Source organism: Peromyscus eremicus, chromosome 19, assembly GCF_949786415.1.
Source record: "Peromyscus eremicus chromosome 19, PerEre_H2_v1, whole genome shotgun sequence".
NCBI classification, from domain to species: domain Eukaryota; kingdom Metazoa; phylum Chordata; class Mammalia; order Rodentia; family Cricetidae; genus Peromyscus; species Peromyscus eremicus.
In genome coordinates, this window is record NC_081435.1 from 50,123,524 (window position 1) to 50,262,297 (window position 138,774).

Sequence of the window (138,774 nt, forward strand, 5' to 3'; positions counted from 1 at the left end):
GAGCCTTCTTACATCGATCATCAGTCAAGACAATCTTGCATAGACATGGCTATGGGACAAATGAAGTTCCCTCTTTCCAGGTTTCTCCAGCTGGGTAGTACCAAGTTGACAACACAAAAGAACCAGAACCAGGATAACCCATCCTCACTCATAGCTCAGACTCCTGAAGCCAAAGTGAGTTGCTGTGAGTGGAAGACTTCAAAATTGTCTACCTAGATTTTCTGTTCCCGGAAGTTCATGCTTAATTTCCTAGCCATTTAGTCAAACACTGATCTGGGTACTTTGGTGAAAGAATTTTTTAAATATATAATTAAGGTCCCAAATCAGTTTTTTTTATGTATAGCAGGATAATCCATCCATGCCCATTTTAATCACACATGCATTTTTAGTCTGGGTCTACAGGAAAGACAGGGTAAATCAGACATTTGGAGCACAGGTTTTAAGATAGAATGTGCCACACGACAGGGTTTGTGGACAGACTCAAGGGGATGGGCAGTCCAGATGACAGCAGCCAGAGGCTTCAGATCATACCAATGGACATGCTAACATGGGGAGGGGAAAGCTCATGAGGCCACAACCCCAAACAAAGAACTATGGCAACTGGGGAATGATGAGAACAGGGTAACGGTCTCCCCCAGAGAAGAGCCCCCCTTTTGGTTAACCAATACCAGGTAGTCAGTCCTCAGATCTTATACATGCATCATATACATACATATATGCAGATGAAGAAGGTTGTATTTGTGTATTTAGGAATATGTATTATATATAATATAATATATTGTATTATATATAATATTATATATTTATATATATGAAAAATTTACACACCCACACACACACACACATATGAAAAAGAGGCCCCAAATTTGAGAGAGAGCAGGGTCAGGGACATGGGAGAAGCAGGTGGGAGGAAAAAAAGAGGGGAAATGATCTAACTATGTCATAATTTCAATAATAAAGGAGTTTTATAAAAGGTAAGAAAGAGAGACTTCATGTCACAGCTGCAGGAAACTGGCCAGTGATGCTATGAACTAGACAAGAACTGAAGCCCCCCATGCAGTCAGCAATGAGCTTTGCCTGGAATCTGGCTTCATTCCTGAGCAGAGAACTCACTGAAGCACACAACTGGAACAAGCAGGTGTTATCTTAGGCCACCATATTTCTGAAATGTATTATGTAAATAGAAGAAATGAATGTACTTACCTTGGGTGTGTAGTTAGCTTGTAGTCTGAACTCAGTTCTGGGCAACTCTAAAGTTTATTAAAAAAAAAAAAACCAAAACAAACAAAAAAAAAAAACCAAAAAAAAAACCAAAAAAAACCCTCTCATACTGAAGAATTAAGCAAACACCAAATTTTATATTATGCAAAAATAAATTAAAAACTTTTTAATTAATCTTAAGAATACGCAATATTGGGTGCCATTATGGCATTTTCACATGCATTCATCATTATGGTTTATTCTTTTTCACAACCCTTATTACCTCTCATTTCCAGTTCTGCTTTACCCCTTTCTCCTTCAAAATAATAACCCTTCTGTTTCCAGGTCTTAGATTAGATGATAGGTAGATAGATAGATAGATAGATAGATAGATAGATAGATAGATACACAGATAGATAGATGATAGATCGATAGATGATGAATAGATAGATATAGATGATAGATTGATAAATGATAATAGATATAGATGATAGATGATAGATATAGATGAAATGATAGAGATGATAGATAGATAGAGATGATAGACAGATAGATAGATGATAGATAGATGATAGATAGACAGATAGATGATAAGTGATAGATATTTCAAGTTACTAGGTACAATTAAAACAAGGTCACCATTTAGATATGAATTTAGAATTAGTCCTGAAAACTCTTTAAGGAAAAGAAATTTCCTGCAAGTTATATATTCTATGTAAAATCCAACACAAAATATCATGAGAATGAAGTGGAGAGCTAGTAAGGGCAGAAGGCTGGCTCTGTCCCCCAGGTTTAATTTAAAGAAAGAATGAGGATATATGAATACTTAATGCATTTTTCTAGTTGTCAGATTAACTTGGCAGCAACTGATAGCTGTGGATGATTTAAAAAAATCTTCTTTTAGGTAGGAAAGAGCACATCAAATGTCTATCCAATATCAAGTGGTCATGCCTGAGAACATATACACAGGTAATACTATCCAGACTGAGCAGGTTGTATTTAGGAACAAATATGTATATACAAAAACGTATATGTATGTATATATGTAACCACAATTAATGAAAAAAAAGAAGCCATGGATATGAAAGAGAGCAACGAAGAATATATAGGGGGATTTAGAGACCAGCAAGAAAAGGGGAAATGATGTAATTGTATTTTAATTTAGCATATCAGGCATGAATTCCCTCCTACTGAGCAGGCCTTATTAGACACCTGTTGGTTACTCTCAGGATATAAGTGCCACCTAGTGCGCCTTTCAAAATATCTCATCATTTGGGTCATTGTGGTTCATATGCTTTACACCAGGTAGGATTATTGATTACTTTTTCTCTCTTGACAGTTTGCATAGCTCCTTCTGGTACTGTGAGATGTAGTACTCAGGGAAGAGCCTTCCAGATTGGTTCCAGCTCAATTTATCCAAATACTCTTTTCAAAAAGTGTGTTGTCTTCAGCCATAGGGCCTTATCTTCAATTTCTAGTCGGCATCCAAGGGCCATGTCAACAGCCTATATTGGGGGTGGGTCTCTTGAACTCCCCTGATCAACAGCTTGAAAGGGTGTTTCCCATGACTGGCGCCTGTTTATATATTACTACACACACACACACACACACACACACACACACATACACACACACACACACACACACACACACACGTAAGTGAACATAAAATAATATGATCGCCTATGACCGTTTAAAACACCTTCAGGGTTATTTATACATCTTTACTTGCTGTGTATTGTTCTCTCTCCCCCTCCCAAAGTAGCCAAGTAAAGTCTCCCTCTCCCTTCTCTATTTCCCATTTCCCCATTCATATCAGCTGTGTTCTACTATCCCCCTCTCTGGAGCACCCCTGTCCCCACCATGGTCACTTTTTACTTTCCTGGAATCTACTGTTACACCAGGCTACACACTTGCATCTAACAGTTCAGAGCTAGGATTCACAACTAAGAGAAAACATGTATTGTTTGTCTTCTGGGTCTGGATTATATCATTCAGTATAATAGTTTCTAGTTCCATCCATTAACTGTAAATTTCTTTTTTCTTTACAGCTGAATAGTATTATATATATATATATATATATTGTATATTGTATTATATATATATATATATATATATATATATATTGTATTTTCATCATCCATTTGTCAGTTGAATGACATATGACATTTAGGCTGTTTCCATTTCCTAACTACTATGAATGGAGCAGGAAAGGACATGGTGTAGGCACCTGTGGAGTAGGATGTCAAGTCCTTCGAGCACTGGGCCATGGGGTAGCTGGGCCATGGGGTGTTTGTTTTTGCAGTCCTACCAGCTGTGAATGAGGGTTCTCCTTTCCCACCTCCTTGTCAGCACTGGTTATCAACTCCTGGCTTGTTCTTAGCCATTTTGATTGGGGTTAAGGTGAGATCTCAAAGTGGTTTTGATGTACATTTCCCCAACTGCTAATGGTTTTGTTGCAAACACACTTTGAAAAATGTGTTAGCCATTTTTATTTATTCGTTTGAGAACTTTCCTTATAGCCTATTTTTTAAATTGGATCACTTTTTTCTTGACTCTGTTTTTTGTGTTCTTCTTATATTCTTAATATATTTTGTATATTCTTTTTGTATTTAATATGTTGATATTAATCCTCTATCAGATGCATAGTAGACAAAGATTCTCTCTCACTCTGGGCTTCCTCTTCATTTTGTGAGGTCCCGTCTATCAGTTGCTGACCTTCACTCCTGACAAACGAAATCTTATTCAGGAAGTCCTTTCCTGAGTCTAGCTCTTGTACAGGACTGCACTTGTTTTCTGCTATTAGTCTCAGTGTTTCTGGTTTCTCATCGAGGTCTTTGATTCATTTGGAGTTGATTTTTGTACAGAGTGCTAGTTATGAGTCTAACGTTATTGCCTCATATGGAAATCCAGTTTCTCGAGAACCATTTGTTGAAGATGTGGGCTTTTAACATCTTTGTCAAATATGAGATGGCTGTAGTTACATGCCCTTGAGTCTGTGTCTTTCATTTTGTTCTATTAATCTACATGACCATTCTTTTTGAATGTGTGTATGTGCCAGTACTAGTCTGTTTTTATTACTATAGCTCTGTAACATAGTTTGAAATCTGCCTGGAACTATTCTTTTTGCTAAGGATTGCTTTAGCTATCCTGAGTCTTTTGTGAGTCCATATAAAATTTAGGACTTTCCTCCCTGTTTCTGTGAGGAATGTCATGGGTATTTTTATTGAGATTACATTGAATCTGTACATTGGTTTAGGCAGAATGCTTGTTCTCATAGTATTGATTCTATCAGTCCATGAGCATGGGAAATCTTTCCATACTCTTGTGTTTTTGTGGATGGTGAAGCCAAAGACTCTTGAGAAGAATTTACTACTAATTACCACTCTTGAGGCAATGGAACCTGGGAGAATGGAGTCAGTGAACCAAGTGAACTAAAAACTCATGCAATAGCCGACTTTCTTCAGAGCATCAGACAATTTATACTCTGAGGGTTAAGGGGTGTCATATGAGTAAAGTGTACAATCACAAGGGCAAGCCACACGTGGTGAGCAATCCACATGCTGCAAAAACATGTTTTTCCATAGATGCACGTAAATAAATAATAGCCAGTTGTCATGAATAATCCGAAGTAAACTCACTCCTCTCTACTATACCTAGGAAAGGCATGAAATCACAATCCAAGAACAATTCCATGCTTTTGAAGAAACTGACTCTTCAAGTTATAGGACTCTTGTCTTGGTTTCTTGGCATTTTCTCTCAAGCACTCAGAAATCTCTTCAACATGATTCCATTCTTGGGCCATGTTCCAACATACTACTACCACTTTCCTAAGCCAGTACAATTCCCATTACATTCTAAATACCCATTCTTATATCCACAGGTAAGTATAGCCATCAATGAAGCTTCTTTTTGCGGCAGAAAGTGACCATCAAAGAAAACCACAACTGGTCACTATGTAGAGAACAACTGGCCACAGGGTGCCCATCCCCAGTGGGTACATCTCCAACACTTCTACAAACTTCAAGAAGGTGCACCGTGACACCGGAGAGGATTTTGTTACCATTAAATAAAGTAAAGTTAAATACAAAAAGAAAATAGGCTAGGCACAGAAACACAAGGAAATTCACACATGGATCCAATGTGATACGATCATGGAGATGTTTCTGTAATTGCAAAACACTAGAAAATATCTGTATGTTCATTAACAGGAGAATAAAAAAACATTGTCATCGAGTAAACTCTCACAAGTAAGTGAGAAACATATCAATATTGATATGTTATACATATATACTACCAAAGTTAAAAATGAACATATTTTGAATATTGTTCCAACGTAGCATTTTGCTTACATAAAATTAAAAACATTAAAAATATTTAATATCATTCTGGAATAATGCCTAATGTACTCAAAAGAATTAAAAATGCATAGGAATAAGATAGCTTCCATATGTGGGATGCATTTACCTCTATTGAGAAAATGGGTAGATGTAAATAGAAAGAAGAAAACTTATTTTCCAAACCGGATGATGTGACCTACTTTAGATGTGACTTTAAATAATCTATGAAAATCATGTAAGCATTTCAAAGAAACCTGTACTTCATCTTGACCACCATCCAACACCTGATTCCAGGCTTGACATTTATTGTTGTTGGTCAATAGATGCACACACACACACACATACACACACACACACACACACACACACACACACAGAAGTATTCAAGCACATGTGTCTTATGTGATAATACACATGCTTTCACTTAATATGACAGATTTTTTCCTATATAAATCTTTCTCTTTTAACTAGTAGTGAATATTGTGTTAGGATATCATAGAAGTAAAGAGCTCAGATGCTTGAGTTAGGAGATCCTGTGTTCATGTCCTGAATTTCCCTTTTCTGTTCTGTGGCTTTGGCATGGTAGTTCAACTCTCTGATCCTGATTTTTCTCCTGTGAATCAGATGTAGTAATAGTGCCTGTCTCTACAGGCTTGTTGTGACAATACAAATAGTGAATGTATTAACAGCATTATTCCTGGCACACAGCAGCTTTCAATAATGAGAATAACTTTTCCTTATTTCATCAGCACTAAAGCATGGAGGCCAATGAAGGATTCAAAAGAACCCACGGAACCCCAATGGGATGCTCTGACTAAATGCTGTAACAGCATGTATTGCAGCTGAGTATTTATTGTCAAACTATCACACAATATTACTATCTCAGCTATAACTTATACATGGGAGAGTTTCTATCCCATGGTTATTCTAAGAAAGGACAACAATAACACATGCAAACATTTGAGGATTCCACAAAACAGTTTGCAAATACCAAACTGATGATAATGAAATACAGCCTTTTATGGAAGATGTTTATCACAGCTGTCAAAATTCTTGAAGACTGAGAAAATCTTGAAACTCGAACAGATCGTTCTAATTTTGTTGGTAGTGAATCAGTGAGCAGTCTTTGCCTCTGTTTCCAGTCTTTCCAGCACTTCATATTCACTGGGCTGCATTTGCAGTGTACAACCAAGGCTGTAGAACAATACACCTGATGTTCAAGAAATAAAACTTACCAGGATTTTGAAATTCATTCTTTTTTATCTCAGTACTTCTCCTCATTTCAGATCAACTACAAACCTACTCTTTTATAAGACAATATTTTAAATCTCTTTATGGTACTGAAGTGAAATAAGTCTTTCAGTGAGTTAATTTATTTGTGCACAAATAAAAAAAATTTCAACGTAGTGCACTAACTAGAATATTTTAGAATTTTAAGTAATTTATAGTAAAATTACACACGGAATATAAATGCCCAAGTTTATCTAAAGTAGAAACAATAAAAGGCCCTGACATATATGTATGTAAGCATTAAGTGCCCATGGATGTGACAACTTCCCAGAGCCTAAAGCGTGTGTGCCGGACTAACAGCACCAATACTGTGATTGGCTACAGGTGACACATAACAAATCCTTGCTTAAATAGAATGAAAACATGGTCGTCCTTCCATCTAGTTACTATAAATAAAACAAGTAACCATGTAAAAATCTTCACATTTACATGTAGAAGAAGTTGAATTCTCAATTAATTATTCTATTTACATAAATGCTTGGGAATACATGTTAGTCTCATGAGAATGTAGGACGTACTTTCTGCGTGAGTGATTCTCTGTCATATTGCAGTCTGTCACCTGCCCTCTCCATAAAGGCCTTCTGTGTTCTCTAGTCATGACCATGACCAAATGTTCCCATTAGTCATCACAAACAGCCCCTGGAGATTATACTACATCCACTAAAAACCATGACTTAGATGGGTATACGCTTAAGGGAAATCTTTTAACTTAACCGAGGTCGGACCTCGAAACCCAACTCACTGACTCATGTACTCACTGTACTGTTGTCTACCCTGATACTCCAGATGGGGACGTATGACCATCTCATCCCCAATGCCAATATTCCTAAGGCAGTCTGTGGCTCCTCACTGAATTGATAGGACAGTTGATAAGGCACAGCTCCTACACCCCTCAGATCTGCCTTTTGTACCTCCTTCCAGCATGGTACCCCTCTCCACTCCCTGCACCCCAGCGTGGTCTTCTCTCCTGCTGCACCAAGCCATGTGGTTGTCACTACTGCACGAGCAGCCTTGTTCCTGCTTCCTGCTTGCCTTTCAGTCACTCCCGTTCTCCTTCCGATCTCACCTCAAGGGTCACTTCTTGGAAAAATGTTTTCTAATCTCTCTCGGGACAGCTCCCCCTAGGGTCAATGCTTCTCTCACACCATCCACTTGTACACATAGGCAGTTGAAGGTTTTCATCTGCCTTCCCCAGCGGCTTCTGAGTTCTCTGAGTAACGAAGTATCTGCTTTTTTCCCTTCTTAGTGCCCGAGAGTCTATATTTTCAAATATTTTGTTGGCTGCATGCCCAAATGACTGAGTGGGCACGAAATGATGGAATGAACAAGTGGACAAACATGCCTGTGACTAACCTGGCATTCCGTGGCCAAACCTCTTTTTGAATCAGTGAGTTTGTTTGTTTTCTGTTTGGAGTAGAGCTTACACTCAAGCTACCCGGAGAAATTAATGATTTAATGTATGACCTATTTGGCAAGAACAATATGTTAACTGTCTAGTTTGATGGATTAAAAAAAAAAGGCAACAACCCTTGAGTGTGCCAAAACTGTAAGAGTGGATGGGTTTCACAGGAGAAAAAGTCTTTCCTTTATCTCCACTTGAACAAGCAGTGTATAAACATACACATTCTTAAAACTACAAATATCTTAAGCTACAACAGTTCCTTAAATTAAAACCTTTCCTGTTGGGCCTGGAGACAGGGCTCAGTGGTTAAGACACTGGCTGCTCTTCCAGAGCACCTAGGTTTGATGGCAGTTCACAATGGTCTGTAACTCCAATCCCAGGTGATCTGATGCCTTCTTGCCTTCTTGGCTCAAGGCACCCAAATAGTATATAGACATACATGCAAGCAGAGCACCCATATTCATAAAAACAAAACAACAAACAACAACAACAACAAAAAACTTCTGTCATCTCTGAGTTTGAAGCTAGCCTCGTCTACAGTGAGTTCCAAGCCAGCTAGGGTTACACAATGAGATGATATCTCCAAAAAAAGGAAGGAAGAAAGGAAGAAAAAAACTCTTGTCACTAATTTTTCCTGCCTCAGACACTTTTTTAAAATGTCTTGAACACATTCAGTAAAGGACAATAGAACAAAGGAAACAGATGTGCTAAAGTGTAGATCACCTTCGTAATCCTTCAAAATCACTTTTGAAAATTTTATATATGATGCGCGATATTTACCTGTGGCCCTCCGTCCCTTTTAATTCATACCTTCTTTATTATTGTTAATTAAACACACATATGTACATATACATACTATAAATACTTGCTTGTATGTGTATGTCCCTAGGGCTGGCCACTTAGCATTGGATAACCTATCAGGAAGTATACTCCCAGAGAAAACTTCCCTCTCTTAGCACCCATTAATTGCGTGCGGTTATTCCTAGCGGTGAAGCCCTGTTCTATTTTTCCCATTCACACTGGCATTTTGACTACTTTTGTCATTATGCTATCTTCTTTAGACAGCTATATTGTCACATATTTGTGAGTATAGCTCCACATAGTATGTAGAAGACAGTCTTGCTGCAGACTTCCTTGTGGTGATATTGTGTTCCCCAATATATTGTGCACCCTAATAAATTTATCTGGGTCAGAGAACAGAACAGCCACTAGATAGACACAGAGGCCAGAAAATGGTGGCACTTACATCTTTAATCCTAGCGTTCTGGAGGCAGAGATCCATCCGGATCTCTGTGAGTTCAAAGCCACACTGGAAACAGCCAGGCATGGTGACTCATGCCTTTAACCCCAGGAAGTAACGGCAGAAAGTGGAAAGGTATATAAGGCATGAAAACCAGGAACTAGAGTCTGGTTAAGCTTTTAGGCTTTTGAGCAGTAGTTCAGCTGAGATTCATTCTGAATGAGGACTCAGAGGCTTCTAGTCTGAGGAAACAGGATCAGCTGAGGAATTGGCAAGGTGAGGTGACTGTGGCTTGTTCTGCTTCTCTGATCTTCCAGCATTCACCCCAACACCTTGCTCCAGGTTTATTTTCATTAATAAGACCTTTCAAGATTTGTGCTACACTTCCTGGTCTGCTTGCTCTTACAAACTTTCCACCCTTTTTCCTGTGATATTCTTTGAGTGATTGTGTTATATACATATCATTTGGGGATGGATATCCTGTGGTCATTTATTCTGCATATTTCCATCAATCCTGGACTTCAGTGATGGTCTGTCTGCTGCAAAAAGGAAATGTCTTTAATGAGGCGTAATAGTTACACTTATGAGTGGGTGTAAGGATAGATATTTAGAATGCATTGGGGATTATACTGGTTTAGGGAAGTGGTAGGATCTCTTCTATGGTCCATGTTTTTACCAGCATGGGTAGTATTTACATGGCTAGTTTTACGGTACTAGTCATGATTTCCCTCCTAGAGTGGGCCTTAAGTCCTTTCAGATCACCACTAACCTCCTCTTTCATAAGACGATTATTTTAAACATTTCTTTACCAGACTTAAGTGAAATAAGCCCATGATTAAGTTAACTTATCCTTGCACAACTGAAAATAGACAGCTGTTGGTTACTTCCAAGAGATAAATGCCATTATCACCATTGGGAATATCTCACATCGCTGATTATTATTGAGCTCCCTAGGCTTTACAACTGGGTAGACTGCTGATTGCTTTTCTCCCTTGGCAGCTTGCACAGAAACTTTAAATACTAGGAAAGCTAGTCCTCTGAGAAGAGGCTTGTGGGTTGATTCCAACTTGATTCCTTTAAGACCTATGTTTGAAGTCAAATATGGGATGGGTGTAATCATGTACATTTACATTTGGACCTTCTACTTTGTTCCATTGGTCTGAATGACTATTTTTGTGCCCATGTCATGATGTTTTTATTACTATAGATTTGTAATATAGCTTGTAACCCATCATGGTAATCCTTCCAGTGTTACTCTTTTTGCTCAGAATTGTTCGACTGTCTAGGGTGTTTTGTAGTTCATATAAAATTTAGGATTTTTTCCTATTTCTTTGAAGAAATATCACATAAATTTCTCTGAATCTATAAATTGTTTTTAGTGGAATGGTCATTTTGAAAATACCATTAATGTTAATATGCATTCTACTCAGCAGCACATGGAAGCTTCTCTAGAATAGATTATATATTGAAACTCAAAATTAATCTTAACAAATTCAGAAAAACTGGAGTAACTCTGTGTAGCCTATCTGACCACAGATAATAAAACTTAAAATCAATAGCAAACAAATCCGTAGTAAGTACACAAACTCATGGAGATTAAACAACAATTACTGAATGATCAGTGTGTCAAAAAATAAATCAAGAAAGAAAAATTGTAAGCCGGGCGGTGGTGGTGCACGCCTTTAATCCCAGCACTTGGGAGGCAGAGCCAGGCGGATCTCTGTGAGTTCGAGGCCGGCCTGGGCTACCAAGTGAGTTCCAGGAAAGGCGCAAAGCTACACAGAGAAACCCTATCTCGAAAAACCAAAAAAAAAAAAAAAAAAAAAAAAAATTGTTAATCCTGGAATGAAATATAAATGAGAACACAACACAAAAACACCTCTGGGGCACATTAGAAAAAAAACAGCCCCCAAAGGGAAAGTTATAGCTCCAAGTGTCTTAAGTAAAAGAAAGGTCAGAAACCACAAATACATAACAGTACAACTCAAGAATTTGGAGAAACAAGAACAAATCAAACACAAATCAAGTAGATGGTAATAAATAACAAAAATCAGAGCAGAAAGAAGGAGGTAGCCCAAATCAACAGCATCAAACAAGAACAGGCAAACTTTACAAGAAATAGGAAAGAAAATCAGAATATCACAAAGAAGTTCTTTATAAACTTGCACTTCATTAATTTCTAAAATCTAAAAGAAATGGGCAATTTTCTAAGTTCATCCAAACCACCAAAATTAAACCAAGAGGAGAGCAACAACTTGGACCCAAAATAAGTCAGGAAATTTAAACAATAATAAAAGCCTACCGACTTAAAAACACCATGGGAATAGGAAGAATCAGAGTGCTAGAGAGGTCCCCAGGAATCCACAAAGATGACTCCACTATAGACTACTGGTAATGGTCAAGAGAGTGCCTGAGCTGACCTACTCTGGTGATCGGATGGCTGAACACCCTAATTGTCATGATAGAACCCTCATCCAGTGACTGACGGAAGCAGATGCGGAGATCCATGGCCAAGCCCCAGGCGGAGCTGCAGGAGCCCAAACGATGAGAGAGAGAGAGGAGGGATTCTATGAGCAAGAGACATCGAGACCATGATAGGAAAAAGCACAGCGACAAATAGCCAAACTAGTGGAAACACATGAACTGTGAACCAATAGCTGAGGAGCCCCCATGGAATTGGACCAGGCCCTCTGGATAAGTGAGATAGTTGTTTAGCTTGAACTGTTTGGGAGGCCCCAGGCAGTGGGACCGGGACCTGTCCTTAGTGCATGAGCCGGCTTTTTGGAACCTAGTGCCTATGCTGAGACACTTTGCTCAGCCTTGGTGTAGGGAGGAGGGGACTGGACCTGCCTCAACTGAATGTAGCAGGTTCTGCTGACTCCCCAGGGGAGACCTTGCCTTGGAGGAGGTGGGAATGGGGGGTGGGTTGGGGGGAAAGGCTGGGGGGTGGGAGGAGGGAGGATAGGAGAATCCGTGATTGATATGTAAAATGAATAGAAAATCTCTTAATAAAACAAAACAAAACAGCAACAACAAATTTAAAAAAAAAACATAGCCAAGTACCTGGGGCTAGAGAATTCATGTATATTGTAGGAAAACCTGCACCTGCCACTTTACTAAATCAGCATAATCCCTAATTACATTCTAGTATTTATCCTTATGCACCCAGAAGAGTGTAGTTCTCAGCCCTCATCAGAGAAACTTCTCTTTCGACAGACAGAGTCCATTACAGAAAACCACAATCAAACTGTATTATTTGTGGTGTCCAGTCACAATTGACACACCTACAATACAACTCCAGAATCCAAGGCCCAGGGATTGAGGAAGAAGAGGCAGAAGGAGTATAAGATCCAAAGGAGTAGGAAATTTGTCGCGAGACTGTATCTCCTAGAGATGTCAGAGAAGCCACACCCATGAAGTCTCATCACCATGGTTACCCAAACAGGACATGAACAATGATAACACCAATAGACATGCCAACATGGAAGGAGGAAAGCTTAGCTTGTGAGGCCTCAGTCCTAGATGGTCGGCAACTAAGCAATGCTGAGGGGGGAGATGTAGACTTCCCTAGGGTAGAACCTCAATTGGTTGTTCAATACAAAGTGGTCAGCCGTGAAATCATGAACATACATGTAACATTCTATGGGCTGAACAGACTGTAGTTATATAGTTATGCATATAAACATTTACCAAAATTAAAGAAAAGGTGGCCATAAATTTGAGAGAGAGCAAGAAGGGAACATGGGAAGGAGTTAGAGAGAGGAAAGGGGAGAAAATTATATAATTATATTATAATTTTAAAACATTAAAATTATTCTAGTTCTGTCTCATAAGGAAGGAGAGGAGGGTCTGATTCTAGGGGAGATCTATACCTGGATGGATCTGTTTGTGCTTAGGTGAACTACCGTTATTTTCTCCTTATCTTCCTCTGCCCTGTTTCCTTCTCCGCCTTCTGTTATGGCTATATGTGTGGTGGTGGTGATATGTAGATGTAAGGAAGTACACACAGGTAGATACTGAACTGATGTTTTGTGACTCTCTTTACATCTTTACACCACAAGATATTGACTACTTCCTGTTTCTATGTCACACACTTTCTTATTGCATGCTAGTCTTTCCAGCTCTATTTTCCCTCTTATGAAATTTCAAGCAAGTTGTTTTTTATCTACTCTATCACATTATTTTTATACAAGTTATGTCTGGAAAATCTCCAATATATTATTGCCAGCTCTTTGTGCAAATGCTATTTATATTTGTCCTTTTAACAATCCTTACTCAAATCGAAACATTCTGCCTTAATGATCAATCATTGCCTAAGCAGTTTTTCTAGCAATACTGTGAGCTAAACAACCAGGACAAATGTCAATTCCATCGTATCTAAAATTAACAAAAAGTGTGAAGGATAGTAGTTAGCATTTATAGATTACATACTTTTTACCAAGCTATATTCTAAGTATTTTTCTATGCATTTCCTTAAACTCATAATAATTTTAATGTCCAGGATGTGATCAGGAATGACTTCAAAGTATTCCTGGTTTTCAGAGTATAACACAAGAACGACTTTGTCTATTATGGAGAATCTGGTTATTTCCCCAGAGTGTATGATGTCAATAACCAAAAGTTATACCTCAAAGAGATAATTGGTGGCCATAATGCATCTAACTCAGGAATAGTTAACCCAACTGTCCTGTAAAAATAGGTCATCCAAACTACAAATCAACCAATTAACTTCAGAGTTAAACTAAACCACAGATCAATTGGATTAAATATATATCCACAGAATACTTTATCTAATACAGTTGGAGTACACATTCCTTTTTCCAACCCATGAAACATTTCATAAAATCTATCATATTACAGGCCATAAATCAAGCCTTAACCTGCACAACAAAATCAAAACACTTCTTTGTATTAGTCCCTTGTGTAGGAAAACTAGAAACCAACAGTAAGAGAAAACACAGAGACCCCACAAACACTTGGAGATGTTACAACACACTTTTAAATGAATAGGAAGTCATTAAAAAAGCAAGGGAGAGATTTAAAATTTCTTAGACTCAAAAGAAGATGACAATACAACTTATCAACGTTCTTGGATCCAAGAAGTTCTAATAGGAAAGTATATAGTTATTAATACTTAGAGTAAAAAAATCAGATATATCTAAAATAAATAATGATGCATCTCAGGGTCTTAGAAAAGAAGAACAAGCCAGCAAAACCTAAACAGCAGAGAGTAAACACAATAAAGATCAGGGTAGAGATTAATGAAATAGAAACTAAAATAATAATATAAACAATCAATCATGCAAATGCTTATTCATTAGAAAAACAAACAAGATGGTCAATCACCTATATAAACTAAGGGAAAAAAGAAATAGAGGACTCAAAATTAATAAAATTATTGATGAAAATAGGGATTGTCACAACAAATTTCAGTGAAATTCAGAGATTCATTAGGAATTCTTTGAAAACTTACATTCAAAAAATTAAAAGAAGGAAAAATTTCTAAACATGTATTACCTACCAAAATTAAATCACAATATAATAGCAAGCAATAAGATTGAAGAAGCAGTAATAAACATCTCTCCACAAGGAAAAGCCCAGGACTAGCAGGATTGATTGCTGAATTCTATCAAATCTTCAGATAAGCATTCACACTAGTATTTCATAAACTATTCTAAAAAGTAGAAATGGAAAAAACACTACCAAACCTTGATACTCAAAACAAATAAAAACGCAGTTAAAACCCAAAACTATGGACTTGTTTGCCTGGTAAACACAGTTGTAAAACTTTGCAATAAAATATTTGTAAGCCAAATTCAAGAACATGTGAAAAAAATCATATAAACCCACCAAGTTGATGCCATTGGTACAAGGCTAGTTGAACATATGCAAATGAATAGACCTATTACAATATATATATAATACATGTAAAGACAGAAATTGCATGATCATCTGAATTGATACAGAAAGGCATTTGAAAAGGCTCAGCATACCTTCATCATAAAAGTCCTGAAGAAGCTAGGTGTAGAAGGAACATAGCTTAACATAATAAAAGTTGTACATGATAAGCCTATAGCCAATATTAAACTAACTGGAGAAAATCTCAAAACATTTTCTCTATAATCTACAGTAAAGTAAGGGTCTCCACTTTCTCTACTCTTCTATTCATTCCCTTCCTTCCTTCTTTCCTTCCTTCCCTCCTTCCTTCCTTTCTTTTGTTCTTTGAGACAGGGTTTCTCTGTGTAGCTTTGGAGCCTATCCTGGAACTTTCTCTGTAGTTTAGGATGGCCTCAAACTCATAGAGCTCTACCTGTCTCTGCATCCTAAGTGCTGGGATTAGAGGTGTGTGCCACTACTGCCCCAATTTTCTCTACTATTATGCAATATAGTGCTCAAAGTTTCAGCTAGAAAGAAAGAAAGAAAGAAAGAAAGAAAGAAAGAAAGAAAGAAAGAAAGAAAGAAAGAAAAGAGATAAAAATAGAAAAGAAATAAAATTGTCATTATTTGCAAATTATGTGAACCTATACTTAAACAATTCAAAAAACTCCACCTAAAAAATGACCCAATGATACCACTCTTGAACGTATACCCAAGAGATGCTCAATCATACTTCAAGGACACTTGCTCAACTATGTTCATAGCAGATTTACTTGTAATTGCCAGAACCTGGAAACAACCTAGAAGCCCCTCCACCAAAGAATGGATAAAGAAAATGTGGTACATATATACAATGGAGTATTACTCAGCTGTAAAAAACAATGACATCATGAAATTTGCAGGCAAATGGATAGAACTAGAAAGTATCATCCTGAGTGAGGTAACCCAGACTCAGAAAGACAAACATGGTATGTACTCACTCATAAGTGGATACTAGATATCGAGTAATAGATAATCAGACTACAATCCAAAGCTCCAGAGAAGCTAAGAAACAAGGAAGACCCAAAGAAGGATGCATGGATTGCCCTGGGGAGGGGAAATAGATGAGATATCCATGAACAAACTGGGGATGAGGGGTGGACAATAGAGGGGAGGGGATGGGGGGTGAGAACATGAGGGAATGGAATGGTTAAGCTGGGGGAGGGAAGGAGTGGGAAAACAATGAAAGAGATACCTTGATAGAGGGGGTCATTAGGGGGCAAGAGGTGCTAGGGAAATTGCCAGAATCCACAGATTAGACTGCTAGCAATAGTGGAGAGGATGCCTAAACTGACCTACCCCGATAATCAGATTGTTGAATACCCTGTCATCATAGAGCTTTCATCCAGTAACTATTGGAAGCAGATGCAGAGATCCACAACCAAGCACCAGGCCAAGCTCCGGGAGTCCAGTCAAAGAGAGGAAAGAGGGATGGATTCTATGAGCAAGGAGGGTCAAGATCATGATGGGGAAATCCACAGAGACAATTGAACCAAGCTCATAGGAACTCATGAACTTTAGACTGACAGCTGTGGAACCTGCATGAGACTGGACTAGACCCTCTGCATACGGGAGACAGTTGTATAGCTTGGTCAGTTTGTGGGGCCACTGGCAGTGGGACCAGGATCTATCCCTGGTGCATGAGGTGGCTGTTTTGAACCCATTACCTGTGCCGGGATGCCTTGCTCAGCTTTGATGCAGTGGGGAGGGGCTTCCTCAACTGAATGTACTATGCTTTAGGAGAACATAACATGAGAGGCCTTACCCTTTAGGAGAAGGGGATGGGGGTAGGCTATGGGGGGGAAGCTGGGGGGGAAGAGGGAGGAGAGATGAGAAAGGGATCTGTGATTGGCATGTAAAATGAATAAAAAAATTTAAAAAAAAATAAATAAAACCTCATAGTTTTGATAAACACTTTCAGCACAGTATCATACAAAAATCAGTAGTTTTTCTATATACTAATAACGGATGTATTGAGAAACAAAGTAGGAAAAATATTCCATTCACAACAAACAACACTAATAAAGAAGTCTAAGGGCATAGAAGACTTCCACTGTGAAATTGAACAAGAGTCTAGAAGATGAAACAATATCTCATGGTCATGAGTTGGCAAAATTAATGTGAAAATGTCAACATTACAAAAAAGAGTCTATAGATGCAATATCATTCCCATAAGATTGCAATAACATTCTTCAAAGAACTAGAAAAAGCAATCCCCATACCCCAAATAGACATAGCAGCCTAGACAGGCAGAAAGACCCAACAATAATTCATCTCAAACTGTAAGTCCGTAGTAACAAAAATAGCATTTTATCTAAACAGAAACAGATATGTAGGTCCAACAGAATAGAATAGAGGATCCATAAATAAACCCACACTGCTTTTGTCACATAATTTTGACAAAGGTGTTATGGTGACTAATCTTCACCATCAACTTGACCGGATTTAGAATCACCATGGAAACACAACTCTGGATGTGTCTATAGGGATGCTTCCAGAAAGGTTAAACTGAGGTGGGAAAACCCACCCTGAGAGTGGGTGGCACCATCCCCTGGGCTGAGGTTCTGAACAGAAAGGAGGAACTGCATGAAGTACCAGTATCCCTTTCTTTCTGATGCCTGACTGTGGGATACAGTGGGACCAGCTCCCTCACTTCTGTTGTCATGACAACCCTTATCATAATGGACTGCAACCTCAAACCATAATCCAAAATGAGCTCTTAAGTTGTCTTTGTCAAATATTTTGTCACAGCAGTAAGAGAAGTTTGTCAAGGACACATTGGAGAAAACCCTTTTTAACAAAAGGTGCTGGGAAACTTGGATCTTTGCATGTAGAAGAATAAAAGTAGATCTACATCTCTCATTCTATACTAAGCTAATCCAAAATGAATTAAAGACCTTAATATAAGATGTGAAACCTTGCCGGGTGGTGGTGGCGCACACCTTTAATCCCAGCACTTGGGAGGCAGAGGCAGGCGGATCTCTGAGTTCGAGGCCAGCCTGGTCTCCAAAGCGAGTTCCAGGAAAGGCGCAAAGCTACACAGAGAAACCCTGTCTTGAAAAAAACAAAAACAAAAAAAAAAAAACCAAAACAAACAAAAAAAAAGATGTGAAACCTTGAAGGAGCCAAAGGAAAACACTTTACAGTCTGGGCAGAGGCAAGGACTTTGTGCAAAAGACACAGTATCACAGGAAATAATCTAAAGAATTGACAAAATTACAAGCAATTAAAAAGCTTCTGCAAAGCATAGAAAACTAACAGCAGCATAAAGAGACAGCCTATGAGAAATCTTATTTTTTTAATTTTATAATTAACTTAATTTCACATATGAGCCATGCATTCCCCTGTCCTCCCTCCTCCCTCCTCCCTCCTCCCACTCCCAGCCTTCCCCCCCCCCAACCCACCCCCTATCCCCACCTCCTTCAAGGCAAGGTCTCCCCTAGGGAGTCAGTCCAGCCTGGTAGACTCAGCCTAGGCAGGTCCAGTCCCCTCCTCCCTACACCAAGGCTGAGCAAAGTGTCCCAGCATAGGCCCCAGGTTCCAAAAAGCCAGTTCATGCACCAAGGACAGGTCCAGGTCGCACTGCCTGGGGGCCTCCCAAACAGTTCAAGCTAATCGACTATCTCACTTATCCAGAGGGCCTGGTCCAGTTCCATGGGGGCTCCTCAGCTATTGGTTCACAGTTCATGTGTTTCCACTAGTTTGGCTATTTGTCCCTGTGCTTTTTCCAATTATGGTCTCAATATCTCTCACTCATACAAACCCTCCTCTTTCTTGCCAATTGGACTCCTGGAGCTCCACCTGGGGCTCGGCTGTGGATCTTTATCAGCTATACATCAGAGGATCTGCATCTACAACATGTAAGGAACTGCAAAAATATTCACATAACTTCAGGAACATGATTTACTCAAGTTTGCAAAAGAATATCACAGAGGAATACATAAACGTTCGTCTTCTTTTTACTTACTCTAATGAAAGATAGGTTGGTGTTTCTTCAAAAAGCATATATTATCAGTAGCTGAAACCCAGGCAGTTTATTGTTGGATGAACTAACCCTGCTGTAGCCACTCTTCCCCAAGGACATATTTCCTTCTGCTTCAGGAAATTTCTTATTGTAAAATAATGCACGACCCTCATGCTATGGCTGTCAATCTGAAATTCAGCACTCTATGCAGTAATCTTCGTAAATATGCCTAATTTGAATGAAAAATTACAAAAATTAAACATCAAAATAGCTTCCAATCACCAAATGCGCTGGTGAACTGAATAGCTAATCTTAAAAGGAGAATATAAATGGCAGACAAATATTTTTACAAGTGCTCAACCTTGTTAGCCATCAGGGAAATGTGAATCACACCAGTCAGGATGGCAGTCATGGAGAAAACAGAAGCAACAAATACCGATGATGAAGTGGAAACGGGGAGCTATTACGTACCGCTGGTGAGCATACACACTTGTATAGTGTAAGTGGAAATCGGGATGTAGATTTCTCAAACAACTGAAGGTGGAACCCATATTACCCAACTCTACATAGTCGTAGGTATATCTAAAGAACTTCCAGTGCCACCACAGGGACGCTCACATGGCTATTCATTGCTGTATTATTCACAAGAGCTAAGAAATGGAGCCCACTTTGGTGTCCATCAACAGAAGAATAAAGAAAATGTGGTACTATACACAATGGACTTTTACTGAGCTGTAAAGGAAAAATGACATCATGACACTTGTTGGAAAATTCAAGAATTAGGAGTCATTATGTTAAGCAGAAGAATAAGCTAGACTTACAAAGACAAATATATCATGCTTTTCCTAATGTGTGGGACTTAGGTTTAAGTTTGTGTGTGTGTGTGTGTGTGTGTGTGTGTGTGTGTGTGTGCGCGCGCGCGCGCGCGCACGGGGGAATCATGAAACTAGAAAGGGCACCGTGATAGGAGAAGTAAAGATATTCAGAGAAAGACAGAGAGAGAGGCGGAGAGGGCACTGGAATATCTATAGATCATCAAAGCAGAAGGGGCCTGTTGATGGGGAAGAAGTGAACAAGCAGGAGAAGGGCCACTCTATGGGAGAAGTAGGGGTTAGGGATGGATAAGAAGAAAATATGCATGGAAGTACCCTTTACTTTGTATGCTAGCTTTTTTTTTTTTTTTTTTTTTTTTTTTTTTGGTTTTTCGAGACAGGGTTTCTCCGTGTAGGTTTCGCACCTTTCCTGGAACTCACTTGGTAGCCCAGGCTGACCTCGAACTCACAGAGATCCGTCTGCCTCTGCCTCCTGAGTGCTGGGATTAAAGGCGTGCGCCACCACCGCCCGGCTATGCTAGCTTTTAAAATGAATTAAAAATATAGCTAGTTATGATACACAATTATAGGGCACTCCTGAAGCACAGAGGAAGGGAGCAATACTGGAGTCATGGATGAATTCCCAGTCAATAAGATGTTTGAACCTGTACTGAAGGACATGTGACAGGTCACCAGGTAAAGGTAAAGAGTAAGAGTGGTTAAAAGCGCGTGATGCCTTCCTTGATGGAGGTTATGTGTTTTCTCTGGTGGAGTGGGTTATGCTGCAGTGTCCAAAATAAAACTAGAGAGTTATCCAGGTCAAACTTGGGTAGTTTTCCAAAATAATAATGGAAAGATGTTATAGAATTTTTAGCAAAAGGGGAATTAGTATTTTTTTTTCTGTGAAAATTCCCCAAATTTTGACTTCAGTACTCTTTTACTTGTAAAAGAACAAGAAGATGGAAAACAAATTAAGAGCTAGCTCGTTCATTCACTTATTCCCTCATTCATTCCACAAGTTGTTTTATCACAGATATGACATGGTCAGGTCGGTGTTGTGGGTACAAGAAATACATCAACATAAAAAACCAGTTTCTGCTTTTGTTAACTTTATACTGAAATTCTAACCTCTGTCTGTCTGTCTGTCTATCTCTTCTCTGGTGGTGGTGGGGAGGCATATCAGCTACCTGCTACAAAAACCCCCTATAATACAGACAAGAGCATTGAGAGTGAGGAGGTCTATTTTAAATGTGGGTGGTCGGAAACATTCTCTCTGCAGAGGTAAATCTGAGTGGAGGCCAGAATGAAGGGAGAAGGGAGCTGATCAGATCCTAGATGGAGAGATCCAGGTGGATAGAAGTTGCAGGGGGTGGGCAGCATCTGAAGAGAAAGCTGGAGGTGAGAGTGTGCTGGGCTCATTCTGGGAACTCTAAGGAAGCCTGGGAGCCCCTGTATCTGGAGCAGTGGAGGAAAGGGAGTAGTGAGTTGAGATCACAGAAGCAAATAGGAGCTAGCTTTCTAAGATCACCATTTAGGCCGTGGCTAGGGCTTTGGGTGTTTCTATCCAGGGAGTGACGAGGCATGTCAAGGGTGGTAAGAACAGAAGTGATAGGCCACAGGCAAAATGTCTTGCAAAGCTTATCCAGCCCTATGGATAACTGCAATGTGTGTGGAAAGCAGTGGAAGTGGGGTCACCAGTTTGGGAGGAGGAGAGGCCATGGAATCATGAGGCTGGATGCCACTGAACCAAGATCAGAACAGGAGCTGATAAAGGGCCAGGCATAAGGTGACATCCAGAAGACAGTTTGCTGACATATGTGAGCAGCAGAGAAGGAGCCCTATAAAGAACGGTTCTAGATTGTCGCCTGATCACCTGGAAAGGTAGATTTGTCACGTAGTAGGGTGGAAAGCAACCGTTAAATTGAGGCCATATCAGATTTAAGCTGTCTGACGAGCTGTAGACCGGATGGGTAGGAGGATGGGTGCTTAGGGCTGTTTAGACAGAGACAAAAGCAAAATCCCTTTTGGGGATTGGCCGAAAATCAGGGAGAAGTGAGAGACTGAGGAGATACTCAGTAAAGAATAAAGGAGGGAGACAGAGGTGCGGTGCTTTGTCACTGGCTCGGCCAATGGGAAGACATCACTTTCACTTATGGAGGGAGCCCAGCTGAATGAACACCCCAAATTAAACAAGATCTCTTCAGTGGCTCCACTAATCTTACTGTTTCTACACCATGTTCTTTGAAATTTTTACTTATATTTTACTATTTTGAGTTGCGATCTTTCTTATGTATTCCGGGCTAGCCTAAAACTCACTCTGTAGCCTAGGCTGGCCTCACAGCTAGCCTTCAGCTGGCTTTCCTGTTTCAGCCTCCCATAATTCTGAGATTATACTCATGTGCCACCACACTGGCATCTGTACACTTCTTTAGATCAAATTTATCTCTGGTTACTAAAGATCAAGGGGCATCAAACTTCTTCTCATAAAAGGCCATAGAGCATGCAGTTGCATTCTAGGTGGCCTTACAGCTCCTACCATAATCGCTGGGCTCTGTCTATGTAATATGGAAGTCACCATAAAAATGCATAAAGCCGTGAAGAATGATGTTTGTGTTCCAGCGAAAACTATATTTGCAAAAATGCAGTGGGCTGACCTTGGCCACCAACTGTTATTTGGCTATCCCTGCAGCAGAGTAACATTAAACAGGGGTTTGTTTTGTTTTGTTTTTCCTTCATTTAAATGGACTGGGAGCAGGTCCTTAGCAGACTATGGGAAAATCTGCTCTCACTTGAATGCTTCCTGAAGTAAATGATTGACCACAATAGAGAGGCTACATACAGTTCCCACAAAGGAAGATATTTCTGTATTGAGTAGGCATTTTCCCAAACAGTTGTGGGTAAAGAAATATTGGCAAAATAAGTCAGACCTCCTGTATGGAACCCACAATAAATATGAGTGCATCTCTAACTGCTCCCTTTCTATTTTGTTAGAATGAAATTTCTTAAAGCAATGGAGCCTTTTTTATGGTCTAATTTATAGACACTATCGTTAATCATTTCATTCCCCCAAAAGAATGGAGCCACAATAACTAACACACTGCAGTGGAGAAGCTCTTCCATCGTGTAGTTGGTACTTCATCAAATCTGGTCTGGCTTTGGTTTACAACACTCATGCATGGCTCAGGCAGCAGTGCCTTTGATCTTGATATCCTTTGTATTTTCTTCTTTTGTGACTTTTAACTCTGTAATGCTCTGTATAGACAAAACCCCTTTGAACTTGGAAGCTTTGCTCATGCCTCATGTGTATGATCTTTGGTTTCAAATGCTCTATTAGGAGCTTCCAGGAGAATGTCAGTCTGTGCAGTTCCAGTTCTCAATTACCTGTCGCCACACGTGTACCAACTACCTACTTCTCTTTAAAATCAGTGTGAGTTATTTTAATACTATAAAGATTTTCCATTATATATAATTTCTATCACATAGGACTTAATTTTTTTCCTACCATTTTTACATAGCCTGAATTTTTTTTCCTGGCTATTAAGTATATTAAGCTGTCACCATCAGCCTATTTTTCTTAAGCTCTTTAGACAAAAAGATAAACTTCAGCATGTCTTTTCTTTAAAGGAAATTTACTCAGTTCCAAATTAGCATGCTTCAAAGTTAGCGGAACAGCATTGAACCTGCAATCAGGAGACAGGGGCTTAAATCCCAGCTCCACCGTTTGACAGATGTAGAATATTGCCTCTGGACCATGTGGCAGTATAGTGATGCCAGACAGCATAACTATGAAGATGAAGTAAGCCAGCGTAACACATAAACCTTCTCTTCATGCATCGTTCTCTATATGGAATATATGCAGTCAACCATTGTAATGGTCTACCCATTTCCAAGCAACAGTCTTATCTGAGGAGCAAATCACTTGGGAAGATGGGAGAATGCAGGTTCAGACTAATGGCATCCCTTCCCAGCACTCAAGTCATGGTCCTCAGGGTTCATTCCACAAGCCAGGGGCATTAGCATCACCTGAGAACTGATTAGAGCTATCCTCTAGCCCTAATGTATTGAACTGGAAACCAGGAGTGGTTCTAGCAATTTGAATTTTAAGCAAGACCTCTGGGTAATTGCTGCTGAGTCAGAAGCAGAACTGCCATGATGCCTCCCATTGTGAAATGGTTCTACACACACGATTTTATTCATTCCTTCATTTAAAAAAAGCACTTGGGGAAAAATCAGTCTGTTGGAAAATCAACTAAGATACCTCAACCTTTACTGAAATAATACAAAGTAACAAAAGGCATAATAAATAATCTTACTCCAGAAAAATAATACTAATTTGAAAATTTAGAATTCTAAGCAACTATAACATTATCTAGAATTTGAAAAATAAACCAAGAGTTTACAAATGAGAACACACAGACACTATTTGTTCTGAGAGTACTCTAGCAAGAGGGCTAGCCCCGGTTCCTTTCATTTAGTAAAGACTCAAAGATAAGCCTAGGAGCAGAAAAGTCATGAAGTGAGCAAAGCCTTCAGAAGTGCCCTGAGTGGGGACTGCTGGTGATGGGAAACAGGAGATGCATTTACAGAAATCAGAGCACCTTTGGTAATTGGCTTGGGGAACCTCATTGTCAATCTGTGGTTGATCTTGAACTGTTAGTAAGTAGAAGAGAAATAGGGAAATAGTCCTATGCATTCAGATGTGAAATCTGCAGATTTTCAGGCAGAATTTTATTGCTATATGTAGTCTGATTATTGTAGGTTCAATATCGCAAGAAGATGCAGGAAAAAGGTGTGTTTGTGTAAAGATACAGCTACATTATTGCTTATGTTATTAGTAAAACAATTACCATCTTCATAGGATCTACTTATTACCACTTTAAAAAATGGTATTCTTAAAACTAATTTACATAAGAAATATTTCCAATGCAAACACGAATATCTCTCTTTTCTGTGTATATGCCAACAGTGATAGATTTTATTGGTGGGAAATGATAAAGAATACACATTGCACAATTGTAAAAACAATATATACTTTCAAAGCAAAGGTGCAGAGGACATCAAATGAAACAGGTATGGATTATGTTTCCAAAGTTATTGAAATATGTACAGACAGGATTTTTCATTGAGCCCAGTCAACTCCATAGAAACCCAGGGCAGGAGGAGAATTTTTTTAAATGAAGTCTATTCCAGAGGGTCTGCACCTATCTGAGAAGCTATTGGTGATTAATAGCTGCACTGGGAGAGTAGATTGTTTTTCTCCAGTGGTGAAGCTACTGAGCTACTGTCAGCCTTGGTCAGAGTAGCTGTTTGTTTGTTTGTTTGTTTGTTTGTTTTTTCAGTGAGCAATAAATGACCATTGTGTGCTTCAACAAAAGTGAGATGTTTATACTATTCCCCACCACTCAAGGCCAGGGAAAGCATAGAAGGGAAAGAAAGTATGTGAAAGCCAGAGGATGGGAAGGAGTGCTGCAAAATGGTGTCTTCTGAGCATGACATGACCCTCAAATTCATAAACTCACAGAAGCCATGGTTACCTGCCCAAGATCTGCACAAGACTGAGCATCAGTATTTCAGTGTGGATGAGAAGGGGCTCATGAGGCCCCACCCCTCCCTGAGGAACTCTTGGCAGGTAATGGCTGCTGGCAGAGGGCAGTCAGTTTTCCATAGTGGTATAACCATTGGAAAGTTGCCTGTAAATGTAACCATTGGTAAACTGTTCCAGTAAACCACCCTAATAAAGCTCAGTGGGTCATAAAATAATAAAGACATGGAAGTATAAGGGGGACTTCCTAGGAAGACAAAGGACTCCAGAAGAAGTTAGAGGGGCTGAGGCAAGGTAGTCAGAGAAGAGGTGAATTTGATTGAAATATGTTATATACATGTATGTTATTATTGTAAAGTGACATATTTAAAATATTAAAGAAAAACAAGAACAACAGCAGCAACAAAAAACAAAATAAGAAGACATTTAAAAATATAGTATTTGGTATCTTAAAACAAAGAAAAAGACAAATGGAATGATGTGTGATGGGGTGAAGAGACAGCAGATCTTAGGCTATCTGAGCCTGCTGACTGACTTCAGTCAAAGGAAAAGTAAGCTTTCTAGTGTTTTCTTGAGAGAAGGTTGAGGTGTTTGTATGACCTGAGTTCCTGCCCTCCCACAGGGTCAGGGTCAGCAGCTCTACCTTCCAAAGTGTCAGGCCTTGGGTTCAATCCCCAGTTAACAAAAAATTTACATCTCAAAAAGGGTCAGTGAAAGAATTTCTAGTAACAAGTTTTTTTGCAGTAACCTAATAATAGAGAGCCCAGAGGTCAGAAAAAGCCTGTCTAAGTGTTATTAAAGGTAGGATGAAGATAAAGCCTACATCTATATTAGATTAAGCAGACTGGTTTAAGTCAAAATGTTTTTTGCAATCTTAACAGATTCATTTAAAAAATGCATTAAATGTATTCATTGTATTTAGGGCTGCCTACTTGGGGCTGGATAACCTACCAGGAGCCTTCTGGGGGGAGAGTGAGTCTCTCTCTCTCTCAGCAGCCATCAATGGACGGTAGGGAGGGATCTTGTGAGATTTCCCCATCACGCCTGTTGTCGTAGTCAGATTTTGCTTAGGTGACCATGTGTTGAGATTTGTTAAAGGCAGCCTCCTTGCAATATCTAGGAGACACAATCTTACAGCAGATATGGTGGTCCTCTGTCTCTTACAATCTCTCAGCCCCCTTTTCACAATAGTCTCTGAGCTGTAGGTGTATGGGTTTCATTGTTGAAGCTAAAAGCTCCACAGTCAACTGTTCTGTGTATTTTGATGAGTTGTGACTTTCTGCAATGCTCTGCTTCTGTTGCAAAAACAGGCACGTTGGTGAGGGTAGGAGCTACATTTGCCTGTGGACATAAGGATAAATATTAAGAATGCAGCTGGGAATTTTTCTGATTTAGGAAAGTAGCAGTAAATCTCTTCTAGAATCCATGACCTCACCAACCATAGATAATTGGCTAGGTTTACAATACTAGGCATGATTTTCTTCTTATTAAGGGGGCCTTTGGGTCTAATTAGACAGCTATTGGTGACCTCCAAAGTATGTGCCAGTATTGCAACTTTGGTGATATCTTTTCCCCATTCTGTAGGGTGTGCAAAAGTTTTCTAATTTCATGAGGTGCCATTTGTCAATAGGTATTTTCTCTTTTTTCTTTTTCTTTTTCTTTTTTTTTTTTTTGGTTTTTTCGAGACAGGGTTTCTCTGTGTAGCTTTGCGCCTTTTCCTGGAACTCACTTGGTAGCCCAGGCTGGCCTCAAACTCACAGAGATCCGCCTGGCTCTGCCTCCCGAGTGCTGGGATTAAAGGCGTGCGCCACCACCGCCCGGCGTCAATGGGTATTATTTCATTCAGAGCTGGAGTCTTATTCAGAATGTCTGCCTACATCTTGAACTTCCTTCCCTAACTTTTCCTCCCACAACTTCAGTGTTTCGGGTTGTGCATTAAGGTCTTTGAAACATTTGGCAGTGATATTTGTAGAGAGTGAAGATAAGGATCGAGTTTCACTCTTCTAGGTATACACATCCAGTCTTCCCAGTACTATTTGTTGAGTTGGCTGTCTTTTTCCATGTACATTTTGACATCTTTGCCAGAAATCAGTGGGCACAGCTGCTTGGGTTCATATCTGGATCCTTTATTCTCTCTTACTGATCCACATGTCTGTTTTTGTTCCACTCCCAGGCTGTTTTTATTGCTGTGAGTCTGTTTTATAACTTAAAATATTCTATGGTGATACCTCCAGTATTTTTTTTTATATAAGACTATTTTGGCAATTTCAGATATGTTTTGCTTCCATATAAATTGAAAAGAAAATTTAAAGCAAAGTATGTTCATTCAGCAACAATGGTGCATTTTATAACTTTAACACGCACTGAAGGGAAAAAAAAAAAACAGTTTCTCAGGACTTTTAAACTCCTGGAATGTTACTCTTTGAGATTTCAGGGTAATAAACCAGTATTCACAGGAATTCTCAAAAACTTCAGAATTATCTTAAACATACATTCTTCACACTATATTATTATTTAGTTAGCTAAAATTCTTGTTTAAAGGACAAAATACCCCAAGTTTAATATTCAAAAAATGAAAAACTAACTTAAAACTCAGGTCTATTAGTAAGATAACATCCCTCAAGGAATCACATCATATGAATTTCAAGAAAATTTTCTAATTCTGTAAAGCATGACACTGGAATCTTTGATGGGGATTGCAGTGAATGTTTTGATTGTCTTTGGTAGACTGGCCATTTTTATAGTATTCTTCTAAACCATGAGTATGGGTGCTTTGCACATTTTCTGGTATCTTCTTAAATTCCGTCAGTGTTTCAAAGTTTTCAATGTAGACATCTTTTATCTTCTTACCTTTGTTTATTCCATGATTCTTTTGAAGAAAATTTGAATGGGATTATTTACCTGATTTCTTCTTATAAAAATTTGAATGAGTTCTTTGAGAATTTCATACAATGTGTTTTTGGATTATATTTTCTCCCCTCCACAAACTTGTCTCAGACACAGTCTTTCCCTAACCGCTTAACTTTGTGTCAAAAATAAAATGAAGCATCAAGACCAATTTGTGCTTCCCAAATATTCTTGACTGTGTGGTCTTCCACCAGACTGTGGTCAACTTACTTGAGACTATACTCTTAGAGAGAACAGACTCCACCTCTCCTGAAAGTTAGCAGTTGTCAATGGCTCCATGGGTAGGGGTGAGTCTCCATGTCTATCTCCAATTTCCAAAGTAAGATTTGTTCTGACTTGGGCTTTCACAGGTCTTGTGCATACTGTCACAACCGCTGTGAGTTTATACATTCAGCTGCCCTGCTTTGTCCAAAAGACACTGTTTGCTTGTAGTCATCCATGATCTCTGGCTCTTAAAATCTTCCTGCCCTGTTACCTTGGTTTGGTTACTATTGCTGTGGTAAAACACCATTACCAAAAGCAAGTTGTAGAGGAGAGAATTTTTTGGCTTTTGTTTCCACTGGAGAAAGTCAGGACAGGAACTCAAAGCAGAGGAACCTGGAGGCAGGAGCTGATGTAGAAGTCATGAAGGAGTGCTGATTATTTGCTTGCTCATCATGGTTTGCACAACCTACTTTCTTATAGAACCCAGGACCACCAGCCTGGAGATGGCACCATTCACAATAGGTTTGGCCCTCCCACACAAATCTCTATTTAAGAAAATGCCCTACAGGTTTGCCTGCAGCCTGATATTATGGAGGCATTTTCTTAAGTGATGTTATTTTCTCTCAGATGACTACAGCTTGGGTCAGGTTGACATTAAACTATCCAGAACACCTATCTTCCACAATTATTGCTAAGCCTTGGAAGAAGGGTGTATGATTCATATGTTTCATCTAGGGCTGGACATTCTTCCGTCTTTTATTGTCTTCATTCTGGCCAGTCATGGGTCTGTGTGCACCATCTACTGCAAATAGAAGCTTCTCTGACAGTGGTTAAGAAATGAATTAATCCATGGGTATAATGATAAGGCATTGGGGTTGGTTTAATACTATAGCAGAATACTAGTAATAAGTTATCCTCTAACACCTATGACCTGTTTATCTACAGGTTCTTGGCTAGATAATGGTGCTAGGTATTTTTTTTTTTCATTTTGGGGAGTAGGACTCAAATCCAATAAGAAAGTCATGGGTTACTACCATGATGTTCATGCTGCTATTGCACTGATGAGCATGTCTTGCTGGACCAGTCATTATTGTAGCTTATATTTCACAGCTGGTAGTGGTTATTACTTTTCTCTTTCAGTGGCACATGTATTATCTTGCAGCTCCAGCAAAGATAGCTAGTAGGAATGTAAGTCCAGGTCAATACCAGCTTGATTTCTCCATGATCTATGATTCAAGTATATAGTATCTTCATCAGTAGGGTCTTCCCATCACATTCTGGGTGGGAGGTAACTATGAGAGTTCGAATGAAAATGGCCCCATAGCTTCACAAGGACTGCCACCATTGATATATGTGTGACCTCGTTGGAGGTGGTTTGATGTTGTTGGAAGAAATGTCTCACTGGAGGTGGGCTTTGAGATTTCAGCAGCTCAAGCCAGACTTAATTGCTCATTATCTCTTCCTGCTGTCTGTGGAACCAGATGTAGAACTCTCAGCTACTTCTCTCGTACCATGTCTATCTGCATGCTGTCATGCTTCCTGCCATGATGATCATGGACTAAACCCCTGGATTGTAAGCCAGCCCCAATTGAATGTTTTCCTTTTTAAGAGTTGCCGTGTCCAGGCAGGTCCAGTCCCCTCCTCGCAGGCCGAGCCAAGCGACCCTGTATAAGCCCCAGGTTTCAAACATCCAACTCATGCAATGAGCACAGGACCTACCAGGTTCATCTCAGTCCTCGGGGGGGGGGGGGGAGGCTTTGCCCTGGAGGAGCTGGGAATAGGGGGTAGGCTGCGGGGAAGGGGAGGAGGCGGGAGGGGGGGAGAACAAAGGAATCCGTGGCTGATATGTAGAACTAAATTGTATTGTAAAATAAAATAAAATTAAATTTAAAAAAAAAAGAGTTGCCATGTCATGTTGTCTCTTTACAGCAATAGAAGCCCTAACTAAGACAGTAACCAGGAATATTAGCATTACCCTATACTGACTGAGGGTCTTTGGGAACTTGTTGACTACCAACTCCAAAATAAGTACCCCATTTCTGACACTGAGCTTTTTTATTTGTTAGCCTCTGATGTCTAGAAGGGGCATTGTTGCCCTGTTATAGAGTAACTCCATTCTCTCTCTCTCTCTCTCTCTCTCTCTCTCTCTCTCTCTCTCTCTCTCTCTCTCGGTGTGTGTGTGTGTGTGTGTGTGTGTGTGTGTGTGTGTGTGTGTGTGTGTTTATGGAAGCTCTACAGTTGTGGGTTTCCATTTGCCATTTTTGAAATGTCTTGCATTATTTATTCCTCCCTGTACTCCCACCTCTATCATGCCCTTCCCTCATCAACACCAACTTAATACTTCCTGTTTCATTATTCCCATTTAACTCATCATTAGCCCTTTATTCCATTGGGTTCTATCTCCTCTGCCTACAAAGCCCCTCCTCTGTGGCTCCTTAATAATTTCCTAGCCTCTATGTGCATTCTAAATGAAATCCAAGTCTGAAGATTCAAAGCTAACCATCACAAATGAGAGAAAATATGCAACATTTGTCTTTCTGGTTCTCATTCAGAATGATTGTTTCCAGGCCTGCCCATTTACTTACAAATTTTATTTTCCTTAGTACCTGAATAATATTCTATTGTGTAAATATGCCATATTTCTATTACACATTCCATTAGTTGATTGACATTAAGGCTGTTTTCATTTCCTAGCTATTATGAACAGAGTGGCAATGAACATGGATGAGCAGGTTTCTCCATAATAAGATATAAAACCCTTTGGGTATATACTCAAGAGTGGTATAGCTGGGTCATATGGTAAATCTGTTTTTAGATCTTTGAGGAATCTCCATACTGATTTCCGTAGTGGAAGTACCAGTTTGCGGTCCCACCATGAGGGAAAACGTGTTCCCTTCTCCCTCCATGTCCATGCAAGTATTTATTGTCAAGTTTGTTTTGGTTTTCTGGATTTTTTATTTTTAATTTTAGCCATTCTGGCTGGGATAAGACAAAGTTTCAAAGTAGTTTTGATTTGCATTTCTCTGGTGGGTAATTATGTTGAATATTTAAAAATTGTTTCTTAGCTGTTTGGATTTGATCTTCTGAGAATTCTGTTTAGGTCTATACCCCATTTAAAATTTTTATTTGTTTTGTTTTTGGGCACTATATTTTTTGAATTATTTATATATTCTAAGTACAAACCTTCTGTCTGTGAGATGCATATCTAGTAAAGACTTTTCCCATTATATGGGTTGGTCCTTCACTCAAGTGAAGGTGCCTTTCTGTACAGAAACATTTTAGTTTCCTAAGGTCTCATTTATTAATTGTTGGTTTTAATGTCTGTAACTTCAAGGTCCTACTCAGAAAGTCCTTTCTTTTGCCAGCGAGTTCAGATGGGTTTCCTACTCTAATTCTCTGTCAGAGTCAGGAAATCAGGTCTTATGTCCCTTGATCCATTTGGAGTTGAGTTTTATACAGGATTTGAGATAAGAATTGTGTTTCATTCTTCCACATGTAGTTATCTAGTCTTCCCAGCACCATTTTCTGTCTTTCCCCAACATATATTCTTGCCCTCTTTGTCAAAAGTAGGTGCCAGTATTCTATTGATCAATGTCTGTGTGTATTAATCCAAATACCATGTAGTGTAACTTGAAATCTGAAATAGTGATAACTGCCCACAGGTTTTTTTGTTGTTGTTGTTCAGGATTGGTTTGAGCTATTTTAGGTCTTAGGTGTTTCTATATGAAATTTAAGATTTTTTTTTTCATTCAAGAATTTCAATCTTTTATTCAAAACTATAAGTTGATTAATTAATTAACAATCATTAATTCAGAAACAACCCAGAACAGATGAGTGAAAGGTAACAAAAAGACTCAGAGAACACTTCTCTAAGTGTTCCAATATACTTCCAATATAACACCTCCAATATACTTCAAAACTTCAAAAAACAGATCAAAGACATATCCTATTAAAAAATTTCCATGAAGAATTGTGTTGGGATTTTGGTAAAGATTGCACTGAATCTGTAGATTGCTTTGAATAAGATGGATATTTCCCCAATATTAATCATAACATTCCATAAGCATGTGAGGTCTTTCCAAATCTTCTGACAGGTCATATACATCTAGAAATTCATACATTTCTTTTAGATTTTCCAATTTAGTAGACTATAAGTCTTTAAAATATATCTTAATGATCTTATGATGTCATTAATATGATTCAATGCCTCTTCATCTATAATTTATTAATTTGGGTCTTCTCTTTCTTATTGATGATTGGTATTTATTGATTCCTGCTATTTTGTTGTATTGGTGTGGGTATTTCTCCCTTTTGATATGTTGTTCTGGGATTATTTATTCCTGTGTCTTCTTGGGTGTACTTAGCTTCTTTGTACTGAAGTTTTTCTTCTAGTGCCTTTTATAGAGCTGGATTTGTAGATAGAAATTGCTTAAATTTGATTTTATTATAGAATGTTTTTCTTTTTCTATCAATTGTGAGAGATAGTTTTGCTGGGTATAGTGAGGTAGGCTGACATCTGTGGTCCCTTAACAAACTCTTAGAATTTGTAGAACATCCATATAAAAACCCTTCATGTTTTTAGAGTCTCCATTGAGAAGTCAGGTATTATTCTAATGGGTGTGACTTTATATGTTACTTAGTCATTTTCCTTTGCAGCTTTTAATATCCTTTCTTCCATACATTTAGTTTTTTTATTATTATGTGTCATGGGAAATTTATTTTCTAGTCCTATCTATTTGGTGTTTGGTATGCTTCTTATGACTTGAGAGGCATCTCTTTCTTTAGATTGGGGAGATTTTCTTCTATGATTTTTAAAATATATTTTCTGTACTTTTGACATGGTTTTTTTTCTCCTTCCTTCAGACCTATGATTCACAAATTTGGCCTTTTCATAGCATCCTAGATTTCATGGATGTTTTGTGCCTAGATTTTTTTATATTATATTTAACATTTTTCCTAAGATATCCATTTCTTCTACTTTGTCTTCAAGACCTCTCTTGCATGGCTTAGAATCTGTTGGTGAGGCTTAACTTTGAGGTTTCTGTTTGGCATCCTCTATTTTTAATTCCCAGTTTGAGTCTTCTTTAGTAATTCTATTTCTTTGTTAAATTCTACTTTCACGTCTTGAAAGGTTTTCATGATTCCATTCAACTGTTTTTTTTTTTTTTTTTTTTTTTTTACCTTCCATTCAATTGCTTGTTTGTTTGTGCCTTCACAGTCTTCATTTGGGCATTTATTCATATCCTCTTTAAGTGCCTTGAACATATTCATAACTACCACTTTTAAGTCTTTGTCTTGTGTTTTAGTTACAGGGCCTATTGCAATAGGGTTTCTGGATTGCAGAGAAGGCATATTGTCTTGGCTGATCATGTTTGTGTTTTTATGCTGGGATCTTGGTGTCTGGAGTTAGAGTGTCTGAAGTGTTTCTTGGTGCATGTATCTGGTCTTGTCTTTGTTGTGTGGGTATCCCATTCTTTGTTTGCTATTGCTCACATTAGACTCTAGGCAACTGTGGTGGCTGTGTGGTCCATGTTAATGGGTGTTTCTATTGGTGATACAAAGGAATGGATATGAGCTAGGAGGAAAGACTGCATGGGCAATGAGAAAGAGCTAGGAAGACCTTAGGACTGCACCAAGAGGCAGACTCCGCAGCTGGAGATTGGATTGGAAGGAGAAACTCTTGAAGAACTAAGAATAAGTCGGGAGAGACTGGAATAAAGGAGGTAAGGGACAGTGACTCTGTACCAAGAGTGATCTCATATTTGTTTGGCTAGATTTGTTTTTCTTGTTTATCTTTTTAAAGAACTGACTCTTAGTTTCTCTATGTTGCTTTATGTTTTCATTTCAGTAAGCCCTGCCCACCCATTAAGTATTTCCTTCTATGCACTAGTTGAAGAGTTGGCTTGTTCTATTTTTGTTGTTTTGTTTTTCAAGGCCCTAAGGCACATCATTAAATTATTTATTTGAGATTAAGCAAATGAGAAATTGGAAAACATCAAAGACCACAAAATGACAGGAATTAATACACACCTTTCAATACTAATTCCAAATGTCAATGGTCTTAGTTTCCCAGTCATAAAACACAGACTAGCAGTTTTGATTTAAAAACAGGTTCTTGATATTTATTGCCTCCAAGAAATGTATGTCACCATCAAAGACAGACTCTTTGTGTGGTTTATTTGTACCAGTAGCCTCGTGCATCTATTTAATCTTTCTTTTTTGTCTGCAAGAGTCCTTTTCTGTAAAATTGATTTAGTTAGTTCCTTTAGCCTGTTCTTATCATGAGAAATGGTGACAATTTTGTTGAATATATTACTCTTCGTTGACAGTTCTTATCTCAAAACTTGAAATGTAGTATGCCAAACCTGTCTCACTTCTAAAGTTTGAAAATTCAGCTGTTGTTCTGATGGGTCTGCCTTTATATGTGATTTATTTCTCACTTACAAATTTCCGTATACTATCTTTGCTCTGTATATCTAGTGTTTTGATTATAAACTGACGCAATGTTTTGTACATTTGGTGTTCTAAATATCTTATCCTTGTATTGGCAAATCTTTCCCTAGATTTGAATTTTTTCACTGCTGTGATTTTGTTGAAAATATTTTATGACTTTAGAATTAAATTCCCCTTTTCTACGCTCAATATCCATAGACTGAGTCTCTTTTTATTGCCACATAGATCTTGAATGTTCTATTTATACCTTATTAATTTGTCTTTTTCATTCTTTGAGTGATCCAGTCTTATTACCTTTCCTATAAACTCTGATATTTCCTCCATTCTATTAGTGAAACTTTCCATGAAGCTCTGGTTTGTTGAAATTTTTATTTCTAGTATTTTAGATTTTGTCCCCAGTATTTCTATGTTTTTATCTAAGTCTGTACTGACTTTCTTATTTGGCTCAGTTTTTATTTTCTGAGAATATATTCAGGAGTATATTTCCTTTGTTATTTCTTTAAATACACTTATAATCATTCTTTTGAATTCTTTTTGTAAGGTTTCATCTAATTCATTCTCACTGGAGGACACTACTGTGTGATTAATAATTTTGGGAGGACTCATGCTGCCTAAGTTTTTCATGTTTCTTAACTTTTTACATTGAGACTTGGACATCTAGTGTTAAATTGCTGATTGTGTTTTTAAAAAATCGTTCTTGATCTTTCTTTTTTATTTAGAAATATTGTATTTATTTATTTTATGTATTGAGTGGGGTGCATGTACTTGCCATGGTACACATATGGAAGTCAGTCTCTCCCATAAGGGTCCTGAGGATCTGAGATAGAACTCAGGTTGTCAGACTTGGCAGGAAGTGCTTACCCATGGAGCCACTTTGCCAACCCACCATTATTCTTTTAGTTTTCAATGTTAAAGAGAGACTAAGTTTTAGTGGGTTGAGCTGTCTATTTTTTTTCCCTCTGCTATAATGGTCTTGGGGCATCAGGTTCAGTCCTCAGAAGTCTCCTGAAAACAGAATACTCTCTGAAAAAGCAATCACTATCAAAGCATAGTCCCACTGTGAGAATACAATAATGGTCAGATAACACACAGTCAAAGGAATGCTGACAGTATGGTATGCACTTACATATTTGTTACTCTGGGTACGGGTGGAAAGGGAAACAGTGGGATAAGATGTGACTGTTATTGGGTTGATAGAGGGAAAAGTAAATAGAAAGGTGGGACACTGGGGACAATGGTTGGACGTGAGGCAGTTTTGTCTAATAGAAGGATGAAAAGATGGATGAAGAAAAGCAACCAGATAATCTAAAAGAATCCCGGGTCTCTGCAGGCTGTTACATTGAAACCCTGAAAACAAGTCTAGCCTGTGTTTTTCGGAAAAACCCTTCAATACAATATGTGGAAAGGAATAGAGAAAAACAGAGCACAATAACACTGGGGTAAAATTGAGGCTGGCTCAGACGAGATAACAGAGTCATTCTTTTATGTGTTTATAAATTGACCATCACAATAAAATTATGTTGACAGGAGAACTTCATCATTGGACCAATATCTTTGCCAGAGGAAAGGCCTACTATCTCACATTAGGATTGCCATATACAAGGGAAACATCTTTGAAAACACACACACACACTATGCATTCCCAGAGGAACCTGGGTTGCTCAAGTGCTCCTAAACAGCTACTTCTTCACGCATCCCCACCTCACAATTGTGGTACACTCACACAACAATAAGTGTGTTACCCACAGTAACACAGGATGCTATCAAGACATTTTTTTCTACTTTCTTCTATGATGTCACACTTCTCTGGTGTTCCAAAGTTGTTTTGGACTTTCTCAGTATCTTCAGTTGCTGCATCTCTACAGCATGTTTAAGTCAAGATTCTGACCTGCTCCTTGGATGTTTACATTCTTCCCCAAGGCACATACCATGTGTATTTCCTCTCTGGATAACTCTTCTCAGTTGTAGACATAGACACCTAGCTGTCTACTTAACATGTATACTTGAAGTTCTTAAAGGTGTTTCACACCTTATTTTTCTTTGAGTAAAATTATACCATGTATCTATGTACAATAATTAGAAATACAGATTCATTTTTACTTCCTTTTTTACATATTTTTTTCATTTTATTTTCTTGGTTTTTTTTTCATTTTTCTTTATAAGAAATTTTCTACTCAGTCTGCATACCACCCACAGATCCCACCTCCTCCCTCCTCCCACCCCCCTTACCACCACTCATGCTATTACTCTTTTTGCACATTGAATATTAAATAAGATGTATGTGAATGCTACCCCTTCTGTGGTAAGCACTGTCTTCTTTGCACCTGTCAATTTTTAAACTTTTATTATTATTGAGGTTATAATATAATTATAATATATATTATATAAAATATAATTACAGCATTTCTCTGTTCCCTTTCCTCCCTCCAAACCTTCCTATATTCCATCCCACTCTCTTTCAAATTCATGGCCTTTTCTTTCATTAATTGTTATTGTATTCACACATATATATATGTTCCTAAATATTATCTTCTCAATGCATATAATATTGCTTGTATTATTATTTTTTTTTGGCTGAATTGGCACTGGACATCCAGTTGGTGTGCTCTTCTATGGGGAAGACCACCTCTCCTACCTCCAAATGAGCCTCTTCTTACAGCTCTCATTCCGCTCCAAGCACTGTGCTCTTCAGCGGACTCTTCGAGACCCACATGGCAACTTTATTGATTTTTTTCCTCACGTGTTCATTCACACATGATATTGTTCTGCTCCTACACTTCTGCATCTTCCAGTGGGACCATAGCTTCTCACCAGGAAGGAGCAGCCCTCAAAGTCTACTTCTTATTACTTATGTGAACTCATTTCAGGTGTTTTCCTCTCTGAGCTAGAACACAAAAAGTGTTTCCCATCTCAGGGCATTTGTACTTGAGCTTTACTCTATTTCCTTTGTGTCTGAATCCTCTGCAAAGGTCATCTGAATATCATTTGCAGTGTCCCGGGACTACCTAACATTTTCCTCTCATTTGATTGTTCTATATCACACCTTCCTGTTTACACCCACCCGTTAGAGTTTTGTAATTCAGGTGTAATTCAGAAGTCTGGAGAGATGAATTATAAGGATCTGAATCCAATCCCCACCATCTACCAGGCATCATAGCATGCCCCAGTAACCCCGGCACTGGTGGAGTAGACACAGGAGGACATTCGAGCTTTTGTAGCATGCTAGTCTAGCTGAATCGATAAGCTCCAGGTTTAGTAGGAGAACCTATTTCAACACACAAGGTGGAGAAGTGACTGAGGAAGACATCTGAGGTCAGCCTCTGGCTTCTCTGTGCACCCACACCCACAAGCACCTTACTCTTCTTCCACAAAATAGAAAAAAGACGTGGTTCAGGAAGAGCACCAGTGGCCCATAGGGTTGAAAAGCTGGAATCCCATGCTTGAGATTTTCAAAACCAAAATCTATAATTGAAAGGGATACTCAGTGAATACCAAACATGAACACAAGAGAACTACTTTGAAGTGCTGACCACGAGTTCATTTGTTCCTTGACTGTCCACGTCCATCTTCTCTGTTCCTATCATAGTGTGAACTCCTTGAGGACAAGGACTTGGTCCATGTCCAGCACAGAACTTGGCATATAGTTGCCACTCAGTGTGCATTAAATGGATGTTAAGACGCCTGCTCTAACTTTCACAGTTGACCCATAAAGAAACAGACTCAGGGAAAGTAAGTGAATGTTTTAAAGCCACATAGCTTGTTATTAATAAAGCCAGGATAGAAACAAACGCATTCGTAGCATAATATGTACCTCATGCTATTGTGCAGATAGGCTTCTGCAATTGATAACAATTATTTGTTGCTAACGTTGCCCTGGGACATTTGGTTTTATATAAACTAACTTATATAGAGTACCCAGGTTTAATCTTTGCTTTTTCTTTCACTAAGAACAGAGAACATGTTAAACACAGACAGCAAGTTTGTAGCATTTCTTTACTAATGGGTCAAAAGATCTCGGAAAAAGAAATGGAAGAGAAATTTCTCACAGGAAAAGCTGTCAAGGAACTCATTTGGTGTAGATCGCAGCTTTGTGGTGAGAACTGTCTAATTGTTCTTGACGGTATTCCTGGGGGGTGTCAGAGACCACCCATGGATCTAACACAGATTTTGAAAAAAATGGCTCCTGGTTTATTTTAATTGTTGCAACTAGAATTTATACTCCTTTTGCCTAATTAGGAAAGTTCTCTCTACGGTTGAGTTGTGCTTATCACTCAGAATTTAATGTTTAGCATCTTCCAACTCCTAAGTGGCATGCCACGGATGAACCGTGACATTGAACCTCTGACCCACATTCTTTAAGTACATATTCTTTGCAGCCAGAGGTGCTAGTCACAGACACTCTGAATACGTTTGTTTTCTTTTCCTGAAAGAAGAAAATTAATTCAGGGAAAGTGGTTCTGATGGGAAAAGTGAGCAATGTCGAGAATCCACCTGCTAAGGGTATATTCATAGCATCCCTTGTAGATAAGAAAGGGACCTAAATTACTCAGCCCAACAACAGCACAGAAGTCTTGTATAGTAACATTCTGATGCATACCCATCTGTATATTCTTTTTTTATTATACTAAAGCACAAATAGACAATTTACCAGTAATGTATTAAGTGACTATAATTACACATTTCAGTAATAAGAAGTACATCCATGATGATGTGAAACTATTATCATCAGTACCATTTCCAGAACTTTTCCAGTACTCCAAAGGATAGCTCTGTACCTATGAAGTAATAATTTCCCACTCCCCTGCATCCCCAGACCTGGGGAGTTTTTATTCCACTTTCTTTCCTTGTGAAGATATCTGTTCTCTGATTCTAATACAGGCAGAATCATGTGGTTGTCCTTTTATTTCTGGTGCGTCTCAACTAGTATGATATCTTTAGGGTACATCAATGTTAAAGCATATGTTGCACCTTCATGCCTTTTATGGCAAAATAATATTCCAATACATATATACATTTACATATTTATTGCATTCTAATTATTTGTCTGTTAATGGGTATAAACCACTGGATTATGTCTACAGACTTTTATGAGTAATGATGTTAGGAATATTGGTATAAAATTATCCGTTTGTATTCCTGTTCTTAGTTCTTTGGGAAATGTATTTAGAATTGAATTTCTGGGTTCATGTGGTCATTCTGAGACATCAAGGTGTTTATATTCCCATCAGAGATACACATAGATTCCAAATTCCCTACGTTAATGATAACATTTGTTTTAACTTATTTTGATCTGTTTTGATTGTAGTTATCCTAACAATTATGAATAAGTCTCTCAGTAGAGCCAGGTATATTTTTAATGGGAACTAAAAAAAAAAAATTCTTCTCTCATATATTACATCCACTGCAGTTCCCCCTCCTTCCCCTCCCCCTAGTCTCTTCCCCCCACCTCCCCCTGTTTCTGAGATCCACCAACCCAACCTCCCCTCAGACAAGAGCAGGCCTTCCAGAGACATCAACCAAACATGACATAACAAAACCGCAATAAGACCAGCTACATATCACCACAGCAAGACTAGACAAGGCAACCCAGTAGGAGGAATAGGATAGGGCAGAGACAGCCCCACCCCCAGCTCCTACTATTAGGAATCCCATAGGAACCCAAGCTACTCAGTCATAACACAGACTCAGAAGACCTAGGAGACACCCCTACAGGCTCCCTGATTTCTGCAGGCCCCCAGGGTCCTTCCTGGTCAGTTGATTCTCTGGGCCTTGTTCTGTGGTGTCCTGACCCTTCTGGTTCCTCCCATCCTTCCTCCCTCTCCTCAGCAGGACTCCCGGAGCTCTGTCTAATGTTTGAGACTCTGCATCTGCTCCCATCAGTTCCTGGATGAAGTCTCTCTGGTCTCTTTGATGACATTTCTGCGAAGCCCTGGTCCCAGAACACTTTGCAGGCAGGGCAAACTGTGGGTTGAAGGTTTCGTGCCTAGGTTGATGTCCCAATCCCTTCACTAAAGGTCCTGTCTGGTTATAGAATGTGGCCAGTTCAGGCTCCGTGTCCCCATGACTAGGAGTCTTTGCTAGGGTTACTCTCATAGATTCTATATAGAGTTTCCATTGCACTAGATTTCTAACTCACTCCTGAAATACACCCCAATTCCAGTAATTTCTCCTGGAATTTTCTCCCCCCCCCATACACCTGATTCCTCCTCTTTCCAACTCTACCCACCCCCAGTCCATACATGAAATTGTTCTTTTTCCCCTTTCCAGGGAGATCTTGCACACTCCCCTTAAGCCCTCCTTGTTACTTGGCCTCTCTGGGTCTGTGGATTGTAGCATGATTATCTTTTACTTTATGGCTAATATCCACTTATAAGTAAGTGCATGCTATCTTTGTCTTTCTGGGTCTGGGTTACCTTACTCGGGATGATGTTTTCTAGTTCCATCCATTTGTCTGAAAATTTCATGCTGTCATTGTTTTTAGGAGCTGACTAGTGCTCCATTGTGTAATTGTACCACATTTTCTTTATCCATTCTTTGGTTGAGGGTTATCTAGGTTGTTTCTAGTCTCTGGTTATTATGGATAAAGATACTATGAGCACAATTAAGCAACTATCTTTGTGACAGAATGGAGCATCCTTTGGGTATATACCCAGGAGTGGTATAGCTGGGTCTTGATTGAGATCAATTCCCAATTTTCTGAGAAACCACCATATTTATTTCCAAAGTGGCTGTACAAGTTTGTACTCACAACAGCAGTGGAGGAGTGTTCCCCTTGCTCTACATCCTTTACAGCATGAGCTGTCACTTATGTTTTTGATCATAGCCATTCTGAGAGGTGTAAGATGAAATCTCAAAGTTGTTTTGATTTGCATTTCCCTGATGGTTAAAGATGTTGAACATTTCTTTAAGTGTTTCTCAGCTATTTGAGATTCCTCTGTTGAGAATTCTCTGTTACATCTGCACCCCATTTTTACCTAATTATTTGGTTTGTTGATGTCTAGTTTCTTGAGTTCTTTATATATTTTGTATATTAGTCCCCTGTTTGATGTGTAGCCAGTGAAAATCTTTTCCCATTCTGTGGACTGCCATTTTGCACTATTGATGGTGTCCTTTACCTTACAGAAGCTTTTCAGTTTCAAGAAGTTCCATTTATTAATCATTGATCTTAGTGCCTGTGCTACTACTGTTCTCTTTAGGAAGTTGTCTCCTGTGCCAATGCATTCAAGACTATTCCCCACTTTCTCTTCTATCAGGTTCAGTGTATCTGGTTTTATGTTAAGGTCTTTGATCCACTTGGACTTGAGTTTTGTGCAGGGTGATGGATATGGGTCTACATACTGACATTCAGTTATACCAGGACCATTTGTTGTCAGGACCATTTGTTAAAGATTATTTTTCCCCATTGTTTATTTATGGCTTCTTTATAAAAATTGGGTGTTCCTAAGTATATGGATTTATGTCATGGTCTTTGATTTGATTCCAGTGATCAATGTGTCTGTTTTTATGCCAATACCATGCAGTTTTTATTACTACAGCTCTGTAGTACAGCTTGAAATCAGGGATGGTAATGCATCCAGAACTCCTTTTATTGTATAGGAGCCAGGCATTCCTAAATAGTTTTTGCGTCAGAAAATGGAAACAATTCCAGGAAGTTATTGAAGATTCTCTCTGGCAATGAGAAGGTTCTTATTAAAACTTAACAATCTTCTTCAGTGAGAGACCTTGATTACAAATAAGATGTACTTGGGAGCTTCAAAACTTCTGACATTCAGCTGCATACAAGATGGAGCCACACCACCATCATCTTAAAAATATTTTTCGTGTGTAATGTGTGTGTGTGTGTGCGTGTGTGTGTGTGAGCGCGTGCGTGCGTGTGTGCGTGTGTGCGTGCATATGTGTGTGTGTGTGTGTTTATATACAAGCAGGTATAGGTGTGGAAGCACACACACACTCACCTAGTAAATGCTGGATTTGATGGTATTACCTATGACTGGAGGACAAAGACAGGAGGATTCCCTTGGTTCCCTGGCCAACCAATCTAGCCAAATGACAAGCTCCAAGTTAGCATTAAACTCTGTCTTAAAAATAAAATAAGACTCAGGAGGTCCTACTCAGAAGGGGGCAGGTCCTGAAACTGCAAGTTGGAAGCCGGAAGTGGTGTTGGAAGCCGGAAGTGGTGCTGTGAGGATATGTTCCAAGGAAGCTGCAGGCCGGCTCAGCCAAAAAATTAAAATAAATAAAATAAAATAAAATGAAAATAGCATGGGGAAACAACCTCTGAGCTCCACACATGCCCACATAGGAGAGTACACCTCCACACTCATCTCCAAACACAAAGCTTTCTAACCCCCATAGACAGTCCTGATCTCCCTATCCTTTTGGAGCTAACACTACATATTTTCTGATGTATCTGTTTGTTTGTTTACTTTCTGTCCTGTTTTTCTTGAAGACACACTAAGCCTATCATAGAGTTGAATGAATAAATGTGTTAATCTACCCTTATTTCAAATGGCATATACCTTTTGATAGTTAAAAAATACCTTCTAAAAAATTTTGTCCCTGGATCTTCTTTTCTTTAGATACTCCTGTATACTTTTAAAGAATGCTTTGAAATACAGTGAAGAATATGCCTCCCTTTGTGGAATAGTACATGACTGTCACTCAGTCAGCAAGCTAGCAAGTACTTGTTATGCACTGCATATACCCACACACCACACACACTGTAGACTAGACACTTCACTGGCACTGGAAATGACAGTGGAATAGAACCAAAGACAATCTGTGAGGTCAAGTTACAAAACAACTTAAAAAGTCACTTCATGTAGTCAACCCTGTGAAGATGAGGAATGTTTGTTGGCTACTGGACATGGCCTAAGGGTTGAACTTAATCAGACAAGAATGACAAGAAGCAGTCAAACTCCAAAAGCACATTTTATAAAGAATGGGTATCAGCACTAGAGAGACGGCACAGTGGATAAAAGCACTGTTGTTCTTCCAGAGGGCTCGGGTTTGATTCCCAGCACCTATATATAATAGCTCACAAACCATCTGTAACTTCAGTTCCAGGGGATCTGATGCCCTCTTTTGACCTCTATGGGCACCAAACACACACGTGTACATATATACATGTAGGCAAAGTACTCGTGCACATAAACGGAATAAACATTTTTCAATTATAAAGAAGAATGAGCATAAAATACAAGCCCTAGAGGAGGAAGATGATTCAGAGGGTCTCTGAATCTTTGAGTTAGAACCTCAAAAGAGTATGTAGAAAATAAACCATTATCACTTTCTTCATTAGGCACTTTACCTCTCCATCAACATGGCTTAAGATAAAATTAGTTTTTGGTGAGCAAATCACTGTGCTTTTATTTAATTAAATCTTCCCTATACAGTGTTTGTGCTCTTGAAGGCCAGAGCTTCAGAATGGAAGAGTGATTTAGGTGAACAATCCTTTTTGTGTGAACTCTAGCCCTCAACATTCTAGTCAATGTAAAGAAAGAGTTCTCAGCAGAGCGAAGGGGCTGCCATGGTCCCCAACTGGCTAAGGACCATTTCTTATCCCTATTGGCATGCTTTCTAGTGGACTTGCCTAGAGGAAGATGTTGTGAACAAGGTCAAATTTAGAACTAAGCTAACTCTGAATATTATGGGTCAATGCCCATCTTAATTTTCCCATCAAAGAAGTGCAGTAAAGATGGGAGGTTCTTGGTTCTAGAGACCTTGTGTTCCACATGTTGTGTTGAGGAGAGAAGTGTCCTCTCTCAAAGCAGACACTAACTCATCCCAACAACTTTTTTTCTCCAGTTTTCTGTGCTGATGTGTACAGTTTGTGTCCAACAGTTTAAAAACCTTTTCAAACTTCTTAAAAAGAACCTTTTGTGACATGAACATGATGGTTTCCTGCAGTTTCTGAGCAACCTGCAAGCAAATATTGTGCCTTTATCGAGAGGGAGCACTCACTTCCAGTTAATAAAACAAAATTCTGAGCTTACACTGGCAAGAGAGAATTTGTAGAGTCTAATCAGGTGCTGAAATGGACAAGACCATGGATTTGAAATGTCGAAGTGACATAAGGTGACAGTGAAGCCAGCACAGTCATGAAGTAGAAGATGTCCCTGAGCTTCTTGTCCTATGGGCTTCACAGAACCTGAGCTCATTTGTGAATTGTCACAAGAACACCTTTTGAGTATGGCTGTCCCTTCCTAGACAACCCATCTATAAACCACGGCTTTTACTCAAGCTAGATTGGGATACAGAAAGTAGTAGTCCTTATATTCATGCAGACTTTGGTTTCAGTTACTACCATTCATGAATTGGCCATCATCTCCTTCATCTGATCAGTGAGAATGATGCATTGAACACATATCAATGAATAAAATAACTGAGGTCCTTGTGTTATGGTGCTTGCACTGTAGATGAAGCAGGTATGCAAGCAGAAATCAACCAAGTCCATACCTGAGTACTCGACAAGATGAATCTCTGAAGAAAAAAAAACAAAACAAAATAAAGTCATGCAGTCAAGGCTAGTGATTCACCTTCCCAGACCTCCTCTCATATGCTCCAGTCATCTGAGGAAGCCCAACAAGTGAGGCAGACCTTGGCAAGGTTAGGCCCATAAAACATGTTACTACTGCTGATTGATGGTAATGTGAACTTCCTGAAGATTGAAGGCGAGCACATGAATTCCTTTCCAGTGTCTTTGAGGCTCCCTCACATCTTTGTGTCTTGTTTTCCTCTTAACCTCCAGTTCCAACGAGGGTTTCGAGTCCGTGAAGAAGGTCGCGCTGCTAACATTCCTCTCAGTGGTTATCCTGATGGCCATCCTGGGCAACCTGCTGGTGATGGTGGCTGTGTGCAGGGACAGGCAGCTCAGGTGAGCAGTATGAGGGACCCTCTTAGGAAACATGGGTGTCAAAGGGATCTCCCTGAAAAGCTGGCTCTGAATAATTTCCATTTTGGTTTATCACATGCATGGGAATAGGTTTTGAAAAAATAGAAAAGGGATCACACAATCTTTCAACCCCAACACTAACATAACCATAAGAGCACCCTGGGTTAATTCCATCCTGTCTGTTTACCTGTGCCATGTTGCATTTGTTTAAATAACTGTGGTATATATATATATACCACATATATATATATATATACCATATATATATATATATATATATCCTCCTGCTACCAATAGTTCAGGGAAGGTATGGGAACTAATGGTTAATCTGGGGGAATAAACACTGGATCTACCACATTTTGTACATCACCAATGTCAACTCTGGCTATATTTACAATCATCTGAGATATTTTTCAAAATACTGCCATATGATATTGGTACATCCTGTGCAATACTGTGGAAATATTTATATTTAAAAAGTAATTCACTGTTAAAAATCCAAGTTTAATTGATCATCCTGTATCTTATGTAGCAATCTTCGGTGGAGAATGCTATCTACCCATGGTTTTTGTCTAATTGATCTGGGTTGAACCCTGGGCACTGATGTTTGCTAAAATCCACCAGGTATTTTCAGTGTGTAGCCTGGACTAAGGCTCATCAGCCCATGAAGGAAGAGATGAGCTAAAGGTAGTGCCTCTCTAAGCAGGACACGCCCCGAACCAGTGACGAGGCAGAGAAAGTGCAACGCAGAGTTTTGCCTGGGGTCACACATGTAGGAGGCACACAAGAGGTCACCCTAGGGGCTGCAGGTGGTAGCTTGACACTGTCTGTGAGGGCAGCATCTTGAGAGGGCCCTCTGGGATAGCCTAAGCCAGGACCAGAGCCAGGGTGGGTGGTAAATAGAGTAGGTGGGAAAGAGCCTACTCTACTGTGTGGAGCCTCAGAACAGTTCTCGATACACTGGCAGCCTCTGCTAAGGCCAGAAGGGCCAGAAAGCTGAGGAAAAGATATCTTTGGGTGTGATGAGTCTGGAGAAGTCAGAAGAGGCTGGACCATGGAGAATCTCCTTGGCCGTGGTGCACAAAGGGGAAACTGAGTCTTGCGGCTTATCCTTAATGTGTGACTTTTCTTTCCTTTTCTACCTCCCTTCTTTCCTTCCTTCAATTCCCCCCCCACGCTTCTTTTCCACATCCTCCCCCCACCACCACCACCTTGCTTGTACCTTTTCACTTACAGGAAAATAAAAACCAATTATTTCATTGTGTCTCTTGCCTTTGCCGATCTGCTGGTTTCGGTGCTGGTGATGCCCTTTGGTGCCATTGAGCTGGTTCAAGACATCTTGATTTATGAGGATACATTTTGCCTGGTCCGGACCTCTCTGGATGTCCTACTCACTACAGCCTCGATTTTTCATCTGTGCTGCATTTCACTGGATAGGTAAGAGCAGGGCAATGTGCAGAATGGAATGCCCTTGACACCTGTGACCTAGCAGATATTACCCAGTGTCTTTCTTTCCTTCCTAACTCATCTCCCGAAATTGGTTCCAGACACAGATGTGGAAGTTCAGTGATTCTTGCACCAGGGTAGTGCTTGCGGAGGACTTCTTCTCAGTCAGGCACTCTTAGGGATTTTGAAAAGCTAAAGGTTGCATGGTCTAGCAATTGCTTGCATAGAGTTTACTGTGTAGATAGGTATCTTCAGCCAAGTTCACTTCCAACTTTATATTGATGACAGGAAAAAAATGCTAAGGGAGCCAGGTGGCCAGAGTTAGTGCACATGCCCAGGAGGCTATGAATGATCTCACTGTGTTCGGACATGACCTTCTCCTAAAATATGCCCATACAATAAATAAGATCTAGGAAAGTGCGTGTGATCATGGGGGAGTTTTTCCCTACGAAGTTAAAGTTGATAATAAAATCTCCAATAATTGCTGTTTTAAAGATTCAGCTTATCATATCCCAATGTATATTGTGGGTTTTTTGTTTGTGTGTGTGTGTGTGTGTGTATGTGTGTGTGTGTGTGTGTGTGTGTGTGTGTGTGTGTGTGTGTGTGTGTTTATACTTTCGGGTGCCTAGTGGTTGCCACCTTGGCCTCATTTGTTGGGAATGTATATTTATCAACTCTTTCCATTCTCTGATTTCTGTTTATGTTCATGGAATAACTAATGACAGAATACACTTTAAAAGCCATATGACTCTGAGAGTATATGTGGCTGAGGGGCTAGAACCCAGAAGAAAATGTAGGGTGAAAGTTTCATGAGCTTAGACTGCCGGGGATAACATCTCACTTTTTCTCCAGATGTCCACAGACCTATATTTCCTGGCTTGGGAGAGATGCATTTCTTAAGCTGAGGATTTAGAAAAATAATCAGCCAAGTTAGAGGATGTTATATCTCTAAAATAGTCACCTTTAAACAGTAAAATAATGATTTCTTTGAAAATTACTCATCTGGGGTGGGTCCTTAAGAATTTAAACAGTAAAATAATGATTTCTTTGAAAATTACTCATCTGGGGTGGGTCCTTAAGAATTTAAATCTTCTGTGACAACAACAGACTCACCTCTTTTCTTATGAGAGCACTGATTGGAATGGCAGATGTGACAGTGACAGTCTCCTCCTCCTCCTCTTCTTTTTGTTTGTTAGTTTTGTTTTTCGAGACAGAGTTTCTCTGTGTAGCTCTGGTTGTCCTGGAACTTAATTTGTAGACCAGGTTGGCCTTGAACTCACAGAGATCCATCTGCCTCTGCTTCCCAAATGTTGGGATTAAAGCATTTCCCACCACAACCCGGCCAGCAAGCCTCCTCTGTTTAAATCACTTTTTTTCTGACAAGAACACAAAGTTGAATTGCCTAGGTTCTATGCATGTGTAATGAAACTCCACTGCATAGATAGAGAGGTGCACAATTGAGCTGGTGGCCAACAGTAAGACCTACCATGAGTCATAATTAGAAATTTCTGCATCTTAGCTCATTTACAATCAGACATTAGTATGTGAAGGACATTTTGAAAACATTGGCTACTACATGAAATTTCATATTACAGAAAATAAAGTATTAGAAAGGAGAAAATGCAGGGAAATCCTAGAGGTTAGCCTGTATATGATCATTGCTACAATGGTCTGTGAGACTACACATAATATAGGAACTTAGAAAAAAGCAAGGCTGGGGATAAAGGGAAGCTGGAAGTCAGTGAGATTTTTGGCAAAAGCTAGGGGAAGAAAATGAGCCATGCAGAAAATAAAAATGAGAGAAAATTCATCTCACTGCTGTAGAGAGCAGACAGCCCCAAGACCAGGGCTGAAGGTCTCCCATGGGGGGTTGGCTTTAGATTTCCGGATTTAAGCTTATACTCCCTCATGAACATTTCTTCAAGTAGGCTCACACTGTAGTGAGGCAGTTAAGAATTGGACACTAAAAGCCATCTGTTTTTAAATGTGAAAGATTTAACTTTAAATTTCAGCTTTGTCAGGTTTTGCCGCTGAGATTGGCAGTGAGTTAATAAGACTTTCTGAGTCTCACTTTTCTTTGTCTCAAAAAAATAAAATGGAGGATAAAGAACTGATCTTGCAGGATTGCAGTCAGGAAGAAATGAGCTAAGCTGCCTGAGGGGGAGCATTGTCCACTATGACTCAGTCCTGCCGTGAGTGGAAGGTGCTACCTGAGCTAATCACCATCTGTCTTTTTGACTTCTCTCAAGACACCGAAGCATCCTCTAATTGTTCTCCTCACACTGACTTATCCATCTATTCTCACTTATAAGATCAAACAAATGTCAGCTTTCAACTGCAACTCTGAGCATTGCTGCCTGTCTGGGACTTTCAACAGCTGCTTGCTTTGAGATATAAGCACACTGCTTGATGTAGAGAATTTTTAAATTTAATTCAATTAATTTTTAATTCAATTTAATTTATTTAGCATTTCATATATATAAGTATTGTATTCATGGTATTTATATCCAACCATCTTCCTACTTCAACAGCCCCCCATGCCCTGCTTCCACATTCCCCCCACAGCCTACTGAGTCCATTTAGTGTCACTCATATGTATATGTGTTTAAGGCTAAAGACTTGGCACTGAATAACCTATCGGGGGTTCATCCCTGGAGAAGACAGATTCTCCTTCTCTCTGTAATCCTTGACTGCCTCTAGGTCTTCTGACGGTGGAGCCTTGAGATTTCCTGATTGGGGTTGGCCTGGCAATTGGTGTTATCATTATGCAGGTCTTCTTCAGTCAACGATATTATTGAGATTTCATGGATGTAGTAACTTCCTTGTCATATAAGGAAAAAGAATCCTGCAGCAGATGTCCTGGTCTTCTGGCTCTTACAGTCTCTTCACCCCCTCTTCTGCAATGTACCCGGAGCCTTAAGTGTAGAGGTTATATTTTACATCTATCTATTGGGGTCGGATCCCCATGACCTGTGAGTTCTCTACATCTTTTTTTTTTTTTTTTTTTTTTTGGTTTTTCGAGACAGGATTTCTCTGTGTAGCTTTGCGCCTTTCCTGGAACTCACTTGGTAGCCCAGGCTGGCCTCGAACTCACAGAGATCCGCCTGGCTCTGCCTCCCGAGTGCTGGGATTAAAGGCGTGCGCCACCACCGCCCAGCGAGTTCTCTACATCTTAATCAGTTGTTGATTTCTTAATTTTTCCTATCTGCTGCAAAATGAAGCTTCTCTGATGAAGGGTGAAAGCTCTAGTTATCTGCAGATATAAGGGTAGCATTTAGAATGCAGTTAGATGTTTTACAGGGTTTAGGAAAGTAGCAGCAGTAGGTTCTCTTTTAGAGTCCAGTAGTTGGCCTTCCCTGGGTAGTTGAGTACGTTTACAATCCCAGCATGGATTCTCTCTTATTGAGTAGGCTGTAAGTCCAATTAGATGGTTAATTAGATGGCTGAGAACCCTGAGATGCATCACTCTTGGACCTTTGGCCTTTGTGGTGGCACATAGGCTTTACATTGGGTAGGAATGTTGTTCTGCCTTGGTAGATAACATAGCACTTTCTGATACCATGAGAGTCATTCCTCAGGGAAGAAGCTTCTGTATCATATCCAGTTTGTCTCCTGTGTTTGAAGTAGGCAGTGTTTTCAGCAACAGGGTTTTACCTTCAAGTGTTGGGAGGAAACCAAGGTCAATGGTAATAGCTTGTTTTGTTTTTTAGTAGTCTCTTGACTACCCTGACCAACAACTTGAAGGGAAGTTTTCCATGCCTGGCACTTGGGCTTATTAGGTAGTCTATAGCTCTTGGAGAGAACATTATTACTGCTAATGGTATAACTTCATTTAAATGATAAGTATGTTACATGTATTACATGTAAATTTGAAGTAAACATAAAATAATGCTTTCCTATAGCTTTTTCAAATATTTTTGTGCTATTTATCCTTTTCCTCTCCACAATTAAAATTTCCCCCTATTTTTCCTGTTTTCCCCTTATTGCACCAGTGTCCTACTTTCCCTCTGTATACAATATTTTCATCAAATCTTCAAGAATTTCATGTATTTTGATCTTATTCACCCCAACTCTTCACCCTAGCTCCTTCTAGATCTACCCTTACCTCTCAAATTTATGTCCTCCCTGAAAATAGCCTATCACCTCCAATTTGTGTGGCTCATGTACTCGTAAGTGTGGGCCAAGCACTGGAGCACAGTCTACCCACCGGGAGCCATGGCCTTAAAGAAAACTGACTCCTCTTCCTGAGGAGTCATCAACTGTCCATAGCTCCTCAGCTAAGTGTGAAGGCACATCGTCCCACTCAGTGCTGGAATGTTGACTGAATTGATGCTGTGCATGCCCTGTGCAGGCAAACTACGCTGCTTTGAGTTCACAAATGCATTGGTCCTGTCATGTCCCAAAGAATCGACTTTTCTCTGGTTGATTTTTTCTTTCTGCCTCCTTTTTTGCTATGGTATCTGACCCTTGCTGTCTCTCTGCATGGGGGAGCAATCTAGATGTTTCGTTTGTGGCTGAGCACACCACTGACACTTCCTCTCTGAACTTTGAGCAGTTATGAGTTTGTGTTAATCACCATCCACTGCACAAAGAAACTTTTCTGATCAGGTACGAGAGTGGCAATAATTGATGAGTATAGATGGGCTTCACTGTCTGTTTCCTGTCTCTGTCCCAAGTTTCCCTTCAGAACCTTCACCAGCCCTGCCTCTCGGCTCTGACCACCTTGACCTTTCTTCTGTTGTTTTCCAGGCATCGGCTCCTCTCTGTGCCTGGAAAGCTCCTTTGCCCTCTGTGTGACTTTCGGATTTTAGCTCAGTCACATACCCCTACAGCAGAAGTCATCTCTGACCTCCTTGGACACATTCTTTGTAGAGCTCATTGCATTTTTTATTAAATGCAGTTCTGTAATTTCTCCCACAAAGTCTTTTTTTTCTCCCTTGTGGGAAGAAGCTCTGCAATATGAACAAGGATAAGAGAGTGTTTGTGGAATCTGTGGAATTTGCATTTAATGATAATTTTGACAATTAAACAGTAGTTGCACATAAATATTTATTTAGGTATTTGGCAATTTTTTATTTTCTTTCCCCTAGTAGACATCAGAAACTTGAACTCTACAAGGAAGATGGGACTAGACAGTTTTTGTCTTGTTTTCCTTTTCTTTCTCTCCAACACGATCCTATCCCAGGTGATACCCTTCACTGAGCTAGAGGGTCCATCCTGAGCATTACAGACAATGCCTTGCCTGGAACAGCATGGTTTTATTTATCATATAGCTTCTGCTTTTACAGTGTTCCTCCTGGTCTTACATTTGAGCTGGGTCAAGGCAGAGAAGGAGTGTCTTGGAGGGTCAGGGTTTGATGGCCTTATCATGTGAGTGAGGGTCCTGGTGAGACACACAGCCCTCCCACCTCAAGCTGTTGTGAGTAGTTTAAGAAAGGGTAGTACCTTTCATGAAAGGAGCCTCACTGTGATTCTTAATTATTGCCCAGATTACTGACTCCTGGGTCCAGTAAAAGTGCATAATTCCTTTAATATTAAAAAATGCATTTTTATATCTGAAATTCTTATACTTCTTGGTACTTTAACAAATGACATATCCTGAACTTTTAAAATAATTTCAAAACTATAATTACTCTGTTCAGTGTAGTATGAGTCATGAGAGGTCAACCACTGTATTATCTGAGGTTCTATGGAGAATGAAAAACAACCAACCAGCTATAAAAAAAAAACCAAAACGCTACTTTTGAAAGAGCAATATAATGAAGCCGTTGAAACTCCTGACAAATAGGATGTGCTGAGAGGTGTAACTGTTATCTGAGAAAAAAGCAAGTTTCAGACTTAAATGTTGGTCACAATTCCACTCATAAAATAAATGCATATATATGTATGTCTGAACATACAATATGAAAAAATCATTGAAGGAGGGAAGGAGACAGAGATTGATTGACCAACCATGAGCAGATTGTCTTCATTCTGATCTTGCTTAGCCCCACATTAGTTTGTGACCTTATACTTGCCCCATCCCTTCCTATTCTTATCACAAGATTAAAAACACAGCAATACCTGAGCATTGCAAAAAAATAATACACCACCAATACACAAGTGGATTACATAGAGATGGCCCCACAGCCTGGCAACCACTTGGAGGTAACCACTGTGAACACAGCCACCTATAGTGACATCATGTGCAATAAATATATTTGCTTTAGCAGCTGCTTTGAATTTATGTTTTAGTGGTTTTTGAAGAAGCCTTTGTCTGTACAGATGCCCATGAACATTGGGACTGTTCTTCCCAACTTGCTTTTTGGGTGACCCATTAGTAAAGCACTCTTTCTGACAGAAACCGAAGTGATGGACCACTTGACTGAAAAACCTGGCATTAAGCATGGCTTTCTACAAAGATTTGAACAGTTTCATCCTGTCTGCCTCTCTCTAACTCTCCTCTCCTCTTGGTGTCCATGTTTGTTTTTCCTGTTCACTGTACTTTTGTCTCTATTTATACCCATTCCTCGTTGTTCTTATTCTATTCCTCAGCTCTGAACTCTTGTTGAATTTATCCTCAAGCTGAGTTCTTCCTGGGAGTGGGGGGCATTGGCAACATAAGTCTGAAACACAGAAATCCACAGGAAAAGAACCCTAGATGCTAGGTCTCAATGTTGGAATCACACTTCCCTCAACACTTGCTTGCCGTGATGTGGGGATGGCACATCTTTTTTTTTTTTTCTGGGCAAAGGTGGAGCTCTATGACTGCCATATTCACTAAAAGCATGTAGTATGGAAGCTTGGTACTTCCCCCAGAAACTGGGACACTGTGTGGAGATCAGATTCCAACTTCTCTCAGGCTAGTTGAAGGCTTAGAGGTATCTTTTGGAGTACTCACAATCAGATGAAAAAATGTTATCCACTGGTTTCCTCTCTATCGACCATATACCTTCATTCTTCTACTGGATTCTTAAACCATATTTTTTTTAGACTTAACTGTTCTGTTTTTTTCTTAACATGTTTGCAATTCTTCCTTTATTCGGCCTTAAATACAATTACTTTTAAAAGTCTAGTTTATTAAAGAGACCATTACCTGTCGGAATGGCAATATTTTCTCTTCGTTGTCAATCTTCTTCTGCCACCCAGAAACTTGGAACATTCCATCTGCAAAACCTTCCACAGTTTTTTGAGTCCCGGGTTTTTTTTTTTTTTTTTTTTTTTTAAACAAGTTTCCTTGTAAAACATGTTCTTCTGACTCCAGGGCTGCATATTTAATCTCATGCAAGAGATAAGTTGTCTGGGTTACTTAATGATCTCCCTGGAGCCTAACTCAGTTGTGCAGTGTATAAATCAAATGTGTCAGTCACTGAGAACGTGCATGTCACACAGTTCCATTTATTTGCCCAATATCACCGACTGATTTTTTTTTTCGCAAGGAAAATGAGTAAGAGTTTCTTCTTTCCTCATTTTCTCACTAGTTATTGGTGTGGGAGGGCCCAGTCCATGTTGGGTGGTTCCATGCCTGGGTTGGTGGTCCTGGGTTCTATAAGAAATCAGGCTGAGCAAGACCATGGGAAGCAAGCCAGTAAGCAGCATCCCTCCATAACCTTCTGCATCATGTCCTGCCTCCAGGATCCTGCCCTGTTTGAGTTCTTGTCCTGGTTTCTTCCTACAATGAACAGTGCTGTGGAAGTATAGGCCAAATAAATGCCCCCCCCAACAGTTTCTTCTTTTCATGTACTCTTTGAAGCAAGGTCCACACATTGTACCTAACCTTCACATTGGTTCAGCTGGATCTCATGCTGGAGGGTATGAACTGTAATTTTTATATTCATTTCATCACATATTTCTGGAGTGCTTACTAATTGCAGGGAGCTCTTCTGGACACTGGGATTAGGTGCTGAAGGACAGGAAAGGCTGTATGTGACTCACAGAGCTTTTAGTGTAGTGAGGGAACATAGTCATAGAAAATAGGAGGTTATGGTAAAATTACTGATATTTGAGGAGCAATATGAGTAAATCCCCAAAGCTGTTGGGCCACGCCATCCTCCATGGCGTGGAAGGTTCTTCAGATGGTCAGACTGAAACTAAGCCCTGACTCCTCCTTAACTATGGGCTAACTGCGTATCTTAGCCTTTGATTTTCCTCATACGTCCTTAGCATTTGCATGGACCATTATGTATAAGCGTGGCAGCTCATCTTGCTTTATTTTTTATCAGTTTCTCCCTAATTATGAATGCTGAAAGAACCAGATCTGTCTCATCAACCATATGCTCTTGCTACAGGTTTATAGAGTGTCAGTTCTACACATGTTTGACTGAACATAGCGTGCCCTGAGATGGGCCTTGGTTTTTTGTTATGATTTTGGTGTTATTTTTCTTTTCTTCTAAAGAATTTGGCATAAGAAAAAATGGGTAAGAATGTGGCCTGGGGTGTTTATTAGACTGCCCAGATGCATCCCAGCTTGAACAAATATTAATTTCATCATCTTGGAGAACCTACTTGAATTTTCTGGATTTCATCTAATTTGTAGAATTATGTTAATGTTAGTAACTTCCCCTAGGAGACTCAGGCAGTTTTGCAACATAAATGAGTGTATGTACAGTGCATCAGCAGGTACCACACACCTGAATCATTGAAATTATTTTAACTTTAGTATTTGCCTTAGAAAATTTCCAAATCCAAAGGCCTAGTGGTTTCTTCCTAAGCCTTTACTCTTTGGCCAGTTAGCCATTTATTGTTGAAGAGTCACACATTTTCCCAGCCCTGCATGGCTCCTCTCTTTCCTCTGAAGACCTTGTTTATCTGGTGGCTCACTTGTACCTTCGGCATCTTTCTGTCTCTCTTAAACCCAATAGGCTCAAAGTGGAAATTTTCATCATACCTTAATGCTCTTTTCTACTTGGTACATCAAAGGATGCAAAGTATCGCCATGAAATGACTGACATTGGACACAAAACAGTGTCCTACTTCTTGCCGCACAAAGTGCTTCAATTAGTGTGTGGCACATGCTGCAGATAACTGAGGTATTAGAGAAGAGAGTGGCAATCACATTGCAGTGAAAGAAACACCATGTGAAAACAGCAACGGTAAAAACGATGTAGAAATGGGGAGCCCATCTCTGATTGGAGGAAAAGGACACATTCAGAGATCTGATCTAAGGCATGGCTGGATTGTGGAGGAAGGGCTACTGCCCAGCCATTAACCCTATATAGTATAAAAGTATATATCTATCTATTTATATATAGACAGAGAGAGAGAGACAGAGAGAGACAGAGAGAGAGAGAAACAGAGAGAGAGAGAAAGAGAGAGAGAGACAGAGAGACAGAGAGACACAGAGAGAGAGAAATGATATTCCTGTTTATCTTGTGATTAGTTGTGAGTATGGAACATTGACCCCAGAACTCATAAGCAACAGCATACATTACATCTTATATGTGATAAACTCCATCAGTCACAACCATTTACCTGTAGGGAAGAACTCATTTAGTATTTGTGTCTTAGACTCTACTATAGTTAAAGATGCTGTTCCAAGTGTTTTCTTTTGATATGGCAAATAGCTTAGAGCCCAAGTTCCAAAATGTAGCTGAATTTATTTAAAATACACACATGCACATGTGTATGCATATGTTTATATGCTGGGAACTTCCTATGTTTTCAACATATTATTTCATCAGTTCTCACAGTGAGTGGATGGTGTAGCATCCTTATCCCACTTTACAGATAAGGAAACTATCTTGGAGAAGGTCAATAGCTAGCCCTGAGACTAGAGCGAATAAGAGGTTAAGGTAAAGGAAGTCAGTGCTCATCTGTGAGGAGACATAAAGTTGACTGCTAAGGTCTCTGCTAATTCTGAAAAGCCAGGATTCGTGTTTGTTCTGAGTACTTCTCCCTTTCCCGTGTTTGAAGTGCAAGGAATGAAGAGGCAGGAGTTACAAGAGTGGTGAAGTGATTAGCATGGAATTTAAAACACACTGCTGTCTTTTAAGACTTATCAAAGTAAATTGTGTCTCCAGAGACATTTAAAAGCAATCAGATCCCACATTTGCATGTGGCTGTGTTTGGAGAAGCTGCAGGTTGTCTACCGATGGGGATTTTAATGGAGCTTTATGAGCAAACTTTGAAATGTTTTGAATAAGAACTTAGTTTGCAAACACCTTTGCTACATTCTAGTTAATCCTGGCCATCTGGAACCTAATTTATCATTAGAATATTTATTAAGTCACTTTGTAAAAGTACTTTTTGGTAATTAGAAAATATCCTTTAAAAGGCAAGAGAGCAGGTTTTGTATATTAATCTGCTTCTGAGATGAACCACAATTCTGTTTGCTAAACAACATCCATTCAGCCTGGGAACCAACACCCCTCTCTTTGTTGTAATTCTTTCTTAGAAAAACATGCTGCAGGATTGAACGGGATGGACATTTCCAAGTTTTGTGACCTCTTCTTCATTCAAACTCTTTTTTAAAAAAGTATATTTTGCCAATTCTTTAAGAATTACATACAGCATATTTTGATAATATTCACCTATCTTCTCCAAACTCCTTCCAGACCCACCCTCTCCTTCCTTTCCTGCCCCCTTCAATTTTGTGTCTTTTTATGTTTCGAGATGAGACTGTCTGGAAACAGATGTCCTGACCCTCTGGCTCTTACCACCTTTCTGCTGTCTCTTCCACTGTATTCCCTGAGCCTTCCATGTAGGAGTTGTGCTGTAGATATATCTGCCGGGGACGACACCCATGGTCAGCTGGTCCCTACATTTTGAGCAGTTGTGGTTTTCTGTGCTGGTCGCCATCTACTGAAAAAAGCATCTTCTTTGATAAAAGTGAAAGCTGCACTTACCTGTGGGTATAGGATAAGTATTTAGAATGCAGTTAGAAATCATCCTGCTTTGAGAAAGTGGCAGGTGGCAGTAATTGGTTCTTTTCTCTGTCCCATGACCTCACCTTGTTGGCTATGTTTACAGTTCCAGACAGGAATTCTCTCTTGTTTGAGGGGGTCTTGAGTACAATTGGATGGATGTTGGTTACCCTCAAAATGTCAGTATCACTATTGCAAGTCTCAGAATATCTCACCATGTCAATCCTTGTGGTTCATAGGCTTTACAGCCAGGTAGGACTAGTAATGGTTTTTCTCCCCCGGGGAGCTTCCAAAGCTGCTTCTGAAACATGTCTGCCCTCGTGGAGCTCACAATCCAGTAAAGTAGACTTTCTTACTTTTTGTCCTAGGTTGTTCTTTGAAGAGGTACAGGTGCCCTCACTTCTTTGTGCCAAGCCAGGCTATATTGAGCTGTGGTGGATGTGGAGAAAGGCAAAAGAGTATTGTGCTCTTTGGCAGCATGCTACTCTTAAAAGAAAAATGACACGTTATGGAACATATCAAGGCTATGGAGCCCCTACTATTGATGAAAAAAGACATTAAATAAACTAGAGGTTTTCAGTATCAGCACATTGACATTGTAAATCAGATAGTTGTTGTTGAAGGCTGATCTGTGCGTTGGTTGGTGGCATACCTCAATCAGCTGGATTCCAATAGTGTCTGCTTCAAGGGAGGTTGTGACAACAGAAAGTTGTCTCTAGATTCCAAAAGTCCCCTGGTAAGCAAAATCACTCCTAGCTGACAATGACTGGGATTTGTTTTGTTTGTTTGTTTTCACATATATAAAGTGTGACTTCAAAGGAATATAACAACTCTCTTTAGATGACCACAAGGCAATCATGTATGTTAAGTTTTAAACAAAAATCTTAAATTAGGCCAGAGGGATAATACTAGAAGAAATAGAAAATCATTTTTAGACAGAAATTTATTGGCTTCAGGATACTCTTAGTTTTATAACAGCCTCTGGTAGAACTTATTGAATCCTCAGGTCCTGGTAAATTCCAGGAGGCTTGGATACATACCTCACTTTGATGGGATTTAAGCATTTTGCATTTCTGAGTGTCTTCATTTTCTTTCTGTTGTTGTGATAAACACCATGACCAAAAGCAGCTTATGGAGGGATGGATTATTTGACTTAAATATCCCAGGGCATAATCCACTGAGGAAGCCAAAGCAGGAACTCCAGACAGGGATCTGGATGGAGGAATTGAAGTAGAACCCGCCAGAGAATCCTGTTCCCCGGCTTGCAACTTGTGGCTTGCTTGGTCTGCTTTCTTATGTCGCCTAGGACCACTGGACTAGGTAGTGTCATCCACAGTAGGCTGGGCCCCTCCCAAATCAAACATCAGTTCAAAAAGTACCCACAGATGTGCCTACAGGCATTTTCTCAACTGAGGTTCTTCTTCCCAGGTAACTCTAGCTTGTGTTTAGTGGACAAAACTACAAAACTAACCTGGGCATATAGTGTCCTTCAAATCCTGAATATTTTCCATTTATTTCTAAAGTGAGTATTTAAGGAATTGAAAGAAATCTGTTGGGGATTTTGGACTGATATCAAGTGAAGTGATAGCAGTCATAGTCCAACTGGTTTTTCAGGTAGTCTGTCTAAGCCCAATGCCAGCTACTCTTAACAGTGCAGAGTATTGTCCAAGATGCGCGCGCGCGCGCGTGCACACACACACACACACACACACACACACACACACACACACACTTTTTACTTGTATTCCTTCATTGGATACATTTGTGTATTTCCTCTTTTTAAAAACTCATAAGGGGCTAGAAAGATATCATAGTCAGTATAAGTACATGCTATGCAACCAGAGGAACTTAAGTTCAATCCCCAGAGCACATGTAGAAAGTTTGGGTGTGGTGGCACATGCTTGTAATCTCAGGATTGGGGAGGGAGATACAGGCAGACCTCTGGGACTTTCTAGCCAGCCAGCTGAGAATACTTGGTGAGTTCCATGCCAACAAAAAATTCTTTTTCAAAAAACAGGTGAATGGCAACCAAGATTGACCTCTGGCCTGTGCACACAAATGCACACACAGGTGCAAGTACACATGCACATACACACACACTCATTCACACACTAGTTATGAGCATTGTATAATATTATATAAACAGGGCCTTTGGTAAGGAAGTCAATGGTAACTGTTATGATTAATGCATTCAGTGTGCTTTATAGGTGATCTCAGAACACTTGCCCATTTGAACAGTAACTTCTCACTAATGATGCTACCAGGCATGCTGTAGAGGAAGATCATAATAGGGCAGTTTCCTTCTTTTTTTAACTTTTCTAAATTCTTTCCGTGAAAGAAAATATTTTATGATATGAGGAAATATATTCAAAATCTATAAGGTGGCTTTTGAGGATTCTGCCAGTAAGACTCTTCAGCATTCATGTCAGTTTTGTGAGTTTTAGTTAAGAATCCCATATTTCATAGTTTTTTGCCTTGTGATGCCAATTTAAAAAATCATATTATGCTTACTGTAGGATAGAGAAAAAAGTTTAAGTCAAATATGAATCTGGGCATGATCACACGTTTTTATTGTGTATATACTAACCTAGCACTCAGAATTTCTCTAACCTAGTTTAAAATTAAACAAAATAAAGTCATTCCCTCCTCTTTACTATTGTTAGTATTTTAAAGAAAGAGAATAAGAATTTTTGTCACCTTTCTCAACAATCCAAGTCTATGCAAGAGAAAGTTTCCATAGCTGCCTGTGCAAGGTACATCCCTGCATCCCACCCTAGACCCTGAGGATGGAACTATCCCAACTGTACTTCAGGTATCCATTTTCCAAGACTGACTGTATCTGCAAATTGTATAAGGGTTTGGAAAACTATGTGCTGATCTATAGCATCACCCTCAAAGTTACATTTTAAAAGGAATTTGATACTTCCATTTGTTTCTCTGTAGCAGCAAATCATACTAACATACAGCAATGCTAATCAAGGCATAGCACTTTTGGACAGGGTGGAATAGCATGCAGGACTGTGAGTCCGGGAGTTAGAGAGGAAACCATTTGTGAAAGTAGAAGAATTCTAATACCTTAGGCACAATATAAACACAAAAGTGGGTGAGCAGTGAATTCCAAGAAAGGCTCAGTCCCCAATAAATAAAGGGAGTGTAGTTTCAACAAGTAGACAATAACTAACAGTGAAATGTTTGCAACTTTATATGCCTAGCTTTAGAGAAACAATTAAATGATCACTGTCAGAAACAATGCATGTGAATTCTACTTGTGACTCCTCGACTTGAGCCCATCACTTGGTCTCATGCTAACGTAGGGAAACCCAGAAGTGCATGCACCTCTAAGGGGGAATGGAGGGTACTTATCTGAAAGTAGCATTGACTCACCGGTGAAAATGTACACTCCAGGTGACTCTCTAGCAAGCTGATTCAGGAGATCCTTGGGATCTGCATTGGCCTTCTCAGATAAATCTGTTGCAGGGGAAAGGAGAAGGGGTAATCCTGGACAGCAATTTAAGGAACACAGAAGTACAACATCTTATCATAACCATCAAGAGGAAGGGAACAAATCCAAGATAGGTCAAATTATAGTCACAGAGGCTAGAGGTACCAGGGTCCAGTGGTCTGGAGGGCTCGAGAAGTTTTTCCATTCTCCGAAAGTGGAATTGTGTCTGAGGTAGAGTAGACCTTCATGCAGCCAAGCTACTTAAGACTTTGGGAGATGAAGAGGGATGTGGCACCAACTCAAGGATGCAATCTAAAACATATTTATGTATTAACAGAATATATAAGCTGTGTGCTAATATTCTTATTGTATAATTGTCTTTTCTCTTTCCTTTCTCCTTCCTATTCCCTTCCCTTTCTTTCTCCTCCTCTACCACCTGCCCTTCCATTTATTCCCAATTTTTCTTCCTTACTTTACTCTCTACCCCCTCCTCCAATTCTTCTTTCTTGGATGCTACTCCTTCTTTCCATCCCTTCCTGTTCCTCTCTCTTCCTCCTCTCCCTCATCTATTATCTTTCCCTTCTCCCTCTCATTTCTCCTTGCCCGTGGTCTGCCCCTCATTGTCTCTCCAGGTATTATGCCATCTGCTGCCAACCTTTGGTTTATAGAAGCAAGATGACCCCTGTCCGCATCGCACTAATGTTGGGAGGCTGCTGGTCCATTCCCATGTTTATATCTTTTCTCCCCATCATGCAAGGCTGGAACAAAATTGGCATCGATGATGTGGTGAGTATCCATGCAGATGCCATGGGGATATTAGCCAGTCAACTTTGCCAGCCATTCTAGAAAGCAGATAATACTAAATTTGTTAGCTATTTTAATGGAGATATTACAATACTGGTCTGAGCCACATTTCTGAATGTCTACTGTCAGAGTCTCAACTCGGCAAAATGTTAGCCAGGGTCCTCTGAATTACCTTCCCAACTAGAACTTGTGTCTTTGAAAGTTTATTTATTTATTATTTGAGAATTTCATACATGAACACACTATATTTAGATCACATGAACCCATTAGGCATCAAAGTTTGGATTTCTCTATCTATCTTAATTTTTTTTTCAGTGCTATGAGAAAATACCTTCAGAAACTTGAAATTCTTGTAATACAGTTTTTTCACTTGCTTGGTTAGAGTTATACCAAAATATTTTATATTATTTGAGGCTATTATAAAGGGTATTGATTCTCTTATTTCTTTCTCCGCCCTTTTATCATTTGTATATAGGAGGGCTACTGATTTTTTCTGAGTTTATCTTGCATTCAGTCACTTGACTAAAGGTGTTTATCAGCTTAGGAGTTCCCTGGTAGAGTTTTTGGGGTCCCTTATATATACTATCATATCATTTGCGAATAAAATACCCTGAAAGAAGCAAGTTAAGGGAGAAATGGCTTATTTTAGCTCACAGTTTGATACCATTGTCCATCATGGCAGAGAAATCACGGCAGTAGGAGGAACCTGAAGCAGCGAGTCCCATAATGTCCACAGTCAAAAGAGAACAATGAATTCCACTACTGCTCAGTCTGCTGTTTTGGCTTCCACATTTCAGAACCCCTGCCTGGAGAATGGTCCTACCCACAACTAAGATGGGTCTCCCCATATCAGTTAACGTGCTCAAGATAAACCCCCACAGATATACCCAGAGGCCCTTCTTGCTGGTGATTCTAGATTCTGTCAGGTTGACAATTAATTCTAATCAAGACTATGTCCAACTTTGCATTGCCCAGTTTCAGCAAGAACGCTGGTAAGTTGGTTTAACTAGACTCCCCCATCCTCAGTAAAGGACCAGGCGCTTTATCCTTCCCCTTCCCCAGGTTATGTCTGATTGTCCTGGCTTGTCTTCAGCAAGAATCCTGCTAAGTTGACTTAGCTAGAATCCCACCTGCTTCTCACATTTACAGTCCATAATTTTCTGTCCAGTGATCCTCACAAACCAAATCCTTGGCTATAAATCCCCACATTGTTGTGTTTAGAGTTGAAGCTAATCTCCTTCTGCAAAAATCACAGTATTTTCTCTTGTTTATGAAAATAATGTAGAATAAAGGCTGCTTTAGCAAGTGTTTCAAATAATTTTTTAATATTTCTGTATATTGGACAGGACAGTGAGCACTTTACATGTAACCCCAAAAGAATCCTTTTAAGAAAAGTATAATTATGCCTATTTAAGATGAGTGGGTTACCTGCATTCCCCATGCCACGTAGTTTTTCTGTAGAACAGGGATTCTCTATTTAACAATCAGTTCTCAGAACTTGAGGTATATCATATGTCCTAAGACGCCTTCATCCTATTTCATGTTCAGAGTCTGTAAGGTCTGCAGTGCCTGGGGAGAGACTCGCCAAATGAATGGAGTCTGCCAGGGAACGAAAAGAATCCTGCACCAGAAGTCAGAGAGCTAATCTGTGATTCCAGTTCTGTTAATGCTCAACTTCCTTAAGGAGTGTATTAAGAAGGGAAGTTGGAGGCCTGGCATGGTGGTGCATGCCTTTAATCACAGCACTTGGGAAGCAGATCTCTGTGAGATCAAGGCCAGCCTGATCTACAAAGTGAGTTCCAGGAAAGCCAGGGCTGTTACACAGAGAAACCTGTCTTGAAAAAAACAAAAAAGAAAAAAGAAGGGAAGTTAGTACTCCTTGAAAATAGTGTCTAATATAAGTGTGAAGGGGACATTTGCTACATATACCATGCATTGTCCAAACCCTGGGTATTGGTTTTCCAGAGAAATAGAAGCAATAGGATGTATGTATGTATGTATATATGCATTATGTATGTATGTATGTATGTATCTATCTATCTATCTATCTATCTATCTGTCTGTCTATCTATCTATCTATCTATCATCTATCTATTTCTTCCTTGCCATATATCTGTCCATCTATCCACCTATATTCTTAGAGAAAGAAAAAGTAACAGAGACAAATAAATAGACATATTTTAACTGGTCCACATGGTTGTGCAAGTTGACAAGTCTCAGCAAACTAGAGACTCAGGAGAGCCAATATTTCAGTTCAAGTCCAAAGATAGGAAAAACTGATGGCCCTCATTAAGACAATAATAGAGCAGCTCCCTTTCAATCAGCTTCCTTGTTCTGTTCAGGCCTTTAATAGGTTGGATGCAGTGCTGAATTGGAAGAGAATCTGCCAGTTCAGAGCTTCATCTCAACCAAAAATATTGCCATATTCAGAATAGGATTTTACCAAACATCTGGGTACCCTGTGGCTTAGTTAAATTGACACATAACATTAACCATCTCACTGTCAAAATCATCTTTAAGAGTTCTACTCTGGCATACAAGAAGTATACTGACAATTAAAACGGATGGTCTGGATCCATTGCCAGGGCTATGGAGGATGACATGTAGTCACGTAAAGCCAGTCCTCCAGATGTGGGGAAGGAGCAGAAAGAAGAGGCTGAGAATGAGTTCTGGCCCAAAAGGACCAGAAGAGAGAATTCCCCTTCTTTTCTACACGTAACGATTTTAACTTCCTCTTTGAATAAGACACTGCATTCAAATGAATCTCATGGCCAGGACTTACATTTCAGAACAAGGAGTTCTTGATGAAAATATACTAGTGGCAGGGACTCTCTCCTGGGAGAACTTGTAGATAATTTCTTCAATCCCGTACTCTTTCTTTCAGAACGTTAGGTTTTGTTTTGCTTTTTTGTTTGTTTGTTGTTTGTTTTTTCATTTAGAGGGGAAATGAAATGCCAATTTCCAACAAATACTCTTATTCAAATAACAGTAATAACAATGATCAACAAATGTTTATACTTACTGTGTATCAAGCCCCATGTTAATCACTCTTCCAGTGAACCTCATTAAGGACATTCTTGGCTCAGTTGAAACACAGAAGTTGGAGAGGTAGTCTTTGGACAGATTATGCTTGTTTGTTTTGTTTTGTTTTGTTTACTTTGAACAATAGTAGGTTGGTTTTTTTTTTACTTTGAAATTGGAGGGTTCAGAAGAACCATCATAGCTAGCCTTCATAAAACAGTGATAAGGCTACAGGAAACTGGGAAGGCACTGAGGAAAGACTGCAACAGACCTGCTAAGGGATGAGGGTGACACGGAATAGGGTGACAGTGTCCTGAAGTGGCGAGAAGTTTTGAGAGTTTAGATGTTCTCTTCCTCTGTGTTTTGGGGCCCTTGCATATCTAGGTGTTGGGGCTGCATTATTGAACAGAGCTGGTAATGGGCCAAATCCTTGTAACTTGATGTCCAACCAGGGAGACGCAAACAGCAAGCGCTACACTGAAAATAAGCAGACAGCTAGAATGATGGACAACAATGACTATATTTTACCTCAGTTTGGGGCTGGAGGGATGGCTCCGTAATAAGAACGTGTACAGGTGCCACACCACTCACGACTGCCTGTAACTCCAGCTCCAGGGAATCCAACACCTCTGGCTTCCTTGGCAACCTGTTCACACATGCACGTGCCCACACGTGGGTGCATGCACCCCCCCACACACACACAATTTCCAAATATTAAATCTTTAAAAGGTGGGTTGCTAGCAGATTGAAATTCTAAATAGGGAGTTAGAGTAGGCTCTATTGAGAAAGTGACATCTGAATAAAGACTTTAAGGAGATGGGGGAGTTATACTTGTAGGAATCTTGGATTAGCACACAGTAGACATAAAATAGCTGATACAAAGGTCCAGAGGCAAGATGTGCCTGCTGAAGGCATTACAAAGTTAATTTGGAGGTAAGAAAGCAGGAAAGGAACTTAAATGATAAAATAAAATAAATGGGGAGATAATGCATTGTTCTATGGGACAGTGAAGGCATCAAATTTAACTGTGAGTGATATGGAGTCACTATAGGATCTGAGCATATTAGTAGTATGATTTATAACATTTTAAAGACTCCTCATTTTTTTCTGTTAAAAAGCAAACATTAAGGAAGTCTGCTAAAGTGATGTCATGGTAAGAGACAATGATGCTGTAGTTTCAGTGGAAGCAATGGCGACTGTGATTCAGAATGTAGGTGGATTTTTAATATGAACAGGATCTTCTATATGGTTAGAACAGACATGTGAAAAGAAAACCTTAGTTCAATACAATCAAGATTTTGGTCAGCACAACTGGAAAAATGGAGTGGATGACTGTTGATTTCAGCTGGAAATTCCAGGTTGAAAATACCATAGGTAGGATAGGTTTTGTGGGTTACAGAAAACATTGTGTAAGTGTTAAATGCCTGCTAGATGTTTTAGTGCAACTCTCAAGAAATTAGCTTAATATCAAATCATGATATTTGTGGGAATTCTCTATCAGAAAGAAACTACACGTTAAGGCATTCTCAGAGCTAGATGCTATTTAAACCCATACAAGTAGACATAATCATCTGGGGGAAATAAGGATATATAAGAGAAAATATCTAAGAAGTAAAAAGCCAGAAATGGAGGATTGGAAGGTACAACTAAGAAGGAAGCAAAAGAAGAGGGAAAATTCTAGAAAGCTGTTTTAAAAACCCATCATAAGTGAGGACAGAGAATGCTATTTCTGGGTATGATAACAACTATCCCAACCATAACTATAAGGATGAATAAAATGCGTTATAGCCATAGCACTTGAGAAGCAGATGCATGAGAAATTCTGGTCCAAGCCAACTTAAACTACACCATAATAATCCTGTGTAAGCCTAATCCAGACCAAATCCCAGCATGGAGTGGGAAGATGCACACACAATCCCATCCCTATCCTTGGAGTGATTGGCCATTGTTAGCTGCTGAGAAAGGAAGGATTGGATTCTCTGGAGTGTAACTCCTGGGAAGTTGACTATGCTCCAGTTGAAGACCGTAAATCCAAGAATATGTTAGGCAGCACAAATTGATCTGGAAGGCTCTTTTTGGGGGGCAGGGGTTGGGGGGAGGAGTGAATAGAGATGGTGGTGAATGTAGAAAGAGTATAGGTGGTGGATTGGTGAACGTGAGCAAAGCATGCTGCATGCAACTAGACACTCTCAATCACTGATAAAATGCAAAAGAAACCAATACGTTTTTAATGAATGTTAACTAAAGATGCTTTTACATGAGGAAAAATTTCAGCAAAATTTTTATTCCAAATATTACTTAAAGAAAAACTTTTCAGTCCCATTCTCTACAATTACTGAGCCTAAGAAGACTAGCATGGATTGAGCCTGAAGACACAATTGCAAGAATGTGGGCTAATAGAAGCTGGGAAGTAGCTCATTGTTCTAATCTAGTCTCAGAGGAGGAACAAAAACACTAATCAGGAATAGAAGTAGAAACTCATCCTTTCTTTCCCAAGAAATACATTTCAGTACATTTATATCATATAGACAAGGAAGCCCAAGATACTGTTCAGGACTGACCTGTTGGCCAGTGGGTTTCCCCAAGATGCTCACACAATAAAGGCTGTTGCCAATCATCTTGTTACCCATCAGAACTTGATAGTAAGACCCTATTGCTGAAGATACCACATCCTTGAGTCATAAAACATGGAAAATCAAGCCAATACTGACTTGGAAGCTTCTCCCTACTGGCCAGCTTTCACAGTACTAGCAGAGGTTGTACTGGTACCAGAGGAAAAAAGTAATCATTAGTCATATCCAGCTGTGAATTCTGTAAACTATAATAATGACTGGGTTAGAAAGACATACCCACTGGTGCAATAGTGGCATGAATCTTGTAGGAATAACCAATCACTTTCTGATTGAATTTATGGCCACCTTCACAAGATAAAACCCATACCTTCTCTCATTGTCAGGCAAAGAGACTATGGATGGACAAGTCATAGACTCTGGAAAAGAACCTACTACTATTATTCTGCTAAATGGATATAGCATTAAACTATCTCCTAATGACATTATACACATAGATTAAGGCATCTCTCAACCTTCATCAACACAGCTACCCATCCCTAATCAATGTGCAGATAATAAGAGACTATAAAATGTCCAGTCTTAAAAAGAACATATGTACCACACTTCCCCCTCCAAAGACTCAAGGATCATTGCATAAAGAATATGAGTCAGATGTTTTGGATGACTACAACAAAATAGTGTCTTCTGAATACATCGGACAGCTGCACGTATAAATTCACAGTGGTTATCACAGCATGCATAAGATCTATGCAAATGCAAGCCAGGCCCAATCCCAGCACTGACTGGGGAGTTAGGCATGAAGTCTTGCCTCTGGCAGTGATGCTGTTGGCAGTTATTAGATGCTGGGAGAGGAAGGATCAATTTTCCCTAAAAGTGTAGCCTTTGATAAGTCTACCAAGCTCCAAGGGAAGTCCACAATCCAAGTATATTTGGGAAACACAAATTGACCTTGACAGAAAATAAAAAGACATAAACTTGGATGAAAAGGGAAGAGAGCTGATCTGGAAAGACTTGGGGGAGGAAAGGTGAATATTTTCAAAGCACGTTGTTTAAAATTCTCAAAGAACTAACACACAGACAGGCAGACAGATGGACAGACAAAGAGAGAGAGAGAGGAAAGGGGGAGAAGGGAGAGGAGAGTGAGACAGGGACAGACAGACAGAGAGGAGACAAAGAGGAGAGAGACAGAGAGAGATAGAGGGGAGAGGGAGAGAAAGAGAGAGAGAGAAAGAAAGAGACAGAGAGAAGAAAATGGATAACACTTTCAATAAACATTAAACAAGCCCACAATGAGGTATAGCTATGTATAGACAATAACAAGTGCTGATTAGGATGTAGAGTAACTGGAGTGCTCCTAGCCTAGTGGCAGAACTATTCATTGATACAGCCCATTGGGAACCACATGACTGTAACAACAAAATATATGGTTATGACTGAGAGGGTAATTTGTGAGGCATTAGAGATGCTACTAATATTCTATACTTTGATTTGTACATGTATGACTACATATGTACTTTTACTTTGTAAAATTCATTCACCATACACATTTAATATTTTGTATAATGTCTTTTATTTCAAGTTGAACTTTACCATACGTGTGTGTAGAGGGAAAATATTGTATGTGTGTGTATAGTAGTAGTAGTGGTGGTGGTGGAAGTGATAGTAGTAGTAATAGTAGTAGTAGTAGTAAGTAGTAGTAGTACTAATAGTAGTATATGTAGTAGTTTCAGGAAATACTACATATACTACTTATAAATCAGGCACTGAAAGAGATCAATAACAACAGTTACAATAAAGTAGAGCAATTACAACTACATTCTGCCATAAAATTGCACCAATCTTGTGCTTTGGGTCATTATTAAGTAAAATAAGGGCTACTTGAATACAAGTACCTCAATAGTCATTCTAATGACTGAGAAAGCTATTAAGTAGTTAATGATTGTGTGACATATATAATGTAGACATGCTGGACAAAGGGATGACTCACTTCCTACCTGAGACAGAGGAGAATGGTGGTAGTGATCTAAGACATACTATTAAGGGATATTCATACGTTATACACAGTCAGACAAGGAAGAAAGAATGGGTAGATGGAATTGAGAATGATGACTGATTATACCTTCCTCTTTTTCCCGAGACCTCACACAGACAAGCTCATTGAACTCGGGACCCGTTCTTTTTCTACCATGAAAGTCCTATGTGCTATAGATTTGTAAGAAAAATAAAATTTTGATGTTAAACCTTATTTTTTCTTTTCTCTTTCCCCTTCTTTCACTCTTGCATTGTTCTTTTATCTTCTTCTTCCTCTTGTCTTTTCCCATTATTTCTTTTCCCGTGTTTTTTTTCACTTTCTCCATTTTCTTCACGTTTTCTCCTCATTCACCTTCCTACCCTCATTTTTTTTCTCTCCCTCCCACTCTCAGATAAAGAAAAGGGAACTCAACCACAACTCTAACTCTACATTCTGTGTCTTCATGGTCAACAAGCCCTACGCCATCACCTGCTCCGTGGTGGCCTTCTACATCCCGTTTCTCCTCATGGTGCTGGCCTATTACCGCATCTATGTCACTGCGAAGGAGCATGCCCAGCAGATCCAGATGTTACAACGAGCAGGAACCACCCCTGAAAGCAGACCCCAGCCAGCTGACCAGCACAGCACACATCGCATGCGGACAGAGACCAAGGCAGCCAAGACTTTATGCATCATCATGGGCTGCTTCTGTTTCTGCTGGGCTCCCTTCTTTGTCACCAATGTTGTGGACCCTTTCATAGACTACACTGTCCCTGAGCAGGTGTGGACTGCTTTCCTCTGGCTTGGCTATATCAATTCAGGGTTGAACCCTTTTCTCTATGCCTTCTTAAATAAGTCTTTTAGACGTGCCTTCCTCGTCATCCTCTGCTGTGATGATGAACGCTACAGAAGACCCTCCATTCTGGGCCAGACTGTCCCATGTTCAACCACAACCATTAATGGATCCACACATGTGCTAAGGTGAGTACGGGTGATGGGGATCAGTTTGGTTGGTTTGCATTGCTCAGAAGAGGTTGTGATTTAGTTTTGTTCTAGGGAGTTATTCTTAAAAATGTATATAGTGTTTTCAAAGATTCAGGTCCACTCTGCCATCTAGCCAGGGAATCAATGAGTGGGTTAGGACTCAGGCTCTGCAGGGAGATTTGCTTGCATTTTTATCCACAGTCCTTTGACCTTGGGGAGATCACTAACAGTTCTAAGCCTTAATTGCACTTTTAAAAAATTGGTATTATAACCATAATACGTAGGTCCCAGAGTTTAGGGGAGCATCAAATGAGCTTCATGTATGTGGCACTCATAGTACAGAGCTTGAGTTCAGCAAGCACTTAGAGAGAGAGCTGTCCACTACTATTCACAGGCAATATTTTATAGGGTAGCAGCTAAAAGCATGGTCCTTAAAGTAGAAAGGACTTGATTTTAACTCCCCCAGTTAAACTGTCTTTGTTATCTTTCTTGCATTTACTTTCATCAACCATAAAAATGTCAGTAACACTACTAATATTCTAATAAGGTTTTGTGACAATAAGAGATAATGTATTTATAGAGCTTTACACATAGTATGCTCATAGTATTAGTAATTGTATTAATATTCATTAAACTGTAGTAATCATGTGTTGCCTGGCAACCTAAATGAGATGATAAAGCTAAAATAAATTGAATAATAAGTGTGCGATAGTGATGCTATGTAACAAATTATATAGTAGAGTATGGGGATCTCCATTAGTGATGTGAGTAGAAAGGACACTGATTTGGAACTCAGGGAAGACTTCACAGAACAGCAATTTATAAGAAGTTGAGATAAGGAAGAAAGACCAGTGAAGCCATTCCAGGCACATAGAGCATAGGAAAAAAAGTAGAAAATAGGGACTTAGGTCACACAGGCTGGTGGAGGTGGGGGTGACACTGGATTTTAGTGCCATGATGCATTGTTTCACACACAGAGAGCCTTTAGGTGTGAGCTTGAATTGTTCTCAACTGTGAGAAGTTACAGGTGGAGAACCATCACCCTGTGGCAAAGATCATCAATAACGTGTTGTTCTTTGCTCTGAGATACATCAGGACTTTTGAAGAATACTTCCTTCTTTGAGTTAGGCATTTGTCTTTCCTGATGATGACAGTATGAAGTTGTTCTAACAGCTGAGCCTTGAGGGGTTTCCATTTGTAGGCTTGAGAGACTAGGAGTGGACTTTAACTGCTATGAACTATAAACAATGGTTCTCAGAGGCTGCCTGGAAGCGTGAATTCAGTCTACAGGCACCAGTGTGGGCAGTCTTGCTGTGGAAGCCCTAACACAGTGTTCAGGTTGCGGCTGGTGGAAGAGCCTCAAAGGACATTCTGACAGCCTGACATTCTCTTCATTATTATAGCGGGAGCGCCACGGGAAAAATTCCAACTACAGATCGTGTGCAGAACGTGTATGGGGTGCTCTGAGCTTCAGCTATTTAAGCTGGCAGTTGTCTAAGTGTATAGGCTGTTGGCAACTTACAACAGTATATGCTTTAAGCAACACATTTGTTAAGTCGGTCATTTCTGAAGTTGGTGGCTTTCTACCTTAGGTACTGTCACAGAAAAGATTTAGACACTTCTGGGACAGCTGAAGAAGGTCTGTTTTGCTGACATTATTCTGTTTGTCCCTGATCCTTTGGTCACCTGTGTATGGTTGTGAAGCAGAGACTGGTGTAGAGGGCTATGAATGTACGCTCTGTACAGTCCTTCCTACACTTCTTCATGGAGTCAGGAAGAGCAGGAGGTTGATCAGAGTTGTGGGGAAGAGAATAGTATAAAAGTCAGAGTGGGCCACATGGTGGTGGTGCACACCTTTAATCCCAGCACTTGTGAGGCAGAGGCAGAGGCAGGCGGATCTCTATGGGTTTGAGGTCAGTCTGGTCTACAGAGCAAGTTCCAGGACGGCCAAAGCTACACAGCAAAACCCTGTCTTGAAAACCCTCCCCCCCAAAAAAAAAAAAAAAAGAAAAGAAGAGGAGAGAGAGAGAGAGAGAGAGAGAGAGAGAGAGAGAGAGAGAGAGAGAGAGAGAGGCAGGAAGGAAGGAAGGAAGGAAGAAAAAAGGAAGGAAAAGAGAGAAAGTCAGAGTGGTCTATACAGAGAAAACACGTTTATTTCTAAACTGCATCTGCTGTAGGGAAAGTCTAGCAGGTGCAAGAATCTACCTGTTTGGTTCACTGCTTTATACCAAGAACCCAATGTCTAAGGCACATAGGAATTTAAGCTGTTGATGACTGTATAAATAAAATCAGTTCTTCAGATCAAGTGTTTTAACTTAAATGTAATGTTCAACAATAAGCGTTGCCTTAAAGATCTCACACGTAGAATGTCAGTGAATGGAGACAAATTCAACAAATATGAAACTAAAATCACAAAAAAGAAGTCAGCTTTTATTGGCCACCCCATCTCCAACTAACTTTCTTCCAGTATCTTTACACATGTTCTTAAAAACTGTATGAAGTCATAACTTTCCTCCATCATTTTATATAAATGGCACTATTATATATGCACTTTTCTGTTTTCTGTATCTTATGTTTTATTCCTTAACAATAGTGTGTTTGGACATAATTCCACTGGAGAATGTGTAGACAGAACTCATTCAACTCATTCATTGTTTTTTGGTAATTATCATTTATTTTCTACTCCTAGACCTGTAGGTGTTTCTAGGATTTCACTACACTATTTTAGTGCCCCTGAACATATTTCTTTACGTATATACTAGCATTTCAGATAGCACCAAAGCTGAAATGTTTTAGTAGCATGTTTGCCATAAAATGGATTTCCTACAACACTGTATTATAATTATCATTCTTTTCAATGTATGTGAAAAGAGTATCTCACTCACCAACACCAAATATTGTCATTTGGTTAATTAAAATCACCCATTTAACTTGCATTTCCCAGATGACTTATCATGTTGAACCTTTTTTTAAATTAGTACTTTTAAAAAGTACTACTTATTTTAAAATGTAATTAATCACCATTTTAAGGATGCACATAGACACATAGAAATACCACTGGACACCATACAGACAGCATTGTTTTAGTAATCACAAAGTCTAAATTTTAGTCTTGATTTTGCCTCTTAGGAACTATATAGATAACTTTTCTGAGTCTCTCCTTACTCATGCTAAACAAGAGGAATATAAATGAAGTTCTCATTGAGTGGCATGGTATCCATTAGCTACATATGATCACTGAAGTAAAAGCTTCAATCAAATATATTTTAATATACAAAATGATGCTATGTAGTATTCTTACTAATTCTTTAATCATCTCACACATGTATTTTGTCTTGGTCACCCCCAATTCTTCTTGCACTGCCTTCAAGAACCCTCTGGTAGCCCTCATATCCTTCCAATTTTGTGTCCTCTTTTTTTTCTTAACAATTTACTGATACAGTGTGCTGCTCATATACTGTTGCATGCAGGGCCATCTACTGGAATGTCTTTCACCTATCAGGACCATACCCTTAAGGAAAACTGCCATTCCTTCCCCCTAGAATCCATCAACTGTTGATGGCTCCTCAGCAAAAGGTGGGCACTAGTGAATCCTTCCCACCTGGAAGCTGGACACTAACTACTAATCTTGTGTAAGCAACTACAATTGTGTGAGTTCATGAGAGCAGCAGTCTGATTGTGTCCAGAGGATGCTGTTACACTCTGATCCTCTGGTTTGTACAACCTTTCTGTCCCCTCTTCACAGTGGATCCTGAAGCACTGGGGAAGAGGTATGATATAGATGTCCCATTGGCAGCTTAGCATGGAGTAAACACTCTTAAGGAGTATCCTAACCCAGATATTAAAGGTTAACTAGTGTTATCAGGAAACAGCCATAGTCTATCCCTTGAAGCACTCAGAAGGGCTTGTGTTCTCTTGATTGATCATCACATCACATAGCTATTGCTTGAAATAATCTAATCACGTATTTGTTAATAAAAGAGAAATTGAACTTCTGATGTCCACAAATAGTAACCATGTTAAACAGAATGTATTTGAATGTAGGGATAGCCAGGTCATCCTCATCCAGGAAAAACTGTGGCTATGATCTGATCAAGTTTGCCTAATGATGCTTTTCCAAGGAAGCATTTCAGAGGAGAGCCACAGTCCAATTGACACTATGAGAAGGCTGCTGTTTGTTAAACTAAATGCTGCCTTTGGAGCTGGTTCTCCTGTGATAACTCCACTTAACACACTTACGCCACTTATTTTCCTTTGGTAAAACTGAAAATAGATTGTTTTTTAAACAATGTAATCTGACTATGATTTCCCTTCCCTCAACTCCTCCCAGATCATCCCCTACTCCCACCCAAATCGTATCTCCTCTCTCTCTCTCTCTCTCTCTCTCTCTCTCTCTCTCTCTCTCTCTCTCTAGAATACAAACAGACATCTTAAAAATAATAATAATAAATAAGATAAAATTAAAACAAACAAACTGAAATAGGATGAAGCAAACATCTGGGAGGAAAAGATTCAAAGACAAGGAACACATATAGACACAGACACACATTCCCATACACGGAAATCCCATGGAAAACTAACTTTTCATTTGTGAGCAGTTATCAACTAGAGATAGCTTCTGGGTTAGGGATGGGGTCTTGTGTCTGATTCCCCTCTCAGCACTGAGACCCCATCTGACTTAGACACAGGTAGGCCCTGTGCATGCTGCCACAGTCTCTGTGAGTTCACATGCATGTTAGTCCTGTTGTGTCTGGAAGACTTTGATTCCTTGGTGTCATCTATCCCCACTGGCTCTTACAGTCTTTCTACCTCCTCTTCTGCAGGATTCCCTGAGCTTTGAGGAGAGGGATTTGATGGAGACATCCCATTTAGGAAGGAGCATTCCCAGGTCTCTTACTCTCTGAACTTTGTTCCATTGTGGGTCTGCTTTTGTTCCCATCTACTACAGGAAGGAGCTTCTCTGATGATGGCTGAGCAAGACCCTGACCTATGAGTAGAGCAGAATGGTTTGTTGCTGTTGTTTGAGACAGGGTTTGTCTGTGTAGTTTTGGTGCCTGTTCTGGATCTTGCTCTGTAGACCAGGCTGGCCTCGAACTCACAGAGATCCCCTGACTCTGCCTCCCAAGTGCTGGGATTAAAGGCATGCGCCACCACCACCCAGCGCTAAGAGTTATTTTACTGCTATGTTCCCTCAGCTGAACAGTAGTATTTGGTTTTCTCCCAGGTCCCTGGCCTATCTGGTTTCAGGTTCTTGGCCATCTGAGCAGTGTCAGGTATGATTTCCACCTCAAGGGGTGGGCCTTAAATCCAATCAGATATTGCTTGGTTAGTCCCACAAGACTGTGCCAGTATCACACCAGCATATCTTGCAGGCAAGTCATCTTTGTAGATGGAAAGGTTTATAGCTGAGTTCTTTACCTTTCTCCCCTGGTAATGTGCAAAGTACCTTCTGGTACCGTGAACACTATACAGTAGGGTAAAGGCTCTAGTAGGCACCAGCTCAATTTCTCCATGCTCAATGAGTTATGCAGGTGTTGTCTTCAGCAATAGGGCCTTGCCCTCAGTTTGTAGAAAGCAAACAATAGCCTTGGCAATAGCCTCGGTTTTGTAGGGTGTCAATGGGGCCCTCTTGGTCAACAATTCAATAAGATGTAACCCATTCCCAGAATTGGAGGTTTTGGTAATGAGAGATGTCTAGTCAGGGCTCTGTTATTCGGTGATTCCATTTATATCTCTTTCTTATATGTATGTATATTTGAGAAGCTTCTACTGAATTGTGTTTCCATATGACCCCTTAAATGATCCTTAATTTTTATCTGTCCCTCCTTTATCTCCTCTTCTCCCCCTCCTCATTTGATCCTTCTTTCTCTTCCCTCCTCATCCATCCATTGCGATCTATTCTATTTTCTCTTCCATGTGAGACCCATCCCTCCCTACCTAGTCCCTTATTCTATACCTAACCTCTGTGGCTATATGGATTTTAATCTGTTTACCAAAGACTTAACAGCTAACACCCACATATGACCAACCATATTTATCTTCCTGGGTCTGGGTTATCTCACTCAGGTTGATTTATTTTCTATCTCCATCATTTACCTATGAAATTCATGATTTTATTTTTTAACAGCTGAGTAATATTTCACTGTGTGAATGTACTACATTTTCTTTATCCATTTTTCCATTGATGGACATCTAGACTGTTTTCAGTTTCTGGCTATTATGAATAGAGCAGCATTATGAACATGGTTGAGCAAGTATCTGTTGTATGATGTAGAGTTCTTTAGTTCCTAATTATTTATATTTATGTTTATATCAACCATATATATGAAGCATACATCACTCTAAGTTTGGTTCTTTTGGTGACAAGTTCTACGTATTTTTTCTTTTTTATAACATTTTTATTTAATCTTTGAAAATTTTATATATGTATACCATGTCTTAGTCAGTGTTCTATTAAGAGACACCATGTCCATGGCAACTCTTATAAAAAGAAAACATTATTTAATTGGGGCTTGCTTACAATTTCAGAAGTTTAGTCCATTATCAGCATATCAGGAAGTATGGCAGCATGCAGGCAGACATGGTGCTGGAGAAGCTACTGAGAGTTCTATATCCGGAAGAGAAAGAGCCACCAGGCCTGGCACAGGCTCCTGAAACTCCAAAGCCCACCCCCAGTGACACACTTCCTCCAACAAAGCCACACCCACTCCAACAAGTCCACACCTCCTAATCCCTGTCAAGTAGCACCTTTCCGTAATGACTAAGTATTCAAATATATAAACCTATGAGGGTCATTCCTGTTCAAACCACCTCACACCCCCTGGCCCATATAGGCTTATAGCCACATCATAATACAAGAATACATTCAATCTAACTCCAAAAGTTCTCACAGTCTATCATAGTCTCAACACTGTATAAAAGTCCAAAGTTCAAAGTCTCTTCTGAGACTCATACAATGTCTTAACTGTAATACCCTGTAAAATCAAAATAAAAAAGCAGATCATATACTTCCAACATATAATAGCACAGGTTATACATTACCATCCCAAAGGGAGGAAAAGGGAACATAGTTGGGAAATACTGAACCAAAGCAAGACTGAAAACCAGCAGGGCAAACTCCAAATTCTACAGATCCATGCCTGATGTCAAAAGTGCTCTTCAGATCTCCAACTCCTTTCAGCTTTGTTGACTGCAACATGTGTCTTGATCAAATCCAACCTTCACACCTGCATGTAACTCCCCCCACACATCTCTCTCCCAACATCATGTCCTCCATTTTAAACATTTTGGTTTTATTTATTTATTTTTGACCCAGTGAGATCAGTTAGTTCTGCCTATGTGCTCATAGGTGTGGGGTCACCCACGGGAGCATGGGAAACCTGCGAGTGCCTACATCCCCAAAGAAAAGTAACTCTCCTTTCCCCAGCAGCCATCTGCCAATAGCAGATCCAATAAAGCCTCCACTCCTCAGCTAGGGAGAGTTACTTTCATTGACAGAGGATTACAGCACTTTCCCCCTCCCTTTCCTTCCTCTAGCCCCTCCCCAAAATTCTTCTCATCTCCCCATGTCAAGCCTCTTTTTCATTGATTATTATTGTTACATGTCTGTGTACATATATACATATTTATACATATATATGTATATATATATACATATATACATATATATCCTACTGAGTCCATTTTTGTTGGTGGTGCATATATTGTTTCAATGCTGAGTACTCTGCATTGAACAACCAATAAGGAGGCTCATCCCTGGGAGAGGCTCAGTCTCCTTTTCCCATAAGTCATTAGTTGCCTGTAGTTCTCTGTCTAAGGGTGAGATCCCACGAATTCTTCCTCATTCCACATTATCATGTCCATTAATGTCGCTACTGTTCTGGTTTTGTTCATGCAGCCACATCTAGGAGAAACTGTTTCACAATTAACTTCTGGTTCTTACAATCTTTCCACCCAACATTAATGATGTTCCCTGAGACATAGACACAAGAGCTGTCTTCCACACAATGATCCTTTCATTGTGTCCAGTTGTGGTTTTCTGTGATGGTCCACATTCACTGTAAAGAGATGCTTCCTTGATGAGAGATGATAGTGACACTTATCTGTGGTTGTAAGGATAAGATTTAGAATGTGTTAAGGAACCATGCTGGTTTAGGAAGTCACGGCAGTAGATTCTTTTCTAAGATTTGTGACCTCATTAGCTTGAAGAAGCTGACTAGGTTTCCAGTATCAGACATGATTGCTATCCTGTTCAGTGGGCCTTAAGTCCAATTAGACAACTGTTGGTTGTCATCCACATGTGAGTGCCACTTATGGAACCTTCTGCACATCCTTCCATGCTGGTAATTGCCATGGTTCATAGGTGTCACAGCTGGTAGAACTGTTTGATTACTTCTTTCCCTTGGCAGATTCCATAGTATTTTGTGGAATCATGGAAGCTAGACCGCAGGAAAGAAACTTTCAGGTCAGAGCCAGCTCCAATCAGCTGAGTCCTGTGTCCTAAGTGTATGGTGTCTTTAACAACTGGGACTCACCTCAACGCCTGAGAGGCAACCAGGGGCTGCATTGACCATCTATACTGTTGTGGGAGTCGCTTGGACCACCCTGGCCAACCATTTCTGGTACTTATTTCTGTGGCAACCACTCAAAGGGAGGGTTCTTTTTGCTGGTACTGGGTTTTTTGTTAGTCTATAGTTCTCATGGGGAGCATTGTCAGTAGCTTAACTTCCTCTCTCTCTCTCTCTCTCTCTCTCTATATATATATATATATATATATATATATATATATAATATATAATGTATAAATTTAGATAAATATGAAATAATAGGATTCCTTGAAGCTTTATCAAACAAACTTAATTTTACTTGTGCCTTGTCCCTCCTTTTCCTTCTACTTTAGCCTCCTGGCTCCATCTTGTGTAGGTCTTATGCAGGCAAGCATACTTCAGTGACGTCATGAGTGCAATGGCCACATCATATCCTATGCAGAAGACAGCGTTTCAGAGCACTCTCCACCATCTCCCAACCCTTGCATTCTTTCTGCCTCCTCTTCCGTGATATACCCTGAACTTTAGAGCAGGAGAGTTGATAACAATGTCCCATCTATAGCTAGCACTCCTAGTAGCTTATTCTCAGTATTTTGGGTAGTTCTAAGTCTGCATTAACCACGACCCACCGAAATAAAAAATTTCTTTTGCTAATATTGAGAGCATCACAGATCTATGGATATAAGCATAACTATTAGAAGACAGTTTGAAAATGTGGCCATTTAAGAAACAAAAAAATAAACAAAAATAGTATGTTAACCCTTGAGGCTTATGAGATCCCTAGCCATGGTTTTTTTTTACTATATTTATAGTACCAGGAATATATTCTCTCCTGTAGAGCTGGCCTCAAATACAATCAGGGATCAGTTGGTTACCCTGTAAATGGTTTTGCCACTATTAAACCAGAGGGCACATCTTACCTGGCAGGTCAGTATTTTAGCATGCAGAGACCAATTGAATTAAACCATTTATGTCTTTTCTCCCCTGGCAACCTTCTCAGTATCTTCTGACACTATTAAAGCTAGCCAGTAGGGAATGTATCCTAGTCAGTTTGAGACTGATGTTTCTATGTCCTGCCATTAAAGTACATGTGTTTTTCTTATTGATACCTGAACATTAGTCATGTTTTGGATACTAACCATTATATAATTTTTAAATGCAGCTTCCCATCTTCAGCTTTGTTTTTTTGACCTTAGTTAACAAAATAATAGAAGTCTCAAGTTTTGAAAACAACATTGCTTGATCTCTTATAATCATTTCAGCTTCTTTCTTCAAATACTTCCCACATTCATTTTTTTAAACATTATAATTTCCTGATTTACTTCCCAATTCCTAGCACACCATTAATTTCCCCACATCCTCATCATTTTCTCTCTGGCCTCAGTCATTCTCAGGAAGTTATTCTTAATACTCATGGGGTTGCCCCTTCCATGAATTTCATTGCCATCTTCATACCACCTACTTTCTTCTTTTATCTTTAGCCATAACTTCTTCTGAGCTCTAGACTGGAAGATAAAATTTGCTTGCTGGATAACCCCATATAGACATCCTTTAAAATCTTAAATCTAAGAGAACAAAATAGAATTCTTAGTTCTATGTTTTCCTGCTTCCAGCCACATTCCTAGGGTCTTCCCTAGCTCCATGATGGCCTCAGCTTCCTATTACTAAATTCAGATGCTTTATGTGACTCAGGAAGAACTGCTGTATTGGAGGTCAGACTTACATATCTTTAAAAGAAGAGCCAATTATGATCATCAGTTTACGTGTACTAGAATCATCTAATAGCTTAGTAAAACAGATACCTGGGCCATACTCAGCAAATCAGGGTCAGACCAATAAAATGATGTTTCTACCAAGACAAATTTTCTGCATTATAAACTGTAAGATCCATGAGTTTATAATTAATTTGCATTGATTGGGATACCCAGTGCTTGATATCATTGCTTGTATTTCAGTTCTTGGGTTCTAATAAAGTCTCTAGAAGGGTAAATATTAATTGTAGTTTGACTAACAAAATGTATTAGAAAACTATTTTTGAAAATTTGCCTTGGTATAGTCATGCTTCAGGCCAGACATCTCTGTACTTGAGAGACATGATATGATCACATACCTTTGCCTTGTGACTACAGTAACTAGGTAACAGGTGGTAGAGACAAGTCACATTGGTAATTATATTCTGCTAATATAATGCATGTCTACATGGGATATATAGCTCTAAGAGTAGGCAGAGTTAGGCAACACAAATGTAACTGTCTACAGTTTAGATTTAGAGATGAGACGCCTGTCCCATCAAGCTTAGATATCTTTCTTGGATTCCCAGCTCCAGGTACTTAAACCTAGCATACTAACTTGGTTCTCAGTTCCTAGAAAGGTGAAGAAACTTTTCCAAAGAATTGCTAACTAGCTTGATTCTTCACTCTTATTCTCCATAATCTAGCCTCAACACTCCTGATAGACAGGTTTCCATTGTCTATCTACCTTTACAAATATATTGTACAATGGTGTAAATATGTGCCACGTGTGACTATTAACATTTTAATATACATAAAATGAAAGAAAACAGCTTATTTTGCTGGTGGCAGTGGCCCCAGTTTAGCCACATGAGTGGTTTCTGCACTGAACAACGCAATGGTAGACTGTTTCTAAGAGCAGAAAAGCTCTGTTAGATAACACAATTTTAGAGACAGACAAGTGTTTTTTCTTGAAGGAGACACAGTATACCTTTCTCTCAGCCTTAACAACTTATGATACCAGCCAGAGCTCAATCTTCAATAAACCAGTTGTGTATAATGCATATCAATCCTTTACGTTTCTAAGCATGGGGTTAGTATATGCAAGTTTGTAGGGTATCAAAAGAGGAAAACACGAGGCCAGAAAGAAAGTAAAAATGGAGGTACAAAGAGAATGAGGACCCCATCTTTCCTCTACACAAAGCAGAAGAAATTGATTCCTTGAAGTTTTGCCCCTTTTTCTTTCTTTTATAAACAATTATAAGAATGTACATTGTGTTTTCTGCTAGTTTGCTGTCCTTCCCCACACTGGACTGTCAATACAAGAAGACAGGTAACTGTCTCTTTAATTTCCTAAGGTTTCCCTCGGATTTAGACACTTCTCAGTATGTTTGCTGGATAAATGAATTATTCTAAGGTGTAGATGGATTATGTGCTAGAATGAATTTTTCACACACACACACACACACACACACACACGTGGCTACTAAAATCATTGTTTTTTTTTTCATCATGAATCTACTTAACAACATTTGACTTCAACCCACCAAGATTCCTTGAATTCCTTTTTTTTTAAGAAAAATAAAGCTTTTCACAATTTAAATTGGAAAATTTTACCCCAAACCCCACAGATGAACAAATAATTTAGATTTGGTTTCTTTGGGATCCTGAGAGATTTTTTAGTAATGTTGGAAGGTTGTTTGACATTTAAATGACATTTTTATGGTCTTACCTTGAACTTTGGAGGTTACAATTGAAGTCAACGTTTACTCATTGGATTGAGCCGAAGCAATTTAATCTGTGTTAAATTGAGGATGGATGTGGATGCCCTTGCTCATCTCCCTTAATCTTCTTCAGATCAGTGTAATTTATAGCTAAATACAAAAGGAACATATTGGGCTACTTGTTCAAAGGGCAGGAAAAATTGCCGTTAAAGGTACTAAAATATAGTCTTTTCTTTCCACCTGTCTCTGTTATCTGGTAGTTTATTGTCATTGCTCACTGTGTACCTTTATATAGAAGAAAACTTAATTATTATCATAACATTTATATTTTTGAGAATTTGATGTATGCGTACTATATTTACATCATTTCCATTCTTTCCTTTCCCCTCTCAAACTCTTCACGTCTCTATCACAAGTCCCTCTCAGATTTATGACCTCTTCTCTTTAAATTATTATTGTTATGTATCACACACACACACACACACACACACACACACACATACACACATACACACACACACACACACACACACACACGCACACAAAGTACTATCTGCTGAGTATATTTAGTACTGCTTATATATGGTTTGACCATTTGGGACTGGCTAACCTATCAGGGGATTTGCCCCTGGAGAAAACTGAATTTTCCTCTCTTAGCAGCCGAAATTACCTAAAGCTCTTTGTTGAGGAGTGGGGTCTTGTGAAATTTCTACCATCTATGTTGAAACATGAACTAGTGTTGTCATTATCTAGGTCATATTTAGGTAACCATGTTGTTTAGATTTCATGGGTACAGCTTCCCTGTCATGTAAGAAGACACAATCTTACAGCAGCTGGCCTGATCCTCTGGCTCTTACATTCTTCCTGTGCCCACTTCTATGATATTTTTGGAGCCTTGGATGTAGGAGCTGCATTGTAGATGTATCAATTGGAGTTGGACATCCCATTGTTACTTATTTTCTTCATTTTAACCAGTTATGGTTTCCTGTGATGGTCTCCAGCTGATGCAAAAAGTAGCTTCTTTGATGAGAGATTGGAGCTACACTTACCTGTGGATATAAAGATAGGTATTAAGAATGCAGTTGGTAATTTTACTTGTTTGGGAAAGCAGCTGCAGATCTCCTTGACAGTATATGACCACACACCAGCCACGGGTGTTGGCAAGGTTTGCAGGGCTAGGAATGAATTTCTTCCTATTGAGAGGCCGCAAGTCTAACTAAATGGCTGTCATTTAACTTTAAGATATTAAGTGTTGTGGTTGCACCCTTGAGAATATCTTACTATGGTGGCTATTGTTGTGGTTCATAGGCTTTACACTGTGGTGAGACTGTTCATTCCTTTTGTCTCATGGCGGCTTCCATAGCACCTTCAGATATTGTGAGAGTTAGTCCTCAGGGAGGAGTTTACAAGTCAGTTCCAGCTCCGTTCCTCCACACCCTTTGTCTGAAGTATGCGGTGTCTTTGTCTATAAGACCTTACCTTCAAGTTCTGGAAGGCAACCAGGGACAATGGTAACAGCCTAGATTTGCAAGTCTTTTGGACTCTCTTGATCAACAACTCAAAGAGAAGTTTTAAACTTAGTGCTGAGGTATTTTGTTAGCTAGTCTATGGCTTTCAGGAGTAGCATTATCACCCCCAAGTGACCCAAAACTGTGTGTATATGTGTCTGTGTGTGTATGTCTGCATATAAACTGTACACATACATACATATATATTTAAATAAACATCAATGTATTCATTATTTTTCTAGTGCTGTAATAAAGCACCATTATGAAAGCAGTGAATTCCGCTTATGATTTCAAGGGCTTTGAGTCCATGATGGCATGGTGAATGCATGGCAATGGGAACAACTGAGAGCTCACATCTCAAAACTACAGGCAGAGGGCACACTGGGAATGGTAGAGTCTTTGAAACCTCAAAATCTGCTGTCCCACTAGGCTTAGATCCCATGGATCCCCAGTTTGAGTTCAGGTACTCTAACCTAGAAGACTCACCCAGTTCTCAGTTCCCAAGAAGCTGGAGAAACTGTAAGCACTTCTCAAAGCCTGGCCCAGTGATAAACCTCCTCCAACAAGGCCACACCTCCTAATTCTTCCCAAACAATTCCAGAAAGTAAGGACCAAGTATTCAGACACTTGAGCCTTTGGGGGCCATCCTCATTCAAACAACCATAATAAAATGTTTCCCTATGGCTTTCCAACCATCTTGGGGATTCCTTATTCCTCCTCCCTCTGGCTTCCTTTGTATTACTCTTCCTCTTTCCTCCCCTTTAAAGTCTGTCCTGAATTTTCTCATTTCCCCATTTATAGCCCGTGTGTCCTACTAACTACCCCCTCTCTAAGGATTCCTCTATGTCCCCACCCATGCTCCCTTTTTACTTTCTTGGTTTGTTTGGTTACTCCAGGTTATATTCTTGCATCTAAAGATTTAGAACAAGGAACCACAAATGAGAGTGAATATGTGGTGTTTGTCTCTCTGGATCTAGGTTACCTCATTCAGTATACTTTCTAGTTTCATTCATTTACCTGAAAATTGTGGGCTTCCATTTTTTTTTTTACAGCTGAATAGTATTTCCATTGCGCATCCATACCACATTTTCATTCTCCATTCATCAGTTGATTGATAGGTGGGTTGTTTCTACCTCCTGACTCCTGTGAGTGGAGCAACAATGAACATGGCCGCCAAGTATCTGTGGAGTAGGACGTCCAGTCCTTCGTGCGTATGGCAAGGGCTGGTATGGTGTCACCATATCTTAGACCTATTTCTGGGTTTCTGAAAGGTCTTCACACTGGTTTCCATAGTTTCTGAACCAGTTTGCAAATCCATCAACCATGAATGAGGTGTCCCCTTCTCCACATTGTCACTAGAATTTGTCCTCAGTTCTTTTCTTCCCTTGGTCATTCTGATCGAAGTAAGATTAAAAATCTCAAAGTGATTTTAGTTTGCATTTCCATGATTGCTAAGGACATTGAACACTTTTGAAATTATTCTTGTTTGTGTTTGAAATTATAATAATTACATCATTTTTCCCTTCTAAATTTCTTTAGCCATTTTTATTTCTTCTTTGGAAAACTCACAGTTCAGGTTCATAGCCATTTTTAGTTTTGATGATTTGTGCCTTTGGCTCTTTGTATTCTTTGCATGTTCTTTGAACATTCTGGACACTAATCCTCTTTCAGATATAGACAAGCAAACATGTCCTCTCACCCTGTGGGATTGCTCTTCACTTACTTGCTTCTTCTGCTAACTAGAAGCATTTTCTTTTCATGGGGTCTCACTTGTCAGTTGTTGGCCTTACTCTCTGAGTGGAGCCCAAGTCAGAAACTCTTTTCTTGCATCTGCATTATGTGAGGTGCTGCCTAGGCTTTCTCTTAGCAATTTCAGGGTTTCTGGCTTTACACTGAGATCTTTGATCCATATGGAGTTGGCTTATATGAAAGGCAATAGATATGGGTCTAATTTCATTCTTCTCCATGCAAGCATCCAGTTTTCCTGGCACTGTTTGGTGAAAATGCTGCCTTTTCTCCAGTGGATGCTTGACTGAGCCAAGGGTCTGTCAATCTTGTGTATCTTCTCAAAGAGAAGCTCCTAGATTCATTGAATCTTTGTATTTTTTTATTTGTTTCTGTTCCATTAATTTTTGCTCTAATTTTTATTCATTTATTCATTTTCTACCTTTATATAGCACCATAATTAATTATTATCCTAAACGGTCACCCCTTTTGGAGACAGAATCTCACATAGCTGTGGTATGACCAAATGTTTCCTGGGGAAAGACACCACACTTGTCTACTCACCCTAGACAGCCAACCCATGATAACCAAAATATGGATCCTACCAAAGTCCAACGTGGAGAACCAATGAGTTTTACTGTGGTTACTTGTTTACAGGAATATAATTGACTCAAAGACAGCTGCATCACCAAAGCCCACCGCAGCTCATGTGAAAACTCACAAAAGTTGGGAACCTATAGCACACTGTATAGCCTGTAGGCAACTCAACAGGTTGGAGAGTTCACTTACCAAGTGATTCAGTTGGTGTAATTCTCTTCTAGGCAGCTCTGCTACTCTCTGCTTCTTCCAGCTGGCCTGGTCTTAGAGTCGTCTTTGTAGCTTGGCTTGTCTAAGGGTGACTCCCAGCAGTCTTTAATGTTTACTATTGGAAAGGAGGAACCTAGTTGATCTGGTCAGTTTCAGTGACTTTTTTGAGTCATTTATCATCTGACTTAAAGCCTTCCTTGTACCAGGGAATGTTTCAATTTCTGAGGAAAATGGTATGCAATAGCCCAGGTTGGCCTTAAGCTTACTAGATAGCCAAGGATCACCTTGACCTTCTGATTTCTGGTTCCCACATCCTGGGATTACTCATACAGTCCATCATGCCCAGCTAGCAGTCACTTTATATTGTTTGGTACTAGTTTTAAACTATTTTATAGCTCATGTATGATTATTTTTCTTAACAGAAAACAGCTCAAAAGTAGCTCAACTCTTTATAAAATCACTTCTTGATACTTTCACATTCTCAATAAGTACAAAAAGAAAGTTATTAAACATTTCAGGATTGTGATGGCAGAGCTTTAAGCCCAGTGCTGGGTCTCTTTGGGGTTTCACTGGTCCCTGAAACCATAAAGCTGACTCTACCATAATCCCAACATGAAGTGACTTCCCAGAAAATACTGGGTCTGTTGAGATCATACAAGGAAAGCACTGAAAGAGCTTCTGAAGACATCCACTCACTGTGTCAAAAGTTGAGGCTTCATCAAAGTCAGTGCTCACTGCAGAATATGTCCACGCTTCCGGTACTTGTTAATGAAGGGGGCAAAGCTTATTGCTAAGATAACCACTTTTGGACCAATACACTGAGATGAAATCCTATTCTTTTCATTGAGACATGGAATGTTGCTGCCTCTGACTAGGTGGAAGGTGTGCTTTGACAGAGAGCCCAGAATACTCCACCCAATATAACATGATAGATGAAGATGCTGAAGTTTAGTAGACCATGGCTTTAGTCATATGCCATATTCCATTCAGTATCAAGATGACCTGGAACATGCCACCAAACATTTCTGGGTTTGTTTCTTCATTTGTGAAGTGGGGGTATTAGAACCTCCTCAAAATGACTTGGTAACACTGCACATGTACAGAACTAAGCCTAACCTGGGTTAAGCCTAACACAGAAAGCATTCAGTGAATCGGGGAAGGGGCATAATTATTATGATTGTATACACAACATCTACATCTTCATAAAACACCCTTGCCTAATTCTCTGATTAGTGTCTCCTAAAAAGTGAATCAATAAACACTGCTCCTTAAACAGGGAATGAAGAGTCTCCTCTGCCAAAATAAAAGCCAGAAATTAATTAAATATCACACTACTTATAAGCAACTGTTTAAGCAACATATGATAAGACTTGATTCCTGGGTACATCAAGCCCTGGACTGAACAATGGAACTATTATTTTGAATATGCCTTTTGGCTTTCCAATCACCTGTTGGCATTGCATTGACCTGACATAAAGCATGTTAATCATGTCAAACAGGCAGAGCGTGTTCTGTATGTGTCAGGTTTTCCCCTTTTGCACTGCAAGTGCACTTGCCCTCTACGTGCCAGAATTCTGGGTAGCAGCTTTCTGAGGCTGATGTCTACTCTGAAGAGGGATAGTACATGGCACTCGTGTGCAGGGCAAGCCCAAGACAATCATCATCTTGGGCATCTTGAAGTTCCCAATGTGAAGTCTCCAAGGTCAAAAATGGACACAGTGTGGTATGCTGTTGTAGCTTTGAATCCTGACAGCACATTAGAGATACCTGGGAGCTTTTAAACAATACCCGAGAGTGAGTTCCACAGATGCTAGCCTGACTGACCCTTAGGGGCCAAAAAGCCAAAGTTTTTTAAGAGTTCTAACATGCAATGGGGTGAAAAACCATTTGTGAACTAGAGAAATTATGAGACCTTTCAATCCTTTGCTGAACACCACTCACCCATTACCCTGGCTTCACACCAGTAAAATGAGAAGGTAGAATTAGATAATGTCCTAAGATCAGGCCTAGATCCACTTTTTTTTTTTAGATACTGAGATAATACATTTAAAGCACATTTAAACCATCACATCTCAGTGGTATAATGCTGCTTACCAGGGGATTGGCAGTAAGTATGTAGTTATAGCTGCATTTGCTATCCACAGTTCATGGGCAGAGGCTAGGGATGATGCTAAACTTCTCACAGTATACAGGGAAGCCCCCTACAGAAAGAACTGCATGGCCCTAATGTGCTAGGTTGCCCTAAAATGGAAGGTTCTTCTTTAAACTAATCATTTGGGATTACAACAGAGAAACTTCCTGTCTTTGCCAGGAGACAGCTGGAGATCTCTTGAATAACACTAGGTACAGCACCTGTACTTCTGACATTTCTCAACCCATGCAGACTCAAAACAAAGAAAAAAGAGGCCCTGTAGAAGGTGGCTGGTATTTCTGCTGGGAAGAACCCTGAATTTCCGTGGTTAGGTGTTGGCAGCCACCTTGCAGAGAAGCTTTCTACAAGGCGGGCTCTATGCACTTGTTCCCTTACAGCATGTACTTGGCAAGGACACAGCCCTCTCAATTTAGTCAGAGCAGCTGTTCAGGAAGGAATTGCCTCCAAGCACACTATGAAACCCACTGACAAACTATATTCTTGTGTAAATGTGTGTTGAGCCCACAGTAGAATGGTGTAGGTGTCTGGTCCATGGAGTCGGTAGAAGCTTCATCTGATGCAGGGAATTGACAAACTAGAGTGAGCTCAAAAGAGGGCAGATTCCATGATTTTTCCCTATAGATAATTCATGGTGTGTGAAGAACAGTGGGAGGAACAGGATACTGTGTGTAGAGCGAACGATTCAGATCACAAGATTTGTTTTTATATATTTAAAGGACTACTATGGGGAGAGGGGGCATCTGGCTTGTTCTTTGTGGTTTGGGGTTTTATGAATATGTGTTTCGGCACAGAGTGGGGTGGATGGCTTTGCTTAGAGGGCTTCTGTGAAACAGAAGGAGTCAACTGGATGACCACTTAGCGGTGTCAGCTGAGGGTTTTAATCACTAGGACCATCGCCTGGTCACTTGTCAGAGTGTCTGAGGAAGTAGGGGAGATTGCGTGAGATGGTCTCGGACCCCTACTTTCTTCCTACAATACAATGAAAGGCAGGAAAAAGTGCAGCCCACTTCAGTTGTTGTGCTTGGCTAAAGTTGGAGAAGTTGTCAGTGAGTAGAGATGCATTGCAGATGATGCTGTCAATCTCAAGGGGCTCTTCTGTTTTTCCTTAGTGACCATTCTTGCAGTATGAGGAAGCAGAATGTTCAGATTTTTCTGAGGGAGAGATTCATTCCTGAGCTCAATAGCGTACAGCTATCAGATGCTGGAAACTGCCTTTGAGGAAAACCTTGGTCAGATCCACAGACCTGGAGGCGTTTCTGTACTATCTTCATCTTCATGGCCATCATCGGCTGGCTACCAGCTAATATTTAATGGTTTATATGCAAAGCATTGAGCTAACTGCATTCCATGTGTTGTCACATTGAGTTCTTAGTCATCTCTGGGCAGCCATTACTCTTCTCAATGTACTGAGAGAGAAATGGATTCAAAGAGATTAACTACTGCCACTCTTGGAACTAAGCCCTTGGGGGACAATCAGCATGCAAACTATGACACCAAACGGAACAGAATCTCTTCAACAATGCTCTCTGGTAGCTGCCTAGCTCTGCTCCCAATAAGTAACTTCTCAGTAGTATTGAAGGCCAGGAATCCTACAGTTTGAACAGTCCTCACTGTTGCAAATTTGGTTAAGTTTTACTTGCCTGTATCTTAGCACAATATAAGCTGTGACTCTTACAGGTGAAACTGGTGCCAGAACTCAAGCTTGGTGTTTTTCAAATTTGCTTTTCAGTTCTAGAATCCATTTGGTTCAAATCGAATCTTATTCAAAAGTGTGGCAACACAAAACAAAACTGTGCAGATTAAAAGATGTGGTAGTATAGAGGTATATGTACATAAGCACGGCCATTGCTCCATCACACCAATGTCTACAATGGCCAGACCCATAAGGAGGCTTGAGAAGTCCTATAAAATGACCCGAGATATACTTCTGAACCCAACATGTTATAGATAAGAAAATAGGGGGCTCAGAGAACATTAGAAGTTGATAAAGGAATAAAGATCAGAACTCAGGTTTCAGAACTCCTGGCCAGGTTTTCTCTCATTGGTCTCTCCATTCATTCATTACCTTGCTATTATATTTGTCGTCGAGTTAAGACAATGTCCTAGTAGGTAAACATTCAGCACAAATTCACGCAGACAAGATATCTTCCAGAAAGGACTGTATATGATGTTCGTAATTTCTCACTTCTTTTTGATGGTCCAAGTCCTGCCTCTGGATGCCACACACAGAACAACATACAAATTATTCAGACCATCCTGGGCAGCCTCTGTATTCAGTCCAGTGTTTCCACAACTTTCTAAAATGCTTGAACTCAAAGCTCATCTCAGGTTTAGGTGATTTTAGATTTTCCCTTGACACACAGTCATCTATACATGCTTTCTGCTTTTTTTTCCTTTCGGACCAGTGTATAATACAGTCTGGAAAGAGACTCGGTTTCACATATTATCATCTAGGAGGATGGAAAGGTCACCCAGACACGTGGGATTTAAACTGCGAACGCCAGCTGGACTGGGTTATGATAGAACAAGCTTACGCTGTGTAATGGGACTTGCACTGAGCTGAGGGTGAAAAGTCGTATCAGCCCTGGGCCTGACCCAATCTCGTTTTCTTGCTCATCTCTCCCTCTGCAGCGATGTTCCTCTTTGTGTGGTAAGTGTGCAGGATTGGTGGGCTTTCTCTAGATAAACAGCGAGTGCTCCGGCCGCTGAACCACTTGGGCTACCTTGAGTGTTGTCTCACTATCCTTCCAGGCACAGCTCCATTATGAGCTCTCTACACTTTTCCCAGCCCCTGATCTCTGAGCAGTAATTAATTGCTTCTTCCTATGGTCTCTCTTCCTTCTGCTTCTCTCTTCTCGTGGAAACGCAGCTTATCCCAGGATCTTATGTGTTCTTTGTGCACCTTTTACACCTTCACCCACCTGTGCTGCTTCTCATGAGCAATGTCTACAGGTGTAGGGAGTCTCTTGGGTGACAGTGCCCACTCAGTGATGCTGCCTTGATGAAGCTCTCCAGTTCTGCTTGGGCATAGTTAGCAGACCTCATTCATTTGTTTAAAAAAATTGAAGACCAAAATGATATAACTTTTTGATAATTATGTGAGGCATCTATGATTTATCTAATGCAATAATAAGGACAACAAATAAGGGCTCTCTTTACTACGAATTTCTTTAAAGACATGTTCTTCTAGATACGTCGAGATTTTCTTCTATATGAAATGGTTCAGCAAAACAAACAAGCAAGCAAACAAGCCCAGGCATATCTTGACCTACACGAAGAATGAGATTTCTAATTCTTTTGCTACTTATAAATCATGGTAGATGTTGGGGATCTCCCCTGGAGCTGGCCTCTCCAGATCCAACCCCAAGGAAGCCTGCCAAGGATCAGCTCCTCCCCTGGGGCCTACAGTGTATTTGAGACCTGGTCCCCAGACCTGCCGTGTGATTTCTCCCCTACCTTTCTGGGAGTCACCCGGGAGTTGCTTTGCTCTGTTTATTAAACCTGGACTTGGTAATTTGGATGGATTTGGCTTATTGCATCCACAGAGGATACCCAATAACAGAGGATCCAATACTTATCAGTAGACAATGATAAAAAAAAAAAAAAAACTTGCAAGACAACTTTACTCTTTCAGCCACATGTGCACATTGAGAAAGGGGAAACACACACACTGGGGTCAAAGCCAACCATGTCTGACATGGTCTTGTGCTTTGTCAAGTCAGAGCACTGATATGACTGGGGTTGGTAGAGTACTACAGAGCCCCTTGGAATATATTGTGTTCAGAGACCACGGGGGTAGGTGTTCAAAGCTGTACAAATAGATATCCAGGGTCCTTTTCGGAAAGCAACCCAACATCTACTGCCGCTGCCATAGAGACAGCTCTGGCCTGAGATCTGAAAGCATCTGCCCTGAAGGTGCATTGCTCTGTCCCAACAAGACACTGTGTTCCCATGCCTAGCACTAGGCATGTTTTTGTAGATGGTGTGTGGTTCTTGAGAGGAGCATTATCATCCCATTCATTAGAGCACACACACACACAGACACATACACACACACACACACACACACACACACACACATGCACTCATACACACACACACACACACACACACACACACACACACACACACACACACAGATATACACATACCACAATATATATGTAAGCTTATAAATGAATGTTCCCCTATACCTTTTTCAAGCATACTTAATGTTATTTATTTCTGTTTATTCCCACTCCCCTAATACTGTCCTTACCCTCGACTCCCCAGTTGGAGTCCCCCATTGTTCCCCCCCTTTAGCAAGATCAAAACAATAATTAACTGGCAACAAATGCTGATGAGAATGCAGGGAAAGGAGAAACCCCTCATTTACTGTCCTGTGGGTTTACAAACTGGTACAGCCACCCTGGAAATAATGGGGAGAATTCTCAAGGAGCTAAAAGTGGATCTTCCATACCACCCAGTCAGGTCACCCCTTGCTGTCTACCCAGAGGAATCAATATCATTCTGTGGAGATGCTTGCTCCGCCATGTTCATGGCCTCTCTACTCACAATAGCTAGGAAATGGAGGCCACCTAAATGTGGCACATACGCACAATGGAACTCTCTTCAGCCATAAAGAGAAATTAAATCATGAAATTGGAAGATAAATGGGCGGAACTGGAAAGTATTATACCGAGTGAGGTTCACAGACCCAGAAATTCAAATGCCCCATGTTCTTTCTTATTTATGGATCCAAGCTCTGAACCTTTAGATTTGATTATATAACTGAAGTACACACAGAAGCCAGGAAAATGGAAAGGGATCCTTGGTGGTAGTGGGGGAGTGTCTTCCATAGAGGGGACAATTGGAGAGATTAAGTGGGATTTTCATCATTGGTGCTTTTTGTATATTTACTTTCTTTCTTTCTTTTTTTTTTTGCTTTCTTCTTTGTGTGACTTGGTCACCAAGCCTTTTTGTTGTCTTTGTCATCAAAACAGTAAATGTCCCCTTTCAGCTTTTCTTACAGGGATATTTTGTATCTCATTTCATTGCTTCCATTATGATTAGTCTTAGAGCATCTGTGAGTGCCTCATACATTCAGGTATGATCACTGTGACTCGCTTGTAATTTCTCTCTACGACCCACAAGACTGTTTCTAAGCTGTCTCTCGGGTATTAACGGAAAAGTTTAGTGCTCACTTGTTCAAAGACCCTCGTGCTCCTGTGTATGTAAGCCTGGTCTACAGAGCGAGATCCAGGACAGGCACTAAAACTACACGAAGAAACCCTGTCTTGAAAAAAGTAAAAAAAAAAAAAAAAATCAGTTGCAAGCAATTTTTAAGTGCAAGTTTCTTCTCTTCTCACCTAAATCCTGCCCTCTACTGTGGGGATGGGGGGTAGCTTGTGGGAAGCTTGGACTCTGATGTTGCAGGTACATGATATAACCATCATAAGAAAGTCTGGAGACCTTTGGGAGAGATGGCTTAACTAGCATTACATTTCTCCTTTATCCTCCTCCTCCTCCTCTTTTATAAGGCATGAGTACTATGAGTCTGTTTATTACCTGTTGATATCAAACTGCATCACAAAACTCTTTCCACCCACCACAAAATGACCTCAATGTTTCCAAATGGAGAGGACTCTATTTTGGGGAGGAGACTAAAAGGCAGAATTGGGGAGAAATCTCAGTTTGTGGCTTGGGATCCACTGCAAACTCCTTCTATTAGTTCCTTTTCTGTTGCTGTAATAAAATGCCGTGGCCGAGACGACTTACAGAAGGAAAGGTTGATGGATCCAGAGAGATAGATAAGACTCCATCACCGCCATAACAGGGAGCAGACAGGCAGGCATGATGCTGGACCAGCAGCTGAAAATTCACTTCTTGATTCCCCCCAAAAAGCAGAGAGAGCTAACTAAAAATGCTGTCTTTTGAAACATCAAAGCCCATCCCCAGTGACATACTTCCTCAAGCAAGAACACACCTTCTAGTCCTCCCCAAACAGCCACCAACTGGAGAACAACTGTTCAAACATATGAGCTTCTGGTGGCCATTTCATTCAAACCACCACATTCCACTCCCTGGTCACCATACGGTCATGATCACATCATAAGGCAAAATGCATTTAGTCCAACTTCAAAAGTCCCCATAGGCTTCCACAGTCTCAACACCATTTTAAAGTCCAAAGGAGACTTCTGGCAATCTTTTCATTGTAAACCCCCCCCCCCATAAAATCAAAAAGCGAATTACATACTTCTGACATACAATGGCATAGAATACACCTTCCCATTCCAAAAGGAGCGAAGGGGGCGTAGTGACGAAATGCTGAGCCAAACCCGAAAACCATCAAGACAAGCATCGAAGGGCCGCAATGGCTCTATCTCCACAGCTTGGCTGTCTGCAAAACACATCGCTCTCCAGGGCTATGTCCACTCCCGGTTCGCGGCTCTCCTTGCTAGATGTCCCATGGCTCTAGAACCTCTAATGTATTGGAGTCTCCAGTGCAATGCAGGCTTTGTTTTCACAACTTCGTGAAATGCCTTTTAGGGCCTCTTTGCCCATCAGGGTGGTCAGGTAGGGACTGCCCTGAGTCACACTGACTGGCGTCAATGGCTTTCCTTAACCACAGAGGGAAATCCCACAGCTCCTTTATCTGAGTATCCTTCGTGACTCTAAAGCCAGACCCATGTGGATATCTGGCAGTTTTGGCTACCTGCTTGGGATGAACCCTGGCCAGAAGCAGAAAATTCCTTCACCCCCTTTCTTTCACAAGTTGGAGTTTACCTGGGTGGGGTCTTTCCCTGAGAGCACACCTCCCTTTATTACATTGTAATTCGGATCTCCCCTTAGTTTCCTTATCTCTTTCAGCACAAGCCTTGATGCCAACATTAAATTTCCCAGTGTTCTTTTTCTCTTCCAACTGTGTGTTTTGTATTCCTTTTCTCCAACTTGTTCTGTTCATTGCAGATCTACGGAAGAGTGATTACTAGCCAGGTGGTGGTGGTGCACGCCTTTAATCCCAGCACTTAGGAGGCAGAGGCAGGAGGATCTCTGAGTTTGAGGCCAGCCTGGGCTACAGAGCGAGTTCCAGGACAGGCTCCAAAGCTACACAGAGAAACCCTGTCTCAAAAAACCAAAAAAAAAAAAAGAGTGATTACTAATAACTGCAACTGAGTCAGTACTGGGCTGTCTTGAAATATCCTTCACAACATAAATTAGTCCATTACTTTTCACTTTGGGCTCAGGCCAATTCTTAGGACAAGGGCAAAAAAGAAGCCAAAATATCCTAGTAATGACCTCCACCCCAGTCGCTGTTAAAACCCTTACTTTCCTCTGAAACCTCTCGATCTAGACCTCCACAGTCCAGATAGCTCTTAGCACTGTCTTCCAGGTTCCTATTCGGATGGCCCATTAAACCCTGCTTATGGCATTCAACTACTTTTCTAGTCCGAAGTTCCATAATCCCCCAAATCCTCACAGTCATATCTGTCGTAGCAGCAGCCCTCTCCCTTGTACCCATTTCTGTGGTAGCTACTTTTCTATTGTGGTGGTAAAAACACCACACCCAAGGTACCTTATACAAGAAAAGGGTTTTTTGTGGGGAGGAGGACTTTCACCTCCAGTGGGATAAGGCTCCCTCACCACTATAGCAGGGGGCATGGTAACAGGCAGGCAGGCATGGCACTGGAGCAGCAGCTGAGAGAGCTCACTTCCTGGTCCACAAAAAGGAAGCAGAGAGAGGTGACTTGAAACGGCATGTGTCTTATAAAATCTCAAAGCTTGTCCCCAGTGACATTCTTCCTCCAGCAAGTGTACACCCCCTAGTCCTCCACAAACAGCCCCCAACTGGAGAGCAAATATTCCAACACATGAGTATAGGGAATGTCTCATTCAAACCACCATGCCATCAATCAATCAATATCTACCTTGTATTTCATTTCCCTCTTCCTATTAAATGAAAATAGTATTATGTACATTCCTTCCTTATAAATTCATGCTGAAGATTAAATGTGGAGAAATGTGCCTTAAAAGTATTTCACAAGATTTATAAAACAAAAACTTACATTTTCAAACTTACCTGCTAGATTTTTGGAAAAAAAGTAATTTTTTGAAATGATGTTTGGTGTCAGGGATTGTGCAGAGCTCTGACAGTGTTTTTGATTAAGTCTGTGTTTAAGGAGAGTCAATTATGGCCTCACTGCATTTTGAACCCTACCCCACACTGTCTGCTTAGATACAGTTAACAGCTTCGGAGTGTGATTTCACAGCTGAGAAATTGAGGACTTTTCCATTCTTTGACACAAATGCAAAAATCACCCTCCCTGTGTTTCCAGCGAAACCTCTTCCCTCCATGTGGAATATAAAGTATCAGATACTAACAATAGGATATTAAAAGCCAAATTTGAAGCAATTACCCACAGCTTTGCAGAACAGTCCCACACACAACTGCCACCCAATCAAAAGGCCCGTGTCTGTCACCCACCATCCCTGCTACTCACAGAATCAGAATGTCAGAACTACAAAGGATCGTATGGATTATTCTCATCCCACACACTTAACAAATGGAGGGCGGGGGGAAAAGCACAGGAATAGGCCTGTGCAGTTGGGTACACACTAATCCTGCAGACCAACACTGTGTTAGAACTCCCTGTCTTCTGCTTGTTCTTATTCTTACACTCTGCTGCTGCTCCTGCTGGGTAGAACAGTGACCTTGAGCGGGCAGCAAAGGAGTTCCTGGGACAGTAAAGCCATGCACATTCAGAGTTGTCTTTTGCACCAAAGGCCAGCCTCTTCTAGTGTAGCATAATCTTTCATAAATTTTTATCTTGAATCAAAACCTTCAGGCAAATCACACTAAAGTATTAACTGTTAATTGTGCTGGTATAATAACATAAGCTGAGGCTATTCCAGGCCAATGATGTCATCATACCACCCTTTTATTATTCTAAAGTCCCCTACTGCCTTTGCTATTGCTGGGAGGAGACGGTTGCATCTTCCATGGAGTTAGAGTCTTAGGCCATGGCATATGCGCAGTTCTTCCTTCTTTCTTTTCTCCATTCACACCTTTTATAAAATCTCTATAGATACATCAGTATATGAGATAAGTGAAGATACAGGGTAGTGTGTAATGACGCAAGGGCACGTGTTGAGTGATCTAAAGAAGTAATGGCATTCGAAAATTACAGAAGGAAGAATGGATAACCAAGAGTGAACCTGAATCCAAAGTATGTTCAGAGAAAGAAGAAATCCCAGAAATACTTTTATCTCACTAGTTAGGGAAAAAAATTCTGCATGTTCTGCTACAATAAGAGTAGACTCTGACGGAAAAGAACATTAGGGGGCAAGTTGCTGTCTAGAATTACTGAAAAGCAAGTCTGTGTGCAAAATATACAAGATCTCCTGGGCCTAAAGCCTGGCTCCAAATGGCTCTTCTGCAGCATGGATGAAGCATGGAAGCTTAGACATCAGGAAGCAACATTGATTCTTCAAGAAAAACTAAAGCCAGACCTTAGAAATTACAAACTTGTGGCTTAAAATAGTCTTTACTAGAATTCTATGACATTCATTATACAAATGACTGAAAGTAACCCATGCAAGATAAAATCATCATCTAACAGGACAGAATGATTGGTGAGACATTTAACAGATCCCTAGGCAAAGCCTTATAGGATAAGCCCATGCTTAAGCACGTTGAGGCTTTTGTTTTTATAGCATGGTATACTGTTATACTTTGTTCTGCCCTGCTGAGCGTTTTTTTTTTTTTTCCTTGACTGAAAACCAAAAAGGCAGATAACACTAAACTGAAATTTCTAGGTAGTGAACACAGGTTATCTACAGGTTATCTATGTTCTTAGAGAACATTTGAAATATGGCTTAGTAGGTAGGTATCAAAAATTATTTGAAATGTTGAAATTTGTAAAGCATGAACTCAAGTGGCAAAATTGTTACGAAGCCCATAAGATAAAGTTTAACAGAGACAAATGTTCTACGTTTTGACTCAAATACATAATAATGTATTATAATGTAATAATATAAAATTAATCAGAGGAGACAAATGATACTAACCTACAAGACGTTAAAACCTTACACACATATACAGCAAACTCCAACACACTCAATTTCATAAAAAGCATTCTACTGTCAAAGTAAATTACCCCCAACACAGCAATGGTGGGTGATTTCAATACCACACTTTCTTCAGATCATCTGGACAAAAATTAACAGAGAAACATAAGAATTAATTGGGACACAAAACAAATCTCAACAATAGAAAAATTGAAGTAACACTATGTAACCTATATGACCACAATGCAATAAAGCTTGAAATTCAAAGAAAAAGAATCTCTAGAAATTGCATGAACTTGTGGAGATTAAACAACACACCACTGAATGATGAATGGGACAAAGAAAAAATTTAGATGGATACTTAAAAATTCCTGGAAATAAATGAAACTGAAATCAAAACACAGCAAAACATCTGGGACACAGGAAAGGCAGCCCTAAAAGGGCAATATATAACTCCAAATGCCCTCATTATAAAGTCAGAAAGAGAACTGATACAATTCAAGAATTTGGAAAAATAAGAATAAACCAAACCCAAATCCTGTAAATGGGAAGAAAAAAATCTAAAAACAGGACAGAAATTAATATAATATAAACAAACAGACCAATACAAGGAATGAACTAATCTAGGACCTGGTTCTCTGAAAAGATAAACAAAATTGATAATTAACCAAAAGAAAGAAGAGATGACCCAAATTAACAGAATTAGAGATAAACATTACAATAGATGCCCAAGAAATTTAGGACATTATCACGTAATGCTTTAAAAATCTGGGCCGGGCGGTGGTGGCGCACGCCTTTAATCCCAGCACTCGGGAGGCAGAGCCAGGCGATTTCTGTGAGTTCGAGGCCAGCCTGGGCTACCAAGTGAGTCCCAGGAAAGGCGCAAAGCTACACAGAGAAACCCTGTCTCGAAAAACACAAACAAAACAAACAAAAAAAAAAAATCTGTACTCCACTAAGTTAGAAAACTTAAAAGAAATGGATAAATGTCTATCTTTACCCACCACAGAAGTTAGACCAAGAAGATAGCAACAACTTAAACAGAATCCTAACAAATAAGGAGATTAAAAACCAGTAATGCAAGATCTTACTTTTAAAAGCCCAGATCCTGCCGGGCGGTGGTGGCGCACGCCTTTAATCCCAGCACTCGGGAGGCAGAGCCAGGCGGATCTCTGTGTGTTCGAGGCCAGCCTGGACTACCAAGTGAGTTCCAGGAAAGGCGCAAATCTACACAGAGAAACCCTGTCTCAAAAAAACCGAAGAAGAAAAAAAAAGCCCAGATCTTGATGGATTCACAGCAGAATTCTGCCAGACTTTCAGTAAAGAATTACAACTAATATTTCTCAAATTGAAAAACCAGAAACAAAGAAAATACTTCCAAACATTTTCTGTTATCGCTATAAACCAAAATCTATAAGCCAATATTCCTGATTAACATGGATGGAAAAACTCTCAATAAAAATATCTGCAAACCAAATACAGGCATATATCAAAAAGATTATCCACCACAACCAAGTTGGATTCATCCTGGAGATGCAGCTATGGTTCAACATACATAAATCAAAAAAAAGTAATCCTATATACACGTACTTAAAGACAAAAATCACTTAATCATCTCAATCCATGCAGAAAAGGACTTGGACAAAAGTCTAACATGCCTTCATGATTAAGTGCCAGAAAGGGTTGGATTAGAGGAAATATACCTCAATGTAAGAAAATCTGTATATGACAAACACATAGCCAACATGATCCTAATGGGCAAAAACCCTCAAAGGTATCCCATTAAAGTCAGTAACAAAAGAAGGCTTCCATTGCCCCCACTCCTGTTCAACACAGCACTTGAAGCACTAGCTAGAGCAATAAGAGAAGAGAAAGAAAGTAAAGGGATAAGAACAAAAAACATATGAGTATATATGTTGATAACAAACTCATTATTAGTCAATAGCACATTTGCATTGCTAGGAATGAGATTATTGTGAGAGTCTCCACATAATTAAAAAACACCATGTGTTATATTTGCTGTGTATGAAGAGCTGGACTTTCCTTTAAGAGAGGAGAGATCATCACAATATGTATTTTGTTCATAGGACAATGCTCATTATGTAATACGATCTGGAAGATGTAACATACAATAATCAATTGACCTGCGGGTGAGAAAACCTAGGATATCATCAAGGAAGCATAGGGATTTTGGGCGGGCCTGGTATGTACAGTAGACCTGCTGGGAAGAAATTTGGGGAGGATAAAATCTGGGCTAAACATTAATGAACTACTTCTCAAGAGTTAAAGCTGTTCAGGAATGATTGGCTAGTTTACTGTTGGGGCCTCTTAGCTTAAAGGCTCAGTCACCACAACCCATCCGCATGGCTCGTACAGGGTGCCTGCGCTGGGTGTGCTTCTTCACAGTTCCTTGACTCCATTCCAGAGCTTCAGCCTTTCTAATCTTCTCCTCCTCCAGGGATGCAGTGGAATGTGGTGGCCCGTGGGAGAGTCGGTGCCCCCTCACAGCAACTTCTCCTTTGGTGGCTGCTCAGCCCAGTGATACTTAGGCCCTTGGGACAAAGACCTAGAAGACAGCTGTGGCTCGAAAAGAGGCCAGTCCTAAGCTGCTGCTTATGTGTATGGGGCTGCTCCTGGCACTCTTCTCCGAGGCTTTCCAACAACATACAGCAACACGCCTTGGACTTTTCCACCGGGATTCCAGCAGGTGGCGTTTGAGGGAGTCAGAGAGAGAAGGGCCTCCTTGTTCGTTTTTTCATTTCTCAACATTTCCCTTTCCTGGAGTCTCCACTCCTGCTCAATGGTCTCTGAAGTCTGTGGCCTAGTCCCCTTGGTGTTCCCAGTCTGTCTCACAAGCATTCACTGTGTTCTGTTTTCAGTTTCCAAAAATGCCTCCTTTGAAGTGTCTTCTCACAGATCCTGTCAAAACATATGTCTGTCTTGGTCACATTTCTTGCTTGGTCACATCTACCATAGCTGTGTTCAAACTCTCCACTATCCTTTCTTTGCCCTCTTTTGTGCTGGGCACTTGTACACTCTCTTTCTTGTGTCTAGGTGTTGGCATGTATCCTCTTGACCAACCCTATGTCAGTCACTGAGCTCTACCTTCTTTTTCCTGTGTTCAGTATCAATGTTCTGTTTAGGACAGGCTCCATTCATTCGCCACTGAAGACACAGACTAGAGATCTGTCAGTGGAAAATGGCTTCTGCATGAACCCTAGAGGGAAGTCAAAGACAGTTTTCTTCAGTACCAGGATCAGATCTGTCTCATCTGAGATAATTACTTTCCTGCCAGCTAGGATAGAACACCTAAAGAGTCTTAGGTAAGGCTGGTGGCATTATGGGTGTCTATTGGTGAAATTATTAAGGCCACTCCACGTAGTTAAAAGGAGATTTATTTAATGGCGTTACTTACAAATTAAGGGATAGGTAGGTCGCGGGGTCTGGGGAAGATGTATCGCAGTCCAGCGGTGTTCTCTGGAGCTCTGCTTGGCCCACCTCCACCGTCCAGGGTCCCGGACCAGAGAGAGGGCTGGCCCATCCAGATCTCGGGTCTCCAGGCGCCTCCCTTGGCCCCGCCTTGTAGGCGTGACTCCAGTTGCCGAAGTCTCAATGGGGGTTGGAACTTCCAGATCAAAGCTGGAATGGCTACCCACTACAGGTGTCTATTAAGAGATGTTGGCATTTTTTCTATGAGCTGTGGTCAAAACCTCTGAATATGGCTTCGCTGCTCACAGTGGACCGAACTGATGGAAGTTCACCCTGTGGGGCCTTGTTCCCCTTGCTTTCTTTTAGATGGAGAAGTCCAGAGTCCAGACATGCTTAGGAATGAGAAAAACAGTATCTGACTCCAAGTCAGGGGACGCAGATGCCAGCCCTGGCTCTGCTTCTGAAATGCTGTGAGACCATGAACAATTGCCTTTCCCTCCATGAAACTCACTTTCTACATTGCCAAATGAAGCTTGGAGGAGGGGGGTCTTTAAGATTTCTTTCCATTTCTTGGACAATAGGATGCTGCTATAGCCAGCCATCTGCTACCTCGAAAACTCATGGCCTGCCTACCTTTTGGGTTTGTTTCAAAGGAACCGCCCTTCTGACTTGGGCCTTCTAGACTTCTGACTCAGTCAGCTATGCCCTTACAGTTAACCTGGTGTCTTTCATTCAAAGCAGAGTCTGTGGTTTGTCCCAAATACCCCAGAGCAAAGGTCTCAGTGAGGGAAGTGCCCCTTCCCAGAGCCGGGTCATGTTTTAGCTTTCATCTTGGCTATGGTTTGATTCCACCTCAGGACTATTGACTGCACTCTTCTTTTGAGCTGTTCATGAAGTACCATTTACTATTCCTGTCTGTGTTGCCTTTAGTTCTGAAATTGAACTTGGCAGGAAGGAGACTTTGGAATGAGGGAGAGAAGATTGCCAAAAAAAAAAAAAAAAAAAAAAAAAAAAAACCATTCAAATGCCAAAAAGAATTCTCTGTTACGTGAAGACTTAGTTTTCTTGAGCACAAATCATGCCTTAGCAAAAGGAAGTAGACCCTGAGAGAGAACTCCAAAATGCTGCTGAGGAAAAAAAAAATGCTCCGTGCTAAGAAATATTGAGTGCTGAGATGGTTCATGCCAAGACTGATCCAGTGGAGCAGTTCCAAATGGAGGCCTCTTCTTGTCAATCATGAAGAGAGTGGAAGCTTTGGACTTGCACACTGACTCCGTAGCTGGATCAGTCTGCCTTGAATTGGTAAGCCCTTGCTCCCTGGCTATCACTAGGCTCAGCATTCATTTGGAGGCAAGCATCATTTTGAGGTTGATTGGTTTCTCATACAAAGGATGAGATGCAGCCAACTTGTCTTGGATGGCCGTCTACCCACCCCTTCCATGGTCATGGTGGTAAGAAAGTGTCGCATGCACCGAGTCAATGACTGACATTCTGAGTGGATGGAACTGAAAGCTGGATGATTTGGGCCTCAGAATATCTTCTGCTTACTTCGTAACAGTTGATTTGGAGACAAATGATACTTATGGAAACATTCTGTAATAACCATAAAATGGCAGCCTGCTTGTTATTATTATGGGTATTTTGAATTACTGTAGATGTACTTGAGCTCTCGGGAGCTAAGCCTTTTTTCACTAAAAAATGAGATCAGTTTAGAATGAGCTTTCAGTGTTGGAAACAAAACCCAAGAGCAGCCTTTGGGTACCAACACACCCTAATCTACCCCTCCTCATTCAGTCACTCCAGGTTGCTCAGCACACTCTATTTAAAGGGACTTCTTTGTTCTCAAAGATGAGAATAGAGAAAAAGACTATGGGCAAATTTTGATAAGAATGACTCTAATTCTATATGTAACATCATAGTCTCATGAGCTAAGTTCATATACCTGTTTTTCATATAAAAATATCTGGAGAAAAAAGTTCCCTGTCCATAAAATTAATTCCCACCTTATAAATTATATATACATACATACATGTATATATAATTTATATATTTTTTAAAAATTAAATGTGGTCCAATTTATGAATGACCAGCTGACAAGAATGTTACATAAAGGGTCACTAAGTCACTCAACCAGGATAAGCTTTTACATTTCCTGAAATAATGATAGTTTATGTAAGCAGCTGTTGATTACAGCACACTTCCATTTTATTTGATATCTTAATTTTGTTTACATTTTTTTCCAAGTATTGTTACAAATGGGGCCGCTTATATAGTTTATAACTGCACTGAGGACCCTAGTGTAATGAATACAGTACATACATGTGTGCCTGTTGTAGAGAACATGAAGCTTAAATCTTATAATTTTAGAGGGTTATCTTAGGTGGTGTTCTGACGGTGGTGTTATCTTAGGTTTCATGAGCTTGATGGTTATATCTGTGGTTTATTTGAAGCTAATATTTTTAAGGTATTAAGAGCCATGATTATAACCTTGTTTCCATGAGAAGCATCCTTGGTTTTATGCTAGATTCTTTTTGATGCAGTTTCCAAGAATATGTTCTTGGAAAAGGCAGGGACCTGCCCAGGTTTTTTTTAATTGATTAATTATATTTATTGATAAAATATTGACGTATTACACATGTTTATATGATTTCATCTGTACATGTTTAAATAAACTATACATTAAAGTAAATCTTAAGTCCCAAAAGAAATAAGTGAGTTTTGATTATGCAATAAAATGCCAAAGTCAACCCGTGTGTGTCAGTAACTGTGGAGTATCTGTTTAACCCTCAGAGCCAGGGCTTTCCCTAGAAGCTACAGTCAAATGGATCTGGAAATTTACTGTCTTCAATATTAATTCTTCTTAAAATAAATCCCAAAGCCCGGGGCTCTTAAGTAATGTGAATCTACCTGCCTGCCTGCCTGTCATCTTTATTAAGCCCTCAAGCACTGGGGTAGATCTCTCTGACATGGTTGGTCATCCTGTGGCCATAGTGTGGGGATACAGCTCAGACACACTAAAGATATAAACTATAAGGAGTCTTTCACAGCAGTGTGACCATGATATATGCTCACGTCCTGGATTGAAATTATTAAGCATGTGCCTCCTTGCTTAGAGCATTTTTTTTAAATATAAGAAATCACCTTGGGGCCTGTCCAAATCCCTTCAGGACAGATTATATGTTTAAAAAAATCTCAGTCCCATCTTTTCGGAGTGTGCGACAATGGAAAGACTCCCACAAACGAGGGCAGACTGAAAAGTGACAAGTTTCAACTCTTGGGACTTTCACCTTCTGACTTAGAATGTTGAGAATGGGACAATAATCAGGTTTTCAAGTCAGAATCCTTTCATACAAAAGTTTTCAGAGTCCCATTGCATAAAAGATTCAGGGAATTTGGTAATTCTGAATTTCCCATATCTGTTCATTTCAACCCACACACTAGAAGGACACTTTTTGGAAGCTAAAGCCTAAACAGCGGGGCCTGGCGGTCTGGGGTGGTACCCTTTTTCCAGTCATTCTTGGGTGTTTTCTAAAACAGCATCTGTAGAACTGATACAAGCTAATTTTCCAGCTGTCAACCCTTGAAGGAGATGCGCATAAAACTTCACAAATCCTCTCCCTACATACTCTACCACCAGGAACTTCCTGGAATAAAAACCTAAGCCAGTACCACATATGGAGTATCTGCTACATTCAGGTGAAGTTCTAGGCCCTAGAAATATCCTGCAGGAGGAACCGATCGGCTGTTTCTGTCCAATAGCACTACAGGGGTCAACAAAATAGTTTTTAGGCACACTGTGTATCGGGGTCTGTCTCCAGAGGCCTGCCAAAGAGTGTTGACAAGCTCTCTGCTCTGTCAAGTAGAAAACAAGCGTGAAGACACGTGTATGTGAATTAGACAGGCTTAGATATTGGTGTGTGCTGGAGAGAGCATAAATAAAAGGCATAGCCTGCAAGGGATGATGTGCCACTATTGCCTGGCTCCTTGGGGAAGGTTTAGAGGAGCAGAGAGTTCTATGATCAGAGACCAGGGATGGGTGGACATAGTGTGTTGGACAAATGGAACAGCAGATACCAATTCCCTGGGGCTGGAGTGAGCATGACATGGGCAGCTAGAGTTCAAGGAGAATGGGACTGTTCCAGAAGGTGCTCTCAGAGAAATATGTAAAAACCTGACGCTAATTCAGACACTTACACTGTGGCTCTTCATTGACTTTAAGTTAGTGGCTTCCAAGTAGGATCCTACTCAAGAGAAAAAAGTTCATAACCAACCAGAAAGAGGTTTCCTACTAAGACAATTTATGTTTTCAGAAACAAGAGAAATCCATCAAATGTGTAATCAGTACATATTTTTCACAGCACCTCCTTGCATACATCCTGAGTGACACTGTCCTTCCACAATTTGGTGTTACCTTTTATTTAGACTGGGACATTAGACCCTACATTCAATGCTGTGCTGCCACCACCCCATCAGAACCGTTCAAGGACCCCTCACTGCACACAGGCCTAGGTCTCCTACTGTTTTCCTGACCCTAGCATTTATGATTTCACTTATAGTCACTCCTTTTTATCCTGGCAAAGCAAACAGGATGCTCTGGGTTACACACTTCTTCCTTCAAGTTCTGCAATCAAGCTCTAGCCACCCTTTCCCTCGGGCATTTTCCCATGGCCATCTCTCACGTGCTACGTCTCAAATCCCACCTTCTACTTCAAATATTTTCCAGCATTCAAGACAGCATTTTTTTTTACCTTTTCCATCCGATCTCCAACACTTTATGTATTCTCCTGTGACATTTTATATGCTTTTCTGTGTGCTTATTAATGATTCCATTTCTGGGATCCCCTAATAGATGTGTTTCTAGAGCCCAGAGCAGGTTCTTGTACACTGAAGCTACTCAGTAACTGAACTAAATCCAATCCGCATGGTTAGAAGAATTCAGAAGCATTCACTGTGGTATCTGCACAGCACCATCCTGCTCCATCCTTCAGCCCTAACTAAACTTCAATGTAGCTCTCACTGTTAATCCACCACCCACCGCAAAAGCTACAGCCTCCCGATAAGAGGAATTTTACTTTCTGTGACAGTAAAATCAAGATGTTTATCAGATTTCTTGCAAGTAGCCGAAGGATTTGCATTTTAAAATACCGTGACTTCTCTGGTCTGCCACAGCCTTCTTTTCTTTGGGGTTTAAGTCTGTCTATTGAAAAGGAACTTAATCTTGAAGTTTTGTACTTTTACGAAGCAGTAATGAATCAGACCGAACTTAGGTGAGTTACTTGACCTTACAGTGGCCTGGAGGACATTGGACAACACTTTACAGACAGCAGCATTTATTGACACAACATGGCATGAAGAAAGGGTTGGCTATAATTTTAGGATACAGGATGAACACAGTGAATTACTTAGGTGAGGATGTAATTGAACATGTCCAAATGGTGTCAGTTTCTCGATGATTCCTGCCGAGAATCCCTAGTAAATTGCTATTACAACTGGACACATACAGCCCTGTTCTGCCTTGAGTTTTACCATCTACAAATTAAGAGACATTCTTTAAAAGCCTGAACTTCAGTATCATTTGGACTTGGGTTGAGCTCCAGACTCTGCCACATACTGAATGTGGGCTTGTAGGCAAATTCTTTAATGCTCACAGCTCCAGTTTCTTCTTTGAAGCAAAAGCAACAGAGAGGCTGACAGCATGTCCTCACAATGTTGTTATGAGGATTCAGGGACTAAACAGACCAGTCTCTGGCATACTGAGCTGTAGCAGATTACTATGTCCCTTGCAGTTTGAGTCCTAGTACCCTGAATAGGAGCAGCAAAAGGAGGAAGAAAATACAGACAGACAGACACCCAAGAAAGCTGGTATCAGGTAGGTGTGTACTCACTCTGATGAAGTGGCACCTACCTTGCTGGCTACCAGGAAGCTTAGTGTGTTCATTAGGTACCCACAACAGGTAGGGTTGGCTAGTTTCCATAGGAGTACTCTGGAGGTTAGCAGTCTCAGGCTGTAAACACCAGGCAGGAGGAAGTTGAAGTTGCTAGTTTTTGTACACCAGTCACTCACTTGCATCTGGATCCCCAAGGAAGGATTTGCTATCCTACTTGGCACATATGGGCAATTGCCTTGCCAGTTTCCCATGGTTCAAGGTCTTGGTCTTAGCCATGGCCATGTCCCATATGAACAATACACATACACTCAAGATGTTACTCACTCGGGACTTCCTCCCCTCCTTACAACTGTTACAATTAGTTTGGATTCCAGATGTTTAAAGTTCAGAAACAGCATGTAGAATCATATGAAACTAGCATTGAGAAACCATGAGCTGGGACACAGTGGAAGTCACAACTGCTGGGTTTTTTTTCTATGCTGGGTGTGTAACAGGACGGAGGACAAGGGTGGTATTCAGGAAAACATGGAGATAGAGAGGATTCGACTGTGGACTCAGAAAAGGAATGTACACATAGCAGATGTGGATGGAAAATGGAGTACAGCTGCCATTAGTGTCTCGTTATAGAAACCGTCTACAATGTTCTCCAGTTGCTATATTTCAAAAACAGCACTCATTATGTCCTCTTTGAAAAGAGTAAATGGATGTACCTTAAACAAGCATCTATGATGTGTCGTATTGCCTAGCTCTATTACACATTTCATGAAAATCAGTTCTCGAAAGGTTTAAGTGAATTGAACCTCAGTAATAGGCTTTCTGTAGATCAATAGTAGGTTTCTTTGCCCACACAGTAAGCCAGATCAAACTGAACTAAAGAAGTTAAAACAACAACAACAAAAAAGGTTTATTTTGAGCAAAGCAACTCCCGGGTGAGATCCCCAGCTCCTAGAGACCGATGTGGGAGAAGAGGCAGGAGAAATCACATGCCCAAACTAAAGCAGGGACCTTAAATACCCTGTAGGTGAGGGATGATCCATAAGCTTATGTTCTCCATAAGCTGAGTTTGTGCCCAAGTATGGTATGCTTTTAGGTGGGGTCTTGGGCCCCTGGCAACTTCAAGGGAGGAGCCACCCGCAGCCACCAGGAATGTAAAACTGGGATTTTAGTGTCTTTTCTTTGTTGGGGATTTTCTGAGAAGGCGAGGTTTGGAGATAGAGAAGTGGGGCTTTCCAGATCAAGCAGGAGTGAGCTGGAGATTTCCAGCGGAACACCCAGCCTCCCAATTTGGGTGCCTTTGGACAAGTTAATTTCTTTATGCTTCAGTTCATTTCAATGATAAAAACAGAACTGTTAACACTGGTTAATTCGTGAGGTTTTATCATTTAAATAAGACGGTGTGTTTCACAACTATTAGGACAATACCAGACAGGTAATTGGTAGCTTCTATTTTTATTATTCTTTTATATAATACCCATTTTATAGATAAGAAAAATGAGGACTAATGAGGCTGCCTTCTTCAGAGGCTAGGGAAATGGCTCAGTCAGTAAAGTGTTCACCTTGTAATAATGAAGACTTGAATTCAATTCCTAGAACCTACGTAAAAAAAAAAATCACATTTAATTTAAAAAAGCAAGGCATGGTGGCCTTGCTGGAGTGGCCAAGACAGTCAGGTTCCTGGGGTTCACTGGCCAGTGAGCTTAGCCCACTTGGCAAATTCCAAGCCAGTAAGAAGCTCTGTCTCCAAAATAAAAGATGGGTAGAAAGCTCCCAAGCATTGTCCTTTGACATTAATAAACAGAGAGAGAGAGAGAGAGAGAGAGAGAGAGAGAGAGAGAGAGAGAGAGAGAGAAAAGGAAGCTCTGGAGAGATGCTTTAGGGAAAGGTGCTTGCTCCCAAGCCTGATGACCTGAATTCAGTTCCTGGAGCCCACACTGTGGAAGGAGAGAACGGGCTCTTCAAGTTGTCCTCTCCTTCCGCTGGCACTCCATGTTGCCTACCCGCTGCCATCTACACAAAGTAAATAAAAGGTAATAAAATAAAAGTCAGGGTATTAGGCCAGGTGGCGGTGGTGCACGCCTTTAATCCCAGCACTCAGGAGGCAGAAGCAGACGGATCTCTGTGAGTTTGAGCCCAGCCTGGTCTACAGAGTGAGTTCCAGGACAGCCAAAGCTGTTACACAGAGAAACCCTGTCTTGAAAAACTGAAAAAAAATAAAAATAAAATGGGGATATTGAATTTAAAATTTAAAAGTAAAGAAGGTTAAGTTTGTGACCCACTGTCAACAAATAACAAGCAGGACCAGGACAAGCCTGGCTGTGCCTGTCTTAAGAATCTTTATTTTTTTTTAACCTGCTTCACAGGTTATCAATGGATGGAATAACATCAAATACTGAAGAAACTTTCCTTCCCAAATTAGAAGACCCTCTATAGTATATGTGGATATACTAATACCTTGGGTGAACAGTCATTTAAATTGGTCTAGACCCTTAAATAAAAGGGCAGATATGATCTGTACTTTCTCAAAACTTGGTTAAAAGCAAACAATTTCATTTCGGTTCAGTCTTTCTCAGTGATTATACCATTTCATTCCATTTTGATTTCAGTTCCCTGAATTTCATGGCAAGCATTGGTTTATGGTCTTCTTGTCAACAGGGTCCAAATGGGGGCCCATATGCCAGTGCTTAATGATCAAATTCTTGGCCAGAACACAGGCCCTCCCTCTTCACCCACATTCTTTCTCCAGAGCCTTATAGCAATCTCTCCCCATCACCCTCTGGCATTTATTTGCCAGTGGGCTGAGTACTGAGTCATCAGTTGTTCAGGTTTTGTGAAAGGGAATTTGAGCCAGGGTTTCATAATGTCAAGTGAAAAGCTCCTGGGTGAGTGAGCTAAGGCACCATTTCTAGAAAATCCTATCCGAACCAGCTGGAGAGCGTAGGTCAAAGAGGTGTAAGTCAGTGTCAGTAGCCAGGAACTATCAGCCTTACCAAGGTCACCCTTTTCCTTGCATGCCCTTGGCTGAACATGGAGCCTCTGGTAACACTAAGCTGGAAAAACTTGAAAAAGGTCAAACTCATTCTAGAATTCTGTTATGTCTTGTGGCTTCCCTCTTGGTAGAGAATAGTCTATTTACTTTCTAACACCCTGACATTTTATTGCTATTCATGTATTGCTATCGAGGCTGATGTTTTCACTGTGGTAGAATGAATGATAGAAAAACATGGATTCTGATTTCACCTTGCATTCTGCCATTTAGCAGCTGGATAAACCTTGACAAGCTATGTACCACTTCTCAGAGCTCACTCCCCATGACTTCCTACTATGACAACTTCCTCTACAGCTCTCTTCTGCCTACATCTGCACATGCCAAGTACACTGCTTTTTAAATCACCCATTCATACACAACAACAAAAAGAATGAAAACAGAGTAGTATCCCACTCTAACATTTTCCATTTTCAACCATGTTGTGTCAAAGTTTCTAAGCTTCTAAGTGATACTCAATAGCTCATTGATAAGTTGTCTGTATCAACAGCACAGAACCCAGTGCACAGTAGAATAAATAAAGCTGTACCAATTCCCACTTCCTTTCCCAGCTCTCTGGGTCTTCTGTGATTTCCTTCTGCTCTGTTGAAGCCCACTGACCATGCCTTCTTCCTTCTCCCACTACTTTCCATTAACACCATGACCTATTTCATGGACTGCCTCATCCATGAGAGCTAATCCCGGCTATTCTGATCTCTTTAATACATTTTCCACATGACCTAGTTCTCTGCGAACATCAACCATGATCTTCCTGGATACTTATACCTACATACCATACTGAAGAGAAGTGTCCAAATTATCTATCTATCTCAACATGAACCAATCACTACCAATAACAGTATGAGGTAAAAGTGACTGTTAAGTGAGGACAAGAGATAATGGAAATGGAACACTGTTATTAACCACTTCAAGAATGTAAGGGATAATTGTGCTTATATCCATGTAAACAAACTTTTTATTTAATATCCACTGTGTGCTGGACATTAGATTAGATACTAATGATGCAAAGTAATAATAATATCCATTGTGGCAGTGTGTGTGCCCAATTGTGGAGCTATACATCAATGGGACAGACTCTTCATTGATGCGTTCTGTGTCTGCCTTCTCCAGGGGAGCCCCTAACTGGTAATTGCAACCAATGGCAATCTTTCTTGTAGATAAACATGCTGTTAGTCAGCCAGGCCATCCTGGACCTGGTGAGTGACTGTGAGACTCTATGTGGGTACCCTGGGGGTTAACAAAAATCACACCTGCCAGGACCTCTGGAAACCCGAGAACTCACTACTACACCCTGCGACTTCCACCTCTGCCTTTTCTAGACAGATGTAAACTACACAAAATCAATTTTACAACAGAGCCTACAATTAAATTACAGTAAAAACCTTTTGAGGGACTCATGGAAAATATGGCCCTTTCCTTTAAAATTCTGAGTACGTGCACAAAATTTTTAATATTTTTTTAGAATTTAATTTATAATACAAAACCCCAAAGTAAACAAAACTTAAAAGATTCCTGCCTTAATGTGAGATTATATAACATTCACTTGTGATGAAATCATAAATCTTTCCTATTCCTGTGTCTTCCAGTTTGTGACATTGATTTCAAAGTCACACTACATATTCCTGGTGTCGTTTCTGTCAATAGAATGATTCATTTCAGGAACAATATTTCTTAATGTAAAATATTTCTTAACATAAAATTTTCTTTTCCTCAAGATATCTTCATGGAAACTATCCCATTATTTGCAACCAAGTATATATGATCTCAATTAGGAAATATTGGGAAAGTATTATTACTTTAGTTCCCACTCAAACATTAAATCAAAAATCAATCATCTCAGCTGGGCATATGGTGCACACTTTTGATCCCAGTACTTAGGAGGCACAGCAGGCAGATTTCTGTGAATTTGAGACCAACACTTGGTCTACATGGTGATTTCCAGGTCATCCAGGGGCTACTTAGTGAGGCCCTGTCTCAAAGTAAATAATCAATTATTTCACCTAACAGAAATATGTTTATTATATGACTCTAATATCAGGCATCATATCCATCATCAGGAATACTAACCCAGCCTTCTGTTTTCTTTATGAGCCAATTCCAGGGATTAAAAAGCATACTTAATTTGGAAATTGACTGGGGAAAGAACAGAATTTGCTCTCAGTGATGATCTTACATTTTAGCATGTGCTACAGGTGTTGATACTTTTTCTAAAAGCAGGTAAGTTGGATTAAAATCTTGATTTCAGCACTTACTAAATGATCTTAGGCAAGTAATGAACCCTTGCTCTTTAGTTTCCTTATCTATAAAACTGAAATATTCTTAGAGCATATATATAATATATATATATATAATTTCTAGAGTGTATATATATGTGATATATATATAGTAGTTGCTAAACTAAATTAGCCTTTTTGATCACAGCCTTGAGCTAAAAATGGTTGTGTTTGCCAAAAACAAAAAACAAAAAAACCAAAGAGCAATAATGACAAAATTAAACCAAATTTGCAAAGAAATGCAAAAGACTTCTAGATACAGATGCCCAGCCTTATTGGAAAGCTTTGCTGATGCTAGAGAGTTTGGCAAACTTTGTCCTAGGATAGAATGCCTGTGTATAGGTCCATGTGGCTTCCTCCAGTGATCTTGAATAATTATTTAAGTTAGATATCCAGTTTTCTTCATGTGCCAAGTAGATAGTAATATCTATATCTATAGATAGATAGATAGATAGATAGATAGATAGATAGATATAGATATACATAGATATAGATATATATGCTAAGAAAAGAAGCCTGCAACTTGGTGTATGAGAAGCATTTATGAAATGCAAGGGTGCCCTTTATTGTAACCCTTGCTATGTAGCTCTAAATGGTCTGGCACTCACTATATGACCTAGGCTGGTCTTGATCTCAGGGCAATCCTCCTGCTTTAGTCTTCCAAGTGCCAAGATTATAGGCATGTGCTACTATGTCCTGTTAGCTCTTCTCCTCCTCCTTCTCCTCCTCATCATCATCACATCATCACTTTCTTCTTCAAAATGAATTTGAATTAAATGATATTGTGCATATCTCACATCTAATACTTGGTATGGTACCCTGGCATGGCATTTGGCCAACAACTATCATTTATCTTTGATTCTGTCACCACCATCAATGGCACTATCATAGTTTACAGAACTTCCACACACACCATCTCATTAGAAAGGCACAGCAGTCTAATGGCTGGCATTATGATCTCAGTCCAAGGAACAAGAGATTAACACTTAAGAGTAGTAGAGGTAGATGCCAAAGCTCAAAGAGGCAGAATATGGGCTCACAGCAGGACTTTTGCATTCTGTATTAGGAAGTCCTTTCCCAAGCTGCACTACTGCTTCATCAAAATGTCTGATGGTCTGTTGATAGTTTTCTTCTAACATTATCTGTTGAATCCTAGAAGCTTGATGAGGTAGACAAACAGGAGCATTCCTCCTTGGCAGGGCCCTACACCCAGGAAGCTTGGATAATTGCATTCCAGTCATTTGGCCTGGGGACTGCATTTGTAACTAGCTAACTGCTGATGGCCAAGCCTGGTGGAAAAAGCCCTGACCACACAAACACAAGCGTTGGATAGAGGCTCATGGTTTATGCTGCAGTGAGTGGTCCACTAACAATAGCCAACAGCTTCCTAATGGTTCCTGCCCAGCAAAGAACGGGCTTCAGAACCTGCCAGGTCCCAACCCACCACCAGGAACAAGCAGAGGTTCCTGGAGCATTCAGTGAGGAGCCAGAGTATTTGACAGCACAGCTGCTGCAGTAGATCAGAAGGGTTTGTTGTTGTTGTTGTTGTTGTTGTTGTTGTTGTTTTGTTTTCATAACTTGGCTTGGACCAAAGACAGTGGCAGACTTTGACTGAAGCACTCTCAGACTGGTGCTTAAACAAAACAATTAAGGACAAGTGATAGAGCAATGGCGTGAGTTGATGATTATAAAAGTGGGAGGTGTTTTAAAGACAGTACAAGGTTTATGAGAGAGTAAGACCATTGGAGGCAGACTGAGGCCAAAGAACAAAGCTTTATTGAAGTACTAACTGTCAGGCTGTCTCCAAGAGAAGGGAAGGCAGCCCCTCCAGAAGGGAGTCTGAGATTTTGTAGCATGGTTTAAGTCGGACGGAAGAGTGATGGGGAGGGAATGGCTGTGAACGAAGGAACTGTCATAGCAGAGTGTTTCAAGAGGACCTTTGGTTGTTAAGACAAGAGGATGCTGTGGTCATGCTGCTCTCACTGAGATAAAGGTCGGATTCCTGAGATCTGTGGAACATGCGCTTTCCATTTCCACAAAGGGGTAGGTTCTCCCATGGGTTGTCCATCTTGATGGCTTAGGTGGCTCTGTCATGGCCAGGGACTTGGGCCAACCTAACATCCCAACCTTTTATTGATGATGGAAGGTGTCAATTGCCTCTTCTAGCTACTTCCTGCTGGATAGGGGAACTGAATACAGGGGCAGAAAGGCAGGGAATGGCCAATTCAAGTCATACAGTGGCCTATGCTTCAGGAGAGCCTTGGGACAGATATGGGAAGGAGATGGACAAACTAGGAGGAGTTGGTTAGAAGTATGACAGGTGATTTGTTTACCTGGTTTTGAATGCATTTGAGGAGGTATGGGACTAGGAGAAGAAGGAGGAGGATCTAAATAAGGGGTCCCAGAAGAGGCAGGAACCATGGCCAGATGCTACCAAGCTACTGAAGACATTCCATGGCCCAGAAGGCCATGAGTCTCCATTGAACTGGCTTTGGAGTGTTTTAGTTTCTACTTCTACCTGACCTGATTGGTTGATATAATAGCAGCATTCTTCACTGAGGAAGAAATAGGATTCTCCCTTTCCTGCTGTCAGGAGGTTAAAGGCTCACTGATTTTTTTAAGGCTATCTTAAGCCAGAGAAGAGAGCTGTTCCTGTAACATTCAGAGACCCCTTGCTGAGTTCTTGGTTGCTGTTATTAGTTCCACCAAGAGCTGGCCACAGAGAATTCCAGGTGATGCCCACCACCATCACAGGGAGGCAAACAGCCCTCTTTGAGGGTGTTAAAGAGCGCAGGAGCAGGAAGAATTCCCTCACAGTGTAATAGGTTAGTCTGGGGATGACAGTTACTGGGATGCATGGGCCCTTTGTGTTTGGGACTACACAGGAGAATAAGCTGGATCCAAATGGAAAGCACTATTTGGGAGGGAATGATGGTTAAAGAAAGTGAGGTTTTTATATAAATGGAGCCAGAATTTGCTAATGTCATGGTGCCAGCAGTCCATTCATCTTATAGGAGAGAGAGAGAGAGAGAGAGAGAGAGAGAGAGAGAGAGAGAGAGAGAGAGAGAGAGCGCAGAAACAGGGTGAGGGGAACATGGAGCAGGAGAAATTGAAAGTGCCACTGTTGACCAGCAAGACCCTCTAGGGCTTTAGTGTTCCATCTCTTATTTGATTAGTTTGATTATCCCATCCCCAACTACAAGCTCTTTTATTAGCCTTCCTCTGTGCTCCAATATTCTATTTGGACCCTTAATCTTCCTTTTAACCTCAGGATCTGCTCTCATTACAACATATGCGATCAACTTACAGTTTTCACCATGGACCTTCTTCCTTTACTACCTGAAGACAGCTGGCTCCTACATCAATGAGGTGGCTGAGCCAATCATTAAAATCACCGATATGAATCTTTAGAAGCATATCCGATGTACAGGACAAAATGGATGAAATATACTCTGTGGGGACTGACTTGCTAGGCTAAGCAACCAGCATCTACTACTGAAGAAGGTGATGAATTTTGCTTAGAAATGGCTCTGAGACTTGTACTCCAACACTTGCCTGGGGGACATGGAGTTCTCAGTGTGAGAAAGAAGGTGATGGTCTCTCTGTCAAGGAAGAAACCAATACAAGGAGCTAAACCCAGTGACCAAGTTAGTCTTCTCTTCTGAGGCAAGCCAATTTAAAGTGTTAATATTTGTGAACAAGACACTTTTTTATGTTTCTTTGAGTTCCTCCTAAAAGGGTATGACATTTGAAGTACTGTGAGCTGGTAGTCTAGTACTCCAGGTCTTCATCTGACTTCCTCCCTCTAACCAACCTACTCTCTCAACTTCGGCTTTCTCGCATTGAGTCTTCCTAACACCTGCTGCCAAACCCAGTTCTTAGCCATATAACATCACAAAATCATGTCCACAACAGCTGTCACCATCATATTTGTCTGGGATCTGCCACAATTCTGTCTCAAATTGATAGGCTTACACCTGTCTGTAATAAACATGTTTCAGCACACAAAAGGTAACACTCACCAGTTAACATCTGTTCCTGTGGTTGTTTAAAGTTTTCTATGACGTCTAGGCAGGGATAGGCCTAGGATTTGTGACTCTCTCCTGCTCAAACACTAAAAATAAGATGTTGGATATTCAAGGGTTTGTAGCATAATACCTTAAAATACAAATATAAATGGCAATCTCAACAGGTAAATTGCAGATTCTATTTGATGTGGTTTTAACATGACTATCTTTTCAACCAAAACTCAAACAACCAGGGATATTAGGAAAACTACACTGTTAATTCAGGAAGGTTTACATGGACTATAGGTAAGCCGTATACTTAAAATTGTATAATTTTTGAAAATCTGAGCTTTTGTTATACTAGCATTTAAGTCTCATCTTAACATTTCTTCAACATGTAATGACAAATATAGCCCATATTGGTGTTTAGTTTAAAAAAGGTATTTATGAACATTATATCATCTTCTGAGTTTTCTTTTCATAAAGAAGTATTATTTTCCCCAATATCTCCAGACATATTGCTCTCAAATGTTTAGTCATCTGAATGATTAATGTTATATCTAAGAAAAATGCATTAGGTGAATTTTCAAGAAAATATGCTGATGTAGTGATCCTCATGCAATCCTCATAAACACCCCAGCCCTGTAGCCTGAGGACCATGTGGAGTATCATGCATTTCCACCAGGGAATCATAACTCTAGAAGAAGAAGAAACCCAGGTCAAATGCACAGAAAATATTTTCAGCAAAATAGTAGAAGAAAAATCCCCAAATATAAGGAAAAAAAATTCTACCAAGGTACAAGCAGCTTACAGCACACTGCATAGACAGGATCAACAAAGAAATACCTCATAGTATATAATAGTCAAAACACTAAATGTATAGAACAAACAAAAGGCATTGAAACTAAAAAATATAAAAGCCAAGTCACATATAGAGTCAGGCCCATCAAAATAATGTCAAGAGAAATTTTTAAAGAAAGAGGGATTTAGACTGACATTCTATAAGTTCTGAAAGACTTCAGATGCCAGTCCAGATTTTATATTTATCAAACTATAAGTTATTAACAAAGGGTAAAGGCAGGTTAAAGGAATCCATGACCACCAAGTCAGATCTAAAGAGGATACTGGAAGGAATACTTCAAACTGAAGTAAGAGATAAGCATATCACCAAAAGCTGATAGTGGAGAAAAATATCAACCTTCGGTCAGTGATTAAACAAAGGAAAACTAAGAAAACAAAGACCACACAGAATCAACAAAATGGTATAAATCAACACACATCTTTCAATAATAACCTTGAACATCAATGTTACAACTTCCTAGTCAAAAGACACAGATTAGTAGACTGGATTACAAAACAAGATCCATCTTTCTGCTACCTCCAAGAAAACCTCACTATTAAAGATAGAATTCACCTGAGAGTGAGATGATACGCAAAGGTATTCCTATCAAATCTAACCAGGAAAGAGGGGGCTGGAGAGATGGCTCAGTGGTTAAGAGCACTGGCTGCTCTTCCAGAGGTCCTGGGCTCAATTCCCCACAACGACATGGTAGCTCACAACCATCCATAACAGGATATGATGCCCTCTTCTGGCATGCAAGTATACATACAGAGCACTGATACATAAAATACAAATAAATTTTAAAAAAAAGAACCAGGAAAGAGCAAGAACTTCTATTCTAATATCTGATGAAATAGACTTTAAATAATAAGAAGAGATGTTACTTCATGTAAATCAAGGGAAAAATCTATCAAGAAGACATTAAAATCCTAAACATATATGCAGTCAACTTCATTAAGCAAACACTGCTGAAGCAAAGCAACAGATTATTCTAGCCAACCCATTAATAGCAGGTGACTTCAATAATCCATCTTAACCAATGAACAGATTCTCCACCCAAAATACAGAGAAATAGAGCTAACTGATGTCATAGGCCAAATGACCTATGGATCTCTACAGAACATTCCTCAAAATACTATATAGTACACAATCTCAGAAGCTCATGTATTGAATCTATAATAAAAACTAAAAAACTTACCAACCAAAACCAAACAACCAAACAAAAATCCCTACACCAGATATATTTACTGCAGAATTCTACCAGATCTTTAAAGAAAGACTAAAGCCAATACTCCTCAAAGTCTTCCATAAACTAGAGGAGGAAAGGTACAGATTCTTCTTTGTGAAACCAGTGTTACACTGATATCTAAATCAGATCAAGACACAAACAAAAAAAGAAAATTATATACCAATTTCTATGATGAACATAGATGCAGAAATTCTTACTAAACTACTTGTAAGCCCAATTAAACAACAACAACAACAACAATAAAACAAAACCAACTCCCCCCCCCCAAAAAAAACAATCCATCACTGATCAGTTCAGTTTCATTCCAGATATGCAAGGATGGTTCAGTGTAATTAATAAATGTAATCTACTACATATACAGACTCAAGGACAGAAACCAAATGATTATCTCATTAGATGCAAAAAGGCCTCTGGCATTCAACATCTCTCCATGATAAAAGTCCTGGAGAAATTGCAGCTACAAGAAACATTGCTCAACAAAATGAGGGTAGTCAACAAACGAACATCAGAAAAACTTGAAATATTTCTGCTAAATTGAAAAACAAGAAAAGGATGTCTACTCTTTCTATTCTTGTTTGATATAGTACTCGAAGTCTCAGCTGTAGCAATGAGACAAGAGGAAATAGAGAAGACATAAATAGAAAAGGAAAAAATCAAAGTATCTTTATTTGCAGATGATATTATATTTATACAAAATTTTAGAGACTCCACCAGAAAACTCTTTCATCTGATGAACACATTCAGCAAAGTATCAGGATGTAAAATTGACATATAAAAGTCAGCAGCCTTTTTATATACTAACCAGAAGCATAGAAAGAAAGAAATAAGAGACACAATCCCATTTATAATAGTCTCAAAAATATAAATAAAATCTAAAAGATTTTTACAGTGAAAATTTCAGGACTTGAAGAAAGAACCTGAAGAAGACACAAGAAAGTAGAAAGACTTCTCATGATCATGTATTGGTAAGATTAATATTGTGAAAATGGCCATCCTAACAAAAATTCAATACAATCCCCATCAAATTTCCATTGCAGTTCTTCACAGATATTGAAAAAAAATAAATACAATTTCATGTGGAAACACAAAAGACCTCTGGATCCAAATAATCTTGATCATTAAAAACACTGCTGAAAGTATCATCATCCTTGATTTCAAGTTATACTACAGAGCCACAGAAATCAAAACAGCATGGTACTGTCATAAAAATTAGACATATTGACCAGTGAAACAGAACTGAAGTTCTAGATATTAACCCAGGATCCTACAGCCACCTAGTTTTTAACAAACAGGCACCATATACACATTGAAGAAAAGATAGCATTTTCACAAATGGTGATGGAAAACTGGATAGCTATATATAAATGAAACTAGATCCTTATCTCTCACCCTACACAAGACTTGACTCTAAATAGATCAAGAACCTCAAGGGAAGATCAAACACCCTGGATTGGTTAAATTAGAAAGTTGGGAATATGCTTTAATTTATAGACACAAAAAAAGATTTTCTGAGTAGGACTCCAATGGTACAGGAATTCAAACTGTCAATTGACAAATGGGATCTCATAAAACTTAAAAGCTTCTGTGCAGTAAAGGATACCATCAATCAAGTGAAGAGGCAGCTTATAGGACCAGAAAAAAATTTGCCAGCTGGACAGAGGAGTAATATCTAGAATATATATATATATATATATATATATATATATATATATATATATCCAAAAAAAAACTGAACACCAAGCAAACAAATCCAATTGAAAAACAGGCCATGGCGCTTTCTTAGAAAATTGGGAATCCATCTCCCCCAAGATCCAGCTATACCACTCTTGGGCATATACCCAAGGAATGCTCAACCACACCACAAGAGCACTTGTTCAGTGATGTTCATATCAGCATTGTTTGTAATAGCCAGAACATGGAAACAACCTAGATGCCCTTCAACTGAAGAATGGATAAACAAAATGTGGTACATATACACAATGGAATACTACTCAGCAGAGAAAAACAATGACATCATGAGGTTTGCAGACAAATGGATGGATCTAGAAAAAATCACCCTGAGTGAGGTAACCCAGACTCAGAAAGACAAACATGGTATGTACTCACTCATAGCAGGATACCAGATGTGGAACAAGGATGACTGGACTGCTACTCACATCACCAGGGAGGCTACCTGGAAAACAGGACCCCAAGAAAGACACAGGGATCGCCCAATAACAGAGAAATGGAATGAGATCTACATGAACAGCCTGGACACGAGTGGGGGTAGTGAAGGGTGAGGGTCAAGGGAAAGAGAGCTTGGGGGAGCGGGAGATCCCAGCTGGATCAACAACAGAGAGGGAGAACAAGGAATAGGAGACCATGGTAAATGAAGACCACATGAGAATAGGAAGAAGCAAAGTGCTAGAGAGGCCCACAGAAATCCACAAAGATACCCCCACAACAGACTGCTGGCAATGGTCGAGAGACAGCCCGAACTGACATACTCTGGTGATGGGATGGCCAAACACCCTAATTGTCGTGCTAGAAACCTCATCCAACTACTGAGGGATCTGGATGCAGAGATCCATGACTAGGCCCCGGGTGGATCTCTGGGAGTTCAATTAGCGAGAATGAGGAGGGTTTATATGAGCGAGAATTGTTGAGACCAAGGTTGGATAAAGCACAGAGACAAATAGCCAAACGAACGGAAACACATGAAATATGAACCAATGGCTGAGGGGTCACCAACTGGATCAGGCCCTCTGAGTGGGTGAGACAGGTGATTGGCCTGATCTGTTTGGGAGGCATCCAGGCAGTGGGACCGGGTCCTGTGCTCATTGCATGAGTTGGCTGTTTGAAACCTGGGGCCTATGCAGGGTCGCTTGGCTCGGCCTGGGAGGAGGGGACTGGACCTACCTGGACTGAGTCTACCAGGTTGATGTCAGTCTGTGGGGAAGGCTTTGCCCTGGAGGAGATGGGAATGGGGGGCGGGCTGGGGGGAAGGTGAAGGGGGCGGGAGGGGGGAGAACAAGGGAATCCGTGGCAGATATGTAGAACTGCAAAATAAAATTTTTTTTTTTTTTTTTTTTTTTTTGGTTTTTCGAGACAGAGTTTCTCTGTGTAGCTTTGCGCCTTTCCTGGAACTCACTTGGTAGCCCAGGCTGGCCTCGAACTCACAGAGATCCTCCTGGCCCTGCCTCCCGAGTGCTGGGATTAAAGGCGTGCGCCACCACCGCCCGGCAAAAAACTGGAAATTTTCTTTTTTTTTTTAAAGATTTATTTATTTATTATGTATACAGCATATATGCCTGCAGGCCAGAAGAGGGCACCAGATCTCATTACAGATGGTTGTGAGCCACCATGTGGTTGCTGGGAATTGAACTCAGGACCTCTGGAAGAGCAGTCAGTGCTCTTAACCTCTGAGCCATCTCTCCAGCCCCAAAATAAAAATTTTTAAAAAAAAGTGCTGAAAAAAAAAAATAAACAGGCCATGGGACTAATCAGTTCTCAAAAGAGGAAACGAAAATGTCTAAGCAATCTCTTTTGTTCAACATCCTTGACCATAAGGGAAATGCAAATTAAAACTACTTTAAGAATATTTTTTAAAAAAAAGACAATAAATGCTGGCATAATTGTGGGAAATGGGAAAACATATTCACTATTGGTGGGATTTCAAACTGATGGAGCCATTATGGAAATCAGTGTGAATGTTCCTCAAAAATCAAACAAAACAAAACAAAACAAAAAAACCTGAAAATAAGCCTCCCACATGACCCAGCCATACCATCTGAGCACATCCTCAAAGGTCTCTACGTCCTCCTACAGAGACCCTTGCTCAGTGCTTCTCTATTTTAAAATTTACAGTTAAAAATTTTGCACTGTTTTTACTAGGAAGGTGTAGTAGTTTAGTGCCCAATATTTTAAAATTTTAATTGCTTAGGCTGGACAAATAATATACATACATATCTTACTACCTAAGTTTTAAGTAGTGTAATTAGATATTCAAAGGATATCAAATATACTTATGCTACATTTACATGTTCAAAATCCAATGCCAACTTCTATAAAGCTGGGCTGTTAAATACATAATACGGCATAACAATGTTGCACAATGATCATGCTTCCTTCCCTACTCTCTATTGGGAACAACTGGGTGTTCATGTAGGTTAAACCAAGCATCTAACCTTTCTGGTTTTTTTTTTTCTTTTTTCTCTCCCAACTTATGCTTGGCTCTTTCTCATCTGTGGCTGTTCATCTGTATCAAGTTTCCCCCTGCTCTTCTGCAATAGACCTGTTCCTGTCTAACTCTGAGCGTGCTCTGCAAAGCTGTGTGAGTCTGTCTGGATCTGTCTATCCATTTCTTCATGTAAAACACAACCCATCTGTGTTCATCCTCTGGCTTCTCTCAAGAAGGGGGAGGCCTGCTAAGCCCAAGATGCCTCCTGCACCTTGATAGCTATTAACCTGAAGGCCAAGGTTCATACAGTATGAAAAGTTTGTTTTCCATCTATTAACTTCTCAGTGGAGTTTTTTGTTTCTTTATTTCGCAAGCCTTATGGAAAACATACATTGTGGTGGAGCTGAGCTCCAACATAACCGTAGTCCTTGGATGTTTTCTTATCTAGATTACCTCTCATACCAACTCATTTTTTATCACCTTGACTGTAATGGGGCCCTCCCTCGTGTTCCTCAACAAATCATTGTGACTAAATCGAGGTGAGTTTTAAGATGTTTTTAGGTATACACTGGCATTATGGAACATTTTTATTTTCACATAAAACACTGAAAGGTACAGATGTTTCCTATATGCCATCTGCCACTGTCAACATCCCTCACATTGGTGGTGTACAGCCTGGGTTTGGACAAGTGTATAATGATGTGTATCTACCACTGTGGCATTTTATAGAATTATTTCATCACTGTACTAAAATCCCTGTGCTCTACCTCTCAGCTCTTACTTTGAGCTTTACACCTGACAGACCCAGATCTTTCTATGTCCATACTTTTTCATTTTCCAGAATTTCATGGAGTTAGAATAACCCACCATCTAGCACCTACAGATAGCTTCTTTAACTTAGGAATTCATATTAAAATTCTTTTCATAGCCGGGCGGTGGTGGCGCACGCCTTTAATCCCAGCACTCGGGAGGCAGAGCCAGGCGGATCTCTGTGAGTTCGAGGCCAGCCTGGGCTACCAAGTGAGTTCCAGGAAAGGCGCAAAGCTACACAGAGAAACCCTGTCTCGAAAAACCAAAAAAAAAAAAAAAAAAAAAAAAAAAAAAAAAAAAAAAAATTCTTTTCATATACTTTATGACTTGATAGCTTATTCTTCTACCTCTGAATAATAGTCCATTGTCAGATATGCTACAGTTTTATCTACTCTATGACTTAAGGACAGCTAAGGTACCCGAAAGCTTTAACAATTTCAAGCAAAGCTGATACAAATACCTATATATTTCTGCAAATACATTCAGATTTCTGCAAATTTTAATATCATGGCTTACTAGCTTCAGAATTTTTCATATTCGTAAATACATGACATTATCATATCATCTGCAAGGACAGTTATTTTTTATTCTTTATCTGTATAACCTTTATTCCCTCTTGTCGTATTGCATTCCCTAAAATTTCCAGTACAGTGTTGAAAGGTAGCAGAAAGAGTATATGCTAGTATCATTTCTGATCTTAGCAAGAAAACACTGGTTGAATGTGTTTATGGGTGTTCTTTATCAAATTGAGGAAGTTCCCTTTATTCCTAATTTACTGAAAACATTTACTTAGAATGGATATTGAATTATGTCAAATGCCCTTTGTGCATTATTAACATAATCATCTGCTTTTTCTTGTTTAGTCTGTTGATGTGCTAGAGTGTTGTGGATATCGCTCTGTATAAATAAAATGCTGATACTAGGAAGCCATGAGCCATGTGGCAAGGTAACTTTCATGTTGGTACTCATGGTGGTGGCTGGCGGCATCTCCTGACTCAGCCTTCCTGTTCCCAGATTTCTCTTCTCTGCTTGTCCCGCCTATACTTCCTGCCTGGCTACTGGCCAATCAGCATGGGTTAATTTAAGATGTAAGAACTAGATAGCTAGAAGCCTGAGCCATTAGACCAAACAATTTAAATAATATAAGAGTCTGTGTGTTTATTTTATAAGTGGGCTGCGGGACTGCTGGGGCTTGGCAGGACCTGGAGAGAAACTCTCCAGCTACACTAGATTATATTGACTTTACTTATTTTTTTTTCATGCTGAAGATTGGACTCAGGGTCTTATTCATTCCAGGAAAAGCATCCTACCCCTGATCCATGTCCCCAGCCTAATCGAATTTTCAAGTTAAATGTCCCTTGAACACCCTAAGTAAATAAATGTGGGGGCCATACAGTTCTATTTGTACATTGTTAGGTTTTATTTGTTAAGACTTTGTTGGGGATTGTTGCATCTATGTTCATGAATGATGGCTATGGTCTCAATAAGGTTTGTACACTAAAGGTCATGTGCTGGGAGTTTGGTCCTCAATATAACAGTATTGGAAGGGAATGGATAGAAATGGGGCCTAAACTGGGGATTAGGTAAGGCACCATCCTCAAAAAGGGTTGACTACTACTTACAGGGGATGTGTCAGATCCCATGCCACTGTTTCATTCCCAGGAGAACCAATTGTTATAAAGTAGTTTCAGCTTTCATGGCTGCTCTTCCTCCACCTTTTCTCACACAGTTATTTCACATGCCCTACTCACCTTGTAGTGATGGAGGCCTGGGGTGGGCAGTGGCTTCCTCAATATCATGGAATTTGGACTTTCTAGCTACTGGGATAATAAGTCAATTCCATAGTTTTTGAGGTCAACCCACTCTCAAATTTTTTTTTAGAGCAAAGCAAAGTGAATGAAGACATTTTCTTTTGGCTATGTCTTTTGTCCCAGTATTAAAGTAATGTTACCCTTGTGAAAAGACTCATTCATGAGATAGTCTCTCTGTTTTTGTCTTTGGAAGGATACTGTAGATAAATAATACAATTTCCTTCCTTTACTGTTTGGTAGAACCAACCAGTCAACATTTCTGAGCTTGGACCACTGTTTCAGAAGGTTATTAGTTAGTAGATTTCATTATTAGATACAGGTCTAGTCTGTTAAATTAGATACATGTGGAGTATTCCATGTCAATTTCTTCTCTGTGAGTTTTGGTCTATTATGTATTTCAAATAGTCTTCTTAATGTAGATTATCAAGTTTGTGGGCGTTGAGTGTTTGATTATCCTTTCAACATCTATGGGGTCTGGAGTGATGTGCATCTCTTTTAATGTTTGGTGTAGTTGTTTGTGTCCTGTTTCTTACAATGATGGTGAGTTTACCACTTTTTATTTACCTATTCAAAACACTGACTTTTGGTTTTATTCATTTTTCTCTGTCGATCTCTTATTATCAGTTTCATTGAATTGTGCTTTGACATTTCATATGTTATACTTACATTGGATTTAGTTGTTTTACACATATATAACAAATATATAACAATATTTTAACATAATATTTCTGTCGCCATTTTTCCATGAATTTCATTTTTATGACTGTCTAAAATTACAGTGTGTGTGTGTGTGTGTGTGTGTGTGTGTGTGTGTGTGTGTGTGATATTTTATTCCTTGTTGATTAGGAATCTAAGCAGGTCTCATTCCTTAGCTATTGTATCTATGCAGCAATAAAGATGGATATTCCAGTATCTTTACCACATACTGACTTAGATTTCTTGGGCTTTCTTTGTATATACACCCAGGAATGGAGTATCTGGGCCATATGTTAATTCTATTTTCTTGCAGTTTCTAAGGAACTCTCTAATAACTTCCATAGTGGCCACACAATTCTACACTCACAGCAGTTGTGAATGATAGTTTCTCTTTTTCCACGTCTTCACTAGTGTTTGTTATTTGTTTACTTGATAACCATCATTCTGATTGAAGTGACATGGAATCTCAAAGTACTTTTAATTTCCAGTTCCCTGATAGTTAAAGATGTTAAACAACTTTTTGAGTGTTTATAGATCACATGTGTTTCTTTTTCTAAGAGATGCCTATAGATTCATCAGCCCATTTGCTGGCTGGATAATTTGGGGGTATCAGTATTTAATTGTTGTGGTTCTTTATAGCGACATCTTGCTTAATGTGTAGCCAGTGATGATTTTTTTCCCCATTTTATAGTCTGTCTCTTGACTCTGAGAATTATTTCTTTGCACTGCATCATAATTTCACATAATCCAACTTTTCCGGTTTCTTGGATTATTTCCTGTGCCATTAGAGTCAGAAAGTGTTGGTCTACAGTCCATCATTTGGGGAGACTGTACTTCTGGAAGGTGAACTTCACAGGTATTTCTCAGCCCTCCCTAACTATTTTCCGTGGAACTAATGGCTGGAACTGGCAGAAGTTGGGCATGCTGTGCGCTATCAGTCAGGCAGTCGGTTTTTCCTGATGGTCAACCTTGTTCAAATAGCAACAACAAAAACCCAAACAAACAAACAAACCAACCAAGAAAACAAATAAAAATGCATTTGAGCTCTCTCTCTCCTTTTTAAAATTCATTTAACATATGAACTACAGATCCCCTCTCATCCCCCTACCCCGTCTCTCTCCCTTTCTGAAATAGAGTGGGATTTTTCTCTCTTACTGTGAGAACCTGGCCAAATCTCTAGGAAGTAAAACTCACAAAACTGGGAGCCCGCACTGCTGAGTCTCCTGGAGTTTTTCTCTCAGATGACACTCTGAGCCTCCATCAGTCTGGTGACTACAGTCAGGCCTTCCCACCCATGATGTGTCCTTGGAGGATGCTTTTCCTGTACGTTCTACACCTCTGTCTTGTGCATTTGGGGTTTGGCCCAGTGACCTCAGTTCAGTTATATGTCTAGGAAGAGTTGAGAGTCATATTGTGTATTTATTTAAATTTGTGAAACTTTTCACTTGTTAGAATAGAACCTCAACATGGAAGCCAGGTAGAACATTTTTTTTCCCCAATTTTATAAACACTATTTTTTTCTTAATTTTAAAACAACTTTATATCCATAGAGAACAGAAATAGTTTAGAAAACTGTCTTCCTTTGGTCCATTGCCTCCTTAAGTTAACATTTCATATAAACTTGGTACATTTGTCAAAATTAGATAATTGACCAGTACTTTTTTTTTTCTTTTGGTTTTTCGAGACAGGGTTTCTCTGTGTAGCTCTGACTGTCATGGAACTCACTCTGTAGACCAGGCTGGACTTGAGCTCACAGAGATCCTCCTGCCTCCGCCTCCTGAGTGCTGGGATCACAGGTGTGTGCCACCACCACATGGCTTGACCAGTACTTTCAATGGTACTCTAGACTTCATTTTTATTTACCTAGTAGTAAATCAGTTTGAAAACAACTTTGTTCTAAGTAGTCAGTTTACATTTCAATTAAATTATCATATTCTAAAATAATGGCCTAGGGAGATATTTGAATTTTTTTTCTAAAATGTGCTAATTGACCCAAGTTGGTTTACTGTTGGCTTGAAGTTTATATTTTTGTCACATCGGCAATTATTTCATGTATTCAACTCAGCGACTTCCACCACTGCACACTCCCTTCCTGAGGAGAGTCTTCACTCTCTATTATGGTGTATTAAGGATTTCTATAGGAGCATGCAAACCAAGCCTATGTATTTCCAGAGGGAAAAAGCTGAGGAAGGCAGGAAAATTCTACAACTTTTTGAGAACTACTCTGGTTGTCCACTTAGTTCTGGTTTCTGGATAGCAGAAATCATTAATTATTGGTTTTTGTTGTTGTTTTTCAGGACTGGGGGTTGACACTAGAGCCTTCTTCATGCTAGGCAACACTCTACCACTCAGTTACATCCCAGATAACTCATCTTTGTCTATAGGGATCACAGGTAGTAAATGATGGGTAGAAATCTACAGAACACACTCCCCAGAATTTCTTTTAGAAGTTTTCCTTGGGCATATCCTACGAATATGGAATAGGTTGATTCTTGGTGCTAAGAAGATTTTCCAGTCTCTTTTTCAGAGAAAGACCAAAACCCAGAAATAGCCACATCCAAAGTACTTCTGAAGGAGACATGCGTGAAAATAGATTGCTCTACCCAGCCCCAACCCAGAACCACACTGCCCATAGAGGACCTGATGCAGATGCTCCAGATGTGAAACTGTGGGGATGGTACAGCACCTAAAGCCTGGGGGAGGACCAATAGGACTAATTGCCACTACCCTTTGTAACCAGTTAAAATGCCAGGCAATGCTATTATGCATCTAGTAAATATTTCCATAGATTCTAAGAGTTTTCATACTTCACGAGGTATCAAGAGCTGTATACTAAATGTTGAGAATGAGGTTGGGGCACACTATTAAATGCAAAGTGGTCTGGATTCCAGAAGGCCTACATCTAACTCTTGGCTCTGTGGCTCATTGATTAATCAATTGGGTGACCTTTGGTACATCTTTCCCTCCTCGAGTTGAAGTCATCAAAATGTGGACATTTAAAAATATCCCTGACATTATGGTCAATATAAGAAATGCAATACTTAAAGAGCATTTAGTGTACGGTCAAGGGAAGAGTGGATGCGGGTTATCTCTTAGGACATGATGAGATGTTCATTCCATCCCTCAAGAACCTCAGGAGGCCATGCATATACTGGACTAAACATCCAATAATGCAGATAAAGCAGATAAGATAAAGCAGACAGGAAATGGTGAGGAAGAGTGACTGAGATGTGAGGCTGAAGTCCAGCAAGAACATTGAGAGCCTTCAAAGCTGGACTGAGGCTGCATGGAATGCTTAGGTGAAGGACAGTGAACTGAGCAGTAGCTGCCTTGGGAAGGGAGAGGGGGTGACATCAGAAGCTCAGACCAGTCTCTCGAAAGACAAGGACATGAGCAATAAGAGCAGCAGAGGTGATGACAGAGAAAAGAACTTTCACAGGACGATGCGGCCAGATGTCATCACTGGTTCCAGGAAGGGGCTGAGTTGAGTGTCTAAGGTGAGTCTGAGTTTATAGCCTGGACACATTAGTACTCCCAGCCTCATTGTAGAGGGTGCTCTTGGGACACTCACATCTCCTTACCTGAAGCCTGGGCTCTATGAAAGTCCTCGCTTCCATGTCTTTTTCCTGCCTGCTCCTGGGTCTAGAGTGCCCCCACTGTTTCAATGGCAAATCATTATCAGGACCTATAGATTTTTTTTTCTCACTGCATATCCAGAATGAGAATTCTTCATAACCCTCTACCACAGCCACTCTATGTCTCTTGAGCCACAGACTAGTCTGGGGACAGTTCAAAACCACCTGTGTTGGGTAAAATAATGTCACCCAATGAGGTCCACATCCTGTTCCCCAGTACCTGTGAATATGTTTTTTCATGTGACAAGAGGCTGATTATGACATGATTGAGCTCTGTGTTGTCTTGAGATGGGCAAGGTTCTCAAGACAGTCTGGATGAACTCACTAGTTACAAGTTTTCTTAGCAGCAGGCTCTGCTGACTCCCCATGGGGAGGCCTTATCTTCTTATAGGAGGGAAGAGTGGATCTGGCATTGGTATATAAAATGAATAAAAAATTTCTTAATAAAAATAAAAGAAGAAGGAGCAAGGGGACCCAACCAGAGAAGGAGTGCATAAAAATAAACAAATTAGCAAAGTGACACTGTAAGCCCAGGAATGTGGGCAGCTTCTGGAAGTTGGAAATGGCAAGGAATGAATTATTCCAAAGAGCCTTCTGAAAGGAGGCAGATCTGCCGACACCTTCTTTTTAGCCCCATAAGACCCATTTTGGATTGATGAGCTCTAGAACTGTAAGACTCTGAGTTTATATTATTTCAAGCTTCTGTGTTTGGGGTAATTCGTTACAGCCGCAACAGGAAGCTAATAGAGCTCCCGATGTGCTATTGTGTCCCAGTCCAGCCTCCCTTATACCACAGCCTAATTATCCTACAAGACATGAGGTCCTCCTCTCTACTTACACCCTGGTCTGTCTCCTGATTGCTCTTAGATGAGGACAATGATCATTAGCATCATGGGATGATGCCAACAGCACACATTTCAGTCAATGAATGCCCCTCCCCTGCTCCATCACTGTGGGGTTTACCACTCGCTGTTGTTTGGATCTACATTCCCTTCCCCTTGGCCTGGTGACCCCTTACCCACCCCCTTCAGTTCTCATCTCCTGCCACTTTCTCGGCCACACTGCCCTGACACACTAACTGGGTTCATATCCCCCTCATATGCTCTCAGCACCCCCAGTTACTTCCTATCCCTAATGCTTCACATGTTTACAAATTTCCACCTGTCGGCGGGTCTCACCGGATCCTGGGAGCTCTGCTGGGCAACAGTTGTGTCAATTCTCCACCCCAGGTTCTTCCAGGCCTGGCACCGGGCCTGAGCCACAGCAGGTATGCATGTTAAAATGATGAGTAGCTGGAATCATACATGCCTAGCATTTGGAAATCTTGTTCCTTCCTAAACATTGGGGAAAAAAATACCCCGCTTGTCCCCGAGGTATCTCGGATACCAAGTGACAGGGCTCCGATCTGCTTGAGGGTTTGATCTATTTAGATGGAGCTGCCTCTTATTTTGCCAGCATCTTCAGTGAGAGCGAGCAAGTGCTGTTGCCCAGAGGAGGCCTGAGGCCCTATGTTCTAAAGTCTAAGCATCTCCCGGTGATGCCAGCCCAGGCAGGGAGAAGCGGCACTGTTATGCTATTAATTATTGCTCTTTCCAGGCTGCTCCAAGTTTGATACTAATTGCTCAGCGAACAAATTGGAGATTCAGGTAATCACCAGACTTAATGTGGCTCCTGTCATGTTTGAATTAATTAAATCAAAGCAGACAGCTGCTTCTATGTTGCTTGAGAAACAGCAGTGACTTCTCCCAGGTCATGAAACTTACCAGATACAACCACTCTCTCACAGGCTGTCTACTAGGTCAGCCTGGCGGTTCCTCGGTGTGCTCCTCCTGTAGCTGTTGTGACATCTTGGAAGTTTCTTTCATCCATGTGATTAGTTCACAGCAGGCAGCAGGCAAACACGCATTAATTACTAAGGAATGGATTCTGCACTAAACCAGGAATTAAGTGCTGGGGTCAAGAGGTTCAAGCCTGGCCCTTAGCTATCTTATAAGCAGGATATCATTGTTACTTATTATTAAATATCTGGCTGTTATTAATAAGAGCTTGATAGGAATTATGTCATTTAATGGCCGTAACTCTCCAGGAAACTTGCAACAATTCACACAGCAAGGAAGAGGCGGAATCAGGATTTGGACCGAAGCATTCTGCCCCAAGAATTCTTAACTATCCCACACATATCAACTTCTTCTTTTTTTATTTATAATTCATTTATTCTTATTTTATGTACATTGGTGTTTTGCCTGCATGCATGTCTGTGTGAGCTGTGTGAGGGTGTCAGATCTTGGGGTTACAAACAGTTGTTAGCTGCCATGTGGGTGCTGGGAATTGAACCTGGGTCCTCTGGAAGAGCAGTTAGTGCTCTTAACCACTGAGATATCTTTCCAGTCACACATATCAACTTCTTAACTATCCCTTATCCTATTTGAACCTTAGGAAAGCCATATCTCCTGAGCTCGGTTTTCTTTACCAGTGAAGATTCTCCCATCCGCTATGTGCCCGGCAGCTTGAAAGATGTTAATTGGACTCTTAACTCAAAGGTTTCAGATACACAGGAATAGCTTGCTTGGTTAGCTCACACACAACTAGTAGGTGGCGGGTTTCTTTTTCTCTCAATACTTGTTAAATTTGAGGATGTGTGGATGTCCACAAGTATGTCCGCAGGCAGCTGCCATTTGGGCCCTCTACTTAGAGAAACACAGTAGAAACGTCATGGACTCTGTGACATCCTTACAGATCTATATGCAAATAGGATTCTTGAATTCAGGCAGGGTGATTATTTACAGGGTAGCCATCCAGATTATTGTAAATGTGTTCATACTGTTTCTTTTCCATCAAAGTGAAAACTCCTAAATTAAAAATGTGTAAATCATGGAGACTTGGGAATACTCAAGCCATGTCAGGACCTCTATAGGCTAAAATGCATACAGACTTTGTTCCTGGTTGGCCAAGGAAGCTAACTCTCCTCCCTTCTCTCAATGCTTATAACCCACCATAGCCTGGTAAGGCAGCTGTATTAAGTTGTCCATATCTCCACAGTTAGGGATGGGGGTTCATGAACCTCTTTCCACTTTATAACACAACTGTTGGTGGTGGGTTTTGCTCTTCTAGGGGGCCCACCACCCAGCTTCCAAAAAAATCACACATAGAGGCTTATTCTTAATTATGATTGCCCATCCTTAGCTTGGCTTATTTCTTGCTATCTTTCCTTAACTTAAATTATCCCATCTACCTTTTGCTTCTGGGCTTTTCCTGTTCTCTTACTTCTGTAAATCTTACTCCGTAGCTTGCTGTGTAGCTGGGTAGCTGGCCCCTGGAGTTCTCCTCCTTCTCTGGCTACTTCTTCCTTCCTCCTTTCTCTTTCTCCTCTCCTCCCAAATTTCTCCTTCTGTTTATCCTTTCTGTTTGCCAGCCCCACCTATCTCTTTCTCCTGCCTTGCTATTGGCCATTCAGCTCTTTATTAGACCATCAGGTGTTTTAGACAGGCACAGTAACACAGCTTCACAGAGTTAAACAAATGCAACATAAACAAAAGTAACACACTTTAAAATAATATTCCCCAACACACGACTTTTCACATGATCAAAATAATAGTTTTCCTTCTCATCAGGACATGTTTTTTTATATGAGCTCCATAGGGGAAGTGTCATTGGTTGTCAATGTGAGTGTTTTATTACTGTAGAACTTGGCAGAATTTGGGACTGTGCTTTGGGTTTAGTGTGGGAGCATTGCACACACTGTGACAGCCAGATCAGTAGCTCTGAGCTTCAGTCTTTTCATCTGTGAAATAAATCTGAGTAGCCAACACTTACAATTGGGAAACATAATTGTAAAAATGAAGTCAGTTATGTCATGACTAAAAATGGTCCCTGTCACCTTCATCCTTCAATAAATTGAGCTGTAGATGATTTCTTATTATTATTATCAGGTTTTTCTTTTTCTGCACAGGAATCTATGTCAGGGAGCTCCTTATACCTTGGGTAGCAGCACAGCCTAGTTTTCAAGACCTCTTGGTTCTGAGCTATGGGCATGTTAGCCCATTAAGCAATGTTGCTCAGGATTCAGGCCAACAGGTGTGGGTCTGACATGGGTCTAGCCCAGGCCCCATCTCTTACTTACCATTCATCTCTGGATCCTCTCTCAGCATCTCTGGGCCTCACTTTTCTTCTTTGTATAGCTTTGGTCTTTTTGGTTGCCTGGCATGGCCTGCCAAGCTGCAGTGATTGTGAAAGGAACAGGTAGGCAATGTCCTTACAAGAGTCAAGAGTGTGTGTTCACAAAGCAGGGAGAGCAAATAAGGAATCTTCTAGGCCTTGGGGTCTTCTAAGTGTTCCCAACAAAGAAAATAAAAGAAGAAAATACTTTAGCAGTTCAGAGCTCTGCATGTATGATCATCAACACAACACACTCTTCACTCTAGGAGCCATTGAGGGGAAGATAGGTCTGGAACAGTGTTAGCTGTGCGTGTTGAGCCTCTGAAATGTCCCACTCCTGTGCTTTGTGCTTCTTTCTCTGTGCAGTGATACTGTGAGGAATACATCGTACCCTCAGCTGCACAAGAGAAAGGAAAGGCAAAGCCGGGTGAAACAATTCATTAACTATCACATCATCAGTGACTGGCAGAGCCCGATGGGATGCTGAGTCTGTCAGGATCCACTGGGAGTCTTAGTCAGCCTGTTGCACAGCACGGTACTCTAGATAATGAGATGCACAAACACAGGGCGGTCGGAGAGAAGCTCCAAGGGTAAATCTCATAAAGTGGAAAATAACATACGACTGAGGGCGACAACTTTCCATGTAGAATCTGATTGCTTATTGTTGCCTGGGCCACAGCACCGTCTTTCTTCTCTCCCCCGAGTCACTGATGGGAAACATCAGTCATCTCGCTCTCTTGCCCGCCCCCTTTTTATCAGTTGTCATGAGCTGTTTGATGGCATTTCAGTTACTGATGAGTCATATCTATGACACAGTACTCCCACAGATTAGACTGAAACTGGAAAATTCTCATTTCCTGATGGCCTTGTATTTCCTGTGTGTGATAGTGTTCACTGCATTCTGCACAGGATTTTAGCCGAGTCAATGGCTGTATCATAGAACTTGGAGTGTAGTGGGGTACACTCTCTAGCTTATATGGATGCCCTCTATGATGTTTGTACAATGATTGCATCGCCTAATGTTACATTTTCCAGGATGACTCTTGTCATTAAGCAAAGTCTGACTATACTCTCAACAGAGCATCCAGCCAGAGGAAGCCTATTTCAAGGTCATTCGGACCATTGCTTTGCTCAAACTCTTCCCGGGCAGTAAAACGCCAAAGATACCACAGGGATCTTCAAGGTTGCCTCACGCCAACATTGGTCCTGGATATCTTGCAGACATCTACTCTTTCTACTTCTCCTTTTCCTTCTGTTCCCTTGCTGTACCCCAATCCTTGCTGTTCTTCCAAATTCCAGCCAAGATCTAGCTTAGGAACATTTGCATAAATCTGCACAACAGCATGATCTGAATACTGCAGGGCATGGCATTGTAGCACAATAGTGAGTGCATTCATTGTCCCTAGGCAATGGGAGGAATGCTAACACCATATGTGTGGTCTCCTCCTCTACCTGAAATGGCTTCCTTCCAGTAGTTGCTAAAATTACTTCCCAGTGGGAGATATAGCAATGTCTACCTCTTCTCCTAAAGTCCCAATGACAAACTGAGGCAGAATTCCACCAGAGTTCATTCTGGGGAACCAATGAATATATTGGACTTCCTTACAAAGCATAGGTGAGGAGTTATTTACAGGAGTGTGGGTGAGTGTCCCCCAACTGGCCACAACTGGAGGTCTTTGCCCAGCAGGCATGAGGGCTTCCCCATGACCACAAAAATTGCAGTATACATATATACAAAATGCACACACACACACACACACACACACACACACACACACACACACACACACACACTAGCTCCTCCTCCAGACTGTGTGCAGAGTTGTCAGTTGGCACGGAGGCAGTTGGATACTCAATCTAGGTCACAGGGTGTAGTCTGGAATTAGAAACCACAGTAGATAGTTGTAGCATGAATCTTAACAGGTCTTATTAATGAAATCAAACCTGAGGCCAGTTATTGGGGTGAATGCTGGAAGATCAGAGAAACAGAACAAGCCCCAGCTACCTCATCTCGCCAGTTCCTCAGCTGACCCTGTTTCCTCAGACTGGAAGCTTCTGTGTCCTCATCCCAATGGCTCTCAGCTGAACTGCTGCTTGAAAGCCTGAAGCTTAACCAGCTAAAAGCTTCTAGTTTCTGGTCCTCACACCTTATATATCTTTCTGCTTTCTGCCTCACTCCCTGGGATTAAAGGCTCACTTTCTGGCATTAAGGCGTGAGTCACCATGCCTGGCTGTTTCCAATGTGGCCTTGAACTCACAGAGATCCAGAGGGATTTCTGCCTCTGGAATACTAGGATTAAAGGCTTGTGCTACCACTGCCTATCCTCTATGTTTAATATTGTGGCTGTTCTCTTCTCTAACCCCAGATAAGTTTATTAGCGTGTACAATATTTTGGGGAACACAATACCACCACAGATAGTTGAACAGCATTTTAGCGTGGCACCAGAAAGCCATTGGAAGGACTTATTCATGTCCAGGTTGGAGTTGTTCTGACAAGTGGCACAGGAACTGCTTTGGAGAAAGGAATCTGGGTTCTCGCCCCAGCTCTGTCGTTCACTCTCTGTACCCTAGGCCTGGCTCCCCAAGGATGCCATTTTCCCACCTTTAACTTAGACAATCTAGGTGAGTCCTTTGGTTTTTCTTCTCTGTGAAGTTCCATCCCATTCCACTCCCACCTCTCTATGCCCCCAAATACATTCAAGAAAAGGGAGTAGAGAGTAGACGGGGTGCTTCTGATGCCTTTGAAGGATGCCTGTTGAATTCTCATGCCTTCTTTCCTTCCTCCTTAGGTATACAGTTTTGCACAGTGGGCATCACCAGGAACTGGAGAAATTGCCCATACACAATGACCCAGAGTCCCTGGAATCATGCTTTTGATTGAAGACCTGGCTTGCTATTTAGCCATTCATTTCCATTCATGTCTGCATGAACAGGATACCCTGGAAACACTCTTGACCCTGGTCATCACCAGTGAAGCTTGAAGTACGGGACACCAGGGCCCAGTGAAGGTACACAAAAGGCGGTGTTCAGCGGAACCTGGACCCAGCACATCAAGGATTTCAGAATTGTGTGGGGACTTCAGACATCATCGGACCCAGCGTCCTACCCAGAGCCCAAGTGGCACCACTCATTGCCTACTGACACAAGGTCGGTCTCTGCTCGCACCTCTCCAGGGACAGGAGCTCACTACCTCGGAACACAGCCCCTTCTGTGGTGAGAATGAGCTAATTGTGTGGAAGTTCTGTCTTTATC

General features: G+C 40.2%; 1 protein-coding gene across 1 annotated transcript; it reads left to right on the forward strand.

Moving 5' to 3' along the window:
• Positions 1-45,306: 45,306 nt before the first annotated feature.
• Positions 45,307-102,074, forward strand: Htr4 (5-hydroxytryptamine receptor 4). The gene is made up of 6 exons (XM_059246123.1): positions 45,307-45,347; positions 46,021-46,146; positions 47,401-47,601; positions 62,526-62,679; positions 70,715-71,283; positions 101,984-102,074. The coding sequence occupies exons 1-6, from the start codon at positions 45,307-45,309 to the stop codon at positions 102,072-102,074; spliced, it is 1,182 nt and encodes a 393-aa protein (XP_059102106.1).
• Positions 102,075-138,774: the final 36,700 nt, after the last annotated feature.

Coding starts and splice junctions, on each gene's coding strand:
- Htr4 (XM_059246123.1), top strand. CDS start 45,307: ATGGACAAGACCATGGATTTGAAATGTCGAAGTGACATAAG. Junction 45,348..46,020: donor AAATGTCGAAGTGACATAAG/GTGACAGTGAAG, acceptor CTTAACCTCCAG/TTCCAACGAGGGTTTCGAGT. Junction 47,602..62,525: donor TGCTGCATTTCACTGGATAG/GTAAGAGCAGGG, acceptor TTGTCTCTCCAG/GTATTATGCCATCTGCTGCC.